At 34.0% G+C, this 134173-nt stretch overlaps 4 protein-coding genes and 1 pseudogene across 5 annotated transcripts; 3 read left to right on the top strand and 2 right to left on the bottom strand.

Annotated features, from left to right (window-relative positions):
- Positions 1 to 9787: 9787 nt before the first annotated feature.
- OR10A7 (olfactory receptor family 10 subfamily A member 7) lies at positions 9788 to 72782 on the top strand (the record flags this gene model as incomplete). The annotated part of the gene is made up of 3 exons (XM_079141784.1): positions 9788 to 10722; positions 70110 to 70121; positions 70227 to 72782. The coding sequence occupies 3 exons, from the start codon at positions 9788 to 9790 to the stop codon at positions 71185 to 71187; spliced, it is 1908 nt and encodes a 635-aa protein (XP_078997910.1). The 3' UTR covers positions 71188 to 72782.
- A 12606-nt stretch (positions 72783 to 85388) lies between these two features.
- LOC306662863 (olfactory receptor 6C4-like) lies at positions 85389 to 86369 on the top strand (the record flags this gene model as incomplete). Its single annotated transcript, XM_079143051.1, has 1 exon — positions 85389 to 86369. The coding sequence occupies exon 1, from the start codon at positions 85434 to 85436 to the stop codon at positions 86367 to 86369; it is 936 nt and encodes a 311-aa protein (XP_078999177.1). The 5' UTR covers positions 85389 to 85433.
- A 10996-nt stretch (positions 86370 to 97365) lies between these two features.
- Positions 97366 to 98302, bottom strand: LOC306661950 (olfactory receptor 6C74-like; annotated as a pseudogene). The gene has a single exon. The product of its transcript is annotated as an olfactory receptor 6C74-like (transcript).
- Positions 98303 to 108839: 10537 nt separating this feature from the next.
- LOC306662275 (olfactory receptor 6C4-like) lies at positions 108840 to 109853 on the top strand (the record flags this gene model as incomplete). The annotated part of the gene is made up of 1 exon (XM_079141785.1): positions 108840 to 109853. Exon 1 carries the CDS (start codon positions 108885 to 108887, stop codon positions 109851 to 109853), a length of 969 nt encoding a protein of 322 aa, XP_078997911.1. The 5' UTR covers positions 108840 to 108884.
- Positions 109854 to 120812: 10959 nt separating this feature from the next.
- On the bottom strand, positions 120813 to 122994 carry LOC306662408 (olfactory receptor 6C74-like; the record flags this gene model as incomplete). Its single annotated transcript, XM_079142061.1, has 1 exon — positions 120813 to 122994. The coding sequence occupies exon 1, from the start codon at positions 121749 to 121751 to the stop codon at positions 120813 to 120815; it is 939 nt and encodes a 312-aa protein (XP_078998187.1). The 5' UTR covers positions 121752 to 122994.
- Positions 122995 to 134173: the final 11179 nt, after the last annotated feature.

Genomic DNA, 134173 nt, shown 5'->3' on the forward strand with positions numbered 1-134173 from the left:
TATTTACAGACAGGGTCTCACTGAGTTGCTTAGCACCTTGCTTTTGCTAAAACTTTGATATTTAATTGTTAATATAACATTTTATATCTGTTTGTTTCAAACTCAACTCCCCTGCCCCCTACTGCTCCCACACAACAGAAACTTTATTCTACAATGGTAGAGATGAATCTCATTTAACTAACTGTAATGATCTATCATTTTCTTTACTTTGGTTACCCTTACTACCTTAGTTCTCTGTTCCTTTTTTGTGTATGTTACTATTAAAATAACAATCATGCCACTTTCATCTTTGAGTGTTATAAGCCTAAATGATACACTTATGTTTAAATATAGAAATTTATCTTCCCTTTGAGTCTCTTTAAACCATCCTACTTGTAAAGCAGTTTTCTTAAATATTTTATCACATACATTTTAACCACAGAAGATAGCACATATAATTTTACTTCAATCATTAAATGTAATTTAGAAAACTCAAGAGGAGAAGGAAAATACATTGAATTACCCATCATGTATCTATCTTACCCAGGGGTGCTCCACCACTGAGCTACATCATTAGCCCTTCTTATTTTTAATATTGAGTTGCCCAGGCTGGCCTCAGAATTTGGAATCCTCCTACCTCAAGCTCCCACCTACCTGAGAGTGCACCACCATGCCCAGCTCCATTTTTAGTTTTTTAATGTAACAGCTTATAGCTGTGGCTTCTTGTAAATTGAACTTTGCCTCTTTAGGCAGAAATGGAATTCTCTCTAAATGAAGAGAGAATATCTGTTTACATTCATTGTTATAGTTTATTACTTTTATCTACTTTTGTCAGTTTTAATATTTTCTTGTTCTTTCTGTGTTCCTCTTATGTTGCTTTATGGTGTTATTGAGAAAATAATGCTTTGTCATTGACTCAGTCTTTGAGAAATGAAGCCCATATTCCATCACTTGTGTCTTTGTTTAGCAAGGAACTGCCACATTTTTACCTTTCAACTCTGAAGACTCAACATATAATTATAATTTGTCTTATGAATAATAGATGTTTTGAGTTTCACAAACTTATGCCTTCAAGTTGTTCTTTTACTGTAAATGAGTAAGGTGAGCATGTAATACTATTTTTCCTGACAATATGATATCATTTAACAGATGAGAAATATGAGGTCATCAAAATTTTATAGATACTTAAATATTTATACTCCATATGCCCATATATAGAAAAACATTAAATACTGAGTCAAATTACACTTAATAGAATTATGCTTCCCTATGTGCTTCCATTCTTTCTATTGTGCTTTTTTTAAAGTGTTGTGTTTATTTATTTCTGTTTCCTGCAATAGCAAGTGAATGTCTCCTTAGTAAAGACTATGTCTTATTTTCACTGGATATTTTTGAGTGCCAATAGTCTCTTTCTGATTCATTACATTTTCCCCCCCTGCAAACACATTAACACTGGTGCACATGTTTGTGTGTGTGTGTGTGTGTGTGTGTGTGTGTGTGTGTGTGAGAGAGAGAGAGAGAGAGAGAGAGAGAGAGAGAGAGAGAGAGAGAGAGAGAGAGAGAGAGAAGAGAGAGAGAAAGGGACAGACAGATCATAAAATATGAAAATATGACCAGGTTGGAAAACAAATAGAACTTCTAGAAACTAAAGTTAAAGACTCAGCATTAAAATTCAAAAGCGTAATTTAATGTTGAAAAATGAAATACAGGTGAAGTATAACCGAGGAAAGAATTAGAATATTTCAGAAATCCAACACAAAGATACAGAGATAGATGACATGGATCAAGGTGATAAACGCTGATGATGGTGTGAGAGAGTCTGCAGTAGGTCCAGTTGAAATTGCAGAATCAAAGAAAGAGAGTGTAGGTTGATGAGAAGATCCCTAACAATACAAAATAAATAAATATATGTAGGAAGATACCAGAGTGAAAATGTGCAATACTAAATACAAAAAGAAGCAGCCAAAGGAAGATAGTAAGTTTATCATTAAAGCAAATCAGACAGATGGCTGAGTTCTCAAAGGCAACATGTTTTCATAGGAAATAGTGATATGATAGCATTAATGTCTCAAGATAAAATAATTAAATGCCTAACATTGTACGTAGGTATGCAGGGGGCTTGAGTATTAAGGAGTGCAAAAAATAGTTGATTTCAATTAAGTAAATAAGTAAATCCTGGGAAACTTTTATGACCAAGCATCCTTTTCTAAAGCAATCCCATGTACTTAGAGGGAAGGTTATCCCAAAAGGTAAATGTGAATGCAAGAATAAATACTTTGCTAAAGATGATGAAGTTATATACATACATAAATATATGTATATATATATAAAATATAAAATTGAATATACTCAATCATAGGTTGTTTCTCAAGTTTAAAAGATATTTAAATGATATTATTCCCACCAAAAGCATATAATATTCCAACTTGATTTACACCTTTGCCAAGAGCAAGTGCCAATCATACTTTAAAATTTTTTGCACAGTCATGGTCATGATATTGGGTCACCTCACTGTGTGGACTTCACATTTGCCTGACTTTATCAAGTGCTTTTTCTGTATCTACTGAGATTATCTAATGAGTTTCATCCTTTCTTGATATTAGTGCAGTGAATTGTCTTAGTAGATTTTCCAAGACATAGTCCTAAGATTATAATCAATTTTGCATATAGTCATAATGCACTATACTTTTATATACTAATGAATGCACATTCCCAAAGTCTTAAAATGCTGCTTTAACATAACATGATAAAAATGATCCAAATTACTATTTTCCTAAAAGGATCTAATCGTTATGACATGAATGGTGGGGTTTCGGATGGGATGTACAGAACTGCTTGGGATTTCTTGGGCCTAGTGAGGGGTTGCCCCAGAAGCAAACCTGCAGCTTGCTGCCATCTTGTGGCTGTTATCCACTGTATCTAAATCTAGATTGGATGCTGTGACAGCACAGAAAAATTAGGACAAGGTAAGAATGGAAATGATTTCCTAGCTCCTTGGCTTTCATCCCTATCCTGTTGTCCTGAGTAAAGCAGTTTGGTTGAAAATCACAGGAATCGTGGGAGCCCTTTTCTACCTCCTTGTTTCCCAAGAAAAATTGTGCAGCATTGTGAGCCTTGTTTTTCTTCTCATTTTGCTTTGTTCTCACTAAAAATAAATCCTGTAAGCTGTCACTCCTGTCACTCCCAGAAAAGGATTGAACAGAAGATGGAAAATATTTGCCAATTATATGTGAATTTGTCTTATCCAGATTTGCACTTTCACAGAACTTTTACTGAATTGTATTTAGAATCGTGCATAGATTCATCAACACAGGATGGTATTTGATTTCCTCATTCTAACCACAATGCTAAAACATTAAAACATAAAGAATTTCTTCTTTCTTTTTTTAATTCTGAAGAGGAGATTGAAAAACATGGAAATGATCCCCCCTTGGAGGATTTTCTGGAACTGAGATTGGACAAGTTTATTGAGGGAAGAGTTTTGACTGTTGATTCAATTGTTACTGGTTGGCAGAAGTGGTGGCAATCAAAATATTTAACAGCTTGTTCAGGAATTGATATTTGCAAACATTAGTAAATCAATAATATAATATAGTGCTTTTTATGCACTGCTTAATCAGTTCTTGCCCCACGTGCTGCATGGGAGAGGGAAAGGGTTCCTGTAGGAGGGAGGGGCTGGCTGCAAAATAAAAGCTATGAAATTTATTTATCAGGAATAATAACAGAAGACATAATTATCTTAGAAGGAGGGGAATGACCAATTGAGCCCACCATAGGAGTCTGGCTCTAACCAAGGAAGGAGCCCGTGCTTGCTTTTTTTTTTTAATAGCGGTATAGATCAAAAGGGGACCGGTGGGAACTACTTCTAAGAAAAACAGGAAGCGGGTGGAGTTAAGCAAGCCATTTGGCTCTAGCGGGTCACTCTCACATCCAGGGCTTTGCATTTGAACTTTGAGCAGTGAACCAAGGCAGGATAACCACATGACTCAGGCAGTTTCTGAGCCCAGATTCTCCTGTCTAATAACTCAACCAAATTTGGTTCCCATGAAGGCCATGGATGGCTCCATGCAATGAGTGATAAATATTTTAGCACAAATCATTTAACCAAATAATTTTAAAGGTTTCTTGATAATCTATTGATATTTACAAATTTTGGGGAATATTTTTGGGAATATTTTTGGATTGACTTGCTATCAAGTGCTGTTGGAGTCACAGTTTGGTGCAAAAGAGCTAGACTAGACAAGACTGTTACAAAAGCTGTTCCATTAAGTTGAAAATCATCACATGGCATAGTGTTCGAAACATTTTCTTTTTCCACAAAACTGTTCATAGTGCTGAATCTTCTCCAGACTTCTCCTACACTAATCTCAATATTTATCTTGCTTCTTTAATGCTCTGATGTTTTTATATAGTCAATAATTGTGTTATTCAAGAAGTCATTTTAAATTTATTGATTTTTGTTCATCTTCAATTAGAAAAATCACATAAATATTTCTTTGGCCATATTTCTGTCTGCCATAGAAGAGTTCACTATATTTTTAAAATTTTTATATAATTTTCTCTATATATTTTGCTTTCCTCCAAATTTTGTCAAAAAAATTATCAATTATAATTTTTGTTTATATTAATAATTTTAATTTATTATTTGTAAAATGACTGATGTATTTTCTTCTTTTTCAATGAAAGTATACTATCAGAGTTCTCTAGAGAAATGGTTAATTAGGATATATGAATAGGAAGAGATTTATGTGGAATTGGCTTATTTAAATCCCAGGGAGTTTGTCCTGAAAATATTTATCATGAAAACTAGGTTTTTAGCATGAACTATATATATTTTAGTTATTTTCTTTCTAAATTAGTGAAATTCACAGAAACTAGTTATTTAAATTTTTTAGATGAAAAGATTAAGAATTTTTCAATAATAATTGAAGTCATTTTATAATTTGTATATTTAAAAAAATAGTTTCTCTTTTTAGTAGATAAATATTTCAAACAATCTGGAATATAGCTAGGTTACAAAAATATTTCACAATACCATTATTTTCATCATATGAATTTCTATTTTAGTACTTAATGTCTAAACATATAATTAAAGTGACAGATAAATTTGCTATTTTCATTATCTGCATTAATGCATTTTAATAAAAGATTTCTTATTTTTTAACCTAACATTTTTAAACACCACATTGTGTAAAACTTATTTATGAGATTTATTTTCCTGTTTTTACTCCTTGATGATGAAAGAATTACTTTACCTCAAACATGGTATGTGTGCATTCTCTATGTATACCTATGTCTGCATATATCTATAGGTTATCTATATCCTATGTGGACTATATGACATGTATATATGTACCATTGAACTCCTGCCTGGGTTCCGGGATGGTGGTGGAGGTAGAGGGGACGGTCACATTTGGACCTCTGCTTGCTAGGTTGCTTCACTGGTTGGCTTCTTAGAAGGGCTACTCACAGCTCTTCTCTTTGGCCGGAGTGGGGATTTTGGACATTATCTATAATACTGAATAGTAAGTGTGTATTTCCAAGTAATGTAGACACGTTCTCACTTGACTACAGTGAAAACATGAAATATGAAATTAACATTGGTATATTACTACCGTGTAGTACAAGATACCTTTGAAATTTTACTAATTGATCTGATAAATTTATTAGTAGCAAAAATGCTTTTTTACCTTGTATCCTTTTCTTTATGGTTCAGTACCTGATCCAGTATCACACATTGCATTTACCTGTCATACCTCTTTAATCTCCTTCAATATGGACCTGTTTCTTAGTCTTAATCTTTCACATCTTCGACATTTTGAAATGTTAGTCTATTCAAGTCTAATACTTCCTGTTGGACAAGATTCAGGTTCTGTGTATGGAGCAGGAATACCACAGAAGTGATACTTCTTTTTCATTCGTACATAAGATCAGAGGGCATACTACACAGTGATTTTTCCCCTTACTGATGATGTTAAATATTTTATGATCTTTTTATTGTTTTGTCTTTTGTATTAGGGATTAAACTCAGGGGTGCTTCACCACTAAATCTATCCTCAGTAAGTTTTACTTTTTTTAAAATTTGAGACAGGTTCTTGCTAAGTTGCTGAGGCTGGATTGAAACTTGGGATCCTCCTGCCTCAGCCTCCCGAGTCACTGGGATTATAGGTGTGCACCACCACTCCCACAGGTTATGTTAATTTTGATCATTTTGTTAATATGATGTCCACCAAGCATCTCCAACTGCATAGTTAAGGTAACTATTTAGTTAGTACTTAATACGTATTTTGTTGGTAGGTATTTTTAAACCCTGTGCTATTTTTTTTAATACTTGTACTCATTATTTTTAGACAATTGATGACTCTCAGATGAATCATTTATGACTTTTAGGATTGCCAGATGATGATTTTCTTATTCCACCATTTTTCTATGTAATTTTTTTCATTTTTACAGTAAGTTATTTCCTTTTATTCCTTCATTCCTTTACCTATTCATTTATTGACAAATAGATAAAGCATAGCATAGAACAGAAAATGCTGAATGTCAGCGGCAGATACAGACATCTTGCCTTGTTCTTAATCTTAGTGGGAGATCATTTGGTCTTCCATCATTAAGGATAATACTAATGGTCAAGATATGTGGCTCAGTGGGATTCAGTCCCCAGCACCAGGGGCAGGGAAGGCTGATAGGTTTTTTTTTTTCAAAGATGCCTTCTAATAAGCTGAAGATAATTGTTGTCATTTGGAATGAATATGTTTTTGTCAAATGCTTTTTTTCTGTACATGTTGAGATGATTATGTGTTTTTAACTTATTTGATTGGTTAATAAAATAAATCACATTGATTTATTTTTTTGTGTTAATCCATTTATACCCTGATATAAATCCTACTTGGTCATAGTGTGTTATCTTTTTATCCTTTGTTGGATTGAATTTACTGAAATTTTCTTAAAATTTTTTTCTCTATGTTCACAGTAGATATTATCCTGTAGTTTTCTTTTCTTGTTATTTTTCTGTCTGATTTATCAACATTAAACTAGCTTTACAGAATGAGGAAGTATTCTCTCATTTGTAATTTTTGGAAAAATGTATATAGAATTTTTATAGTTTTATTCAAATGTTAAGAAGGATCTTTATAATTAATAATGACTTTAAGTAACTTAAAATAAATCTGAGAGAGAAAATTAAAAGCAAAGGAACACCCCCGCACCCCAAGGTGATTCTGAAGTATAGGGAAGTTTGGCAAACACTGACCTAATTGAACTCCAGGGCCCTCTTTATTTTTCAAAAAGACGACAGATTTATTTATATACCTTGTCTAATTGACCATCTTGGTTTTAAGAATAACTGTATGGTTAGATGAAAGGACACAGAAGTTATGGCAGATAACATGTTGGAGGGATTCTCCATTCTCCATTTGAGAAAATACAAATAGTCAGCTTTTCTTGACATTCAAACTGAAGACCCCGGTTTAAGATTCTCTTGGTTCTAATGAGTGGAAAGCACATGAGACTTAGAAAAATAAATAGGTCTACTTGTTGAATGTACTTCGATGTTTGAACAAATCTCTACATACTGTGAAGCAATTTTGTCACAAATGACACTTTCCTCGAAGATTGCTTTAAAAGAACAATAAGCTTTTAAAATTCTTCAATGAGTCCTCATTTGGAATGAGCTGGATCCCAAGTAAGGCAATTGGTCTTAAAAACCTTTTTTTTCAGTTTAGTGTTTGAATTCACACAGCATATGTTGAACCATTTAAAATGTATAGTTTATTGGCATTTATTATAGTTGTGCTATTGTGAAACCATCATTTCTTTTTTGTGGTTTATTTTTAATTTTTAATTTTATTTGTTCTTTTTAGATATACATGACAATGTATTTCGACATATCATACATGAAGTATAACTTATTCTAATTAGTATCCTATTCTTTTGGTTGTACCTGATGTGAGTTAATCCTGGTCATGTATTCAAATACAAGGCGAGACAAATTATGTCCAATTAATTCCACTGTCTTTCCTATTCCCCTCCTCCTCCCTTCCCTTCGTTCCCCTTTGTCTAATTCAGTGGACTTCTATTCTTCTCCTCTCCCACCCCTTGTTGTGGGTGAACATCCACATAGTAGAGATAACATTTGACCTTTGTTTTATTCTGAAGATATTTTACTTAGCAAAAATGTCTTCTTTCTTCTACACATTCTCTCATATATCATTTAGCACATTCTCTCATATATCAATTATTTCTTCAGCATTTTCTAAATTTCCCATGTACCGTATATTTCGTTTAGCTTGTATAATCATTTAATTTGATCCTTTTGAAAATCATATTGAACCAATTTTCAAAGTCATATTTTGTTAATGAGAAAACAGGTTCATGGAATTTAAACAATTTGTTCAAGATGATTCAGTCAGTGAGAGAGGGAGTATAAATTAAAATTCAGATTAATGTGAATCAAAAAAATCCATATTTTTAACTCAGAAAACATTTTGACTTCATAAAAAAAAGCAATAGAAGCTAAATCAATTTCATTTCTTCTGGCTCTATGAAACTTCCTATTTTATGAAAATTTATAACTAAAATTATGTGTCTTCAAAGATGTAATATATTCCTTGAAGGGTAGGAACTTTTTTGTTAGTTTGAAAATTAAAAATAGTAATGAAAACACAGAATTATAACATCAAATTTACCTTCAACTTGGATTTACTGTTTTAGGTATTAAAATACTTATATTATTAGTATTTTATCTGTGTGCCTTTTGGCACCTGATGTTAAGCATTAAAACTTACAGAAAAGCAAATCAGAACCTATGCAATACCAAGTTTTGGTCCTACTTACTTGCACTTTTGTTTGTCTTTTCTTTTATTAACAATATATACAGAAAAAAGTAACTTCTTGTTGGGGAAGTTAATCTTATACTTCAACATAAACAAAATAATTCATATGTTTAAGACAGTCAAAAGTTGTCCTGGAGCTTGCCAAAGAGGAAATTCCTAGCATCCAGAGATTAGCTGTATGTGTAGTAGGAGACAGAGGTTGATCAGTGCATGGCTAGTACAGGCGATAAAAGTTTTATATATCAACTGGATGACGATTTTCAAGATTGGTGTTGCATTCTATTTTATAAAATTATGATGCCATATTTCCTAAGTTTTTAAATATAGCAGAGTGTTTTAAGAGATCCAAATTAATTACATCCCATGGTAAGGAAGGGAGTTCACTCAATTTCTCATTTCTAATTTAAGAGAAGAACTTTGTGTGTTTGTGTATTTATTTACTTGACTAATAATTCTGTTTTTAGGATGTTTGATTCATTGAAAATACTACTTTTCACACTCTCTTTCTTGTAATCTTCACAGTAATACTTTATAGTAGGTATTATTAGTCTTTCCATGTGACAGGAGGACTTTTGATTCATCCAAAGCGTTAAGTAGTTATCTTAGATTCTTTCAGACTGAAAAAGATAAAACTAGGACTTAGTATCACAGTCTATGCTCATAACAAATGGCATAAAAATGACTGAATCACATCACTGCCTGAAACGTCTCTTGCCCATTCACATTTCTCCTATAACACTGACACTAAATTTAGTGGAACCAACGTAAACAACCTTATTTAGGTTGTGCGTGGGTGCTTCAAAATGTAAAATTATTTTGTCAGATATGCTGCCAAGAAAATATCAATTGACATGTGTTAAGCATATTTTAAAATGTTAGCATATGTTTTTCAAAGGGAACTTCAGGAACCAAGAGCCAGTCAACACTTTCCACAGGTTTCTCCATAATGCTTTCATTTCACTCAGGCCTCAGCAATGCAGAGTGAGCCAAGTAGGAATTACTCAGAATTGACAGAATTTATTCTGCTGGGATTCAGGACATCTCAAGAAACACAGGTTTTCTTATTTTTACTGTTCTTACTTATCTATCTGGCAATTGTATTGGGAAACATCAGCATGTTAATTGTCATTAAAATCGACTACAGACTTCACACACCTATGTATTTCTTTCTTAGAAACCTGTCCCTTTTAGATCTCTGCTACTCCACAGTCATTGCACCTAAAACTCTGGTTACTTTCTTGTCAAAGGAAAAGAAAATTTCCTACAATGGATGTGCAACACAATTTTTCTTCTTTGCTCTTTTTGTTGGGACTGAAGGTTTTCTCCTGGCTGTGATGGCTTATGATCGCTTCTCAGCCATTTGCTCGCCTTTCCTCTATACAGTACGCATGTCCCAGCAGGCTTGTGTTCGCTTGGTGCTTGGCTCCTACGTCTGCGGATGCATCAACTCCATGATCCAAACAGGTTTCACCTTCAGTTTGAGTTTCTGTCAAGAAAACAGACTGGACCACTTTTTCTGTGACGTCCCGGCCCTGATCAAGATCGCATGCGTTGACACCTTTGTGAACCAGATTGTGCTGTTCGTTCTCTCTGCTCTCATCATTGTCACCACCACCAGCGTCATCCTGGTTTCCTATGTGTATATCCTCTCCACTGTCCTCAAGATCCCCTCCAGCCAGGGCAGGAGTAAGACCTTCTCCACGTGCACCTCTCACATCACAGTGGTAAGTTTATTCTATGGTACTGTGTTCTTCATGTACGCCCAGCCCGGGGCCATCTCCTCACCAGAGAAAAGCAAGATTATAGCTGTATTCTACACTCTCGTCATCCCTATGTTGAATCCTCTGATTTATAGTCTAAGGAACAGGGAGGTGAAAAATGCTTTGAAAAGGATATTGTTGAAAAAAATGCTTTTTCATTGACCTCCAGCCATCCATAAAACTGTAGAATCAACTAAAAGCAATATTAGCAATAGTTTATTAAACAGTTTCAATGAATGGCATCTAAAAGTTTTGGAGGTAAACATTTATCTTCACTTTTTAATTATCCATAGTGCTTTTAAAAATGAATTTAAAAATAGATACTTAATATTTCTACATAATTATTTTATAGTGTGATATCTAGATATTACATAGTTTTAAAATCACAACCAAAATGCAGTAATTCCAAATTAATACATTTATTATATTGATTAATAAAATAGAAGTATGTGTACATTATGAATGTCTATGTGTTCATCTGTCTTGATCATGAGGAAGAGAGGCACTACCGAATATTTTATGTTCTTTGATCATTGTTTGCATTGTCCAATCTTTGCAAATCAGAATTAGAAGAGCTATGTAACATAAGTTATTGTTTTTGCCAAAAAAATCACTCAAAAGAGGAGTGCCAATTATCGCATCAGTAATATTGCTAAATCATTCAAATATTAGTGATCCCATCAAGAATAAAACTAAATAGTTAAGAATGTGATGCAGCTGTTGTAGCACTATCTTGTCATGGAGATCTTAATAAATATTAGTTAAATGGTCAGTATTACTTATGCTTATTTGGTTTCTGTTTATGCTCCTGTATCATTTTCACAATTCCTATATTGATTAATAATCCTTCTTTCTTTCTAGATTTGAAAAAAACTATTGCCACAGAGTTACAATAATGAATCCTTTCCATGCCTGTGGTTTTACATATTGTCTGTTTTTAATTCTGACAGTTTCATCCTGGTTTTGCCCTTAGTTAGACTTGCCAAGGGTTTAACTTCTTACCATTAGAAATTTTAAAAACATTAATAATAGAAGCTCGATCAATAAAGAAGAGCAAGTGGATCAGGGGCAAGGAGGAGAGAAGGGAAAGGAAAGGCACCAGGGAATGTGATCAATCATGTTATCATATGTGCGTGTACAAATATGGAACACTGAATCCCACTATTATGTATAATTATAAAGCATGAATAAAAATAAATTTTAAAAGAGTATTTTGTGGCACATTGTCTAGTTATTACATAGCCTTAATGCTTTATGTTTCTTAAGTATATTCAAAATTGTAACATAAAAACATTACAAATTAATATACATATTAAATTTATTAGTATAATATTGCATGTACATTTGTATACCCTTGTAATCTATTTTCCTAAGATCTGGTTATTTTCTGAATTCGCATGCTGAATGCTTAGTTACCTTATTTTGTTATTATTTTAATGAATTGTGTTTTTAATCATTTTTAGAGTTTTCAATGTAATTTATTTTAATTTTTACTATTTTATAAATAAATTTTTCTGTAATCTTGATATTCTCTTTCACCCAATCTTTATTTAGATGTGGTTTCTTATTTCCATATAGTTTACTTATTTAGTCTATCTCTTCTTATTATTGAATTTTAGTTTTATTATCATAAATTCAGAGAATTGAACCACAAAACACCCTTTGGGTAAATTATTATTATACCAATAGATATTGAAATACATGGTCATATTCACCATATTAAAATATTTTAGAGGCATTGTCTCAGTAGCTGCAGATAGAGCATTTGATAAGTTTTATGAGGAAACAAACAGTAAACTTAGAAAATAACTTAAGTTCATTAATTGATAAAGTATACACATGCAAACTGAATAAGCACATATTTTAAACAGGAAAATATTAGAAATGATTTCTTTAAAGTTAGGAAAACATAAAAAAAGTGCTTATTATCCTTGATGCATTTCTGTGTTCTATCAGAAATCTAGAAGTGTGGCATGATAATAAGTACAAATTAAACATAAAAGGGATCAGATATGGGATTAAACTGTCATTTACATGATCATTTAGGGAAGAGCTTATGATAATGTCTGGGTTAATGTACAAAAGTCATTTCTATATCTATACATTAGCAGTTAAAAAATTACAATATTTTAATTGAAAGATTTTACCATTTGCCAGTATGTAAGAAGTTATCAAGACGGGCTCCTTGGCACACACCTGTAATCCAATCTGCTTGGGAGGCTGAGGCAGGAGGATCATGAGTTCAAAGCCAGCCCCAGCAAAAGTGAGGTGCTAAGCAACTTAGTGAGACCCATCTCTAAATAAAATACAAAAGAGAGTTGGAGATGTGGTTCAGTGGCCGAGTGTTCCTGAGTTCAATCCCTGGTCCCCCAACCCCTCCAAAAAAAGAGGTTATCAAAAACATAGGAATAATTTAGCAACAAATTTGTAGGTCCCCTATGTGGAAAATTATAAAATTCTTTAGATCATGTTTATTGCATATGTTGTTCAAAAACTAGAGTATCAACGAGGTAGAAAATATATGTACATATGAATATAATAAATTGAGACAATTTTGCCTATCAAAGAATGCTTTATAGGAAGTAAAGGTAAAAAATACAAATGAAAGAATGTGTTTACATGACCAATAAGATTACAAATTGAACTACAAGTACCACAAGTTTATAACGAAGACACAATCAGTATGAAACAGGCAAAATATGTTAACACATTTCATAGAAGAATAAATAATAAAATTTATTGATGCTTTCTATCAATAGTGATTTGAGAAATGGAAATCAAAATTATAATAATTTTCTGTTTTATATTTATTCAATTGGAAAATGATGAAAATGTCTACCTTTCCCAAGGTTGAATAGCAGATGCATACAGCATGCATTTTCAATGGATAATATCACCTCCAAGGGGGAGAACTGTTTCCTGTGTGTTGTGGAAACACCTTATTCTCATTAGATATGAACTTATTGGGTATTATAACTTTTAATTACACATAAAAATAAAATTCTGTTTCTGTACACATATTTACAATATGCAGTTTAAAGTATGCTTCTAGTACTAAAATTTTATGGTGCTGGCTAGGAAAAGATGTATAGAAGATGCTCTTAGGGTGATAAAGAAAACCTAAAATCAAATTTACAAGTGGTCTACAGGATCTACACCACATTTGTAAATAAGTGAAAACAGATGATCATTATTTCCTATTGTGGGTCACTAATGTACCCATGACCCAGCAATTACTCTCTTGAGAGTACAAGTCTCAACATGTACCAGAGGAGATATGCATTAGTATGTTCATAGAAACATAGTTAACCCAATTAAAATTCTAAAGATAAATCAAACACTTATCAAAAGGTTTGTTTATAAGTAAAAAATGGTGTATTTATACAATAGACTAAAGAAAATAAATTACAGGTATGCCCACAATGAGCATGAATCTGAGCAATAATATATTAAGGAGGAAAAGTAAGTCTGGAAAGATTAGATACAGAATACATTTAAAAAATTAAAGCCCATACTTTTTCAATTTCATTAGTTGATTTTGTTTTTTATGTTCCTTTTCTGATCTAGGAACTCTGACAGGGTACTGTATTATGTTTTATTGTCATGCTTCCTTAGCTTCCACTGACTGTGACATTTTCTTGTATTTTTCTTAAATTTAATGACCTTGAAGGTTTTGAGAAGTACTGGTCAGGTATTGCAAATGCCTTCTATGGGGTTCCGTGTTTTCCCCACGAGTAGACTGTGTTCATGGACTTTTGGAAGGAAGATCATTGAGTGAAGTGTCCTTCTCAACATGTCATATCAGAAATACCTGCTATCAATGTAACTAGTCCCTAATGATGTTAACCTTGATCACTTGGATGAGGCAGAGTTTATCAGGCTTCTCAGAATCACATTTTCCTCCCTTTCCATCCTGTACTCTTTGGAAGCGAGTCACTAAGTACAGCTCCCACTTAAAGGATGAGTATTTAACCTCCTCTTGTTGGGGAAGTGTATCCATAAATGATATGGAATTGCATATGATATCTTCAGGTAAGGTAAAAACAACTAAAATAAAACTTATTAGGAATTCACATTCATGCATATGAGTTAAGCATATTAAATTATAGTGTCTGAATAATTAACAAGAGAATCTAATGTTACTTTGAGCTGTGAGATTACAGGTATATGGAATGAGAGGGAACCACGGTGTTAGATATCAGTTATTGTTTGTATGTGGTCCCAAGATAACAGTGTAGCATGAAACAAGGTTATTATTAATTACTTCCTATGCACTTGAAATCCAAATGTATTAGAATTATAATGTGGTATTATCTATGGGTACTTAATGATTTTTCTTTAGAATTCTACATATATTGCTAATGTTTTTGCTTCTGCTTTTTATTCTTATCTTGTTTCTCTTTAACCTTTGCAACACAATTTTCAATGTTTATTCAGTTCCTTAATTACTTTTCTTCCCACTTGGCTTACTTTAAAATCTTTCATTGGTGCATTATAATGATACATAATGTTGGTTCATTTCAACATAGTTATACAAGTATGGGATTCGATTTGCTCCAGTTCAATCTCCAGTACTTCCCCTTTCCCTCCAGCACTCCTTCCCCCATTCCCTTGTCTTTACTCTAATGGTCTTTCTTCTATTTATTTATAGTTTTTAAAATGAGGGCATTAGAGACATACATAAATATATATAAAGGTGACATTCACTGTGGTATATCCATATATATATACACACAGGCAGGATAATCTGGTCAGTTTCATTTCACCCTTCCTCCCTTCTCCTGTCCCTCCTCTCTCCCTCTCAATCCCCTTCCTCTACTCCATTGATCTTTCTTCAGTTTTCATGGAATTCCCCCCTCTTTTTTCCTCTTTTTTTTTTGGTCTAGCTTCCACATATAAGAAGCAATATCTGACCCTTGACTTTCTAGGTCTGGCTTATTTCACTTAGTGTGATGTTCTCCAGCTTATTTTTGGTATTTGCTTATGTTGGTTAGTTTCTGCAAAGAGAGTTGTTTTGTCTCAGTTTGTAAAAATGTTTTTGGTAGATGTTTCTTCAGTTAGTACACTTGGGAATGAAAAGTAAAATTCTGATATAATTTACATTTCCTTAATAACTCTTACATTGACATTTTCCTTAATAACTCTTGATGTTCAACATATGTTTATAGGTAATATATATATTTAATTTGATGGCATGTGTATTCAAATTGCCTTTGTCAAATTTCACTGCATTAATCATTTTTATTTATTGAGATTTTTAAACTCTGGATTTTTTTTTTTTTCTTGGTACAGTGAATTGAACCCAGGGGTGCTTAACCACTGAACCAATCTACATCCCTTTTTAAAAGTTTTTTTTTTTTTTTTAATTTTTTTTTTATTTGAGGCACTGTCTCGATAAATTGCTTGGGGCCTCACTAAATTACTGAGTCTGGCTGTGAACCTGTGATCCTCCTGCCTTATAAAACCTGTAAAACCTCTGTCTGGCCTAAGAATATGGGACAAAGAATATGTTCCCTCCTCCTATCATGTAACCATTCTATTGAGTATAAATCTAAAACAATTTCCACACTCGAGGTTCTGAGATTTTTAGGCATTAGACCCTCTGGACTACTGCAGCTAAAATAAACCTGCTTCCTGAAAATTCCTCAGGTGTCCAGCCTCTTCTGTCCATCAAAGGGGAAGATTTAAAAATACACAAATTTAGAATTTAATAATAAGTGATATGGCCATATTACAGTAAACTCACAAAGCAATAGAAAGTGGATGCTACATGAAGATAGGAAAATATGTGTATTTTAGTCTTTCTGAAGAATTTTCAATAAGCAATTTGTTGAACTTTTGAGGAAAGCATCAGAGATGAAGAATAGAGCAGTAAGTAGAAATATTTGGAGAAATTAGACAATATAGTAGGAACTCTAGCATCTGTTGAATTTTGCCATTGTAGCAAAAAAATAAAAAGTACCTTAAGTGAATGAGTATGATGAGGTTTAAACAAAACTTTAAGGACACTGAAATTTTAAATGCATATAATTTTCATGTCATAAAAATATGCTTCTTTTGACTTTTCCCCAAACATTTAAATGTACATTTAATGGTAAACAATACTTCTTTTCTTTTACACCTTGCAGGACATGAATAAACTTGTGACTGGTCAGATTTGGCCCATGACCTATAGTTTTCTGATTCTTGATTGAAGCAGTCAGTTGTCTTTTAGAGCAATTTAAAATTAGAAAAATAAGATTTTATTTTACTCTTATTTATTTGATTTTTGAAACTTTCATTTTTTTCTGTAGTTTTACTTTTTTTAAAATTTATTTTTATTGTAAACAAATGGGGTACAACTTGTTTCTGTTTGTACATGGAGTAACAGCATGCCATTTGCATAATCATACATTTACATAGGGTAATGACGTTTGATTCATTCTGTTATTTTTTCCTCCCCCCCCTCTTTTCCCTCTATACAGTCCTTCCTTCCTCCATTCTTGCTCCCCTCACACCCCCTATTATGTGTCATCATCCACTTATCAGTGAGATCATTCGTCCTTTTGTTTTTTGAGATTGGCTTATCTCACTTAGCATGATATTCTCCAATTTCATCCATTTGCCTACAAATGCCATACTTTTATTATTCTTTATAGCTGAGTAATATTCCATTGTATATATATACCACAGTTTCTTTATCCATTCATCAACTGAAGGGCATCTAGGTTGGTTCCACAACCTGGCTATTGTGAATTGAGCAGCTATGAACATTGATGTGGCTGTACCTCTGTAGTATGCTGATTTTAAGTCCTTTGGGTATAGGCTGAGGAGTGGGATTGCTGGGTCAAATGGTGGTTCCATTTCAAGCTTTCTGAGGAATCTCCACACTGCTTTCCAGAGTGGCTGCACTAATTTGCATCCCCACCAGCAATGTATGAGTGTACCTTTTCCCCCACATCCTCTCCAACACCTATTGTTGCTTGTATTAGTTTTACGTTTTTGACTTACACTGCATTGTTTGCCTGAAATATTTTCTTAAATATATTTCTTATAGTGAGCAATGAATCTCTTTGGGTTTTTTTTTTTTTTTTTTGTCTTAGAAAGTCTTCCTCCTTTATGTTTGAAAAATATTTTCAAACACAGAATTCCAGGTATAATTCTAGGTTGGCAGATATTTTCTATGTTTCTTGCAGCAGTTTAGAGATGTTATTCCATTGCTGCCTTGCTTGCATGGCTTCTGATGAGAAACTTTCTGTAATTCTTATTTTTAAACTTATTTTTGTGGGTGCCCTCCTCCACTTCTCTGAAGTCTTCATGGCTTTCCCTTCAACTTTGTTTAACATGTAAGTGAAATCATACAGTTTTTAATATATATTTTCAATATTAATATCCCTTATAAGAATTATCTTTTGCAAATATTTCCTCAATGCTTTGTTTTGTATTTATACTCTACTGCTAGTGTCATTTGATTCATGAAAATTTAAAATTTTCATGAAGTCTAACTTGTTAATTTTATATTTTGTCACATGTGGGTTTGGTGACATATATTCAAAGAATCATCACATTCAATGTTATGATGATTTTGACATATATTTTCTCTAAGAGTTTTATCACTTTTAATGTCATGTTTAGGACATGGATTAATTTTGAGTTAATTTTTGCTAGTTAAGGGTGCATCTTCATTCTTTTGCATCTGTATTCATTTTCATAGCATCATTAATTGAAAAGAATATCTTGACTCCCAATGAATGGTCTTGTAACCCTTGAAAAAAATCACTTGACTGTTTACATGAGGGTCCCAAACTATTACTTGGTTCCATTTGTCTATATGTCTGTCCTTATACCAGTCTGACTGTCTTTTATCCCAAATCAATAACTATCATTATTGATTTTATTTAAGTTCTCAATATTTATTTATTTAATCAGGCTTTTTGTTGTTTAAACTTGGTTTATTATTGCATTTTAGTCATACAGAATAATGGGTTTCATTGTGGCATATTCTTACATGCAAATAACATGCTTTGATCATATCTACACTTTACATTGCCTTCTTTTACCCTCTGATTTTATCCTCAACTCTCTTCATCTTCATAAACAGTCTCCCTGCTAATTTCATGTCATCTCATTTCATCACACTAAATTCTACTTATGGAGGAAATCATGCTTGTCTTTCTGTGTTGGTCTAAACATTATGATATTCATTTCTATGCATTTTCCTACAAATGACTTGATCTCATTCTTCTTTTTGGCTGAATAATATACCCTTGTGTGTGGAAAAAAAAAATATATATATATTTCATTAATCTATTGTATACAGTTTTCCCCAAGGCATCCAGTTTGCTGAGGTGCTGAAAAGAATGTATATCCTAGTGTTGTTGGGTGAAACATCCTGTAGCTGTTTATTAAATGATTTGATATATAATGGAATTTAACTCTGATATTTGCAGATTTTTTTTGGGGGGGGGGAGTACCAGGAATTGACCGCTGAGCCACATCCCCAGCCTTATTTTGTATTTTATTTAGAGACAGAGTCTCACTGAGTTGCTTAGCACCTCGCTAAATTGCTGAGTCTGTCTTTGAACTGGTGAAACTCCTGCCTCAGCCTCCTGAGCCACAGGGATTACAGGTGTGTGCCACAGTGCCTGGCCTATTTGTTGATATTTTCAGTCTGACTGACCTATCTATTTGCGCAAGTGAGGTACAGAAGTATCCCACTTGCATTGGGGCCTATCTTTTCCTTTAAGTAGTGTTTATTTTATGAAGTTTGGTGCGTGAATATATATTTACAATTATTATATCTTCTTGGTGGATTGTTTCCTTTACACAGGGAACATTGTCATTTCTCACTAATTTTGGTTTAAAGTCAGCTTTATCTTTCTTGCTTTTAGATTCCATTTGGATGGAATATTATCTTCTACCTTTCCTTTTCAGTCTATGTTTGCCTCTGCTATTAAGATGTATTTATTTCAGGGAAGTTGAGTCATGGTTTTTAATCCAATCCAACAGTCTGTGTGTTTTAATTTGAGAATTAGGTCTATTTACATTCAGGATTATAATTAAAAGGTATGTACTGCCAATTTGTTATATTTTGATGTTTTGTTCCTATTTCTCATTTCCATATTTACTCTTTTAGTGACATTTATTCTTTCCTGATGTCTTTTGGGTATTTTGTTTTGTTCTCCTTTTCTATGTATAGGATTCCATTAAGTATCTTCTGAAATTCTGGCTTAGTGAGAAATGTATTCTTTTAGTTCATGCATATCATGGAAGTCTTCATTTCACCTTTAGTTTGAAAGGGAGCTTTGCTAAATAGAGCTAAATAGACTGGCATTTAGTTTCTTTCAGGACTTGAAATACATCATTTCATGCTCTTCTGATTTTTAGAGTTTCTTCTGACAACTATACTGTTATTTTGACGGTTTTGCCTTTTAAGTGATTTGGCACTTCTCTTGTAACTGTGGAATTTTTTTTTCTGAATTTTTGACCTTTTAATTATAGTATGTCATGGAAGGTTTCTCTTCTGGTCTTGTCTATTTGGAGTTCTAAATTCCTCCAATGCTAGAATTTCCATCTCATTTCTGGTATTTGGGAAATTTCTGCAATAATTTCACTGAAGAGTTTATATATGCCATTAGCCTAAATTACTTCTTCTTCAAGATATGTGACTATTTGATTAGATGTTTTAATGTTGTCCCTGCTATCTTATATATTCAGTTCATAGCTTTTCACTTATTTTCTTTATTACTATCTGAATGTTCAAGTTCATCTGCCTTGTCTTTAAGCACTGAAATTGTTTGTTTTTTCTTTCTTTTTTTCTTGATTCAGCCTATTATTTAGGCTTTTTACTGAGTTTTAAATTTTACTTATTGAGGTTTCTATTTCCAAGATGCTTGGCTGTTTTCCAAAATTTTTGTCTTTTAATTGAATTTCTTTTTTTTAATACATTTTTTAAATTGTAAACAAATGGGCTACAACTTGTTTCTCTGTTCATACATGAAGTAAAGGCGTACCATTTGTGTAATCACACATTTACATAGGGTAATGGTGTTTGATTCATTCTGCTATTTTTTCCTTCCCCTCCACCCCTCCGACCCCTCTTTTCCATCTATATAGTCCCTCCTTCCTCCATTCTCACCTCCCTCCCACTCCCCATTATGTATCATCATCCGCTTATCAGCGAGATCATTCATCCTTTGTTATTTTGAGATTGGCTTATCTCACTTAGCATGATATTCTCCAATTTCATCCATTTGCCTGCAAATGCCATAATTTTATCATTCTTTATGACTGAGTAATATTCCATTATATATATACCACAGTTTCTTTATCCATTCATCAATTGAAGGACATCTAGGTTGGTTCCACAATCTGGTTATTGTGAATTGAGCAGCTATGAACATTGATGTGGTTGTATCTCTGTAGTATGCTGATTTTAAGTCCTTTGGGTATAGACCAAGGAGTGGGATAAATGGTTCAAATGGTGGTTCCATTCCAAGTTTTCTAAGGAATCTCCACACTGCTTTCCAGGTAGCTACACTAATTTGCAACCCCACCAGCAATGTATGAGTGTACCTTTTCCTCCACATCCTCTCCAACACCTATTGTTGCTTGTATTCTTGATAATTGCCATTCTAATTGGAGTGAGATGGAATCTTAGTTCAGTTTTGATTTGCATTTCTCTTATTACTAAAGATGGTGAACATTTTTTCATATATCTATTGATTGATTATAGATCTTCTTCTGTGAAGTGTCTGTTCATTTCCTGATCCCATTTGTTGATTGGGTTATTTGTATTCTTTGTTTTTTGAGTTCTTTGAGTTCTTCATATATTCTGGAAATTAGTGCTCTATCTGAAGTATGAGTGGCAAAGATTTTCTCCCACTGTGTAGACTCTCTCTTTGCATTGCTGATAATTTCCTTTGCTGAGAGAAAACTATTTAGTTTGAATCTATTTAGTTATTGATTCTTGCTTTTGTTTTTCGTGCTATGGGAGTCCTGTTAAGGAAGTCTGATCCTAAGCCGACATGTTGAAGATTTGGGCCTACTTTTTCTTCTATAAGATGCAGGGGTCTCTGGTCTGATTCCAAGGTCCTTGATCCATTTTGAGTTGGTTTTTGTGCAGGGTGAGAGATAGGGGTTTAGTTTCATGCTGCTGCATATGGATTTCCAGTTTTCCCAGCACCATTTGTTGAAGAGGCTATCTTTTCTCCATTGCATGTATTTGGCACCTTTGTCTGGTATTAGAAAGTTGTACTTATTTGGGTTTGTGTCTGTGTTCTCTATTTTGTACCATTGATCTACCTGTCTATTTTGGTGCCAATACCATGCTGTTTTTGTTACTATTGCTTTGTAGTATAGTTGAAGTTCTGGTATTGCAATACCCCTGGCTTCACTCCTCCTGCTAAGGATTGCTTTAGCTATTCTGGATTTCTTATTCTTCCAGATGAATTTCATGATTGCTTGCTCTATTTCTGTGAGGTACATCATTGGGATTTTAATTGGAATTGCATTGAATCTGTATAGCACTTTTGGTAGTATGGCCATTTTGACAATACTAATTCTGCCTATCCAAGAACATGGGAGATCTTTCTATCTTCTAAGGTTTTCTTTAATTTCTTTCTTTAGTGTTCTGTAGTTCTCATTGTAGAGGTCTTTCACCTCTTTTGTTAAATTGATTCTCAAGTATTTTATTTGTTTCAAGGCTATTTGAATGGGGTAGTTTTCCTAACTTCTCTTTCTGAAGATTCATCACTTATGTATAAAAATGCATTAGCTTTATAAGCATTGATCTTATATCCTGCTTCCTTACTGAATTCACTTATGAGTTCTAAAAGTTTTCTGGTGGAATTTCCTGGTTCCTCTAAATATATAATCATGTCATCAGCAAATAGGACAGTTTGAGTTCTTCTTTTCCTATTTGTATTCCTTTAATTTCCTTGGTCTGTCTAATTGCTCTGGCTAGAGTTTCAAGAACAATGTTGAATAGAAGTGGTGAAGAGGGCATCTCTGCCTTGTTCCAGTTTTTAGGGCGAAAGCTTTCAGTTTTTCACCATTTAGAATGATATTAGCCATGGGCTTAGTGTAGATGGCCTTTACAATGTTAAGGAATGTTCCCACTATCCCTATTTTTTCTAGTGTTTTGAGCATGAAGGGGTGTTCTATTTTATCAAATGCTTTTTCTGCATCTATCAAAATAATCATGTCACTCTTGATTTTAAGTCTGTTGATATGGTGAATTACATATTCATTGATTTCCAGATGCTGAACCAACCTTGCATTCCTGGGAGAAAACCTACTTGATCATGGTTCACTATCTTTTTAACATATTTTTGTATGCGATTTGCTAAAATTTTTTTGAGAATTTTTCTGTCAATGTTCATTAAGGATATTGATCTGAAATTTTCTTTCTTCAATGTGTCTCTGTCTGGTTTAGGTATCAGGGTGATATTGGTTTCATAGAATGAGTTTGGGAGGGTTCCCTCCTCTTCTATTTCATGGAATACTTTGAGGAGTATTGGAATGAGCTCTACTTTAAAGATTTTGTAGAACTTGGTTGAGAACCCATCTGGTCCTGGATTTTTCTTTGTTGGTAGGCTTTTGATGACTTCTCCTATTTCATTACTTAAAATTGATCTATTTAAATTGCGTATGTCCTCCTGGTTCAGTTTAGTTAATTCGTTTGACTCTAGAAGCCTGTTGATGTCTTCAAGATTTTCTAGTTTGTTCAAGTATTGATTTTCAACATAGGTTCTAATTATGTTTTTTACATTTTAATTATGTACATTTCTGACATTTCTTCTGCCATGTTGTCATTGCATTTTATTGATGTAGCATTTAGGTTTGTTGGGGGCATTTTCTTCCCTTGTTTCCTCACATTGGTCAGGTATCTACCCCTCTAGTAGTGAAACTCTGAGATATTGCAAATTTCCTCTATCAACTTATAGTGTCCCTGTAGATTTCCAATAACTCACCTCCTAGCTTTCAGGCTTGAAGTCTTGGAGGAACTTGATAATGCAGTGATCCACAAAGAAGCTGCCCCTCTAGGGGTGGTGGCCTTCAGGTGGGTTATATTCCTGCTAGTGGGCAGAGGTGCCTCCACTTGTTGACCGATGGTCAGCCAAAGGGGGACTAGACTGGGGGCTGGGGCATGGCTGCTGGTCTGAGCCTGTGTCTCTGGTTCTACCACCCTGGTGAGCAAACCTTGCCTGGCAGGGAAGACTCACCCTGTGTGGAAGTCTCGCTTGGCAGCTCTCCCCTGAGAAATTCCCTTCGGTCCAGAACTACCACCTGGGTTGGGCAGCCCTCCTCTGCGATGTTCCCAGGGGTCCAGACCTACCTCCTGTGCCAGGGAGTCTCTCACTGAGTGAATCTCTTCTGTGACATTCCCTGGGACTAGACTTACCGCCCGGGCCTGGGACCCTTGCCCTGCACCGAGGCCTCTATCTGGGCGGCCCTCCTCTACCATGCTCCCAGTTGTCTGGGTTCACTGTTCCAGTGGGGGAGTCTCACTGGGAAACTCTACTCCACGAAGTTCCCTGCGTTCCTGGACTACCACCCTGTCCAGGGAGACTCACCCTGTGGAAGAGACTCATCTGGTGTCTCTGAGTTGGTCCAAAGTCTCTCAATACTTCCTCTTCTTGAATCCTGAGTCCTGTCAAAGGGTCTCCAGTCTCCTGTAGGTGTCTCAGGAAGGGAGCTGCCCTTTTGATGATGATGGCCATGCCCTTGGGAATAATTCAAAATGTCTGCACCAGCCTCCAAAGAAGCTGGGGAGCTCCAGCGAGGGTGTGCTGAGTCAGCACAGAGGCAAGTGCAGTGTCCCTCAGCAGTAGGGGGGCAGGCAGGCAGGCTCAGCGATGGCATCTGACCTTGGTGTGGGGCCTGGGTGGGCTCAGCAATGGCGACCTACCTAATTGAATTTCTTATACATATCTTCCATTGTCTTCCCTAATTTGTTCAGTTGTTTTCCCTGTTCTCTTGGATTTATTAATGTTTTCCATAATCGTGCTTTAGAATTCCATGTATTCAGTATCGCATCTACTTCAACATGTTTGGACTTGGTTGCTTGTGAATTATGAACCGTAGGAAGAATAATTTTGCCTTAGTTTTCACATTTATTGTATTTACACATTAAGATTTGTTCATCTGTTGGGTTGAATTTGTCTTTTGTCTTCTACTTTTATTAGATGGCCAATATAGGGCACAACTTTTTTTTTTTTTTTTTTTTTTTTTTAATGACATGTCCTGGAATATTGGATTGTGCTGCAAATTTTAATGTATTTCCAAGCTTGTTTCATGGTTTAACTTTGCTGCTATTTATTTGGTGATGGCTAGTGTACTTTGACATAGTATGTACTATGTCAGAGTCTGTGATTCCTTCTGTCTTAAAATTCTCACAAGAATGTGGTCCTTCAAATGGGTCAGGAAATTATGTAGTAGATAGCAGAATAAATGGGATATTCCTTCTTTGAATAATCCTCTAGCCTTGTCAACATTGTATGTGCTGAAAGGATGTGGGAGCCACCTGTATCGAGGGCCCTCATAGGTATAGTATCCACAGTCTTTGTGGGTAATTTTTTTTTTTTTATGTTCCTGCTGTGGGAGCAGATATATGGAGATGTGCCTCAGGTGTCCCTAAATGTGACTACTTGGGATCTGGTTGTTCGGGTTTTTATCTCCCATGTTCTTTTAAAATATAGGTACCCTCTAAATTACAACTCTACTGATTTCCTCCTTTTTCATTGCCATCATTTTCATAGGTATTATATATATATATAAATCTTAAGGATTAGATTATCTACAGATTTACTTTTTGAGGTTGCTTTTACTTCTGTAAAATAGCTTGCTATGTATGTAATTCTTGGGTTAGTTTTCCTCTTCTTTCTGATTTATTTTGACTTTGATAGTCTAATAAAAATTAGTGTTGTCTTTTTTTTCCTTTTAATATTTCAGTTTTCTTTTACTTTTGTTTGACTGCTTTCAAAAACTTTCTTAATATTTGGCTTTGAATAATTTGATTATGTTGTCTCTAGAAATGGTTTTTTTTTGTATATTCTTGTTTCAAGTTCTTTTAGCATCTTGGGTTCATAAATTAATATTTTTTTCTAATTTAGAGGAATTTGGCTTTTTCCAATTATCTTTTTCTGCCTTTTCTCTGTACCTCTTCTGAGATTCTCATCTCAAAATCATAAAATACTGAAATTTCTTTTTATAACTATTTGATAACATCAATTTATAAAAAGATGAATGTATCCTATGAGTAAGAAATCTTTTCATTAAGCCAATGAATATGTATATGCTTATTTATAAAATGTATATACCAGAATGTTAATAGCTGCACTATCTTTAAGTGACACATAAATCTCACCAAGAAAAGAATGATTAAATAAATTGTGATATACTCATATAATAAAGTGTAGAGCCAATGAGAAGAAATGAAGTACAGATGTGGTGCAGTGTGGGTGAGTTTCACACATGAATATTGAAGACAGACAAAAGAGAACTCAAAATTCTCTCAATTTACATAAATTTAATAGCAAAAACTCATTAATAAAACAAAGATAGACAATTTCTATAAAAAGATATGAAATGATTACTAGATATATTGCTAAGAGAATAGAGTTTCAGAAATTTTACATATGATTTGTGGAAGTACTTCAAAGAACTTTTTTCTCTATAGATCATTTTAAAAAATAAACTGTAAATATGGCAATTCATTTTTCTTGAGAGTTTGCAGCTAGTAATAGAGCAACTAGCAACTCTGCCCTAACAAATCATGGAAAGAATTTGTCATAATCTACTTTACATGGGGAACATCTTTTACCTGGAAGATGGTTCACTGCCTAGTTGTATCCCCTGTGGCTAGGAATTTCTACCACAGGGGACAAGTTTATCCTGGCAGATACCCTTGGGGTTCTTATTTGATCTATGTCCAGTTTATACCTGCTTAATCATTGGTCAGTACTGGGATTCCTCATTTATATTGTCCCTGAAATCACCAGGAAAAACTGAATGGGGCTAGTCCTTGGTTCTTTCCATGGAAGTCACAAATGTATTTCACCAATTAATAGGAATTGAACTCAAAGGTTTATATCTTACAGATCCTGATCAGGAGAGGCACCATGAGTCAGGATGGTACCTCTATCCTTGGGTTATGCAAGACAAGAATGAAGAGTCAGGCAGACAGCAAGATTGAGACTGAGAGCAATAGAGAGAAAGATGGGGTGGGGGGATATCATTTGGCAACTAGCAATATTTATTGGACATTAATGGTGTAGGTTACTTGTTTAAGGGCAAATGCCTGAAGGGTTCCTTTAAAAGAAGTAGTGGGAAAGCAGGGAGTCTGTATTGCTCAGGAGTGGTGGGTGGGGAGGGATCCTCTCCATTCTTATTTTTGACCATTGTTTTGGGCAAATGTGTGTGGTATACTTTTAATGCCGAGCTGGGAATATATGCTGTGTCATTCTCATTGTAGGCAGGTATCTGGATCTACTGAATTGAGGAACTAAAAAGAGATTTTGAACTAGAAATTGTGTCAAGGGTGACTGAACCCTGCCTCTGGTATAAAGAAGTTAAATATATTCAAATGAATGCTACAGCAACATAAAATTATAATAATTCACTACACCACCACCTTCAAATAATTTAGTGATTATTTTCTTTTTTTTTCTTTTTTTTTTTTTATTGTAAACAAATGGGATACATGTTGTTTCTCTGTTTGTACATGGCGTAAAGGCATACCATTTGTGTAATCATAAATTTACATAGAGTAATGTTGTTTGATTCAGTCTGTTATTTTTTCCCTTCCCCCCACCCCTCCCACCCCTCTTTACCCTCTATACAGTACTTCCTTCCTCCATACTTGCCCCCCTCCCTAACCCTAACTCTAACCCTAACACTAACCCTTCCCTCCCCCCCATTATGTGTCATCCTCCACTTATTAGTGATATCATTCGTCCTTTGGCTTTTGAGATTGGCTTATCTCACTTAGCATGATATTCTCCAATTTCATCCATTTGCCTGCAAATGCCATAATTTTATCATTCTTTATGGCTGAGTAATATTCCATTGTATATATATACCACAGTTTCTTTATCCACTCATCAATTGAAGAGCATCTAGGTTGGTTCCACAGTCTGGCTATTGTGAATTGAGCAGCTATGAACATTGATGTGGCTGTATCTCTGTAGTATGCTGATTTTAAGTCCTTTGGGTATAGGACAAGGAGTGGGATAGCTGGGTCAAATGGCGGGTCCATTCCAAGTTTTCTAAGGAATCTCCACACTGCTTTCCAGAGTGGCTGCACTAATTTGCAGCCCCACCAGCAATGTATGAGTGTACCTTTCTCCCCACATCCTCGCCAACACCTGTTGTTGCTCGTATTCTTGATAATCGCCATTCTAATTGGGGTGAGATGGAATCTTAGGGTGGTTTTGATTTGCATTTCTCTTATTACTAGAGATGTTGAACATTTTTCCATATGTTTGTTGATTGCTTGTAGATCTTCTTCTGTGAAGTGTCTATTCATTTCCTTAGCCCATTTGTCGACTGAATTATTTGAATTCTTGGAGTAAAGTTTTTTGAGTTCTTTATAGATTCTGGAGATTAGTGCTCTATCTGAAGTATGATTGGCAAAGATATTCTCCCATTCTGTAGGCTCTTTCTTCGCATTGCTGATAGTTTCCTTTGCTGAGAGAAAGCTTTTTAGTTTGAATCTATCCCAGTGGTTGATTCTAGCTTTTATTTCTTGTGCTATGGGAGTCCTGTTAAGGAAGTCTGATCCTAGACCAACAAGGTGAAGATTTGGACCTACTTTTTCTTCTATAATCTGCAGGGTCTCTGGTCTGATTCCGAGGTCCTTAATCCATTTTGAGTTTAGTTTTGTGCATGGTGAGAGATATGGGTTTAGTTTCATTCTGTTGCACATGGATTTCCAATTCTCCCAGCACCATTTGTTGAAGAGGCTATCTTTTCTCCATTGCATATTTTTGGCACCTTTGTCTAGTATGAGAAAATTGTATTTATTTGGGTTTGTGTCCGTGTCCTCTATTCTATACCATTGATCTATCTTTCTATTTTGGTACCAATACCATGCCGTTTTTGTTACTATTGCTTTGTAGTAGAGTTGGAGATCTGGTATTGCAATACCCCCTGTTTCACTCTTCCTGCTAAGTATTGCTTTAGCTATTCTGGGTTTCTTATTCTTCCAGATGAATTTCATAATTGCTTGCTCTATTTCTGTAAGGTACATCATTGGGATTTTAATTGGAATTGCATTGAATTTGTATAGCACTTTAGGTAGTATGGCCATTTTGACAATATTAATTCTTCCTATCCAAGAACATGGAAGATCTTTCCATCTTCTAAGGTGTTCTTTAATTTCTTTCTTTAGTGTTCTGTAGTTCTCATTGTAGAGGTCTTTCACCTCTTTTGTGAGATTGATTCCCAAGTATTTTATTTTTTTCGAGGCTATTGTGAATGGGGTAGTTTTCCTAATTTCTCTTTTTGAAGATTCATCACTTATGTATAAAAATGTGTTGGATTTATGGGCATTGATCTTGTAACCTGCTACTTTACTGAATTCACTTATGAGTTCTAAGAGTTTTCTGGTGGAATTTCCAGGTTCTTCTAAATATATAATCATGTCATTAGCGAACAGGGATAGTTTGAGTTCTTCTTTCCCAATTCGTATCCCTTTAATCTCTTTGGTTTGTCTAATTGCTCTGGCCAGAGTCTCAAGAACGATGTTGAATAGAAGTGGTGAAAGAGGGCATCCCTGCCTTGTTCCAGTTTTTAGGGGGAATGCTTTCAGTTTTTCACCATTTAGAATGATATTAGCCATGGGCTTAGCATAAATGGCCTTTACAATGTTAAGGAATGTTCCCACTATCCCTATTTTTTCTAGTGTTTTGAGCATGAAGGGGTGCTGTATTTTATCAAATGCTTTTTCTGCATCTATTGAAATAATCATGTGATTCTTGACTTTAAGTCTATTAATGTGGTGAATTACGTTTATTGATTTCCTGATGTTGAACCAACCTTGCATCCCTGGGATGAAACCCACTTGATCATGGTGCACTATCTTTTTAATATGTTTTTGTATGCGATTTGCTAAAATTTTGTTGAGAATTTTTGCATCGATGTTCATTAAGGATATTGGTCTGAAATTTTCTTTCCTTGATGAGTCTCTGTCTGGTTTAGGTATCAGGGTGATATTGGCTTCATAGAATGAGTTTGGGAGGGTTCCCTCCTCTTCTGTTTTATGGAATACTTTGAGAAGTATTGGAATGAGCTCTTCTTTAAAGGTTTTGTAGAACTCGGCTGAGAACCCATCTGGTCCCGGACTTTTCTTTGTTGGTAGGCTTTTGATGACTTCTTCTATTTCAGTACTTGAAATTGGTCTATTTAAATTGTTCTTGTCCTCCTCGTTCAGTTTAGGCAATTCATATGTCTCTAGAAACCTGTTGATGCCTTCAAAATTTTCTATTTTGTTGGAGTATAGATTTTCAAAATAGCTTCTAATTATGTTTTGTATTTCAATCCTGTCTGTTGTGATATTTCCTTGTTCATTCCGAATTTTAGTGATTTGGGTTTTCTCTCGTCTTCTCTTTGTTAGTGTGGCTAAAGGTTTATCAATTTTGTTTATTTTTTCGAAGAACCAACTATTTATTTTGTCAATTTTTTGTATTGTTTCTTTTGTTTCAATTTCATTGATTTCAGCTCTGAGTTTAACTATTTCCTGTCTTCTACTACTTTTGGTGCTGTGCTGTTCTTCTTTTTCTAGGGCTTTGAGCTGTAGTGTTAGGTCGTTTATTTGTTGAGTTTTACTTCTTTTATTAAATGCACTCCATGAAATAAATTTCCCTCTAAGTACTGCTTTCATAGTGTCCCAGAGGTTTTGATATGATGTTTCTTTGTTCTCATTTACCTCTAAGAATTTTTTAATTTCCTTCCTAATATCTTCTGTTATCCATTCATCATGTAATAGCATATTGTTTAATCTCCAGATGTTGGAATAGTTTCTGTGTTTTACTCTTTCATTTATTTCTAACTTCAATCCATTATGATCTGATAGAATACATGCTAGTGTCTCTATCTTCTTGTATTTGCTAACATTAGCTTTGTGGCATAATATATGGTCTATTTTAGAGAAGGATCCATGTGCTGCTGAGAAGAAAGTGTATTTGCTCTTGGTTGGATGGTATATTCTATAAATGTCCGTTAAGTCTAAATTATTGATTGTGTTATTGAGATCTATGGTTTCTTTGTTCCATTTTTGTCTGGAAGATCTGTCCAGTGGTGAGAGAGGTGTGTTAAAATCACCTAGTATTATTGTGTTATGGTCTATTTGGTTCCTGAAATTGAGAAGGATTTGTTTGACATACATGGATGAGCCACTGTTTGGGGCATAGATGTTTATGATTGTTATATCTTGCTGATTTATGCTTCCCTTAAGCAGTATGAAATGACCTTCTTTATCCCTTCTGACTAACTTTGGCTTGAAGTCCACATTATCTGAAATGAGGATGGATACTGCAGCTTTTTTGCTGAGTCCATGTGCATGGTATGTTTTTCCCCATCCTTTCACCTTTAGTCTATGGGTATCTTTTTCTATGAGGTGAGTCTCTTGCAGGCAACATATTGTTGGATCTTTCTTTTTAATCCAATCTGCCAGTCTATGTCTTTTGATTGATGAATTCAGGCCATTAACATTCAGGGTTATTATAGAGATATGATTTGGTTTCCTGGTCATTTGGTTCATTTTTTAAATTTTATTTATTTATTTGTTTGACACAACTTGTTTCCTCCTTTATTTGACAATTCCTTTAGGATAATTCCTCCCTTTGCTGATTTGCTTCTTTGTTTTTCATCTCTTCCTCATGGAATATTTTGCAGAGAATGTTCTGTAATGCTGGCTTTCTTTTTGTAAATTCTTTTAGCTTTTGTTTATCATGGAAGGATTTTATTTCATCGTCAAATTTGAAGGTAAGTTTTGCTGGGTATAAGATTCTTGGTTGGCATCCATTTTCTTTCAGGGCTTGAAAAATGTTGTTCCAGGCCCTTCTAGCTTTTAGGGTCTGGATGGAAAAATCTGCTGATATGCATATTGGTTTCTCCCTGAATGTAATTTGGTTCTTTTCTCTCACAGCCTTTAAAATTCTGTCTTTATTTTGTATGTTAGGCATTTTCATTATAATGTGCCTTGGTGTGGGTCTGTTGTAATTTTGTGTATTTGGAGTCCTATAAGCCTCTTGAACTTGATTTTCCATTTCATTCTTCAGATTTGGGAAAGTTTCTGATATTATTTCATTGAGTAGGTTGTTCATTCCTTTGGCTTGTTTCTCTAGGCCTTCCTCAATCCCAATAATTCTTAAATTTGGCCTTTTCATGATATCCCATAGTTCTTGTAGATTCTGTTCATGATTTCTTACCATCTTCTCTGTTTGTTGAACTTTGTTTTCAAGGTTAAATATTTTGTCTTCAATGTCTGAGGTTCTGTCTTCCAGGTGTTTTATCCTATTGGATATGCTTTCTATGGAGTTCTTAATTTGGTTTATTGTTTCCTTCATGTCAAGGATTTCTGTTTGTTTTTTTTTCAATATTTCTAACTCTTTATTGAAATGATCTTTTGCTTCCTGTATTTGCTCTTTTAACTGTCGATTGGTGTGATCAATCAATGCTTGCATTTGCTCTTTCATCTCATCATTCAGTGCGTGCATTTGCTCTTTCATCTCATCGTTTGCTTCTCTGATCATTTTAATTATGTACATTCTGAACTCCTTTTCTGTCATTTCTTCTGCCATGCTGTCACTGGGTTTTATTGATGTAACATCTAGATTTGTTTGCATCATTTTCTTTCCTTGTTTTCTCATATTGTTCAGGTATCAGAGGACCGCTGAGATATTGCAGATTTCCTCTCTTGACTTACAATGTCCCTGAAGATTTCTATACATATCCCCCCTTAGCCTTCAGTAGGCTGAAGTCTTGGAGGAAGTTGATAATGCGGTGCTCCACAAGGAAGCTGCCTCTCTAGGAGTGGTGGCCTTCAGGTGGGGTATAATCCCTGCTAGTGGGCAGAGGTGCCTCCACTTGTTGACCAATGGTCATCCAAAGGGGACCTAGGCTGTGGGCTGAGGCAAGGCCTGTTTGGGCCTGAGTCTCTGGTTTTACCGTCCTTGTGGGGAAACCTCACCCAGCAGGGAAGACTCACCTGGTGGGGAGGTCTCGCTGGTCAGTTCCCTCCGAGGTTCCCCTCAATTTACAGCTACTGCCTGGGCTGGGCTGCCTTCCTCTGCAAAGTTCCCAGGGGCCCGGCCCTACCTCCTGGGCCTGGGAGCCTCACCCTTTGCAGATGACTCTCCTTAGGCTGCCCTTCCTCAGAGAATCTGCCCGCAGGCCTGGAACCTTCGCTCCGCCCTAAGCCTGTCTCTGTGCGGCTCTTCCACCAAGAAGCCTCCTAGATCCTGGGACCCTGCTCTGCACCTAATCGCCTGGCTATGCAGCCCCTCCTCTGAGCAGCCACCTGGGACCCTGTACAATCGCTCTGAATCCCAGAGACCCACCACACGCCTCTTCCTCCAGACAGCCGCCCAGTATTCCGGTGGGGTCACTAGGAGTCCAAGAAACTCACTGCGTGCCTCCACCTCCACCAACCACCCGTAGCCCTGGGCAATCAATCACTCCGAGTCGAAGTGACCCTCCTCGTTCCTCCTCCTTCTCCAGATAACCCCCGGGGTGTTCAGGAGCGGTCGGTTGCTCTGAGCGGCTCTGAGTCCATGTGACCCGCAGCACGGGTCCTTTGGGCAACCGCCCGGAGCTCTGGTGAGGCCACTCAAGACCAAGCGTCCCACCACTCTTCTCCTCCAGGCAGCCCCCCTGTGTTCAGGAGCTGTCACTTTAAGTCCAAACAACTCACCACTCGCCTTCTCCTCTGAGCAGCCGCCTGGAGCACTAATGCAGTCACTGTGAGTCCAAAGGACCCGCCACGCTCCTCCTCCACCTCCTCCTACTCCTCTGGGCAGGCCCCGGGATTCAGAAGTGGTCTGAGTCCAAACAGCTCGCCGCGCAGCTTCTCCTCTGGCAACCGCATGTAGCTCTGGTGCAGTCACTCCAAATCCAAGTGGCCACGCTCCTCCTCCTCCTCCTCAGGGCAGGCCCCGGTGTCCTGAGTCCACACAACTCTCCTCACCACTCTTCCCCTGGGCAGCCGCCGGAGCCCCAGTGGTTGCTCCGAGTCCCAGCGCTGTGCCGAGCGGCCTCCTTTACGGCGCTCCCAGCTGTCCGCGTTCACTGCTCCAGCGGGGGGAGGGGTGTCTGGCCGGCAGTTCTACTTCACAAAGTTTCCTGCGTTCCGGGAGCACCGTCCCATCCGGGATGCCTCCCCAGGGGGTGAGAGTCACCCGGCTGCTTTAAGTTGGTCCCAAGCGTCTCAATATCTCCTCTTTTGAATCCTGAGTCCTGGAGCAACATGAAATGCAGCCACCCTCTAGGCCGCCATCTTGAAACCCCCCTAGTGATTATTTTCTAGCAAAGAACATTCTCCTATATAATCACAAATACAGTTGACCCTTGAAACATAAAATATCTACAAAATTATCATAGCCTTATGGTATATAATATAGTTAATTCTATGCAGTTGTGATTTCAAATTACATCTTTATATTTGTTTACACCTCTCTCAACTATGAATGGTATGATGTTAGGTCTGTAATTGTTAGTTTGTATAAATTTTTACTTCTAAGGATAGATTTATACATATAAATCTTGTAAACCTTATAGTAATAAACATTAAAAAGACTATTATCATAATATACTTCATGTATTTGTTATATCTTTTCTTTTCTTTTAATATTTCTAGTATTTGCAGTTCTTCTGTAAGTTTTTCAAATTGTTGTAACATCCCCACTCTCCCACAAAATATCCATATATAAATTGATGTAGTTCATACAGAACACTAAAGAAAGAAATTAAAGAAAACCTTAGGAGATGGAAAGATCTCCCATGTTCTTGGATAGGCAGAATTAATATTGTCAAAATGGCCATACTACCAAAAGTGCTATACAGATTCAATGCAATTCCAATTAAAATCCCAATGATGTACCTTACAGAAATAGAGCAAGCAATCATGAAATTCATCTGGAAGAATAAGAAACCCAGAATAGCTAAAGCAATCCTCAGTAGAAAGAGTGAAGCAGGGGGTATCTCAACATCAGATCTTCAACTCTATTACAAAGCAATAGTAACAAAAACGGCGTGGTATTGGTACCAAAATAGACAGGTAGATCAATGGTACAGAATAGAGGACATGGACACAAACCCAAATAAATACAATTTTCTCATACTAGACAAAGGGGCCAAAAATATGCAATGGAGAAAAGATAGCCTCTTCAACAAATGGTGCTGGGAAAACTGGAAATCCATACGCAACAGAATGAAACTAAATCCCTATCTCTCACCCTGCACAAAACTCAACTCAAAATGGATCAAGGACCTCAGAATCAGACCAGAGACCCTGCATCTTATCGAAGAAAAAGTAGGTTCAAACCTTCAACTTGTTGGTTTAGGATCAGACTTCCTTAACAGGACTCCCATAGCACAAGAAATAAAAGCAAGAATCAATAACTGGGATAGATTCAAACTAAAAAGCTTTCTCTCAGCAAAGGAAACTATCAGTAATGTGAGGAGAGAGCCTACAGAGTGCAAGAATATCTTTGCCACTCATACTTCAGATAGAGCGCTCATTTCCAGAATCTATAAAGAACTCAAAAAACTCTACACCAAGAATACAAACAATCCAATCAACAAATGGGCTAAGGAAATGAACAGACACTTCACAGAAGAAGATGTACAAGCAATTAACAGATACATGAAAAAATGTTCAACATCTCTAGTAATAAGAGAAATGCAAATCAAAACTACCCTAAGATTCCATCTGGCCCCAATATGAATGGTGATTATCAAGAACAAAAGCAACAATAGGTGTTGGTGAGGATGTGGGGAAAAAGGTACACTCATACATTGCTGGAGGGGTTGCAAATTAGTGCAGCCACTCTGGAAAGCAGTATGGAGATTCCTCAGAAAACTTGGAATGGAACCACCATTTGACCGAGCTATCCCACTCCTTGGCCTATACCCAAAGGACTTAAAATCAGCATACTACAGAGATACAGCCACATCAATGTTCATAGCTGCTCAATTCACTATAGCCAGATTGTGGAACCAACCTAGATGCCGTGCAGTTGATGAATGGATAAAAAAAATGTGGCATATATATACAATGGACTATTACTCCACCATGAAGAATGATAAAATCATGGCATTTGCAGGCAAATGGATGAAATTGGTGGATATCAGGCTAAGTGAGCTAAGCCAATCTCAAAAAACTAAAGGATGAATGATCTTGCTGATAAGCAGATGAGGACATATAAGGGGGGGTAGGAGGGGTTAGCGTTAGGGTTAGGGTTAGGTTTAGGGTTAGGGATAAGGTGGGTGGTAAGAATGGAGAAAGGAAGAACTGTATAGAGGGAATAGAGGGGTGGGAGGGGTGCGGGGGAGGGAAAAAATAACAGAATGAATCAAACAATATTGCCCCATGTAAATTTATGATTTTTAATTTAAAAAAAAAAAACAATAAAAAATAAAAAAAAGTATTCTCGAAAAAAAAAAGAATTATAGAACAAAGTTTTATACAACTATAGCTTACAGTTGGTAAGAAATGTAAGACTATAATAATTTCAATTCAACAGCATTGTGTCATTACTGATCCCACAGCCAATTCTACACACAGTAATTTTTAATGCTTCACCATAAACATAAAAAAAAAAATTGATGTAGTTCAAACTTGTTTTGTCCAAGGGTGGTTGTGGTTTGGATATGAGGTGTCTCCCCAACGCTCATGTGTTAGACAATACAGGAATGTGCAGAGGTGATGTAATTGAGTTGTGAGAGTTGTAACCTAATCAGTAAATCAGTCCACTGATATGGATTAATTGGGTGGTGACTGGGGGCAGGTGATGGTTGGTGGAGTGGGGTGTTACTGGGGATATGTCTTGGGGGTTTTCATCTTTTCTCTGGTGTGCAGAGCACTTTCTTACTTCCATGTCCTGAGCTGCTTTTGTTTTCCATGTCCTTCTGTCATGATGTTCTTGGACCCAGGGCTATGGAGTCAACTATCTGTGGATGGGGACCTTTGAAAGCCAGAGCCAATAAACTTTCCCTTCTCTATGTTGTTGTCAGGTCTTTTGGCCACAATGATGAAAAAGTTAATCCAAACAAGGATCAAATGCACAACCATCAAAATTAGGAAATCAGTGTTATTACATTATTCTCATTAAACTTCAAACTCTATTCTAGTTGCACCAATTTCCCCAGTAATGTCTTCTACTCAAAATAATTCATATTAGAAGGAGACATTGTATTCAGTGTTTATGTTTTTCCAAACTCTTTAAGATTGGAATGTTTCCTCAGTTTTTCTAACTCTCATGACTGACATTTTTAAAGATCACTGACAAGGTACTTTATAGAATATGCATCAGTTATTTTTTCCTGAAGTGTCCTTATGATTAGATTCACCTTTTACTTTTTTTTTGCAAAAATATCTCAGATGCTTTATTTCTGCAAAAAACAAAAAATCCTGGCATCTGCTACATGAATTCATTCTGCCATGTTTCTTATAAATTTCAGTCAATTACTTAATGCAGATATTTCTGCTAGCATTATCCTATACAAAGTTAAGCATTATAATTTTAAATAAGTAAGTACAAATAGAATTAATAAAACAGATTGGTGAAGACTAATATCCTCTTTTTATTCAGGTAATCATGACATTATTATACTGAACTCCATTGTCTTAAAGTTGGCTATTGGAAGCCACTCTAGCTGGCTTCTACAAATAAGTGGTGACTTAATAATGATGTAAATAATTGAATAAATTCATATATGTGTATTTATACACATATACATTTGTAAATAAATACACAGAAAAATTTAATGAGAAATGAGGTATTTTCAAGATAAAATATTCACTAGCACATGGCACTGTTATTGAGAAAAATATTGACAAAATATAAAAATCTTACTTTAGTCTCTGCCATATTTTTGGTTGTGTCCATCAGCTTTTTGTTGCTGTGATCAAAATACTTGACAAGAACAACTTAGAGAAAGCAGAATTAATTCTGGGTTTATGGTTTCAGAGGTCTCCATCCATGATTGACCAGTTGCTCTGGGATTCAGGTAGGCAGAACATCATAGTGGAAGGATATGGTGGAGGAAAGTTGCTTAATGCATTGCAGCTGGGAAGGAGAGAGAGAGAGAGAGAGAGAGAGAGAGAGAGAGAGAGAGAGAGAGAGAGAGAGAGAGAGAGAGAGAGAGAGAGAGAGAGAGAGAGAAGAGGAGAGAAGAGGGGGGGAGGGGAGGGGAGGGGAGGGGAGGGGAGGAGAGGGGAGGGGTGAGGAGGGGAGGGGAGGAGAGGAGATGAAAGGAAAGGAGAGGAGAGAGATGAGCCAGGGACAGATACAGTCAAATATCATGTCTCCTGTAACCTAATTTCTCCAAATAGGTCCTACCTCCAAGGAGTCCATTCAGGTATCAATTGACTAATCCAGCAAATGGATTAATCTGCTGATATGGTCATAACTCTAATCATTACTAAAAAGCTCTACCTCTGAGCCTTGCTGAATTGAGGACCACACTAACACATGAGATTTTGGGGATATTTCAGATCCAAAAAGCAGTTGTTATCCTACACCACTGTGGCATATATCATCTTGTTTATTGTTATAGTTTGGATATGAGTTGTCTCCCCAAAGCTCCTGTTAATAAAGGAATATTCAGAGGTGAAATAATTAGATTATGAAAACTCTAACCTAATCAGTCAATCCTAATTTGAATAGACCAAGTGGGTGGAAACTGTAGGAAGATGGGGCAGGGCTGGACCAGGTGGGTCATTGGGGGCATACCTTGCCAGGATGCACCTTCCCTGTGGCTCCTTTCCCCACTCTGCTTAATTGTTGCTATGAGGGAAGCAGCTTCCCTCTGCCCTGCCTTTTCACCATGATGTTCTGCCTCACCTTGAGCCTTATTTTAGTCAACTTTTTCATTTCTGTGACAAACAGACCTGACAAGAACAACATAGAGGAAGAAAAGTTTATTTGGCTCATGGTTTCAGAGGTCTCAGTCCATTGTTTCAGAGTTCTAGAGTTCATTCTTCCACCACAGTGAGGTGGAACATCATGGCAGAAGGGTGTGGGGAAGGAATGCATCTCAGGACATGGGAGTCAGGAAGCAGACACTCCATTTACCAAGGGCAAAATATAAACCCCAAGTCCCTAAAGACCTACCTTCTTCACACCATACTTAACTACAGTTACTGCCCAGTTAATCCATATCAGTGGATTAACCCACTAATTAATTATGTTAAGACTCTCATAAGCCAATCATTTCACCTCTGAACATTCTTGCATTGTTGAACACATGAGTTTTTTGGGGGCACTTCATATCTAAACCATAACACTATGCTTCTGGCCCACCCCCCAAAGTTCATGCCCATCTCACAATGCAAAATAAATTTAATCCATTTCCAAGAGTTCCCATAAATTTAACAGTTCCAGCATTGTCCTGAAGTCCATGTCCAAAGTCTCCTCTGAGACTCAAGGCAAACTCTCAGTGTGAGCCCCTGTAAAAATAAAAAGTAAGTTAAATATATCCAGTATATAATGGTAAACATCTCCATTTAACAAGAGAGGAATAGAGGACTAGAAAGAAGGAATGAGATAAAAGCAAGACAGAAATACAGCTGGGCTTCACATCCAGCATTTAGAGCACATGGCATTATGACATTCTCTCCAAAAGGCTTGTGTCACTCCATCCCTATGGTCTTGTTGATTGTAGCCCACATGGCCCTTTGCCTTGCCTCTGAGACCTTCCTTTGAAATCTTGGTGGAAGTCTCCAAGACCACCTAACTCCAGCACCCTAAAATTCTGCAGAACCAGCAAAACATGGTTGACTCCAAGGTCTGCTGCCATGTTGAGCAGTAGTCAAGCCTTCTGGGACCCTAGCTGCAGCAGCCTCTGAGCACCAGGGCATCTGAGCCTGGTGAAACAACTTTATAGGCTCCACAACAAGCAAGCCAGGAGCCCTCATGATCTCTTCTCAAAGGGATTTTTTACACCTTTTACACCTTTTTGCTTGAGATAATGTGTTCTTGGCAATTCCTGAGATGCCCTCAAGCCATCTTTTCTATTGTTTCTGGATAAAGTACTTGCAGCATATCTTCGGAGGCTATAATCTCTTTTAACAACCATACCTTCCTGAGCCCAAGTTTTACTCACACTTTCCTGGCCCGGTTTTATTTTTCAAATCTTTCCGCTCTACTTTCTGCTCCTGATTATCACAGTATACTTGGTTAAAAGCTTCCAGCAATATCCATGTCACTCCTGAATGCTGTGTTGCCTTGATATTTTCTCTGCCAGATTAATTAATTCATCTCCTTTAAGTTCAGCCTCAGAGAAAGTGTCAGGATACAAGAAAAATGTAGGCAACCTTTTTTTTTTCTCCAGAATGTAACATAAATGGCCTCTAGTTCAATTTCCAATAGAGTCCTCCTCCTCTGGAAAGCTCATGAATCCCATATTTATTGCCTATGGTTTTATTGGAATTTTGGTCTTCCAAACTCCCACCAGAATAGCTCAATAAGCTCTTCTTACAATTTTCTAATGCTTTTTTGGCTTTTATCTTGAACCGTCTCAAAATTTCTCCCACAAACTCCAAAAAGCTCTGAAATTTTTTAAACCACATTGTCAGGTTAGTCAGAGTAACACTGTCACTTCTTGGTACCAAATTTCTGTTCTAGTCAGCTTTATTTATTTATTTTTTTTCATCGAGAACAAAAGACCTGACAGGAACAATATGGAGGAGGAAAAGTGTATTTGGGGTTCTTGATTCCGGATATGCAGTCCATAGATGGCAACCGCATAGTTCTAAGCCCAAGGTTAGGCAGAATGTCATGGCAGAAGGGCATGGAGGAGGAAGGCAACTCAGGACATAGCAACAAGGAAGTAGAGATGTTCACTCATCAGGGATAAAATATAAATTCCACTTCCGGTCACCTACTTCCTCCAGTCACACCCCCTATCTGTAGTTATGCCCCAATTTTGTTAAGCTCTCATAAGCCAATCATTTCACCTCTTAAGTTCTTGCATTGTTGAACATGTGAGCTTTTGGGAGACACCACATATCTAAACCATAATGGGCCCAAAGCAAAGGAGTTGACCATCTGTGGACTGAGAACTCTGAAACTGTGAACCCCAAATAAACTTTCCTTCCTCTAAATTGTTCTTACTAGGTATTTTGGTAACAGTGATAGAAAAGATGACTAAAATATTGACTATAAGTCTCAGCTTTGGTACTCTGTCTTCTATCTGCAATATAAGATAGCTAGACTCAGGGCAATTTGGGACTACATATATATACACTTATGAGAAATAAATTGTTTATTAATGATGACCACAGCAATTCCTTCTTTTGTTGTTATTATTTTCTTCTTTTAAATACAACATTCAGCTTAATTTAATTTTTTAAAATAAGTCTTTAAAATTAATAGTATTTTCAGTATTGGTATAGTTTCATTTTATAATTTTCTGCACACTACCATAGAAAATGATTTTATAAGTATCTAAAATTTTGGGTTTTATTTGCTATTGGATTTAAGAGACTTCTTGAAGATTTTGTTTGCTTTCATTTTCAAATTTGTTAGTTGTCTTTTTCCTTCTTTCTTTTCTTTTGTGGCTATTTTCTGTTTTATTATAGTTTGTTTCAGAAACTTAATCTTTACCCTATATTTTTATTTCATAATGTTATTCCTTACTTAATATCTGATTAACAATTTTGTGTGGCAATTTTGAGGAAAATGTACTTTATTTTTTGTATAATAAATATTTTGGTAACAAACATTTATTGAAGTTTATTATTTCCTATATTTCTAATCAATTTTTCTATGTGTTCTGATGTCAATGAGAGGTGTATAGAAATATTATCTAGTGTATTCAGTTTCTCCTTGTAGTTTTAAAGTGAACTGACACATATTTTGCCATGCTGCTCATAATAATAATACTTTTGATTACTATTTCATTATTATGAATTGAAACAAGAAACAGTGTGAAAAAGAAAAACATGATAGTTTTTTAAAAACTCATTTAATAATGATAGCTTGTTCTTGCAAGGAGGATTGTAAGACTATACTGAAAAATATAGAGGAACTGACAAATGTCTTATTTTTGATATTTCTTTTGTTCTCAAAATAATGATAGTTATGCATTTGAATTTAACATGGTCTAACCTAGGATGTGGAATAAGAAACAGAATATGTGTTAGTTTGCATTGATTCTTATTTAGTCTTCAAAAGAGATTGTCATACAAGGCTGACATAAGACTGTAAAAATGAGAACTTCATGCAGTGTAAAATCATTAGCCCACATCCACATTTATTGGTATGAATTCATCACTGCATTCCATGTTTCCTTGTTCCAAATTCTATCCTTTTTTTCTAAACACTTTTCTCATATTTAGATTAGGTAAGAGAAAAAATATTTCTTATTGACTAGTTTATTTTCCTCTTTAATCCTGAGAATTTGTGAAATTTAGTAGGGCATTTTTTTTGAAGAAGGTTTCATCTTAATTATGGATTTAAATTTCTTTTATCTTTAAATTTCTTTTATCTGCTAAGGTGGTTATGGTGGCTTCTGGAGTCAGTAGTCAACAGAAATTTACATCTTTAATGCAGCAAACCCTGGAGACAAATCAAAACTTACAAAGCACTCCTCTATTGTTGCCATTAATTATCTGTACCATAGAGAATATTATACAAATATCTTTAATTAAAGATGAGGTCACTCTCAAGGTAGTATGTTTAGAACCAGTTCTACTTTGATAGTTTCCAAATAGTGTGATTCCCACTGGATGCTTAAACTCATACTCCAGTGCACAGTTAAGTTGGTTAGAGAGAACTATGAGATAGTCTGTGTCTTTGAGAAGGTTAATGTGAGAGGGGACTCCATTGGTCTCAAGGTACAATTGAATGTAGGGAAGCTAATTTCCCAAACTTACAAATTGATCTGGTTTTGCTATAATTAGTTATAGGTTGCAGCAGGGCAGCTAGATGATTCCCACTGGTGGAATATAACTTTTATATCCTACAGTGAATTACCTTAAATAAACCCTGTGTAAAATATCTCATGATCTTAATCAGTCTCATTGGGCCCTGTTAAAAAGTGTATTTAGTAAGGAACAAAATTAGAAATAACCCTAAGAAATCCCTGGATGGATGATTATAATGCAACTCAAGCTTGAAATCATTTTGAGCTGCACATTAAATGTTAACAAATATAGAGTCAGAGATAAGCATTTAAATTTCATATTTGTTTTATATACATACATACACATGTACTAATAAGAATCTCTTGGGTGGATGTCAATATTAGTAGACTCATTTCCAGAGTTCATGTGTTAAAAACAACTTTAATATATCTGCAGACACAATTTTCTTCCATAGAGAATTACATCTGCCTATAATCATGTATCTCCCGCTCCCTCTCTTTCTCTTTATTTTTAATTTGTTTGAAAGGGTAATTTATAGCTCCTATTTTATACGGTTTTACATTTCTTAAATATTGGAAGTTAGTTCATAATTGATTTGTATTTATTATTGTTTCAGTGGAAATGTTATTTTTATTCATTAGATTTAACACACATAACCTAGTATAAATGGGAAAAAGAAAAAGTTCTTTCACTAAAACTGTTTCCTTCCTCATAGACAAATTGAGCTACAGTTTCTTTTGCTTCTAGCACAATCATGTAAAATAATATTTTGCCCAATTCCTTAGCAGTTTAAATATTTTCTTCTCTTAGAAGATCGGTTTGAATGGCAAGATGAAATTTTAACAATTTCTCTTGATATGTTACTAATATTTTACTGGGAGAGTTTAAAGAAACTATTTACATTAGTTGGTCAATAAGCATGTTACAACCTTTATTTCACTCCAATAATAAGTTCTGGATTGTTTATAGTTCTTTCAGCTACATATATGTATCCTCACAGCTATTGTTTGTTGATTAGAGTAGTTCTGTTTTGAATTATATTAGGTACTATGTGGTATAATGCACTGTTCTCAGCTTGTACTATATTTTTGGCAGTGCTGGGGATAGAAACCAGGACACCCCACCACTGGGCTACACAGTTAGTACTTTTAGCCAGAGCAGCCACACAATAACATTATGAACTAATTTTACCATTAATGATTCTTTGACTTGGTATCAATTAGATACCAAAATCGCATCACAAGCAACGTACAGTAACTGTGAATGGCTACAAAAAATTATCCTTGCCTGTCTCCTCAAAGATAACTATTGAACTTTACCGTCTTTGAAGATTTTTCCTCTTGTCAGGTGGGGATGACTAGGAAGAAAATGAGGGGATGAATTCCCTGACCATAATGACCAAACCTGGTAGAGGTGAAAGAAGAGACTGACTACAATGCTGAGAATGCTGTATCTGTGAACTCCACTTCAAACAGGATTTGGTCCTCTCACTCACACTTCCAGAGTAAGTGGAAAGGAATGTAAGCACTGTGTTCACTGCTGATCAAAAATAAAGCATTTTTAAACAACTTTCTGAGTGAGGCTAATTCCAGATGTTAAAAATTAAGCTATAATTCACATTCTTCGTATTCCCCATAATCCCATATCACATAGAAGTACAGGAGTTTTTATTTAAAGAAGGAGGTAATGTTTTAAAATTTAAAAATATTCCCCAAAGTGGATACTCTTGTTTTTCTTTATAGTTCGATAATTTCAGATTTTGTAATGGACTATCAGATAATTATGTGATAGAATTTAATTATTGTTTAAGAAATATTTAGTTTTAGTTGTTTATGATACAGCATTCCTGCATAACAATAATACACCAAAAGACTGGAAGCATTCTTCTACCTAAAGAAGGGAAGAACTAGAAAGGAGGAAGTCTGATATTTAAATTCTAGATAGTGTCTTTTAGTGTTTAACACATTCAAATGCAAAAGTTGTGTTTTCTTATGCCATGGACATGACAAATAATTTGACAGATAAATTATTAAATTTATTTTATAAAATAGAAGAAATCCTTTTTGCATGCTTCCTAAACCAATAACCAATTAGGGCACACTTGAATAGTTTCATCAATGGAGAATTTCATATATTTGAAGGAAATACATTTCATTTTCAGAAAGCTCCTGCCTCTTAAAAAGGTTTTCCTCATACGGAGCAGAAAGGAGCTTACTTGTGGATCCTATTGTTTTTAGTTCTACCCTTTGTGTTCTTGAAAATAAGTCAAACTTCTAAAACTTTAAAGGCAGTTACTTCAGTCACTCATTATAATATTCACCCGCCACAATGATTTTTGTCAGATCTTGTCTATGGTGGACAAATATAACATACTGGCCCCTCCTGTGGACTTACTTTAATGTATTATCCGGGTCTTTAAAAAGCATTTAGAACTTAACAAATAATCATTCATTTATTTTAAAAGTATTTAGTGCTATCAGAATTCTCCTTTAAGGATGAGGATGTGATTCATGGATTTCGTGGGTTGGATATCATGGAAAGCATTGAATTTGCCTGTTCTCTTAAGCATCTTATAAATTTCTGGGGAGAGACATGCCAGGGTGCTATAAATGCTTTAAAGAAAAATAGAATTAGGTGGAAAAAAAAAAAAGGAGTTGTATATGACATGTTCGTTTTTAAAAATGTGATAGACATTTTGTATTCTATTAGTAATACCTGGACTTAAGTTTCTGTCGTTTAATAAGGAATTGTAAAACACATATTTTACAACATTTCTGAGTTTGTCTTTGTAAAATGAAATAAATTCATATAATTTATATATAGGAGAAATGAGACTTTTTATTTTAAAGCAAATAAGACACACATTCAGATGCAATCACTGTTTTATCCACCAGATGGCACTGCTAGTGAGCTTTTCATGGACTGTCAATTTGATGCTTACACAGTAAAGTGCCTCTAAATTTCTTTAACTGAAACAGTGTGAATATAGTTATCTAGTCATTTTTTTTTCTTCTAAGGCATTTACTTGGCAATTAGTAAATTGAATTTATTGTGTTAAATTGAAAACATGCATGATTTTTGAAAGATAAACAAAATCCTATTCTGGGTTTTTATTATTGTTATCAGATTAATCAATGTTACCAGGTCTTTGCCACCTGATTTTGAATAGTGGAAATTGAAGAGATCTTAAATCTCATATTACCATTATTTAAAAAATTAAAATATTAAAACATAATGTTAATGCATATATCTTCATCTTAAAAAATGCCCAGGCTGAGGGTACAGCTCAGTAGTAGAGCATTTGCCTAGCATATGTAAAGACCTGAATTTGATACCCAGCATTGGAGGAAAAAAAGTTCAGACACTGATTGTATATTTTGGTTTGGATACTTGGGAAGTTTTTCTTCAGTCAGTTCAGACAATCTGATCATGATGGTTATTTTTGCATTATGTAATTTGTCCAACCCTTTCCTTATCAGGACAGTAGAAATCTTTATAAATAAAATTAAAATACATAGAAATTCAGTCAAACAATGGACAACTCTTGATTGTTCATTTCATATGGACATTATTTGTTGAATAAATTTACATCATTCCTGAATTATTTTTACAGGATACATGCATACCAGATTTGTGGGATTCTGCCTTTTCTCTCTCTCTTTTTTTCTTTCTCAGCTTTCTAGCTTGAGATGTGAACATATGCACTCCTACCATGATGTGCCACCCTTGCTAGAGGCCCAAACCACTGAGGATATCCTATCTGGAACTTCCAGATTCATGAGCCAAAATAAACCTATCTTTACTTTATTAGTAGCCTGTATCAGATATTTCACTGTAGTAAAAACTCCTTTCAGACTGATAAGAATTATTATGATAAGAATTATTATTTCATGCAAAGAAGATGCCAGTATATTACTAACACTGGATTCACAGGCCTTATGTCATCATGATTCAAAGTCATATCTTTCCACGTCCAAGTCTAATGGAAAAAGACTTGTTTGGTTAAGTAAAAACTCAAGAGTTAGTTTGGTTGGAACTTCCTGAGTCCTGCATCAAACTTTGAGCCAACCTCTTGTGTGTGGCCTTCATCTCATGCCCACCCTGGTGCTCTGTGGTGCTAACACGTAGTTTGAGAATTGGGAAAGTGTGTTTCTCCATGAGAAGCAAGGCAAAGAAATGATGTCTTCTACAGAGGCAAAGATTCTACAAGGGTCTCATGCATTAGGAATAATATAAGATACAGAAACAAAATATAGTGAAATGTAAATAGAATAAATTTCTTTTCTCTAATTCATGGTGGGTAGATGTCAAGCAAATGACTTCTGTATTTTATGTATTTCTAATTTCCTATCAAATTACTGAAATGAAAACTACAAATTGAATAGTTGATTTTGGGGTTAGAAGTGGCTTTGGTACAATAATACCTTATGACTGAATTCATATTGCACATTTACATTTTTCCCCCTTAACATTTTTTTTCTTTAATGCTTAATAAATTTTAATTGCCCTGGTCAGTTTAATCTCAGAGCTCAAACTTCCTGAATTGTCAAAGGAAATTAAGTCATCAAATTGTATCAAAGAGAACATAGTACTGGACTGAATTGATGAGAGCAAAGAGGGCCTTTATGGTCATGATAATAATTTTGGTTTTTATCCTAAGAGTAATAGGGACCACTGTATGCCCTTCAATAGGTTGGTGAAATAATGAAATTTGTATTTTGAAACTATTACACTGACTGTATGCTGGAAAAAACTGAGCAATGTTCATTCTAATGGATATAGGGACATTAATTAAAGTGTCCAAAATGATAACCAATTGACTTATGCCAGAGGAACTAAGAGGTAGATAGATTTTCATCAGTTTCAGTTCTAAAACTGTCATTATTTTATGTAAGATGAATTATTTGTGACAAAGAAGCATATCACAAAAATCCTTCAGAGTTCTGTCTTTCATAACAATGGATGGTAGAGTAATTTATGCTAAGATATAAAATTGCATTTTTTCATTAGTTTTTCAGGTTTGGGTTCACTTGCAGTGTTATTTTGAATGTGTCTAGAATGAGATGCCTTGAACTTTCAAAGGAGGTATTGAAATTTGGTCAATTTCTAATTAATTAATTGTTATGGTATTAAAATCAAGAGGAAATAGAAGAGTATTACAAATGTCATTGGGACATATAGTTTGGCAGTAGAGCCAAACTCAGGAACTGGTTTTTATATTCTTATAGATCATTTACTGAAGGAGGTGGCTAAGCATGATTTTGCCTTTGAGGATGGAATAGGTTTAAAAAATGTTAAATCTCTTAAAACGTCTTATAATAAAATTTCCATTAATAACCTTTACAAAAAACCACTTCTTTACAATTTAAAATATTTGCACTGCCAATTCTTCCTCTATCTTCTTTTCAATGCTTTGAAGTGGCAGCTTTTTAAAATACAGCTGTTTCCTTAAGAATGGAAAAAATTTTCTTCTAAAAAGTGAAGGATTTGTTACATAAATTTTAATATACACTTGGGATACTTTTTACTAAAATACTTGGAAATTCCTGTAATCCCAATGATTTGGGAGGGTGAGAAACAAGGATTGCAAGTTCAAGGCCAGACTCAGCAAACTAATGAGACCCTGAATCAAAATAAAAAATAAAAAGGGTTGGAAATGTAGCTCAGTGGTAGAGTACTTGCCTAGCATGTGAGCGGCTGTGGATTCAATTCCCACTACTACTACAAAATAAATACATACATACATACATACAAACATAATATTGAAAGAAAGAACTCTGAAGATAAAGTGCACAGATTCTATATGTATTGCATTTCATAAATCTGTAGGTCATTATATTAATTTTGAGAGTGACTACTGATTTTCCATTAATGAGGTACTCTGATTTGGTGAGTTCTCATATTTGGGAAATAATGTGAGGAGAGATGATTCTAGTTATTCAAATCTCTGCTTAAACCAACATATAACATAAATACTATGTGTATAACTAACTGACTTGCAAATAATACAGTAAGACTTCCTTTTCTGGTACCAGGGATTGAACTTATGGGCACTTGATCACTGAGCCACATCCCCAGTCCCATTTTGTATTTTATTTAGAGACAGGGCCTCACTGAGTTGCTTAGTGCTTCACTTTTGCTGAGGCCAGCTTTGAACTCTCAATCCTCCTGCCTCAGCCTCTGGAGCCGCTGGGATTATAGGTGTGTGCCACCATGCCTGGCTACAACAAGACGTTTGTGACAGAATTATTATTTCTTTCTTTAGGAACAAAATTATGAAAAGCCTTTACTTTTTTTTTCCTAACCTTGCTATTTTGATACTCCCTTCTAATTCCTTAATTTATCTCTCAGTTTCTAGAACTCTCAGATATACATTAGTTGTTAAAATTCAGGCATTTGGAATTTTTAAAACTTTAAATCTCATTTATTCAGAATCAAGGTAGTGCCTTAGAGCTTCTAGACCCTACTTCTTGGGTGAACTCATAAGTCAGACATGAAGGATAGGAAAAGAGCAGACTTCTTTTCTGGGTGAGGTCCAGGTAATCATACGATAGAGTTGACAATGCAGTTCTGTAGCTGATAATTATTGCATGTGGGAAGCCATCCTTATCTAGCAGAATCAGACGGTTCCCTGTCTAGTTTCCCTGAGAGAATGGCTCTCCTAACTCCACTCTATCCTGTCTATCACAGAAGAAGCTCCTCCTGGTCTTGCCCCCTTTACCTGTATGTCCATAAATAAAAGAGAGTTGGGATACTCCAGGTTGTTGTTATTGTTAGAGACCAGAGCTGGTGTGGCCAGAGCCGTCATGCCCTCTCATTTAAAAAGGGTATTGGCTCTTGTGTGTTTATTGAGTAGATAAGTTTTGGGGTAATTGAGTGATATAAAACCCTTTTCTCATCCACATGGGACGTGGCAGAGAGGCCCTAACAATTGCAGATTATTCCACCAAAGCTATATGGTTTCCCACTCATACTAGCATCATTTCCTTGCAGCACTGCTTGGTTTCACTCTGCGTTTATTCAGTGTTGAACCTGCATAGAGAAGGTCCAACACTACGTTGCCATGGTTCCTATGGTGGTCTCTACCGAAGACTCTTGCCTATTGGCTTTGGTATTCATTGTCTCTAATTTCCATATTTTTTCAGATACAGATGTCGAATGTTTGTGGGTCCAGTTTTATATCCTTAAACTATCACAGAAAATGGTTAAATTGGGGGAATTTTTAATAATCTGAAATATATCGTATTAATTTATAAGAATTTTAGGTTTGTGGCAAAACTGAGAACAGATTTTTTATATATCCCTTTGGTTTGTTAGGTCTTCAACTAATATTTTAATCAAGTTGTTTATTTTCTTTTTATTGAGTTTTAAGAGTTCTTTGTATATTTTGGATGACAGTCTTTATAACCTGTATCTTTTGCAAATCTTTTTTTTTTTTTTTAATCAATTTGTGGCTTGTTTTCTCATTCTTGTGACATTGTTTTTTGAAGAGCAGAGGTTTTAAGTTTAATGAATTCTAGCTTATCAATTATTTATTTCATGGATTGTGCCTTTGATCTTGTGTCTACAGAGACATCCCCATAAGAAAGGTCATTTAGGGCTCATTTATTCAGTTCTTTGATTTTTTTCACCATAGTAGTTTTCCTCAAATAGATCTTGTAACCATTTCACGACATTTATACCTAAGTTGTTAATCTTTTTTCTGGTTCTGCTTACTTCATTCCATCCTAACCCAGCTTTTAGTTTTTGTTTCTTTGTTTGAGATGCGGTCTTTCTGAACTGCTCAGGAGGGCCTTGAACCCACAGTCCTCCTGCTTCAGTTCCTGAGCTGCTAGGATTGCAAACACACATACCACTGTGCCTGACCCAAGCCTTCTGAAAAGATTTGTCTAGTGAGCCTCTGCTGCCACCAGCATGGCCAAACTTGCTCCTGCGAGGGAGGGAGGGGGATTAGAAAAATAAAGACTTGCAAACACAGATTTTGAAGATAAAGCTGGGATCAGGTGAAGTGCTGCTCTCTGATGGAGATGCAGATCCAAAGATCTATGCCACCAATCTTTATTTATTTATGTCTCATTATCAGGTTAAAGACTATGCAAGCATTATTCTTTGTATTCTGGAAAGTTACACATAGTCAAGACCCAGTAGAACTTTGGCAAACACTGTATCGTAAAGAATAGAGGAGATAAAAATGTCCAGTCAACGACCAGGCCCCAAGAAGACATGGCAAACTTCTGTTTATGGACATCCACTCCCATAGCAATAGCAGAGCAGAGACTGTTGACACTGCCCCGGTAAGGAACCTCAGCATGGTTGTGTTCAATGTCCTTTCAGAATGCCCATTTTGACAACACTAGAGCGGTGACCACAGAGGGTGTTCCCATTTATCCCATCACACACAACAAACTTGCCTTATCCACTCTGTAGAAGGACGCTGCTTTTGTGAGGCCTACAGAGAAAATGGAATCCTCAGGCTCTGAGAGAGTATGTGTTGTATCAAAATACACTAATAAACACCAAAGAAAGAACAGGGAGACTATACTACAAAACTCACATGGAAATTTGTTCAACTGTTCACAACAGTCTGACATCCCAGGACACACTGACAAGAGAAGACTGTGCTGTAAAAATGCTCTTATATAGAAATAAAGAAGAAATCCAACCCAATGGGCGCATGAATCTCAACATAGAAATACATAAAATGAAAATAAAAACCCAAAATGACTCCTCTTTTTTATTCATATTTTTTAGATATACATGACAGTAGAATGTATTTTTACATACTACACATACAAGGAGTATAACTTATTTTATTAGGATCCAATTATTGTGGTTGTACATGATGTGGGATTACACTGGTGGTATATTCATACATGAACATAGGAGAGTTGTGTCTGATTTATTCCACTCTTTCCTATTCCCATTGTGCTTCTCTTCTTTTCATTGCCCTTTATCTAATCCAATGAACTTCTATTCTTCCTTCCCCCACCTTTATTATGTGTTAGTATCCACATATCAGAGAGAACATTTGACCTTTGGTTCTTTTGGGATTGGCTTATTTCACTTAGCAAGATAGCCTTCAGTTCCAACTGTTTATTGGCAAATGCCATAATTTCATTCTTCTTTATGGCTGAGTAACATTCAATTGTGCATAAATACCACATTTTCTTTATCCATTCATCTGTTGAAGGGCACCTAGGTTGGTTCCATAGTTTAGCTATTGAGAACTGAAATAGTATAAACATCGATAAGGCTGCATCACTATAGTATGTTGATTTTAAGTCCTTTGGGTGTAGACAAGGAGTGGGATAACTGGGTCTAATGGTGGTTACATTCCAGGTTTTCTGCGAAATCTCCATACTGTTTTCTAGTGTGGTTGCACCAATTTGAAGTCCTACCAGCAATTTATGAATGTACCTTTTCCCCCCACATACTTGACTGCGTTCATTGTTCTTGATAATTGCCATTCTGAGTGGTGTGAGATGGAATATCAGTGCAGTTTTAATTTGGATTTTTCTGATTGCTAGAGATATTGAACATTTTTTCATATACTTGTTTATCATTTGTATTTCTTCTTCTGCTAGTGTCTGTTCAGTTCCTTTGTCCATTTATTGATTGGGTTATTTGTTTTGAGTTCTTTGTATGTCCTAGAGATTGATGCTCTATCTGAGGTGCAAGTGGCCAAGATTTTCTCCCAGTCTGTAGGCTGTCTCTTCACGTTAGTTGTCTTTTCCTTTGCTTTGTTGTTTAAATCTATTCCATTTATTGATCCTTGATTTAACTTCTTGTGCTTTAGGGGTCTTGTTAAGAAGTCAGATCCTAGGCCGACATGGTGAAGATCTGGGCCTACTTTTTCTTCTAGTAGTTGCAGGGTCTCTGGTCTAGTGCTTAAGTCTGATTCACTTTGAGTTGAGTTTCACACAGGGTGAGAGATAAAAATTTAATTTCATTTTGTTACATGTGGCTTTCCGTTTTTCCTAATATCATTTGTTAAAGATGCTATCTTTTCTCCAATGTAAGTTTTTGGCACTTTTGTCTAGTATGAGATAACTGTATTTATGTGGGTTTGTCTCTGTGTCTTCTATTTGGTACCATTGGTCGACCTGCCTATTTTGGTGCCATTTTTGTTACTACAGTCCTGTAGTATGGTTTGAGGTCTGGTATTGTGATATTTCCAGCTTCACTCTTCTTGCTAAGGATTGCTTTGGCAATTCTGGTTCTCTTATTTTTCTAAATGAATTTCATAATTGCTTTCTCTCCATTAGGAAAGACTTTGGGATTGTAATGGGAATTACATTGAATCTGTATAGCACTTTTGGTAGTATGGCCATTTTGATAATATTAATTCTGCCTATCCAAATGAATGGGAGATCTTTCCATCTTCTAAGGTCTTCTTTAATTTATTTCTTTAGTGTTTTGTAGGTTTCATTGTAGAGATCTTTCACCTCTTTTGTTAGATTGATTCTCAAGTATTTATTTTTTTCTTTTTTGAGACTATTGTGAATGGGGTAGTTTTCCTAATTTCTCTTTCAGAGGATTCATGACTTACGAATAGAAATGAATTAGAGTTATGGGTGTTGATTTTATATCCTGATACTTTGCTGAATTCATTTATGAGTTCTAGAAGTTTTCTGGTAGAATCTTTTGAATTCTCTAAATATAGAATCATGTTGTCGACAAACAGTGATAGTTTGAGTTTTCCTACTCATATTCCTTCAATTTCTTTCATCTGTCTGATTGCTCTGGTTGGAGTTTCAAGGACAATGTTGCATAGAAAAGGTGAAAGAGGGCATCCCTGCCTTGCTCTAGTTTTTAGAAGGAATGCTTTTAATTTTTCTCCATTTAGAATAATGTTGGTCTTTGGTTTAGCATATATAGCTTTTATAATGTTGCCATATGTTTCTCTATCCCTAGTTTTTCTAGTGTTTTGAACATGAAGAGGTGCTGTATTTTGTCAAATGCTTTTTCTACCTCTATTGCGATAATCATATGATTTGTGTCTTTAAGTCTTTTGATGTGATAAATTGCATTTATTGATTTCCATATATTGAATCAAACTTGCATCCCTGGGATGAACTCCACTTGATCATGGTCCATCCTGACATTTCCTTCTTTGTTTTTTCAGCAATTTGTGTTTTCTCTCTTTCTCTTCATTAGTGTGACTATGGGTTTATCATTTTTTTTTAAAAATTTTTCAAAGGACCGAATTTTTCTTTTGTCAAGTTTGGGAATTGTTTCTTTTATTTCAATTTCATCGATTTCATCTCTGATTTTAATTATTTCCTGCCTTCTACTGCTGTTGGTGTTAATTGTTAGTGTATTCTTCTTTTTCTAGGGCTTTGAGATGTAATGTGAGGTTATTCATTTGGAAATTTTCTATTCTTTAATGAAAGAACTCAATGCAATTAATTTTCCTCTTAGCACTGCCTTCATAGCATCTCAGAAATTTCTGTATGTTGTTTCACTATTCTCATTTAAAAGTACACCAGATACTTTTGTATGGTAAACTTGTAGCTCTTACGAATAATGTCATCTCTTATTTCTCCAAACTTACTTACCATTTTCAAGGTTAAAAGTCAGATATTTTCCATATGCCAAATATCTAACTTAGTGAACCTCAGGGATTTCCAAATGTCTGCTACAGTCAGTAGCAGAGTGGTAGTGCTGGCGTTCACACTCTAAGATCATTCGTTCTGCAATGCTTCATGGTAACAGGTGTATGCATTCCTTAACTATCTGGATCTAGAGAGCAATAAAGTTTAGAAGTGTGACTATTTCCCCCACTATATTAAATCTAAAAAAATTCAACCAAAATAGAGATATAGATGATTTGTGAGATACATGATTTAGAAAGGGGCCAATCAACTTTATTTTTCCTTCTTTAGCAAAGCTGGAAAAAGTGATTTCTAAGCCTTCATCAGCACAAGAATGGGGGTGAGGGTCTGTGGGTGCCTGTACTATCCCCAAGCAATGAAAAACTTCATTCAGTCTTAACACATACTTTTTTTTACTGCCAAGCCAATATTGTGAATTTCAGTTAGAGAGAAAAGAGAGTAAAAGGAGAGGTTCAGAGATCAATTTTGAAGTTATCATATTTTTTATAATTACCATGTCCCATCAGAAGCCAGGTTTTCATAGCAGGTGGGGTTGTCCAGAGAGACTGAATCAAAAGGAAATAGATAATAAGAGGACATTTATTAGGGAATTGGCTCATATTATCATAGAGGCTAAGAAGTCCCACAACAGACCTCTGTAAGCTGCAGACTGTGGAATAAACATTGTGTGACTTAGTTCCAGTTCACCTACCTCAGGAGCAGGGAAGCTGATGGTATAACTCTCAGTTTGAGGCTGAAAGTCTCAGAACCCAGAGGGTCACCATAAATCCTGAAACCCCAGAGTTTGAGAGCCTGTAGTTCTGATGTCCAAGAAAGAAGGGGAGCGTATACTCCACTCTAGGAGTGAGATGCATTGACTTTTTATCTATTTTTGTTCTCTTTGGACTTTCCTCAGTTGAAATTGGTGGGTGTTGCTTGCCTACATCAAGGATGGATCTTCCCTATCTGAAACTTACACACTAATATCCTCTGGAAATATCTTCAGAGATACTCCATAATAAGACTTTTGTCAGGTTTCCAAGTATTAATAAATGTGCACATATGTACCACCTCATTTAATTTTTAAAAAAATATTAACAACTATATTATTATCTTAAGTAAGAGACCATATAGAAAGATGTACAATAGGATATTAAAAATTCAAAACATGGGAAGGAATAGAGAAATAGAGTGAAAATAAAGAGTTTTTTTAAAAAAAACTAGTATATTTTCTTATTTTGGTTTCTTATTGTTAGGACCATGTCGAGTCATAATTATTTCAAAATAGATTTTGTAATTGACAAATGAAAAAAAATCTTTTTTATTTAGCTTTTAATTTTTTACAGACTGCATTTTGATTCATTGTACACAAATGGGGTACATAATTTCATTTCTCTATGGTTGTACACAATGTAGATTCATACCATTCGTGTAATCGTACATTTACAGAGGGTAATGATGTCTGTCTCATTCCACCATTTTTCATACCCCCCTCCCTCTCATTTTCTTCTACATATTCTAAAGTTCCTCCATTATTCTCTCATTTCCCACCCCCACCCCCATTATATATCATCCTCCACTTATCAGGGAAAACATTCGGCCTTTGGTTTTTTTGGGCTTGGCTTATTTCACTTAGCAAGATATTCTCCAATTCCATCCATTTATTTGCAAATACCATAATATTATACTTCTTTATGGCTGAATAGTATTCCATTATGTCTATATACCAGAGTTTCCTTATCCATTCATCTGTTGAAGGGCATCTGGGTTGGTTCCACAATCTGGCTATTGTGAACTGAGCTGTTATAAACATTGATGTGGCTGTGTTACTGTAGTTTGCTGATTTTAGGTCCTCGGTTTGGGTATAAACCAAGGAGTGGGATAACTGGGTCAAAAGGTGGGTCCATTCCAAGTTTTCTTAGGATTCTCCATACTGTTTTCCAGAGAGGCTGCACCAATTTGCAAATCCATCAGCAATGAAAAAGTGTGCCTTTTCCCCACATTCACACCAAAATCTAATTATTGTTTGAGTTCTTGATAAAAGCCATTCTAATTGGAGTAAGATGAGATCTTAAGAGTTGTTTTAATTTGTATTTCTCTAATTACTAGAGATGTTGAATACATTTTCATATATTTATTAATTGCCTGTGTGTCTTCTTCCGTAAAGTGTCTGTCCAGTTCCTTGGCCCATTTATTGATTGGGTTCTTTGTATTTTTGTTGAAAGTTTTGTAAGTTCTTTATAAATTTTGGAGATAAGTGCTCTATCTGAAGTGTGTGTGGAAAAGATTTTCTCCTACTCTGTAGGCTCTCTCTTCACTTTCTTGATTGTATCCTTTGCTTTTTAGTTTGAGTGCATCCAATTTATTGATTCTTGCTTTGATTTCTTGTGCTTTGGGAGTCTTACTAAGGAAGTCTGATCCTAATCCAACATGATAAAGATTTGGACCTACTTTGTCTTCTATTAGGTGCAGGGTCTCTGGTCTAATTCCTATATCTTTGATCCATTTTGAGTTGAGTTTTGTTCAGGGTAAGAGGTAGAGGTTTAATTTCATTTTACTGCATATGGATTTCCAGTTTTGCCAGCACCATTTGTTGAACAGGCTACCTTTTCTCCACTGTATGTTTTTGGTTCCTTTGTCTAGTATGAGGTGACTATATTTATGTGGTTTTGTCTCTGTGTCTTCTATTCGTACCATTGATCTGCCTATCTATTTTGGTGCCAATACCATGCTGTTTTTGTTACTACTGCTCTGTAGTATAGTTTAATGTCTGGTATTGTGATACCTCCTGTTTCACTTTTTCTATTCAGGATTGTTTGGTTATTCAAGGTCTCTTGTTCTTCCAGATGAAGTTCATGATTGCTTTCTCTATTTCTATGAGGAATGTCATTGGAATTTTAATTGGAGTTGCATTGAATCTCTACAGAGTCTTTGGTAGAATGGTCATTTTGACAAAGTTAATTCTGCCTATCCAAGAACATGGGAGATCTTTCCATCTTCTAAGGTTTTCTTCAATTTCTTTCTTTAATGTTCTATAGTTTTCATTGTAGAGGTCTTTCACCTCTTTTGTTAAATTAATTCCCAAGTTTTTTTTTTTTTTTGAGGATACTATGAATGCAGTGGTTTTTCTAATTTCTCTTTCAGAGGATTCATCACTTATGAATAGAAATGCATTAGACTTACGTGTATTGACTTTATATCCTGCTGCTTTGCTGAATTCATTTATTAGTTCTAGAAGTTTTCTAGTGGAGTTTTTTGGATCTTCTAAATATAGGATCATGTCATCAGCAAATAGTGACAACTTGAGCTCTTCTTTTCCTATTCATATTCCTTTAATTTCTTTGGTCTGTCTAATTACTCTGGCAAGTATTTCAAGGATGATGTTTTATAGAAGTGGTGAAAGAGGGCATCCCTGTCTTGTCCCAGTTTTTAGAGGAAATGCTTTCAGTTTTTCTCCATTGAGAATAATGTTGGCCATGGGTTTAGCATCGATAGCCTTTAAAATGTTGAGGTACGTTCCTACTATTCCTATTTTTTCTAGTGTTTTAATCATGAAGGGGTGCTGTATTTTATCAAATGCTTTCTCAGCATCAATTGAAATAATCATGTGATTCTTAACTTTAAGTCTATTGATGTGATGAATTACATTTATTGATTTCCAGATGTTTATACAATCTTGCATCCCTGGGGTAAACCCCTCTTGATCATGGTGCACTATCTTTTTAATATATTTTTGTATGCGATTTGCCAGTATTTTGTTAAGGATTTTTGCGTCTATGTTCATCAAGGATATTGGTCTAAAGTTTTCTTTCTTTGATGTGTCTTTGTCTGGTTTTGGTATCAGAATGATACTAGGCTCATAGAATGAATTTGGAAGGGTTCCCTCCTTTTCTATTTTCTGAAATACTTTGAGGAGTATTGGTATCAGTACTTCTTTAAAGGTCTTGTAGAATTCAGCTGAGAATCCATCTGGTCCTGGGCTTTTCTTGGTTGGTAGGCTTTTGATAGCTTCTTCTATTTCAGTGCTTGAAATTGATCTGTTTAGATTGTGTATGTCTTCCTGATTCAGTTTGGGAGGATCATATGTCTCTGAAATGTTGTCAATATCTTTGATATTTTCTATTTTGTTGGAGTATAGATTTTCAAAGTAGCTTCTAATTATGATATGTATTTCAATGGTGTCTGTCTTGATCTTTCCTTTTCCTCACGAATTCTAGTAATTTGAGTTTTTTCTCTCCTTCTTTTCATTAGTGTGGCTAGGGGTTTATCAATTTTGTTTACTTTTTCAAAGAACCAGCTTTTTGTTTTGTCAATTTTTTGAATTGTTTCTCTTGTTTCAGTTTTATTGATTTTAGTTCTGATTTTAATTATTCCCTGTCTTCTACTACTTTTGGTGCTGATCTGTTCTTCTTTTTCTAGGGCTTTGAGATGTAATGTTAGGTCATTTAGTTATTGACTTATTTTTTTAATGTATTAGCTCAATGCAATGAACTTTCCTCTTAGTACTGCTTTCATAGTGTCCCAGAAGTTTTGAAATGTTGTGTGATTGTTCTGGTTTACTTTTAAGAATTTTTAAATTTCTTCCCTGATGTCTTCTGTTATCATTGCATCATTCTGTAGCATATTATTTAGTCTCCAGGTATATGAATAGTTTTTGTTTGTCATTTTATCATTCATTTCTAATTGCATTCCATTATGGTCTGATAGGATACAGGGTAGGATCTCTATTTTTTTGTATTTACTAATGGCTTTTTTGTGGCATAGCATATAGTCTCTTTAGGAGAAGGATCCATGAGCTGCTGAGAAGAAAGTATATTTGCTTGATGATGGATGAAATACTCTGTAAATATCCATTAAGTCTATATCATTGATTGTGTTATTTAGTTCTATAGCTTCTTTATTCAGTTTTTGTTTGGAGGATGTATCCAGTGGTGAGAGTGGTGTTAAAGTCCCCCACTATTAATGTGTTTTGGTCTATTTGATTCTTAAAATTGAGAAGGGTTTGTTTGATATATGTAGATGCTCCATTGTTTGGGGCATAAATATTTAAAATTGTTATATCTTGCTGTTTTATGCTTCCCTTAAGCAGTATGAAATGTCCTTCCTTATCCCTTCTGACTAACTTAGGTTTGAAGTCAACTTTATCTGATATGAGGATGGAGACCCCTGCTTTTTTACTGGGTCCATGTGCATGGTATGGTTTTCCCCATCCTTTCACCTTTAGTCTGTGGATGTCTTTTTCTCTGAGATGAGTCTCTTGAAGGCAGCATATTGTTGAGTCTTTCTTTTTAATCCAATCTGCCAGTCTATGTCTTTTGATTGATGAATTCAGGCCATTTACATTCAGGATTATTATTGAGATATGATTTGTATTCCTGCTCATCTTGGCTTATTTTTGGTTTTTTACTTGTACTTTGATTGGCTTTTCCTTTAGGGTAGTTCCTTCCTTTGCTGACTTGTATTGTTATTTTTCACTTCCTCCTCATGAAATATTTTGCTGAAAATGTTTTGTAGGGCAGGCTTTCTATTTGTAAATTCTTTTAACTTTTGTTTATCATGGAAAGATTTTATTTCATTGTCAAATCTGAAGGTTAGTTTTGCTGTGTATAGTATTCTTTGTTGGCATTCGTGTTCTTTCAGAGCTTGAAATATATCGTTCCAGGCCCTTCTTACTTTCAGAGTCTGGGCTGAGAAATTTGCTGATATCCATATTGGTTTCCCCTTATATGTATTCTGACACTTTTCTCTAGCAGCCTTTAAATCCTATCTTTATTTTGAATGTGAGGTATTTTCATTATATTGTGTCTTGGTGTGGATCTGTTGTAGTTTTGTGCACCTGGTGTTCTCTAAGCCTCTTGTATTTGATTTTCCATTTCATTTTTCAGGTTTGAGGAATTTTCTGATCTTATTTCATTGAACAGGTTATTCATGCCTTTGGTTTGTATCTCTGTGCCTTCCTCAATTCCAATAATTCTTATATTTGGTCTTTTCATGATATTCCATAATTCTTGGAGGTTCCATTCATGACTTCTTAACATCTTCTCAGTTTGTTCAATTTTATTTTCAAGATTGAATATTTTGTCTTCATTGTCTGAGATTCTGTCTTCCACAAGGTCTATTCTGTTGGTGATGCTTTCTATTGAGTTTTTAATTTGGTTTATCATTTCTTTCATTGCAAGTATTTCTGTTTTTTTTTTTTTTTTTCAGAATCTCTATCTCTCTATTGAAGTGTTCTTTTGCTTCTTGCATTTTCTCTTCTAACTGTCTACTGGAATGGTCTTGCATTGCCTGCATTTGCTCTCTTACCTCATCTTTTGCTTCATGCATCATTCTAATCATGCAGATTGTAAACTCTTTTTCTGTCATTTCTACTGCCATGCTGTTATTGGAGTCTATCACAATAGCATCTTGGTTCGTTAGGAATACTTTCTTCCCCTGTTTTTTCATATTGTTTATATTCCCCTCTATCAGTGAATATCAGAGATACTGGAGTTTGCCCCCTACAGGTTTATTATGACCCTGCAGTTTTCCACTACCTCTCCTTTGAAGAGGAGATCAATACCAATAGCACCCAATACAGAGAAAATGCAGCCCTGAATCACATAGCCCCTATAAAGACTTTAACATTTTTAAAATAAACAGGATCAGTTCAATTACTATTTACAATATTTCTAGTTGTGAACAAGAGGATGGGAAGGGTGTAGGATGTAAGTGAGTAAATAGAGGTACCTGTCAAAGGGCCTCCTGTCTCCTGTAGGTGTCTCAGGAAGGGAGCCGCCCTTCCAATGATGACAGCCACACCCTCAGGAATAATTCGAAGTGCCTGCACCAACCTCCAAAGAAGCTGTGGAGCCCCAGCGAGGGTGTGCTGAGTAAACAAGGAGGCAGGTGCAGTGTCCCTCAGCAGTAGGGGGATAGGCGGGCAGGCAGGCTCAGTGACGCATCCAACCTGGGTGTGGAGGGCAGGCTCCTACCTCATTTAATTTTAATAACAACTGGAACCGTTATGATTTTATCCCCATTATAAAATTCAAGAAAATCAAACAGCCAATGAGCAATTTCCCTAGATATTATCAGTTGAAAGGAGTGGAGCTGGGATCCAGAGTCAGACTATCTGCCTTAATACAATGTGCACAGTATTTTTCTTTTTATTTTATCTCCTCAGCTCTTCTAGGTAAATTTCAGATGAAATTTATAGATGAAAAAAAATGTGTTAACAAACATTGTAAAAATACCTAAATTGCCTTGAAAAGATTGGTGGTAAAGATATAGTTATTAAGGACACTGCTGGTGAAAACTCAGAAGGAAATGAGGGGTGTATTACTGGAAGTGGCAGGAAGGGGATCCTTGTTATACAGTGGCAGAAAGTTCAGAAGAACTATGTCTTGCATTTGTGTGGGAAGCAAAAACTTGTAAATGAAGAGAAAATTTCCCAGCAGTGTTGAAATTTCTTGCTATTTGCCCTAAATGTAGAAGGAGAAAGATACATTGAGCCAATAACTGTTAAATAAAAAGGAATCAGAAATTGATAATATTGCAAATTATTAATAATGTTAACAATTTTGAGTCATTATAATGTAGCTGTTAAAAAATGGGTTTTGCCACTCAATAAATGGGCAAAGGAACTGAGCAGACACTACACAGAAGAAGAAATAGGATCAGTCAACAAATATCTAAAACAATGCTCAACATCTCTAGCAATTAGAGAAATGCAAATTAAAACTACACTGAGATTTCATCTCACTCAAGTCAGAATGTTAATTATCAGGAATACAAGAAAAAATAAATGTTGGTGAGGATATGGGGAAAAGTGAAACTCATACATTACTGATGGGACTTAGTGCAACCACTCTGGAAAGCAGTGTGGAAATTCCTTAGGAAACTTGGAATGGAACCACTGTTTGACCCAGTTAACCCACTCCTTGGTCTATACCCAAAGAATTTTAAATCAGCACACTATAATGATGTGGCCACAACAATGTTCATAGCAGCTCAATCCACAATACTTTAGTTATGGAACCAATCTAGATGCCCTTCAACAGATGAATGAATAAAGACATGTGGTATATATGCACATGGAATATTACTCAACTATAAAGAAGAATGAAATTATGGCATTTGCCAACAAATAGATGGAACTAGAGACTATCATGCTAAGTGAAATGAGTTAATCCCCCAAAACCAAAGGCCAAATGTTCTCTCTGATATGTGAATGCTAACATACAGAAGTGTGTAGGGGGCAGGTGGTAGGGGAAAATAGAAATTCATTGGATTAGACAAAGGGGAATGAAGGGAAGGGAGGGAAATGGGAATAGGAAGGACAGTAGACTAAATTGATATGACTTTTCTATGTTCTTATATAAATACGTGACCAGTGTAACTCCACATCATGAGCAACCACAAAAGTGGGAAGTTGTGCTCTGTGTATGTATGATGTGTCAAAATACATTCTGCTGTCACATATAACTACAAAGAACAAATAAAAAGTAAAAAGCAGAATAAATAAATAAATAAATAAATAAATAAATGGGTTTGAATTCAGAATGCTTAAACATTTACCCTCATTCTCAACTTAATAACTGATTTAGGGCAAATAGAAAGTTTCCTTTGTGTCCATGCCTTTATTTATAAATATACTATTTGTGGGTCTGTAAATTAGTACAACTACTATGGAGATCAGTATGGAAGTTCCTCAAAAGACTAGAAATGGAATTGCCATATGATCCAAGCATACCACTCCTCAATATTTATCCAAAAGAATTAGCTTACTATACAAGTGATACATGCATACCCATATTTATAAGAGGGCAATTCACAATAGCTCAGTTACAAAATCACCCTAGGTGTTTGTAAACAGATGAATGGATAAAGGAAATATGATATATATACACACTGGAGCTTTATTCAGTCATAAAAAAGATCAAAATGATGTCATTTACAGGAAAATAGATGCAACTTGAGAACATTATGCCAAGTGAGAAAAGCCAGACTCAGAAAGTCAAGGGTTGTATGTTTTCTCTAGTATTTGCAAGACAGAAAAAGGGAAGGCAAAGCAACCTCATGGAAATAGAAGAGCGAGTAGTAGACTAGAGGAAGGGGACCAGGAGGGAAAAGTGTATCAGTGTGCCTTTCCCCCAGTATCCCTGCCAGCATTTATTAATACTCATATTCTTGATGATTTTCATTCCAATTGGAGTGGGATGACATTTTAGTGTAGTTTTGATTTGCATTCCCCTGATTGCTAAAAATATTGAACATTTTTTTTCATATGTTTGTTGGTCATTTGAATTTCTTCTTTAGAAAAATGCCTGTTTGGTTTATTTGCCCATTTATTGATTGGGCTACTTGGTGTTAAGCTTAGTTGGATGCTTTATTACCTGAGTGAACTGACTTCTAAAGAGCGACTTTCAAGTTAGTAGAGAATGGATAGTCAGATTATTAAAAATATACATTCCCCAGTTTAAAGTACAAAGTGGTATTTTATATACATTTTTTATTTATGAATTTTTAGTGTTTACACACTACTTTTAGATGAGTTTGATTTGGGTTCCTTTTTCCTAAATGGTAGACATCTTTTGAAATAATTTTAAAATTTATATTCTGAAACTCAAATCTACGGACCAAATCTTAGACCAAGTCAGGTCACTTTTTGATTCGTTTCATAAAGTCATTACATAGCCTCTCTTGCTGACATTTCTTCATTCTTTATTTCTTCAAAATGAATTTCACCAAAGGAGAATTTGACTACAGTCTTTTGGGGATAGGAGTCTGTCTATTTTTATTCTTCAAATTTACCACCTAACACTGTGTCTACCAGTTAGTAGGTGAACCAAAATATCTATAGGAGAAGAATCATTGCCTTTTTTCCCTCAGGCAAATCCAAAATTGTGATGTTAAAAACATTTTAGCCAGAATAATTAAGAGGAATGACCCACAAGGTGGTAGTAATATGTAACCAGTGAAGGAATTACACAATTTAACTTAAGGAAATGCTTTTTGTTATTTGTTTTGGTTTTGGTACTAGAGATTGAACCCAGGGGTGCTTAACCACGTCCCCAGGTTTTAAAATTTTTTGACAGAGTCTTGTTAAGTTACTGAGGCTGGTGTCCACTGTACTTGCTATCCTCCTTCCTCAGCCTTGAGGAGCTGGAATTATAGGCATGCACCAGTGCAGCTGGCCAAGAAAACTTTTGATAAAGGAGTTGTACTGGCTGTAGAGATGATTGTGCATCCATTGTGTGTGTGTGTGTGTGTGTGTGTGCACTTGAGTTATGTGGAGGATACATGCGTGATTATCATTTAGGCATAGCTAATGCAGAACTAGCTCTGCTGAAATTTTAGCTCTTCTTTAAAGGAGGATTTTCATGGCATTCTTGTTGGGATCATAGGAATATTTTGTTTAATTGATTTTTGAAAACAAAAACTTGATTTATGGTTCAGGAATGGACTGTTTTTTAAGTTGATTTTTCTTGCCCAGTATTATAAACATTCCCTTCTATATGATTTATGTATTTGGGTAAGTTGTGAATGGAGACAGAATAAATACTTTTTTTTTTTCCTGTAAGTGCTTGTGATTGAACCTAGGCCCTCATGAATGCTAAAAAAGTGCTCTAAACTCCAGCTCCAACCATATCTTAACTTTGAAATGGCTAGGGATATATATATCTCCTAAAAGTGAATGTACCCAATGGAGAATTTAAAAAAGGAAAAAAAAAATAGCCTACTATTCTACTTTTATTTGGTTTTCTGAGAAAATAAATATTAAGGATTTTTCTCTGAATTTTACACAGGTAGGAAGCATCCTTATTTCTTTTCTGGAAGGAGGTAAAATGGAAGTAATAAGCCATCCTATCTAGACTTTGTGAAGGCTCCCATTCATGCATAGGTTGACCTTAAGCTCTTGGGGGGCATTTCATGACTTTTCTCCTTTCCTAAAGATTTCATTAGAATTTTTTTGAATCATCCCAATACATTAATTCATGACTATATTGTTTGTATTTATTTAATATATTTGATTATGCAATAAATATGATGAAATAAATGGAGTTATTTTTATAATTTTGTTAGCTCATTATACTTCAAAGTGTAAGGTTATTTCTCTAGATTAAAATGGCCTCAGAAATTCCAAGGATAAAAAATTCCAATACTTCTTTGTGATTTTTAACCATTTAAACATTATAAGGTACTATTGCCATGTAATAATGTGTGAATCCTGGTTCTTTTTACAGAGTAAAACAAACTAATAGGTCCTCTACTAAAGGTATCAGACAGCAACAAAATACATGTCAATTATAGTTTAATTTAGTGCATTTAATCACTTTAAGAATTATTATTACAAAATTATGTTTAAAATAAAAAATTTTAGAAACAGACATTATTACCTCATGTACATATATGACTGCATGATCGAATGTGATCCTACAATATGTACAATCAGAAAAATGAGAAATTACACTGCACAAATAGATCTATCAAAATGCATAAATGCGTTCTATTGTCATGTACAACAAATTAGGACAAATAAAATTTACTAAAAAAATTTAAATGAATTACAATTATGGCATTTGCAGGAAAATGGTAAAGGTTTGGAACTGATACACATCAGGCTAAGTGAGAGTAGCCAAAACCAGAAAGTCAAAGGTTACATGTTTTCTCTCATATGCAGAAGCTAGACAGAGAAAAGGGGGAAAAAGGGACCTCATGAAAATAGAAGGGAGACCAGTAAAGCAGAGAAAGGGGACATGGGGAAGGAAAGGAGAGATGTGGGAATGAAGTAGTCCAATTTATGCTTTGTGCATGTGTGAATGTATCATAATGAATCCAAGTATTATGTATAATTAGAATGCACCAATAAAATTTAAAAAAAATAAAATTTACAAGTCATGTAAATTTAAATGCATGCTATAAATCTGTTATCAATATTGAATCATAATTTATCTCAGGAAATGTGTGAAAATCTTTCAGGGAAAATTAAAATCTATATTCTTCACATAGTCCTGGCTTATTAATAACTGTAGTCCCAAGAGATTTTGAACACTGTGTTCAATAGTTCAGGCCTGTAAAATATGTACTGAATTGCCATCATTACACCAAAAATATAGACAATTCCATGAACATTTTATGTTCTCCCCCATGAGATAAAAAGTTGATTAATTAACAGTAGTCATTTTAATGTCCCAGGGATCATTTCCCCAAGGTCAGTCACACTTTTACATACTCTTACTAAAATGTATCAAACATTTCATGCCAATGGAAAGCAAGTTCCTATGAATAGACCATTTATTTCATTCTGAAGATTTGAGCTATTGATAAATTTCAAGATCAGTTAACATTTCTCAGAAAAATCACATTAAAAAAATGATCAGACTTCTAAATAAAAAAGAAGTATGAAGTTTATTTGGTAAGCAGTATACAGATACTTCTTTATGCTTTATTTTACACCTCAATTTTTATACACACTTGCATTTTATATTACAAATACTTCCCAAGAAAAATCAATAATAAACCTGTTTAATTATAGAAAAAGTAATAACTTTATGCTTTATTAAAGTAAAAGTAAACAAAAGATAATGGGATTCTTATATTGCCTGAAAAGTCATAGAATGTTAATACATAACAATAGTTATGTATTTAAGTAATTCTGTAGATTATAACCACAGGAGACTTTTTCAGTTCAGGTACTGGGGTTATTTACACATTTACATATAGGGTGTTAGAGGTGTTGTTCCATTTAGACAAATTTAAAGATGATCTAACTTCACATTGTATCCTGAATACTGATGATGTAATAGCATTAATCCATAATGATTTTTTATTGTCTACATTTAAGAGGTCTACTTAGAATGATAGCTAAAATAACTATTTCCTAGGAAAGTATATCAAAGTTGGGTTGCTTAATGAAGATAAAAATGTTTTTTGGCCCCCTTGAGATCTGGTCAACTAAGTTAGTGGAGTTAATTAAATAACTATCACATTATTAAAATACCACACAACAAGTAAAACAGCACCTATTTTCCTATGTGGTAAACATGGCAACTCAACACAGTTTGAAAATTTTAAAAAGTCATTAGTATAAATTTGTAGTAGTGATTGCAATATTACTGCTGCAGAATCTATTTTTTGAATGAAGTACATATTCAGTGTTATTTATAAACTTTTCAAGCTACAGAAAGACTGAGTAGGACATTTGCAGGTATATTCTGTGATACTATGAACCTGTAGTTCTCTCAACTTTTATTAAATCTAAATGTGCCCAGGCAAGGTCAAATATATGCATTAATTATCAAGAATCAAGAAATTCACAATTTTTTGTATAGCTTTTTCGTATTTAATATGGATGGTTCACTGTAGTCCTGATTATTGAAGGACTAGAATTTTTTTTGCTTCTATATTATTTATTCCTATATTCACATTACATTACATTACATAATAAGTGGTTACATTAAATTATTTTTATGTGGATTTTAGAAAGAAAACAGTATTTACTTCAAGGCATCATTTAAACTGTCTTCTACATAAAAACAACTAAGAGATAATTGTATCGCCTTCATCAGCTTAAATATTGTGTGCAACTCCACCTCTCATTCTAAAGTTCTATCTATGATATACCATGCTCAATGTGATGTTAAGGGAGCACACATGATCATAGTGCTGCACTCATGGATGGAAACAAAGTATTAATAATGCAGAAATAACTCATAATGGTAGTAATGGAACTATTTCATTATCTAGATGTCTGACTCCATTATTGACAATGGATGTCCAAGGAACCATGCCAAACCTATTGCTAAATATTCTTGAAGCACTCTGTGATTCTTCTTATACTTTAATTTAACTAAGATGCAGACACAGTTGCTCATGAAAGATAAAACTGACATAAATATTTGTACTGATAAGAACCACGTAGGCTGTAATCTGGTTTAGGAATGTGTTTTTGAGAATAGGACCTTTTATTCTGCAAAAGTTCTTCAATGCCTTCTGAGATCAATTGCTCCCAGACCCATCCTACTTTTAAAAATAAAGGTTTCAAATCTGATATTTTGAACTAGTAATTAGCACAAATTAATATTTTAAGTTCAAAAATATTTTAAAGTCAGAATTCAAACTGCCAATATCTGATTCTATGAAAGCATTTGAGGGTTAGATTATTCATATTGCATCTTGTATGTGTTTTTCTTTTTAAAATTTTTTTGTTGGTGCATTATAATTAGACACAATATTTGAGTTCATTCTGATACATTTGTACTTGCATATAGCATAATTTTGTCTGTTCATTATCCACTGTCTCTCTACCTCCATCCCCCTGATTCCTATCTTCTACTCTACTGGTGACTCTTCTATTTTCATGAGATCCCTGCCATTTTATTTACTTTTTCTTCTCCAGCTTCCACATATGAAAGAAAACTTAGCTGTCATCTAGTATTGCTATCTGACATCAGAATTCTGAGATGCTGTAAAAGTTGAGGCATTTTAGGATACACTAAATATTGTAAGTATACTATGAAATCTTGGTATCTTCTTCTTCTTTTTTTTTTTTTTTTTCAAAACAAATGCTAGCACATTTTTAGAGCCATAAAAAGTTTAGAATTGTTCCAGAATGCTACAAGCAAGATAATGCACTTGTAAACTTCTCATAAGCTTTGCTGAATATACCAAGAGTACTGTTGCTATCAATGATAGAGTGGACAGCCTGAGATCATGCAAGTTGATCCTTTCCTTGTGCTGTAGAGAACATTAATTTGAGAACTTTCAATACACAAAATGATCAGGTGAAATGTTCCCAAACTACATATTTTTACAATAGAATGAAAGCACAGAATTCTTGAAATGTGCTACTTATTTTAGAAGAGTCTACATGCTATGGATTTTCAGCTCCTTATATCTAGAGGTGAAATTGATTTTAAATATTATTTTGACAAAAAGTTTTGACTGAATTAGATAAAATGTGTTATAAATGATGTAATATTGACTTAACCTCAATATTTAAAAATAATTAAAAATCATTCATCTCAGGTCTAAACAGATGTTTTTTCAACTGCTAATTTATTATATTCTATTGCTAAGTGATCTTTACAGAATTTTTTTTGTGTGTGTGTAATTCTACCATTGGTCAGATATTTTAACCTAAGTAAGAAGCATTGTTTGTGTTCATGCTAGTTTGATTTGCTCTTTTATGAGCAGGAATATAATAGAAAGTGATTAGGTCCCACTTCTGACCATGTAGTTTTGGAGAAGATGGATGAACATGAGCAGAACTATTTCGGTAGATAGCAGTTGAGTGTAGACTTTTCTATTGAAAGTCATTTTTGTTCAGAAGTTTTTTAAGCCTAATTTAAACACATGACTATAACCATATGCATAATAAAAAATGAGGGCCCAATGAAGTCATATCAGGTTTCCTGAGATAATATATTTAAAAACCCACATAAATCCTAATGTCCATGAGGGCTATAGAAAAGCACCAATATTATAAGCATACATTATGTTCATTTACTAAGTTCGTTTTGTGTGTATGTGCATGCATGTGTGTTAGTATATGTGTGTGTATGCTAGATAAAATGTTGTAGAATGCACTTCAGTTAGCAGAAACATAATTTATATAATCAAAAATTAGAAAGGTAAACTAGCTCATCATTTATCCCTATTACTCTTTGAAATCATTTTAAAAATTAGTAAAAGATTCTATTTTAATTCTAATGTGTTTAAACTCTTCTACTTACTCCTCCAAAATAGCATGTCTCTGATGAAGAATATGAGCCACAGACACTAGCCACTGATAAGAGAAAACCTGCACCAAGGTGATAAAATTCATGCAAAATATTCCTTTCCCTTTAGTTTTATCTTACTGTAAAAATTCTCTGTGTTTTAGTGAAAGGGAAAGGTAAGACAACTGAGAAGAGAGGTATGTCTAAGAATTTCATTGTTATTTTGAAATTGTATCTGTTGATTGGATGCTTTTGATACACATACTTTGATTATTTGAGAGAAATTGTGATATGGCTTGTGAGAATCACACCAGAGTCACTGAATTTATTCTTCTTGGTTTTACAAGCAACCCTAAAATTCAAGTTTCCCTCTTCATTTTGTTCCTGGGCATCTATACAGTCACTTTGTTGGGGAATTTTCTTATTGTCACAGTTACCAGTATGGATCCCGCTCTTCAAACACCCATGTACTTCTTTCTACGGAACCTGTCACTTCTTGAAGTTTGTTTCACCTTGGTCATGGTGCCGAAGATGCTGGTAGATCTAGTATCACCAAGGAAAAACATCTCTTTTGTGGGCTGTGGAACCCAGATGTACTTCTTCTTCTTCTTTGGTAGCTCAGAATGTTTTCTTCTGTCTATGATGGCTTATGATCGCTTTGTGGCTATCTGTAACCCTCTCCGTTATTCAGTCATAATGAACAGGTCCCTCTGCTTGTGGATGGCAATCGGCTCTTGGATGTCTGGTGTCCCCGTGTCTATGTTACAGACAGCTTGGATGATGGCCCTTCCCTTCTGTGGACCAAACGCTGTGGACCATTTTTTTTGTGATGGTCCTCCAGTCCTGAAACTTGTCACCGAGGACACAACCATGTATGAAATGCAAGCCCTTGCCTCCACACTATTATTTATCATGTTCCCATTTTCCCTCATTTTGGTCTCCTACACCCGTATTATCATGACCATTCTGAGGATACCCTCAGCTACGGGTCGCCAGAAGGCATTTTCTACATGTTCTTCACATCTCATTGTGGTGTCCCTCTTCTATGGAACAGCCAGTCTGACCTATTTGCGGCCCAAATCCAGCCAGTCTCCTGAGAGCAAGAAGCTAGTGTCTTTGTCCTACACTGTCATCACGCCTATGTTAAACCCCATCATCTACAGCCTGAGGAACAATGAAGTGAAAGGAGCGGTCAAGAGAGCGGTCACTCGGAAAGTCTTCCAGAAGATAAATGTGTTTTAAGTTCTGTCACGTCGAGTGTCTCTAAATAAAGTAGGAACAGCAGAGCCCACTCCAAAACCTCAAAAGGGAGTGTAAGAGTTGCTCTTATTCCTCCAGCATCCCTTACTGTGGTGGGCATATCCCAGAATATTATTGAGTCCAGCAAGAAACAGGTGGTACTCTCAGGTTGGAATAATTGAGAAAAACTTTATGAGAAGATGATTTAGAAGTTGTGGGAAAGGTTAGGTAATTGCCACCTAGGTCATACAGTGGAAACTTCACACCTTTGGTATTAGTGGGCAAGTAGAAAGAGTATTAACTATGTAAATGTACAACAGCTGTTCCCGAACTCATGATGAGAATAAGTCCTGAGAAACCCCCTGTAAGTTGAAAATATTGTAAACTGAAATATCATTTAATACATCTAATCTACTGAACCTCGTAGCTTAGCTGTACAGTACATTATAGAGTATTCCTTACTCCCTTTCATGACTATGTGACTGACTGGGAGCTGTAGGTTGCTCAGCAGCCCTGCATCAGAAGAGTATTATATATCATATCTCTAGTAAGCTACAAGATCAAAATTCAAAATCTGAATCATGGTTTCTACTAAATGCATGTTGCTTTCACACCATCGCAAAGTCAAAATATCATAAAGTAGACCATATCAAGTTGGGGAGGATCATGTGTATAAAAAAGTCTACCTAACAGGAGCTTGGTTCTTTAGAAGAGAAAGGCATACTTTCCAGCCTTCTGTTCTGACTTCCTCAACTCCATTGTTCTTGATCAAGTCAGATCTGAGATGGAGGGTGAGAATATTTCTTCATGCAGTATATGAAAAATAGCCTTCTGCTGATCACAGCAGGATGGAAAAGGGTTAGAAAAATCATGAAGGGTAAATGTAAATACCTGCTATTCATGCTACATATTCTGCAGCTGATGTGATGTAAAGATGAGTCTCATAGTGTGTTTTAGGTGACTTTTTAAAAAATGTATTGAATGATGAAGTTCATAGTTGCCAAGAATTCATGATACAAATTCTTCACATGGATTGCATGTTTAAATGAGGTTATTTAATAAAATGAATATTTGCATTGGGTGAGAGGATTTTGGACTTTCAGTCATTGGCTAAATCAATCATTGATTATTTATAATTAGTTCTGTATAATTTAAACAACAAACATTTACAAGACACGATAAGTAAAGCAAAAGAGAAATAATAATAGAAAACATGATTTGTTCAGGCACTGTTTTTAAAACACACTCCTTAAATAACTCAAGACATAGATCCTACTATATCTTAATTTTTCAGAAAAGACAATAAGCATCAGAAAATGTAACTTGACTAAGCAAAGAATTATTGAATGCTAGCCATTATAATTTGAAATTATTGCCATCTGAATTTGAAATCCAGGATATTAATGTCTTAAAAATATTTAGTCATATTTTTATCATGACGATACCACCATCAACATAAGAATTTGGCTTTGAAAATATCGCAGAAGGTAAAATCATATTGAGTCAAATTAATTTTGGATAATCTCATATTTCAAGTAGTACAATCATGCTTTGAATATGCAACTTGTACGTAATGATATTGCTTCCTCTTTTTCTTTATTAACATACGCTTCTGTTAATTTTATTACTTTTCCTTTAAGTGGTAGTCACTCTTCATCATTTTTTGTATTTGCAGAAAATGTAAAAGTCACTAAATATTTGCAACTTGTGGTGACTATTTTAGTTTAATTGTGATATGCTAAGGTATATATTTATTGAGTGCAATGGAAATTCAAGGTTGGACATATCTGTTTCTTTATATCTTCTTTAACTTTCTTTTAGTTTTTAAAGCTTAACTAAAATATTCTTAAATTAATATCAACTAGCCATCTGGCAAGACTCTATCACAATATTTTTCTACTAGTTGGATGTGACTCATGAGTAGGTTGTGAGGTTGTAAAAAAACAACTTAGTAGTGTATGTGTAGGTGTTTATAAACTAGCACAGTAAAAATGCAGAGCATTATGTGAAAAGACCTTATGTGAAAAGATAGCAAATGCTATCTAAATGTTTAATAAAATTCTCACAGTAATAGAGAAAATATATAGTAGATAGTCCATATTAGAATGGTATGTTTTAGTACTATATATACAGTACTGATGGAAAAATAAAGCTAATTTCTTCCTGTTAGATGCAAGCAAAAATGTTTATAAGTACCTATTGAGTCTACTGTGTAATTTATACTCTGAGACTGAACATAATTATGTTTCAATTAGTTTTATTAAAATTGATAAAAAATCACAGAACCATAAAGTCTTCATGGGACTCATTTTTAGGTTCAATTTATTGCTTTTTTCCATGAAATTTCTAGGAGCTGGTTAATAGCATCAATATTATGCTATGAAAAGATTTACTTGTTGAATTATTTTCCTAAATAAGTATCATCTAACTTACATTTTCATTACAGAAACTTTGGAGTTTTCTTTGGAGCAAATAGTTTCTTCATTGTTTTTATAATAGTAATAGTAATACTATTGACTTTTTGGTTATAGTATAAAAACACTTTTCAAGGCATCCTTCCTAAGTGGAAAATTCCAGAAGCTACTTTTGAATGTTTACCTGCATAATATTATTTACAAGCAATTCTGAAAATGTCCTTGAGTTTCAAATGATGCTTTCAAAGGTCAAACCTGGCACAGCTAGATTATTGGTTAGAAGATCAGTTTGATTACACATTATCCAATCCTGTTACATATATGGGAGTTGAGGTAATAGGAAAAATTTGTTTACAATTTCAATGTGCTTAAAAAATTCCATCTTCAATTTATTTTACAGGCGCTCAAGTTAAATTAGTGAATATAATCTGATATACAGCTTTATACTTGTATTTTAACAGATACTAAATAAAACCATCCTAAAGGTGTTCTAATTTTGAAGACAAAATGAAAGAACAATTAAAAAATAAAATTATGTAATCAAAGTGATTAAGCAAAATTTTGTACTGCTAAAATCAATGTTATAAAAATAAAAAGCCATCCACACTTATAAGCTTATATTATAAATGAATCTTGACAGATTCATGGATTTTCAGATAATGAAGAGAATAGAAGTTCATAAAATAGGGTTATAATAGGACTTGACTGTGGAATGAAACTACAGACTTGGTAGTTGGATATTCATAAATTTGAATTCAGAACTACTGAGTATCCTCCATGAGAGTGAACTCGTGTAATTTCTCTTTGTGCTGAGACAGTTCAGTATATTCAGAAATGAGTGGGAAGTGACAACATGGGGCTATTTAGCTTCTGAAACTCCTATTTCATGAGACTTGGTGGAAGGCAGAGACATTTCCTCCAAGGAGATGTGAAGGACAGATACGTATTTTACCAGATATCTTACAGATAATTTTGGGATATGTAACCTAAACCCAATAATCATATTCTTACATACGGATGCAAGGAAATGAGTTTGCAGGGATTCACGTGATGCCAGTGTTTCCGAGAGTCCATGAGCAATGAAGACAGCCCTGCCATGGTGCTTCTCAATGTCCAGTATTGGAAGGGCAAACCTAAGATGTAGCCAAACCAGTGCTGTTCACAACAGTTCTACCATGTGATTTTGGTCTTTGCAAGTGGTCCTGTGCTACCAATTCTTCTATTCCCTTCCCATTTTATGTGTGCTCCTCAGTATTTTTTCAACATTTTTTTCCCTGTGTAAGTCAGTAAGACTGTTTCAGTTTTTTGACAATGAAGAATCCTGATGGATACAAAACTACACATGGAGAAATACATATCACTTGCAAGTTCAATTAAAATGGCTCACACAGAAAAGTCTTTTGGAAGGTACAATATGAGTCTAAAGGCAAACATAATTTAAACACATACACACACAAACACACACATACATGCATGCCATCATGATATGTAAAGATAGGACTCCATTGTAAATTAGACAGGAATACTCTTCTGTGTGTATGTTTTGGGAGTATCTGGACAGGGTGCAGAAACAATTTTTAAAAGGGTCTTTGAATTTGGATCTAAATGCTATAACAGTATTTTAATTTTCAAGATAAGTTGGATTTGTTTTCTTTATATGCAACCATGGGAAAATTTGTGGAAAAATGGTTGATAGAGAGAAAAAGAACTTATTTTTCATAGTACAAAAACTCAGATCTATTTCTTATTATTTCATTCATTGTTTTACTAACTGTGGTCAATTTGGAAACTATCTGAGAATCACTTTCATCATCTATAAAGGAGAAGATTCTAAAACTATAAGATACTAAATTTTGACAACAATAAATAATAACATGGATTATTAATGGCAGAATCGTTGGGAGATGGGTTGGGAGTATTCATGACAAATTTGCAAAAGTTGTTTAGCTAAACAAGAAGCATGTGCTCTGATTATACACAGAAGGCAACGTAATTAATTTAAGATGAGGTTCTATTGACTACTAGGATGGGTACTAAATCCAATGATTAATAACCATAAATAAAGAGAGATATTTGGAGATAGACTTATGGAGAAGACAGACATGTGAAGGTGGAAGCAGAAATTGTATAAATACAGCTGTGAAACACAGATACCAGGGACTATCAGTCACCTCCAGAAGACTGGAGAGAGGGATGGAATATTTTCTCTTGAGTTTCCTAAAGAAATTGAATAAAATTGTGGCATTTGCAGGTAAATGGATGGAGTTGGAGATTATCATGCTACGTGAAATAAGCCAATCCCCCAAAACCAAAGGCCAAATGTTTTCTCTGATAAGTGGATGCTGTTACACAAGGCGCATGGGAGGGGGTAAGGGAAGAATGGAGGAATGTTGTACTCTGTAGAGGAAAATAAGGGGAGGGGAGTAGGGGGAAGGAAAGATGGTGGAATGAGTCAGACATCATTACCCTATGTACATGATGATTACACGAATGGTGTGACTCTACATTGTGCACAACCAGAGATGTGAAAAGCTGTGCTCCATTTGTGTACAAGGAATCAAAATGCATTCTACTGTCATGTATAACTAAATAGAACAAACAATAAAAAGAATTAAAAACATGTGGTAGATTGTTCATGAAATAAAAATATGGTTTGAATGAGTAAAAAAAATCTGATCCCTGATGATATCTTAATTTCAGACTCCTAACCTTCTGAACTGTGAGAGAATAAATTTCTGTTTTTTTTTCTTTGAGTGTGGGTGTGGGCAGGTTTACTGAGGATCAAACCCAAGGCCTCATTCTGGGCAAACACTCCACCACTGAGATATCATTTTATAATATGATATAGATACTATGAAATTCCTATAAATAAGTTAATTTTCACAGACATTGAACATATGGTCATGAACATACCACATTAGATCTTAAAATTTAAGAAGCTAACAATGAGGTAACTCTATTATTTAACCTATAGGTCAGAATCAAGTTTCACCAACTTTCCCACTCATGTTTTTTTGGCCCAGGATCCAATCCAGGATTATCTGTTATATTTAGTTACAAGTTCACTGTAGTCTTCAGCCTGCAATGGTCCCTCAGTCTTTCTATGTCTTTCATGACCTTGTCACTTTTGGAAAACACTACCATTTATTTTTAGAATAATAGAAAATCCTTAAGTTTGGTTTTTCTGATTAGATTCTGTTATGATTAGATTCTGTTTATGCAATTTTGCATAATTGTCACAGAACTGATGGTATGTCCTTAATACTATATATGATATAAATTAATTACATATCATATAAGGTAAACAAGTAGCACAATATAATAAATATGAATGATAACTTTATACAATCCAACTCTGACATCTAAATTGACAAACTATTACAAGATTAGAAATTACAGAGTAACGTCTGCCATAATATAGAACAAAAATCCTGAACTAAATCAATTCTAGCAATATAGAAAAAATTTTAAATGTCAGGAAATAGTATTTATTTAAGGAATTTTATGTCAGTTAAAATTTTTTTAATTAATAAAACTATAATTCAGTATATAAACATTAAAATAGATATAGAGAAAGCATTTGCTCAAACAAAATTGTACATTCATTAAATATTAGAACAAAGGTAACCTAGAAATGGAAAACAAAAATCCTCTTAAAACAAAACAAAATTATATCTCAAGTCATTTTTAGAGGTGACATATTGGACACTTTTCTCCTTAACATTGAAGTTAGGTGAGGATTTTCTCACTCAATTTCTAATCAGAGGTATTATCTAGTGCAATAAGATAGGAAATAAAAGTTGAAAAGACTGAAAAAGAAGAAAGAAACCTATTCAATTATAAATATCCTGATTGTTTATGCAGAAATTCTTAAGGGTTCCAAACACAATAAGACAATAATCAATGCCAAGGAAGTTAGATTTGATTTTCCTTTTGATGATAGTATTTGTAATCCTTGGTTTTATAAATTTTAGCTTCTGCACTGCAAAGGAAACAACCAAGTGAAGAGACAATGTACAGGTTGGGAAAAAACATTTGTAAGTGTGATACTTCCTATAAAGGGTTAATATCCAAAATATATACAGAACTCAAACAACCCACAAGCAAGAAAACAACCCAATTTAAAAATGGGCAAAAGACTTTTTCTCAACAAAAAGATTCAAATGGCCAACAGGAGAAAAAGAAATGTTCAACATCAGTACTCATTAGGGAAATGTAAATAAAAACCACCATATCACCTCATATTTATCAGAAGACTATTATCAAAAGATGAAAGATAACAAGTATTAGTGAGGAAATGGAGCTTCGATTAGAAGGAATAATCCAGTATCTGAAGTTCTGGGAAACATATTCAAGAAAAAAAATGTAGGAAAGAATGACTATCTTAACATTAATCAAGTGGATTTCACAGCAAAAAATATTAGGCAAAGGAAGGTCATTTCATAATTAGGAAGAGGTCAGTTCATTAAAAGAATTTCCTAAAAGTTTAAGGCACCTAGTAAAATAATTTTAAAGTACATTAAATAAAAAATGAAGGAATCAAAAGAAGAAAAATAAATACAGCCGCCATAATTTTAAGCAGATATTTCAGTTCCCAACTTTGTTTCAATAATAAATGGAATACTTGGGAAATGATAAAAATATAGAAGAACTGAACACCATCAGTCAACTTAATTGATTGACGTTTGTAGGAATTTCCCTCAAAGCACAACTGACTCAAGAAGAAATATATGACATGAACTGTCATTTATAGGAGGATATTGTATTACTAATTAAAAACTTTTCCAACTTCTATCCTATAAGGCCTCACTGGCAAACTGCTATTACACATTTAAAGAAGAAAAAAATATCAAATTAAAAATTACCAAATCATTCTATGAGGCCTGCTACTCTTACACTGAAATGATGAGAAAACAGTAGAAAAAAAAACTAGAGTGAAACATGTCTCATGAGCAGATGTGCAAAAAATTATTATAAGATTGTTAGCACATCAAATTTAACAATATACAAAAGGGAAAATGTATTATGATAGAATCAAGTTCTCTGGGAATGCACATTTGATTTACTATTGGAAATTAAATAATGTGATTCATCATGTTACCAGAATAACAAAACTTCATGCTCATCTTAGTAGAGCTGATAAAACATTCACAGAAATCAATAAATAGGTTACTTAAAAACTCTCAGCAGAATACAGAGAAAACTTCTTCAAACTGTGATATACAGCCCAATACAAAAACACAAAACTAAAACAAAAACAAAAAAAACCTATTGCCATCACCATACTTCATAGTGAATATGAAAGATTTTCCCCCTACAATTTAAAACAAGGCAAGGATATCTAACAACACCTTTTTAGTTTAGCACTCTAATTAAGATATTATTGCAAAAAAAAGTAAAGAAAGAAAAAAGTTTGAAAAAATATCCAGTTTCAAAAGAAAGAAGTAAAACTCTTCATTCACAGACCCCACGATCATTTGTGCAGAAAAATCCTAAGGAATCTACAAAAGAGCTTCTAACACTAACAGGTGAGAGTAGAAAAAAAATAGGATAAAAAGCCAACATAAAATAATTAATTTACTCTATTAATTGTGCTTCTTTAAAGCACAATAATAAAATAAAGTTATAAAAATACCAGTTGCAATAATAAAAAAGGTGACATACTTATGGATATATTTACAAAATATCTTCAACACCTGTACCCTGAAAACTAAAGAAAAGAAAAAATTCTGAGGGAAATTAAAGAGGGAGGAGATTTCTGCCTATATGAAATGTTGATGAGGATGTGGAGAACATGGAACTCTCATACAGAGCTGTACAGAATGTTTAATGTTAGTATCACCTTGGGAAATAGTTTGGTAGTTTCTTTACAAAAGTTAAAAATATACCTATTCTACTCGATAGCCCAGTCATTCCACTTTTCAGTACCTTCCCAGGAGAAATGAAAACATCTGTGTACCAAGAAACTTTTACAATATATTAATAGTAGTTTCATTTGCAATAGCTACAAACTGGAAATTCCTTTTGTCCCCTTAAAAATAACTTACCTATTTGTTGTGTTTGCATGTGTATCCACATTAATTAATTAGTGCTATTAATCAGAATAATTTTTCAAGTAGAGATTACAAATTTCCTTAAATGTGTACTGTTGAATGGGCAATGTTATAGTGAAACCTATTTCCTTAACTAAAAACTTAGGGGAACTTTTCAGATTTGTGTATTTGAAATTCTTGACATAAATCAAGTATTTATTTGGAGTTTGTGCAAGCTGTGCAAGTATTTTGGGGTTGACCTGAGAAATGAAATAGTTCTTAACAGAGGCGTTTAATCCCTTAAAAAAGTTTAAGGCAATATGACATGCTGAAATATTGAAACCTAGAGAAAAATCAATATGCAATAAGATTCAGAAAAACATAAGATCCATTTAATACATATTCATAGCATTTTAATATGTGCTAGTCATATTTTAAAGTCCTAGAATATAGCATTTACAAAAAGTGGAGCTTAAAAATTGGTGAAAATTATAGACAATAGACACATAAAAGTATACATAATTTAGGAATGATGTGTACAAAAATATGTACTTTGTATGAAATATAAAGGAAGTTAAGGTGTTAGTGACCTAGCAGTGGCTGTCTTGAATAGTATTGTCAGGAAAACTTCTCCTGAGACTTGCACAATTCTGAGAACTGAAGGACATGAGGAAACTTAGTCACGTGATGGTCTAGGAAAAAGACATCCCTGAAACAACGGTGTAAAGACAAGAACCTCAGACAAGTTAAATTGAACGAGTTTAAAGAGCAGAATCTTGTCAACTGGGGAGTGTGCAAGCATATTTATAGCCAAGGAAGTGGAAATGAAATAAACCCTGATTGGCTGAAGTCCAGCATATGCCTTCTTTAGACATGTGTTGACAGCCTTCAGTCCTTATTGGATGAAGGTTTGCTGTTATGATTGGCTGAGACTCTGACAAGTTTTAAGAACATACTCTTCAGTTAGGTTACCTTACACATTGAGGTACAGTTCAGTATGTATGGAGGCAAGTTTAGGTCAAACTCAATTCAATTTAACTGTAATTGCAGAGACTATGAATTGGCAATGAGCTTGGGTGACCAAGGAATAGGAAGATATGAAGTTACATAGAATATAATAACCAAAATAGCCTGAGTGAATAAATTTTAAATAGAAATAGAAGCAAGAGTTGGCAGAAAATACAATCTGCTTATATTACAAGTCAGGACTGCTTTCTCGTTCTTATCTCTAATTTGACCTATGCTTGCTGGGTCAGAAAGTCAGATATTTCTGGACATTTTGAAGCCAATTGTGATTTTTGCCTTTTTAAATTCCTATTTCCTGAGCATTATAAGAAACTTTTTTGAGTAGCTTATTATTTAGAGAACAGATTCTAACATACTACAGTTTCCATGTACCCCTCACTCTACTTCCCTTATATTATAATAACATAATAATATGATTGTCAAAAACAAGAAATGGGTGAAATGCTATTGATTAAAATAAAGATCTTTCAATTTCACCATTTTCGCCCCTAATGTCCATTTTCTGTTCCAAGATCCATGTTATGTTTCGTTGTTTTTTTTTTTTTTTTTTTTTTTTTCTGTTCTTCTTGGTCTTCTCCAATATGTTCTTCAGTCTTTACTTGTGTTTTATGATTTTGACATTTTTGAAAATGTCAGATCAGATATTTTGTAGAAGGTCCTTTGACTTGAGTTGGGCTGGAGTGTTTACATGATTGGAATGAAGTTATGTGTTTGCCACAATTACTATAGAAATATTGTGTTTGCATCACACCAAAAGGTTCATGATGACAGTAAATCTTATTACTGATTATTCAAATTGTGATCACTTGTTTAGGGTGATGTCCCTAACTTTTCCACACTATAAACTTACTATCCTGTTGTTTTAGTTGCCAATATATATAAGATTATATACATAAGAGAGTTTGAGGGAATGCAAATCCCGTTCTTCAAATTTACATTCACAAATTTTAGATATTGTCTGCAAAAATTTTAATGAAATAGAGTTCTTTTCTTTTTCCTCTTTCCTTCTAATTCACTAATTGATATTTCACTGTAAGAAACAGTCCTTTTGCCATCATTTCTTTAATTATTCAAGAAGAATCGATGTAGGCATATTTATTTTATCCTATGGGTTACAATTTGACACTCTAATTACGTATTTTATTGCTCAAATTGGTCTCACTTTGGACAGTATGAATTCCTTAAAGTTGGCTGCTGTGTTTTATTGCTGAGTTTTGAGAAACTCTGTAATTTTAAATGACTAAAAGATGTTGCAGTACCACTGTATTTTGCCACCACAGCATTGGAGACCACCGCTTCTCCATGAAACTATACAAGGACTTATAAATGGAAGTAAAGTTTCATTGATTTGAAATGCTGATGGAAAAAAATAAATGCCTAATAATATAACTATTGGTTGTAAGAAAACAACTTATAGTGAGTTAGTTTGTGTTTTTCTGATTCTTTTGAAATCTCTTATGAAAAATTTTGACAATTCCTTACATTTCCACCACCATACACTAACTGTTATGGAAACTTGTGTTTTTTCAGTGCTCATACATACTTTTTTTGATATGAAAATTAAACTTTCAAAGCTAAGGATAGAAGGGGAATACGTAATTTTGTGTATGACAGAGTTGGTTTGAAGAGATAAAGTAAATGAAATGAACATTTTTATATAATCTTCATATTTATCTCATCTTCATGTAAATAGCTTGCTAAGATTTTTACCTTCTGATGGCTCAGGGACCATTTCCCAATGGGTACTAAATCTGTATATGCAGTTCAACCACAAAAGGACCTAATTTGGAACCAAGCAGAACTAGTTCATCTGACTGAGGTAGGAGAGGGTCCATGGTGGCTGAATTTAACTAGTGTTTTATATTTTCTTTACTGCTTTGTTGACTTTTTAAATCTTTGTAGACATAACTGCACACACAGTTTTTTAAAAAAATTTCTGACTGATTTGTAGAAATATAAATAAAATCCAACACAAAATTTTTATAATATACATGTATTTTAGATAGATTTTGCACCATACTCAGCACAATTAGAGTGAAAGAAGTAAAATAAATCAAATTACATTTTTCCTGTTTTCATTAATCTCATTTTTACTTCCCAATTATATTTTGTTAACTTTTCTCCTAAATTTAACCTAGAAAAATGCTGCACACTAAAAGGTAATTCTTAGAGATTCAAGGTTCACTACATAAGGAGACAGAAACTAAACATGAGAGTTATGTAATTCATTCTGAAGATGATTTCACCTTGGGATAAATAATTCACAATTAAATTTGTCCTGCAAAGTTTGGGAAATGTCTTCCATGTCCATTTAACCATGAATAAAGCTTCTTTCTTAAAAAGTCAGTATCCTAGCAGTAGAGCTTTGGAAGACAATTATTTTTTGTCAAATAAACTCAATTTGATCATTTTATTATTTTATTATATATATATATAACATCAGTATACATATAACCATATATTATTACGTATGTATAACATCTTTATCATGAAGAACTATTATTTCTTAATATTCTGAAACACATTTAATATAAATTTCTTATGTAAAATTTCTGTTCATCTTTAATTGAATAGATATTAAGATAACATTAATATAAAATGTTTTGTTCATTTTTGATTCCTCATTCATTTATTCATTTAGTAAACTGAAGAATCATTTATGAAGGTATTTTGTCAAAAACAAATTAAACAAGGGAAATTTCAGAATATTAATATTTTTTAGTGAATGCAATTTTTGATTTCTTTCTAAGTTAAAGTTTTAAATATAAACTAATATTTAGGATCTCAAACCAAAAGACATAAATTAATTTCAAATTATGTGAAACACTAGTTATTTTCATGTAGTAGCAAAAAAATCATTACTGATTGATTAAATCTCCAATATTTATTTGACTGAGTTTTAATAATACTATAATTAATAAAATATTTGTCATAGTGTGTTATGATTTAATATTTCTCAAAATATAAAAACCTTTTAAAAAATTTATTACTTGTACATAATTTTAAATTTTCCTCTTACGCTATACTCATTATAAATTGTATGAGATAATATATTCAGACATACATATCATGATTTCAGTTAACAGTTCATTTTATATTGTTGGTACAGTAATTCAGATTATTTACTAATGTAATAATTTACTTTTTTATTAGATATCTTTCCACTGTTGTTGGTGCATTATAATTTTACACAATAGTGGGGTTTGTTATAATAATTTTTTTGTTTACACTAACTACATAGCATATGATAGCTTTTAAAAATATTAATATATTTGATTCTTACAACTAACTTGTGACTTTTTAATGAAAATGATTATTCTCTAAACAGTAATTATTGCTCATGTTGTAATATTAGGAATTTTGAAATTTTCTGGATATATTTCTACTAGGTAGTTTTCCTGATTTGGCAAAAACTGCCTTTTTTGTCCGTATTAAAGATTTTTGGAATTTTTACCTTCATAAAGATAAAACGTGTGACTATTGTTTACCTATTGCATATTATACTATGAGACTACAATAATACATGTGGTGAACCAATTGTTAAATAAAAAGTACCTTTGTAATCTTTTCAGTAAGAAAAGACTTCTCATCAATACCTTTCATGGCACATGCTGGAAAATTTTAAAAAGAAAATTCTGAAGTATTGTATGTATGAACTTAATTGGGGATTGTTGTTTGAATAAAAATAGGGTATGTGCTTAAAGAGAAGTCAAAACTCTATTTTGCACTAAAAATTTGACCAAACCTGTAAAATTTTTCAGTCCCTTATAAAAGATAGAATGCAATAGAAGCCTATTCTTGTGGGTAACTTACTTATTTTGGAGTTGAGCACATAAGTATGTATATCTGATATAACTAGAAAATAATTTGTCTTTATGACTCAGTGTTATGTGGTGGTACATGCTGATAAAGAAAATGGAGAAACAATTATTATTGGATTTGTTAGAGAAAATTGTATGGAGAACTGAACTTGAATTGACTCTTTAAGGCATTTAAATGTGTTAAAGGGGAGATCATGTATGGAGCATCATAGCACAATCAGTGAAATTATTTTGATTTACTCTTTTTTTGAGGGCTAATTAATTCATATGCCTATATTAAATGTCCACAACATTTATTGAGTCTTTGCCATATCCCCAGAACTGTAGTTAATATTAATGCTGAACATTTTATTAAGAATTAACAGAAAACTCTATGCAGCCTTTGAGCTTTAGTAGGCCCACAATTATTGCTATTCAAAATGACATAGTGAAAATAAATAAAAAATACAAAACAATAAAAGGAAGGATTCAACCAAATTAAATTTTACATATATAGTTAATACTTTGTGTTTACTTTGTCAACTGATCAATTGAGACTTAAAAAGCTAATTGAAAAAAAAATTCTCAAAACTTTCTTTAAAGTTATTTTAGATATGTCTTTGCTCATGTGGCAACAGCCAATAACTTAGGAAAATCAGAATGGAAAAAACAAGAATAAAAATATAAACAAGGAATAACATGGCAAAAAATAAACATCAATACAATTTAGAAGAAATATTGAGACTGTCCCTAAGAAGCAGGACTTTTGTTGTTTATGAAATAAAATAGGTAAATGTGTTAATTTGTTGTTGTTGTTCAGATACAATTCATTTTCAAAATTAAGTGTAGAAAAAGATTCAGAATTTAAAAATTTACTTTTAATTGTTTGGTGGCCTGATTTTATATTTCAATCAAAATTTAGGAATTTTGGTTTTATTTCAGTTTTTGTTATTCTCTACCTTGCTTCCCTTAAGTTAATGATGGAAAATCAAACATCAGTAGTAGAGTTCATTCTTCTCGGATTGACTAACGATGTCAAGTTGCAGGCTGTGCTTTTCCTTTTTCTACTACTAACCTACATCTTCAGTATCATGGGAAACTTGACCATCATTATTCTGACCCTGCTGGATTATCGCCTACAGACTCCCATGTATTTCTTCCTCCGAAATTTTGCACTTTTGGAAATATCTTTTACTTCTGTCTTTGTTCCCAAAATGCTAGTCAATATTGGGACTGGAGATAAGACTATCTCCTTTGCTGGTTGCTTCACTCAGTATTTTTTTGCAATCCTTCTGGGAGCAACTGAATTTTACCTCTTAGCGGCCATGTCCTACGATCGCTATGTGGCCATTTGCAGACCCCTGCATTACACAACCTTAATGAGCAGGAGACTTTGCACTGGACTCGTGTTCTGTTCTTGGTTCTCTGGATTTATAGTTGTCATTGTGCCACATACAATGACTCTCCAGCTGCCTTTCTGTGCATCCAACATCATCAATCATTATTGCTGCGACTACACTGTGCTGTTGCACTTATCCTGTTCAGACACATATTTCATAGAAGTGATTCAGCTTGTCCTTGCTGCAGTCACCCTCATCTTCACCTTGGTGCTGGTGATTCTTTCCTACACATACATTATCAGAACCATTTTGCGATTCCCTTCTGTTCACCAAAGGAAAAAAGCCTTTTCTACCTGTTCCTCTCACATGATTGTGGTCTCGCTTTCGTATGGAAGCTGCATCTTTATGTATATAAATCCTGTTAAAGATGCAGCAACTTTTAACAAGAGAGTGGCTGTTCTAAATACCTCCATTGCCCCTCTGTTGAACCCATTCATCTATACTCTAAGGAACAAGCAAGTGAAAATAGCCTTCAAAGATTTGGTAAGTAATATAATTTTTTCAAAAAAGTGAAACTGTTTCAGGTTCATTATTACTAAATGTTTAGAAGACCACAGTTGTATATTATTGTAACTTAAATATATTTCCTACATTATGTAATTAATATTCCTATTTGTACACTGAAACAGTAAAATTATTTAATGAAGCCAATTTTTAAAATTTTAATGCTCCTAAATAAATCCTAGATCTGTGTGTATGTGTGCATTACCTCTTAGCATTTCATTGCTATTTTTCTTTATTTAGACCTCACTTTTAGTAAAAAAGTGGAATAAGGTCAGAATTGAGAATATGACATATTAATTTGTTTTTAAAACATTGACATTTGGTCTTTGATCTCTTTACTTCATTAAATTAACAAGCTAAGGAAACTTAACTTATTAATAACAGTATTTGGTGAATTCATACAAAGGTTATTTTCAAATTTAAAATTTAGATTTAAATTTAGTCTTTTTGCAATAAGTACTTAATGCATACTTAGGCACACTCAATATTTGAGATAAGAAAATTCTGAAAAAACGGAAAATCATGTGTTTGTTTTAATATCTATGGGAAAATACTATGTGGTGACTCACATGCAGAATAAACTCCCTGAGCTAATCTATGAAAGAGAGGAAGGAATGCTTCAAGCTTGATGTCATTAGAAGCACATCTTCCAGGAAAATTTCATATAATTTGTTGTTATGCCTGCTCATTCATTAAATGCTATTGTGAAATAAATACCTATTAATATTATTTGTAGGTATTAATGATTTTACAGGTTTAAATTATATTCTTTTTAAATCTTTCATCATATTAAGTCTGGAGTGTTCATTATAGTTTTGACTGGAATGTTCCCCCAAAGGCTCATGTGCTAAAAAGGTTTGGTTCCCATAGTAGCAATGTTCAGAGACTGAGGCTTTGGGGAAGTGATTAGATCATGAGAGTTTTGACCTCATTGATGGATTAATCCACTGAGGGACTCGTAGCTGAATGAATTATTGTGAAGTGGTGGAAAATGTGGGAGGTGGAACCTAGTTGAAGGAAGTGGATACTTCAGGGTGTGGGGCTATATCTTATTGTTGAATCCTTCCTCTCTCTGTTTCTCTTTCCCTCCCTCCCCCATCTCTTTGCCTTCTAGCTATCATATGAGGTGAGCAACTTTGCTTTACCACGCTCTCACTCATGATCTCTACCATGATGTCTTTCTCACCTCTGGTCTATAGCAATGGGACCAGCTGACTGTGGGCTAAAACCTCTGAAACCATAAGTCAAAATAAATCTTTCCTCCTTTCAGTTGTTTTCCTCAAGTATTTTGTCATAGTGATGAAAAGCTAACACAGTCTTTTTAACCTGATTTCCTTAAGCACGGACTGCTTTGCAAGTAAAAGCTACCATTTTGTGAATTTTTTTTGTCTATATTAAAATTTTTGAATTCATGGAACAAATTTATGGTTTGGTTGTTTTAAAATTAAATCATCTAATCCCCAGTACTGCAAAAAAAAGAATTAAATCATTTATAGATATTTCTACTCCTATACTTCAAACATTCACATAGAGTAAAAAGAGTTCTAAATTTTTATTAAAGCATTAGAGTCAGTGTCAAATTTGTACTTTTGAATTGAATTTTCCATTGAGTAATAATGGAATATTAATGCATAGTAGAGATACTAAAAGAATGTTGCTGGGAACTATAAAGGAAAAAGTTGATTCAAAATGTAGAATTTGACAGTTCTTGTATGCCCAGTCATACTTACATAAAGAATCATCTAAATCTCTAACATATAACTGATATAAGCGAGGTAGTTAATTTATTACTTTGTGGTTATGACAGGCAGTTGAGTTGTGAAGTGCACTCATTTGTTGTTTTAAATACCATACTCAGTGCATTAATCAAGTCATCACAAGTGTTGTTTCATCCTGTGATGGTTGTTCAATTTCAAAAGATAGATTAACAAATTATACATAGTGAGGCATTTGAATAACAGAGAGGATTTCCTTTAAAACACACAAATGCACACAAACACAGGTTTTAAAAGCCCATTCAGAGTAGCCTACTTAGTGCACACTATATCTAGTGTTTTGAAATATCATGCTGAACTCCACTAGTATGTACAATTAATACATGTTAATAAAAATGAAATAAACTGAAACTAAGACTTTATCTGAAGGAAAACTAGTATATCAACTAATAAAAATTGCAGAAAATATGAATTAGTCATAGCATTCTATTTGCATGAGATCCTTAACAGCCAGAAATTCTTTGAATCTGCAAAGCAGTTATTAATGATATTCAAAATCAAATGCATGTTGCAGTTCAGCTTCCAAATCATTTAGGAAATAATAATGAATTGTGGATTACACATTTATTAGTAAATATTTTGTTTGTTTTTGAGACTTTGAAACTCAGCAATATGTATGAGATGCATAATCTTATTATTCACAAGATAGAATATGTACTATATTCCATTGTGAGAATATGTTGAGTATATATATTTATTTATTTTCAGGTTTTCTCTGAAATGTTTTTAATGTTGACAATATCTTTAAAACTGCTTTGCGAAGTGGTTTCTGTTAGGGCGCTAAAGTATTGAGACATCAGGAAAGGCCAAGTATAAGTCAGGGGAATAACTTTATCAACAAAAATAGTGACTCAAATATGTAGCACTCTGTGAGAAATCACAGAGATTAGTATCACCCTTAGGATCTTGAAAGATATTGGTGCCATTCTTACCATTCCTCTGTTCAATTTGCAGTATTTGGTCTATGGAGAGGACTGATGAATCCTGGAGGGTGTCAATAAATTATCATAAACTTCATCAGGTGTTGGCTTCAATTGCTGCTGCTACTCAAGATGCAGTTTTATGGCTGGGAAAAATCAATATATCCCCTGGAACCTTCATATGAATGTTTTTCTTTATATCCGTCATTAAACATCGAAGAAACAGCTGACTTTCAACTGGAAAGAGCAGTGCAACAACAGTTGCCCCACCCTACCATATCTACTCTAGTCCTATGTCATGATCTAGTCTTTAGGGAAACTGATTGCCTTTCACTTCTTTAGAACATGACACTATTTCATTTTATTGATGACAATATTCTGAATGGACTTTAGTGAATAGATGTAGCAAGGGATAGTAAGCACATGTGAAATACCTTTGTTACTAAAGTGTGAGAAAAACTGTTATGATTAAGGGATCCATTATTTCAGTGAAATTTCTGAAGTTCCATTGGTCTAGAGAATGTTGAGATAGCTCTTCCACAGTGCTACGCTAATACATGTAGTTCCTCCTATTACTGAGAAAGTGTTATACCACCTACTAGGCATCTTTGGACTTTGGAGTAATTCATACCACATACTTCTTTGACACATAAAAATGCTTCTTTTGGGTGGGATCCGGAATAAAAGAAGCCTTTGCAAAAGGTCTTGACTTCTATGCAAGATTCTCTGGCACCCAGCAGATTCAACGCAGCTTGCAATATCAGTGTCAGATAGACATGTTGCATGTAAACTTTTGCAGATTCCTATAGGTGAATTGCACTGTGGATACTTAGGATTTTGAGAAAAATCAGGACATCCTCTGTGGATATCTACTGTGCTTTCAAATAGTTGTTTTCAGGTTGATATTGGGACTTAGTAAAGAATGAATGCTTAATCAATTTCTCATGTGATGTTAGATATTCAACTTAAAATGGATATTGTCTGTTCATCTAGTCATACGGCTTGGTAAGCATAAGCAAAACTTCATCATCAAGCAGAAATGAGATCCTGCCCTTGAAGTCATCCTTCAAAACGTGAATGTTGTATATCAGGAAAGAGTATCAGTAAGGTCAGAGGGTACATGAAGCTGAGAGAGGAGGTATAGTTCAGCCCCACATGATTTACTACTACTGCAATAGCCACTTCCTTTCAATTCATATCTAAGTCTTCATGGGAAATCACATGTGGCTCAATTGCCTTATGAAGGGTATATTCATGACAGTGATGGGGACTATGGGTAGCTTTAACAGCATGGATCGTCCTTCCTCAAGTCCGCTATAACTACTTGTTACTGCTGAAAGTCAAATCTAGAAGGAACACACTCTTACACTGAGTACCTGATACACCTGATTGGATCCTTAAGGAAATCAATCATTTACTTCGGTCTCTTGAAAGCAAGGCAAGAGATTGATCTTGATTGGAATCGACAAATATCCTGGGTATGAATTTGTCTTCCATGACTATAGGACTTCAGATATTCCCACTATCAGAGGCCTTGAATATTGGCTGATCCATTGATATAGGATCCAACACAATACTACATTGCACTTGGGACAATTTTCATGAAGGGGATGTGGTATTAGACATAAGAGCCACTGTCTGATTATATAGTCATCCATAGAAGCTGACCTAATAAAATAATGGAATGATAAATGAAGGCACAATTGAAGTGCTAGAGATGATAATCTGCCCAAAAGTAGCACAGACCTCCTAGGATGTAGTGTTCATCTAGATCAACGGTTAATACTCTATGGGATGGTATACCTTACAGACGGAAAACATAATTCCTGAAACCTAGGGGTCGAAGGAGGAGTGATGTTCTCAATATGACTTCCAGTGACCTGTACCTGGGAACTTTGTATTTTTCATCGTCTATGAAAATCTGGGCTTTCTATGTTTCAAGGCTCTGTTTTTGTTTTTTGTTTTTTTGTCCCCCTGTGTTTTGAGACCTTAGGTTTTTCTCAGAGGAAAAACCCTTCCATTATGCTAACTAAGAAGAGATGTATTGAACTTTATGTTACGGCTGTTATTCAGGAATCTGGATAGCAGATCTCTATGAAAAGTGACAAGCTAGCAAGGAAATGACTCACCATCCGGAAATGGGTGATTGTACTTGATCATTCAAAGGAATTGGGTTTCCTGTTACTTAATAGAAATGAGGAAGAAAAATAATGGCTACCAAGTCACCCTGGTGTCTTGATACTCTTTTGCTCAATTTTGACAATAGGTGGACAATTGTAGTAGCTATGTCCTGAGAAGTGAGTGGGCCTTCAGAAGCTAAGATATCTCACCAAGTAAGTTATCTAGACCAGGAAAAATGAGGAAAATTGAGGTAAAGTAGTAGATGTCTCAGTCAGTTAGGTATGCAGTCACGAAATACCATAGACTGTGTGCTTTAAATAACAAATATTTAAGTGTCTGAAATCTGGTAGTGGCATGCTGGGAGAAGCCTGCCTCCCACGGTTGATGAATGGATGGAAAGGCCCAGGCCAGCTACCAGTCTCTATTTGGGGGGGAAAAAAAAACCTTCAAGGGCATTACAGTCCTGAGCTCTCTGCAGAATCAATGTTAAGGTTTTGTTACAAATGTATCTCAATATTTCCACAGGAACCTGCTTCCTTTACTGTCCCACACTGATCCTGAAATCATTCCCCAATATATCTTCCTTTTATAAATCTATATCTCAAGTCAGCATTTAAAGGAACCTTACTGCAACAGTTGGTATGAGAATAGATGCAATTCTTGCTAGATTCTCACTTAAATACTTAATACATATTTTAAAATACTTAATACATATTTTAATACATATTTTCAGGAAGTAATTCTTGTGACCTAATGGTGTTTAGGTTTATTATTTGCACTCCTGAAATACTTTCTTGGAGTACAGTTACCATATTCAGAGCAAGGTACTGTAAGATAATGTGAGAACGATAGTGCCTATTCTCAAGAATTCAAAACCTAGTGGACTGCAAAACTATATTCATTAGCCATTGTTGACCATGGATTAGGGATCAAGTTTAGATATCATTATCATTATAATTATTTCAAGATAGTGCCTTATACAGAGACTGGAACTGTGTGAATTTTACCTTGTCAATAAACTCTCCATATCTTATAGCTTTGAAGAATTAACTATATGTACAAATAAGAAATTTAAGTAATTTTTCTTATTAACTTGGAAGCTTATAATCTTATCATTTTCTTGAGTTCTTTGGTAAGCTGTTCTTTACCCAAAGAAGGGCAGAGCTTCCAATATTTTTCAGTTTCTTCTTTATTTGGCTATCCAGGCTTAAACTCCAATATTACACTGTTTGCTTGGGAAGAAAAACAAACAAACACAAAAGCAAAATAATTGAGTTTTGAATGGATCTTGTGACTTGGGTTATCAATCAAAAATCTGGATTAGTGAATGAAAGACAAAGATCAAACACATGTACATGACTAATTAGCATGCAAACATTTTTCCTACTAGCAAACACAACCATCACAGAATCTGAACAAAAAACTTGGTGTTTTTCATGTTAATGAAAGATAAATAGAGCAAAGAAGACAGCAGAAATAGATGGGAGTAGTGATATCCTTATTTACCAAGTTGCTACGTGGAATATCATTTCTGCATTCTAAGCCCAAAATGAGACACATAGAAGGTGTGTAAGTAGTCTTTGAAGGGACAGCTAAAATGCCTTTGTAGATCAAGTTCATAAAAATAGAAATATTTGTCATGATAACCCTCTTGTAACTGTTAAGGGAAAACTTGATAAGTCTTGATAAGTATTATAGAAAGTACAATTTTTCTGTTTTTTCATTTTTTCTGCTTACTATATTTCCTTTTCTGCCTGAGGAAAAAAAAACCCAAACAAACAAACACCTGAAAGCCCCTAAGGACTGAGAGATCCAGAGTGTGGCAGAGAGAACACTTATTAGATTTTTTTTTCTGATCTGACTTTGGCCACATGCTCAACTCTAATAGAATCTTTGTTTATAGACAGAATGAGGTTCTTTGCTAAGCCTGGGATAGAAGCATGCAGAAAACCATGAACTTTTCTCAGCAAAGAGTTCAATACCTTGATGATTAAATGTGTTTTATGAGCCCATGCATGAAGTTATTCTGCCAAAAAGCAATAAAAAGTGGCGGAGTGAGAGAGGGTGGTGGGAGGAGAAATATTCTGGGCACAATTAACAACTATCATTTTCAAGGTAGTTTGTACCAGGCCATATGTTAAAAGAATAAGAAGTATCCTTAAGGTACATGATTGCTGTATTATAGAGCTCAGCACTTTTATTTTTGGCATGTTGCCTATATAATAATAATATTTATATGAAACACTACAGTGAATTGGGATATAAGCCAGATGAGGCCACCCAACCCAAAACCTGAAAACAACACTGTCTTGTTTATACCTGTAACCCACATTATCCTGTGGGCTGTTTGGGGAGTGCTGATACCAAGAAGGAACATAACTTTTGGAATCAGGCAGAAATGAATTTGAATTCTGTCTCTTTTACTACCTGGTTATGTGATCCTAGGTTACTTGCAATTCTTAGAAGCTCTCTTTGGTTTAATAAGATAAAATCAAGGCTATTTATGTTAATTTTTTTTCATTGTTTTATTGAAAATTTTATTAGAAAATATAAATATGTAGGATGATGCATTGCATAGATGAATACTCAAGAAATAGCTCTTCTTAGTGAGCCAAATAATATAATCTAGCATATTTCACTACAGTAAACAGCATTTAAGTACTTGGAAGTTTCATAAATAAAAACTGTGCCTGTGGATATTATACTCTTATAATTATCCTTAGTATCAACTGACACAGTTGTAGAAAATTTTTTAATTTTGTTTTACTGCTTCAAATAAATATTACATAAGGCAGTAAAACTTTACATAGAAACAATACAATTTTGACTTTTCCTATTTTTCTATTAATCTTTACTATTGTCATATTTGAAAATATGATAAAGGGGCATTGAAAATTTAATCAAATATGTAAAAAGGAAATTAGAAGATAGTTAAAGAAAGTCACATAAATCAGAATATTAACCATGCTGTTCACTGTTCCGTTCAGCGGAACCAGCGTGAAGAAAGGAGACACCACTGATCTTTAGCTTGACGAGATTTATTGCATCTTCCCTGTTTCTCTGTCTCCTTTGTTCTCTCTCTATCTTCCTTCTTCTTCTCTCTCCCTCTCTCCTCCCCTAGGCTCCTAGCTCATCAGCCAATTATAGCAAAGCTTTCTCTCACACAGGAGAACATGCAGAGGAATGCCAGCATAACATTATATAAATCACGAGCTGTCCATGTGTGGCATGATATTAGATAGCCAATCCTTGACCCTGGCATTAACATGTCATAAATCTCCAAGGAACTAGTAACAGCAAGCAGCCTTTTTGGGGTACTTCCTTATTTTGGTAGCCAGTGCCCTTTGGCTCACTGCCAGGAGCCATCTTGTCCAAGACGGCCCTCAACAGTTCACCTTCTAAATTTTCATAAACCAATTTCTATCACAAAATATTTATTATGAAAATGTATGAGTACACACTGTAGTGTAGATAGACTATTAAGATAGTATAATGAACAACTCTAAGTCCCTCATTTAAATTTATCTATCACAAATGTTTTGTTATTCTTATTTAGTCTCTCTCTCTCCATAATACTTTAGAGCATAATTTTAAACAGCAAAATATCATTTCACCCTTAAATACAGAATTAGTTAACTCTTACAGATAATTTTAAAATATATCTCCAATAATATTATCACATCCTACACATTTTAAAATTATTCAAACATTTAACAAATGCCAACTTTCAATTTCTTTGCTTAAAGTAGTATCAATCTAATATCTGTAAGTTATAGTTGATGGATATGTCTCAATTTTTTTTAACATCTAGAACAATGTCCCCTAATCTCTTTTATTCTATCCTTTTTTTCTTTTTATTTGGGTTCATTTTGACATACTAATACAGGTATGCAATATACTTTGCTCCTATGACTGACAAGTACTTCCTCTTTCCTTTCCCTTCTCCTTCCCTGTGTTCCCTTCCCTCTACTGTGCTGGTCTCCCTTCAATTCATTTACACACACACACACACACACACACACACACTCACATTTTACATTAGTGCTTTAGAGATGAAAGTGGAATTTACTGTGACACGTGTAGATAGACAACACACTTCATCAACTTCATTCCACCATTGCTCCCTTTTCCAGTCCCTCTTTCCTTTCCCTCAGTCCCTGTCCTTTGCTCCACTGATTTCCCTTCTAGTTTCTTGGGATTTTCCCCAGACTTTCTCCCCACTTATTTTGGTCTCAATTCCACATATGAAAGAAAACATTGACCCCTCAACTTTCTGAGTCTGGCTTATTTTACTTTAGCATGATGTTCTTCAGTTCCATCCATTTACCAGTACATGCCTTCATTTCATTTGTCTTTTTTTAAAACATGTCAGAGCCTTATAGCTAAACATAGTAGTTGGGTGCATTTTGACAAAATCATATGGGCAAGGAACTTGATTTCAATCCCTATTCCACTCCCTGTTCCCCTCCAGGCCTAGGTCCCCCTACTCTCTCTCCTCTACTGATTTCCCTTTTGCTCATTTATTATTTATTTTTGATGGATGCTTTCCACATGTACATAAAGAAATCCCCTTTGTTACATTTATAAATGCACATACATGCTTTTGTTAAATTCATTCTATATTTCTTCCTCTTTCCCATTATTCCCCTTCCCTCTCATTCTCTTACTTTACTGGTATTCCCTTTATCATTACTACATCCTATCCCCTCCTCACACCGCCTTCTTTTTCTTATTTTCTTAGTTTCACATATGAGAGAAAATGCTCAACTCTTGATTTCATGATTCTGGCTTATTTTGCTTAGCAGGATGTTCTCTGTTTCCATCCATTTACCAGCAAATGCCATATTTCATTCTTTTTTTTTTTTTTTTTTTGACTGAGTAGAACTCCACTGTGTATACATATCATCTTTTCTAAGATATCCACTCATGTTGACAGGCACCTGGGCTGGTTCCATAACTTGGCAGTTGTGAATTGAGCCACTATAAATATTGATGTGCCTGTATCTTTTTTTTTTTAATTAACTGGGTGATTTTGCTATTGACTACACTGCATTCTGAGTTAGACAGTGTGGATCCTTATGGTATCATTTAACACCTCTTGTGTTTCTTATAAAATGGTAGTTACATATAGACATTTGTTTTTTAAATCATTTAAAAATACATAACTTCAATTTCTCCAAAAGTCTTTTCAAACTAATTTTGTTGATGACTCTCCTTATTAGGACTAGTACTCCATTTCTAGTACTAGATCATGTGCTTTTAAAGAGAAGGCTTAGGTGATGTAATTTTTTGATATTTTCCTAATAGATATGCTAAATGCACTTAATAATATAAATAAATTCATATTTAGCATTAGTCTCTTCATCTAATAGTCATTTTATAACTTCAAGTTAGCCTCAGAATATCTCAGAATAAAACAACTTATTGTCATTATGCATAGATGTTTAATTTAAGGAACACAGTTCCAAGATGAATAAGGAAGAGCTGAAAATAGTATCAAAAGTTAACTTTCTGGGCGTAATTTTATTCCTAATCAAAGTTACCCAGAGTGCATTCATATGATTTAATATTTACTTATCTATATTGAATAAAATATAATAAATATATCATGTGACTTTTTTATTACATGAGCACAGTATGAGATTTTTTAAATTGTCAAGATAATAAATAACATTGGTCTTTTAACCTCAATTTCCCACTTTCAAATATATTAGAAAAGAAAACCAAAAATGTGTACTAGGATATGATAAAGTCAGGGGAAACTGAAATCCCAAAGATGTTACATCATATAATTATTTTGAATTCATTAAGATTTTAAGTAAAATCAGATATGATAATAAGAACTAAACCAACTGCATACATATGGAAATAATACTATCAATGAACTGATATGTTAAGTTGATAAAACATGTAAAATATCTACATTTGAATGAAAGAAGCAGACAGGAAGGAGTCAGATGTGCGAATGCTTATAATAGATCAGAAAAAAAAAATGTTTATTATTTTGAAAGGCAGACCATTGGGGAAAACAGCTCATGTAAATGTCATGGACACTCTAGAAAGAAGTGAAAGGCTAAATATGGTAATATATCAAATAATGCAACAGGAAAGAAAATTAGGGCCCAATTCAGCTACTTCCTTTGCAATTTTCACTAATAATGAATTTTCTTTATAAACCTCATTGTGATCCTACTTCATAGATAAAAACAGAACTCTTTGTAGCAAGTCTTTACATGCTTGCTTCACCTGCTGGTTTCTTAGAGTATAAATGAAGGGGTTCAAAAGTGGGGCAACAGAGGTATTGAGCACAGATACTCCTTTCATTAAGGATATCCGCTGTTTGGCTGAGGGTTTAATGTACATGAAGATGCAGCTGCCATAGGAGATCGAGATGACAATCATATGAGAAGAGCATGTGGAAAAAGCCTTTTTTCTCTGGTTGGCAGAAGGGAGTTTTAAAATGGTTAGGGTAATAGATGTGTATGATAGAACCACTAAAAGAAAGTAACCAAGAGAGTCACGAAAGCTAAGATGAAGCTCATCATTTCCAACAAATGTGTATCTGTGCAGGAGATTTGCAATAGAGGAGCAGTGTCACAGTAGAAATGATCGATGATATTGGAGTCACAGAACTCCAGGTTTAGACCTATGATGAGTCCTGGAAAAATGATGAGGAAACCAGCGATCCAAGAGCTGAGGACCAGTTGGACACAGGTTTTGGTGCTCATGATGGTGGTATAATGCAGAGGCTTACAGATGGCCACATAACGGTCATAGGACATGGCAGCCAGCAGATAAAATTCAGATGCACCCAAAAGGAAGGCAAAAAATAACTGAGCTACACAGCATTCATAGGAAATGGTTCTGTCACCAGTTGCCATGCTAACGAGCAATTTTGGATACAGACTGTTGTGTAAGAAATTTCTAAGAAGGAAAAATTTCGAAGAAAGAAATACATAGGAGTTTTGAGACGAAAATCCAGCAGAGTGAGGGTAATGATAATCAGGTTGCCTGAGATGCTTAGTAAGTAGGTGAGAAGCAGGAAGATAAACAGAACAATCTTCAATTTGGGGTCCTCTGTCAGTCCTGCTAGGATAAACACTGTTACTATTGTATGGTTTCCCATTGCTGCTTCTTGATCTTCTGTTCTGGCAAAACGTTGAAGAAAAAAAAATATCTAAAGTTATGAATGGTAGAATGTGAAGGTAACAATGTCAAATACTGCAACTGATATAGATTTCATACACTGATGAGGCATTTTTAAAAAATGATTTATGTAAGAAAAGTTTCAGCAAAATCTACTGCTTTGCACAGACTGAGAAAATATTTTTTTGAGAAATTATTTTCTACAAATAAAAAATATTATCATAGAGTCATCTTTAAATTATGAGTTATGTTTTTGTTGTGAGATTAAAAAGTTGAATATGCATGTGAAAGTAGATTTCCACTTTTCTCAATATGTAAGGACTGGAGTATTGTGTTGCTTACCCTTAGTCTGAATGGTGACATTTAAATGTAATTGACTCAAGGAGCTGACTGTTAGTGCAAGACAGAAACAATCACAAGAAAGAGACAATTCAAATGAATAAAATTACAAATGACAAAGGGACTATTTCAACGGACACTACTGAAATCCAGGGGATCATTAGGGAAGATTTGGAAACCTTATACTGCAATAAATTGGAAAAACTAGAAAAAAATTGATTACTTTCTAGACCCATGCAATCTATCAAAATTGAACCAGGAAGACAGACATACTACAGAGAAAAACAAGCAATGAGATTGAAGCAGTAAACAAACAAAACAACAAACTCCAAACAAAGAAAAGCCAAGTGCTACAATGAATTCACAGCTGAATTTTACCAAATCATTAAAGAACGAACACAAATGTTTCTCAAACGATTCCATGAGATAGAAAGGGGGGAAATGCCTCCAAATTCATTCTATGAAACTAGTATCACCCTGATAACAAAACTGGGTAAAGAAAATTCCAGGAAAAAAATTACAGACCAACATCTTTGATGAAATAATAGATGCAAAAATATTGACAAATACTTGAAAACAGAATTTAACAACACCTTAAAAGATCATACATCATGATCAAGTTGTTTCCATCCAGGGATGCAATGATGTTTTTGACATTTGTAAATCAACAAACACAATGCACCACATAAATAGAATCCAGGGCAAAGTGCACATGATTATCTTAGATTCATAAAAACCTTCAGCAACATTCAACACCCTTTATAATAAAAACCTTGAAGAACCTAGAGACAGAAGGAACTTACTTTGACATCATAAAGGCTATACATGAAACCACAAATATGAACATCATACTGAATGGTTAAAAACAAAGTATTTTCTCTGAAATCAAGAACAAAACAAGATGTTCATTCTTATGACTCTTTTTCAATATAGTACTTGAAGTTTTAGCTGGATCAATTAGGAAAGAGAAAGAAATAAAGGAATACAAATAGGAAAGGAAGAAATCAAATTATTCCTATTTGCATTGTGATATGATATTTTACTTAGAATACTTTAAGGCTCTGCCAGAAGACTTTTAAATCCAATAAACAAATTCAGTAAGTAACAGTATACAAAATCAACACAAAAATCAGTATCTTTCTCATACAGCAATAATGAATCTGCTGAGAAAAAGGGAAGCAATTATATCCACACTACCTTAAAATATAGCGAAGAATAAAACTAACCAAGGAGATAAAAATATCTACAACAAAATTATATAGAATACTGAAGAAAGAAATTGAAAAAGACTCTAGAATATGGGAAGACCTCCATGTTCATGGATAGTAAATGGCCTATTACCAAAAGCAATCTGTAGATGCAGTGCAATCTCCATCAAAATACCAATGACATTTTTTACAGAACTAGAGAAAACAATCATAAAATTAATATGGAAGAACAGATAACTCAAAATAGTCAAAATAATCCTAACAGAGAGCAATGCTAACAACATCACAATACCCTATTTCAAATTATATTATAGAGACATAGTAACAAAACAACATACTAGATAAAAACAAACATACAGATAACGAAACAGAACAGAAGATGTAGACACAAGCTCACATAGCTACCATTATCTGATGCTTCATAAAGGAGCCTAAAACATATGGAGAAAAGACAAAGAGTGCTGGGAAAACTGAATATCTATACATAAAAGAATGAAATTATATCCTATCTCTTACTCTGTACAAAATTCAATTTGAAATGAATCAGTGACATAGGTATAAAGTAGAAAACTTTTCAACTTCTGGAAGGAAGCATGGGATCAACACTCCAACATATAGGCAGAATGAATCATGGTTTCCTGAATAAGACTTCTATCTCTCAGGAAATAGCACTAAATATCTGTAAATGGGATGGTATCTAAGAAGCTCCGCACAACAAAGGAAACAACAGAGTGAAGAGATAGCTTATAGACTGTGACAAAAATCTTTGCCAGCTACTCTTGTGACAGAGAATTAATATTCAGAATATTAGAAGTAAATATTAGAAGTAAAGAAGTAAACACCCCCCCCCCAAAAAATACCCACTCAACCTTCAAAAGTAAATAACCCAATCAATAAATGGGCAAATGAACTGAACAGTTTTCAAAAGAAGTACAAATGGCCAACAACTATATTAAAATAATGTTCAACGTCTTTGGCCATTGGGAAGAATGCAAGTTAAAAAAATGCAGTGAGAGTTCACCTCACTCCTATCAGAATGGCAATAATTAAAAATACAGATAATGAATGCTGGTGAGGATTCAGGAACAAAGGAGCAAGAATACTGAATATAGGATACTGAAGAAAGAAATTGAAAAAGATTCTAGAATATGGGAAATGTAAATTATTGAAATATTGGTGGAAATGTAAATTATTACATCTACTACAGAAAGATCCCTCAAAAACCTAAAAATTGAAACACCCAGTTATATCACTTCTCAGTATTTATTCAAAATAATAAAAGTCAATATTAGAGATGCGTGAACACCCATGTTTATTGCAATACAATTTGCAGTAGCTAAGTTATGAAATCATTCTAGTTGTCCATTAACAGATGAATGGATATATGTTTATACATAATATATAATAATAGAGTTTTATTCATCCATAAAGAAGAATGAAATTATGCCATTTGCAGGAAAATGATATATCTGGAAAGCATATTAAATGAAATAAGTCATACTTTGAAAGGCAAGTGACATTTGTTTTCTCTCATATGTGGAAGTCAGAAAGGGAAACAAAAAAGGAATGTCATGAAAGTAGAAGGGAGACTAATGGAATAGAGGGTAAAGATAGGTAATGGGGAGTAACAGTCATTTCATAATTAGGAAGAGGTCAGTTCATTAAAAGAATTTCCTAAAAGTTTAAGGCACCTAGTAAAATAATTTTAAGGTACATTAAATAAAAAATGAAGGAATCAAAAGAAGAAAAATAAATACAGCCATAATTTTAAGCAGATATTTCAGTTCCCAACTTTGTTTCAATAATAAATGGAATACTTGGGAAATGATAAAAATATAGAAGAACTGAACACCGTCAGTCAACTTAATTGATTGACGTTTGTAGGAATTTCCCTCAAAGCACAACTGACTCAAGAAGAAATATATGACATGAACTGTCATTTATAGAGGATATTGTATTACTAATTAAAAACTTTTCCAACTTCTATCCTATAAGGCCTCACTGGCAAATGCTATTATACATTTAAAGAAGAAAAAATATCAAATTAAAAATTACCAAATCATTCTATGAGGCCTGCTACTCTTACACTGAAATGATGAGAAAACAGTAGAAAAAAAAAACTAGAGTGAAACATGTCTCATGAGCAGATGTGCAAAAAATTATTATAAGATTGTTAGCACATCAAATTTAACAATATACAAAAGGGAAAATGTATTATGATAGAATCAAGTTCTGGGAATGCACATTTGATTTACTATTGGAAATTAAATAATGTGATTCATCATGTTACCAGAATAACAAAACTTCATGCTCATCTTAGTAGAGCTGATAAAACATTCACAGAAATCAATAAATAGGTTACTTAAAAACTCTCAGCAGAATACAGAGAAAACTTCTTCAAACTGTGATATACAGCCCAATACAAAAACACAAAACTAAAACAAAAACAAAAAAAACGTATTGCCATCACCATACTTCATAGTGAATTATGAAAGATTTTCCCCCTACAATTTAAAACAAGGCAAGGATATCTAACAACACCTTTTTAGTTTAGCACTCTAATTAAGATATTAGTGCAAAAAAAAGTAAAGAAAGAAAAAAGTTTGAAAAAATATCCAGTTTCAAAAGAAAGAAGTAAAACTCTTCATTCACAGACCCCACGATCATTTGTGCAGAAAAATCCTAAGGAATCTACAAAAGAGCTTCTAACACTAACAGGTGAGAGTAGAAAAAAAATAGGATAAAAAGCCAACATAAAATAATTAATTTACTCTATTAATTGTGCTTCTTTAAAGCACAATAATAAAATAAAGTTATAAAAATACCAGTTGCAATAATAAAAAAGGTGACATACTTATGGATATATTACAAAATATCTTCAACACCTGTACCCTGAAAACTAAAGAAAAGAAAAAATTCTGAGGGAAATTAAAGAGGGAGGAGATTTCTGCCTATATGAAATGTTGATGAGGATGTGGAGAACATGGAACTCTCATACAGAGCTGTACAGAATGTTTAATGTTAGCATCACCTTGGGAAATAGTTTGGTAGTTTCTTTACAAAAGTTAAAAATATACCTATTCTACTCGATAGCCCAGTCATTCCACTTTTCAGTACCTTCCCAGGAGAAATGAAAACATCTGTGTACCAAGAAACTTTTACAATATATTAATAGTAGTTTCATTTGCAATAGCTACAAACTGGAAATTCCTTTTGTCCCCTTAAAAATAACTTACCTATTTGTTGTGTTTGCATGTGTATCCACATTAATTAATTAGTGCTATTAATCAGAATAATTTTTCAAGTAGAGATTACAAATTTTCCTTAAATGTGTACTGTTGAATGGGCAATGTTATAGTGAAACCTATTTCCTTAACTAAAAACTTAGGGGAACTTTTCAGATTTGTGTATTTGAAATTCTTGACATAAATCAAGTATTATTTGGAGTTTGTGCAAGCTGTGCAAGTATTTTGGGGTTGACCTGAGAAATGAAATAGTTCTTCACAGAGGCGTTTAATCCCTTAAAAAAGTTAAGGCAATATGACAATGCTGAAATATTGAAACCTAGAGAAAATCAATATGCAATAAGATTCAGAAAAACATAAGATCCATTTAATACATATTCATAGCATTTTAATAGTGCTAGTCATATTTTAAAGTCCTAGAATATAGCATTTACAAAAGTGGAGCTTAAAAATTGGTGAAAATTATAGACAATAGACACATAAAGTATACATAATTTAGGAATGATGTGTACAAAAATAGTACTTTGTATGAAATATAAAGGAAGTTAAGGTGTTAGTGACCTAGCAGTGGCTGTCTTGAATAGTATTGTCAGGAAAACTTCTCCTGAGACTTGCACAATTCTGAGAACTGAAGGACATGAGGAAACTTAGTCACGTGATGGTCTAGGAAAAAGACATCCCTGAAACAACGGTGTAAAGACAAGAACCTCAGACAAGTTAAATTGAACGAGTTTAAAGAGCAGAATCTTGTCAACTGGGGAGTGTGCAAGCATATTTATAGCCAAGGAAGTGGAAATGAAATAAACCCTGATTGGCTGAAGTCCAGCATATGCCTTCTTTAGACATGTGTTGACAGCCTTCAGTCCTTATTGGATGAAGGTTTGCTGTTATGATTGGCTGAGACTCTGACAAGTTTTAAGAGCATACTCATTCAGTTAGGTTACCTTACCATTGAGGTACAGTTCAGTATGTATGGAGGCAAGTTTAGGTCAAACTCAATTCAATTTAACTGTATTGCAGAGACTATGAATTGGCAATGAGCTTGGGTGACCAAGGAATAGGAAGATATGAAGTTACATAGAATATAATAACCAAAATAGCCTGAGTGAATAAATTTTAAATAGAAATAGAAGCAAGAGTTGGCAGAAAATACAATCTGCTTATAGTACAAGTCAGGACTGCTTTCCTCGTCTTATCTCTAATTGACCTATGCTTGCTGGGTCAGAAAGTCAGATATTTCTGGACATTTTGAAGCCAATTGTGATTTTTTGCCTTTTTAAATTCCTATTTCCTGAGCATTATAAGAAACTTTTTTGAGTAGCTTATTATTTAGAGAACAGATTCTAACATACCACAGTTTCCATGTACCCCTCACTCTACTTCCCTTATATTATAATAACATAATAATATGATTGTCAAAACAAGAAATGGGTGAAATGCTATTGATTAAAATAAAGATTTTTCAATTTCACCATTTTCCGCCCCTAATGTCCATTTTCTGTTCCAAGATCCATGTTATGTTTCGTTGTTTTTTTTTTTTTTTTTTTTTTTTTCTGTTCTTCTTGGTCTTCTCCAATATGTTCTTCAGTCTTTACTTGTGTTTTATGATTTTGACATTTTTGAAAATGTCAGATCAGATATTTTGTAGAAGGTCCTTTGACTTGAGTTGGCTGGAGTGTTTACATGATTGGAATGAGTTATGTGTTTGCCACAATTACTATAGAAATATTGTGTTTGCATCACACCAAAAGGTTCATGATGACAGTAAATCTTATTACTGATTATTCAAATTGTGATCACTTGTTTAGGGGTGATGTCCCTACTTTTCCACACTATAAACTTAACTATCCTGTTGTTTTAGTTGCCAATATATATAAGATTATATTAACATAAGAGAGTTTGAGGGAATGCAAATCCCGTTCTTTCAAATTTACATTCACAAATTTTAGATATTGTCTGCAAAAATTTTAATGAAATAGAGTTCTTTTCTTTTTCCTCTTTCCTTCTAAGTCACTATTGATATTTCACTGTAAGAAACAGTCCTTTTGCCATCATTTCTTCTTTAATTATTCAAGAAGAATCGATGTTGGCATATTATTTTAATCCTATGGGTTACAATTGACACTCGAATTACGTATTTTATTGCTCAATTGGTCTCACTTTGGACAGTATGAATTCCTTAAGTTGCTGCTGTGTTTTATTGCTGAGTTTTGAGAAACTCTGTAATTTTTAGAATGACTAAAAGATGTTGCAGTACCACTGCATTTTGCACCAACAGCATTGGAGACCACCGCTTCTCCATGAAAACTATACAAGGACTTATAAATGGAAGTAAGTTTCATTGATTTGAAATGCTGATGGAAAAAAATAAATGCCTAATAATATAACTATTGGGTTGTAAGAAAACAACTTATAGTGAGTTAGTTTGTGTTTTTCTGATTCTTTTGAAATCTCTTATGAAAAATTTTGACAATTCCTTACATTTCCACCACCATACACTAACTGTTATGGAAACTTGTGTTTTTTCAGTGCTCATACATACTTTTTTTGATATGAACATTAAACTTTCAAAGCTAAGGATAGAAGGGGAATACGTAATTTTGTGGTATGACAGAGTTGGTTTGAAGAGATAAAGTAAATGAAATGAAACATTTTTATATAATCTTCATATTATCTCATCTTCATGTAAATAGCTTGCTAAGATTTTTACCTTCTGATGGCTCAGGGACCATTTCCCAATGGGTACTAAATCTGTATATGCAGTTCAACCACAAAAGGACCTAATTTGGGAACCAAGCAGAACTAGTTCATCTGACTGAGGTAGGAGAGGGTCCATGGTGGCTGAATTTAACTATTGTTTTATATTTTCTTTACTGCTTTGTTGACTTTTAAATCTTTGTAGACATAACTGCACACACAGTTTTTTAAAAAAAATTTCTGACTGGATTTGTAGAATATAAATAAAATCCAACACAAATTTTATAATATACATGTATTTAGATAGAGTTTGCACCATACTCAGCACAATTAGAGTGAAAGAAGTAAAATAAATCAAATTACATTTTTCCTGTTTCATTAATCTCATTTTTACTTCCAATTATATTTGTTAACTTTTCTCCTAAATTTACCTAGAAAAATGCTGCACACTAAAAGGTAATTCTTAGAGATTCAAGGTTCACTACATAAGGAGACAGAAAACTAAACATGAGAGTTATGTAATTCATTCTGAAGATGATTTCACCTTGGGATAAATAATTCACAATTAAATTTGTCCTGCAAAGTTTGGGAAATGTCTTCCATGTCCATTTAACCATGAATAAAGCTTCTTTCTTAAAAAGTCAGTATCCTAGCAGTAGAGCTTTGGAAGACAATTATTTTTTGTCAAATAAACTCAATTTGATCATTTTATTATTTATTATATATATATATAACATCAGTATACATATAACCATATATTAATTACGTATGTATAACATCTTTATCATGAAGAACTATTATTTCTTAATATTCTGAAACACATTTAATATAAATTTCTTATGTAAAATTTCTGTTCATCTTTAATTGAATAGATATTAAGATAACATTAATATAAAATGTTTTGTTCATTTTTGATTCCTCATTCATTTATTCATTTAGTAAACTGAAGAATCATTTATGAAGGTATTTGTCAAAAACAAATTAAACAAGGGAAATTTCAGAATATTAATATTTTTTAGTGAATGCAATTTTTGATTTCTTTCTAAGTTAAAGTTTTAAATATAAACTAATATTTAGGATCTCAAACCAAAAGACATAAATTAATTTCAAATTATGTGAAACACTAGTTATTTTCATGTAGTAGCAAAAAAATCATTACTGATTGATTAAATCTCCAATATTTATTTGACTGAGTTTTAATAATACTATAATTAATAAAATATTTGTCATAGTGTGTTATGATTTAATATTTCTCAAAATATAAAAAACCTTTTAAAAAATTTATTACTTGTACATAATTTTAAATTTTCCTCTTACGCTATACTCATTATAAATTGTATGAGATAATATATTCAGACATACATATCATGATTTCAGTTAACAGTTCATTTATATTGTTGGTACAGTAATTCAGATTATTTACTAATGTAATAATTTACTTTTTTATTAGATATCTTTCCACTGTTGTTGGTGCATTATAATTTTACACAATAGTGGGGTTTGTTATAATAATTTTTTTGTTTACACTAACTACATAGCATATGATAGCTTTTAAAAATATTAATATATTTGATTCTTACAACTAACTTGTGACTTTTTAATGAAAATGATTATTCTCTAAACAGTAATTATTGCTCATGTTGTAATATTAGGAATTTTGAAATTTTCTGGATATATTTCTACTAGGTAGTTTTCCTGATTTGGCAAAAACTGCCTTTTTTGTCCGTATTAAAGATTTTTGGAATTTTTACCTTCATAAAGATAAAACGTGTGACTATTGTTTACCTATTGCATATTATACTATGAGACTACAATAATACATGTGGTGAACCAATTGTTAAATACAAAGTACCTTTGTAATCTTTTCAGTAAGAAAAGACTTCTCATCAATACCTTTCATGGCACATGCTGGAAAATTTTAAAAAGAAAATTCTGAAGTATTGTATGTATGAACTTAATTGGGGATTGTTGTTTGAATAAAAATAGGGTATGTGCTTAAAGAGAAGTCAAAACTCTATTTTGCACTAAAAATTTGACCAAACCTGTAAAATTTTTCAGCCCTTATAAAAGATAGAATGCAATAGAAGCCTATTCTTGTGGGTAACTTACTTATTTTGGAGTTGAGCACATAAGTATGTATATCTGATATAACTAGAAAATAATTTGTCTTTATGACTCAGTGTTATGTGGTGGTACATGCTGATAAAGAAAATGGAGAAACAATTATTATTGGATTTGTTAGAGAAAATTGTATGGAGAACTGAACTTGAATTGACTCTTTAAGGCATTTAAATGTGTTAAAGGGGAGATCATGTATGGAGCATCATAGCACAATCAGTGAAATTATTTTGATTTACTCTTTTTTTGAGGGCTAATTAATTCATATGCCTATATTAAATGTCCACAACATTTATTGAGTCTTTGCCATATCCCCAGAACTGTAGTTAATATTAATGCTGAACATTTTATTAAGAATTAACAGAAAACTCTATGCAGCCTTTGAGCTTTAGTAGGCCCACAATTATTGCTATTCAAAATGACATAGTGAAAATAAATAAAAAATACAAAACAATAAAAGGAAGGATTCAACCAAATTAAATTTTACATATATAGTTAATACTTTGTGTTTACTTTGTCAACTGATCAATTGAGACTTAAAAAGCTAATTGAAAAAAAAATTCTCAAAACTTTCTTTAAAGTTATTTTAGATATGTCTTTGCTCATGTGGCAACAGCCAATAACTTAGGAAAATCAGAATGGAAAAAACAAGAATAAAAATATAAACAAGGAATAACATGGCAAAAAATAAACATCAATACAATTTAGAAGAAATATTGAGACTGTCCCTAAGAAGCAGGACTTTTGTTGTTTATGAAATAAAATAGGTAAATGTGTTAATTTGTTGTTGTTGTTCAGATACAATTCATTTTCAAAATTAAGTGTAGAAAAAGATTCAGAATTTAAAAATTTACTTTTAATTGTTTGGTGGCCTGATTTTATATTTCAATCAAAATTTAGGAATTTTGGTTTTATTTCAGTTTTTGTTATTCTCTACCTTGCTTCCCTTAAGTTAATGATGGAAAATCAAACATCAGTAGTAGAGTTCATTCTTCTCGGATTGACTAACGATGTCAAGTTGCAGGCTGTGCTTTTCCTTTTTCTACTACTAACCTACATCTTCAGTATCATGGGAAACTTGACCATCATTATTCTGACCCTGCTGGATTATCGCCTACAGACTCCCATGTATTTCTTCCTCCGAAATTTTGCACTTTTGGAAATATCTTTTACTTCTGTCTTTGTTCCCAAAATGCTAGTCAATATTGGGACTGGAGATAAGACTATCTCCTTTGCTGGTTGCTTCACTCAGTATTTTTTTGCAATCCTTCTGGGAGCAACTGAATTTTACCTCTTAGCGGCCATGTCCTACGATCGCTATGTGGCCATTTGCAGACCCCTGCATTACACAACCTTAATGAGCAGGAGACTTTGCACTGGACTCGTGTTCTGTTCTTGGTTCTCTGGATTTATAGTTGTCATTGTGCCACATACAATGACTCTCCAGCTGCCTTTCTGTGCATCCAACATCATCAATCATTATTGCTGCGACTACACTGTGCTGTTGCACTTATCCTGTTCAGACACATATTTCATAGAAGTGATTCAGCTTGTCCTTGCTGCAGTCACCCTCATCTTCACCTTGGTGCTGGTGATTCTTTCCTACACATACATTATCAGAACCATTTTGCGATTCCCTTCTGTTCACCAAAGGAAAAAAGCCTTTTCTACCTGTTCCTCTCACATGATTGTGGTCTCGCTTTCGTATGGAAGCTGCATCTTTATGTATATAAATCCTGTTAAAGATGCAGCAACTTTTAACAAGAGAGTGGCTGTTCTAAATACCTCCATTGCCCCTCTGTTGAACCCATTCATCTATACTCTAAGGAACAAGCAAGTGAAAATAGCCTTCAAAGATTTGGTAAGTAATATAATTTTTTCAAAAAGTGAAACTGTTTCAGGTTCATTATTACTAAATGTTTAGAAGACCACAGTTGTATATTATTGTAACTTAAATATATTTCCTACATTATGTAATTAATATTCCTATTTGTACACTGAAACAGTAAAATTATTTAATGAAGCCAATTTTTAAAATTTTAATGCTCCTAAATAAATCCAGATCTGTGTGTATGTGTGCATTACCTCTTAGCATTTCATTGCTATTTTTCTTTATTTAGACCTCACTTTTAGTAAAAAAGTGGAATAAGGTCAGAATTGAGAATATGACATTAATTTGTTTTTAAAACATTGACATTTGGTCTTTGATCTCTTTACTTCATTAAATTAACAAGCTAAGGAAACTTAACTTATTAATAACAGTATTTGGTGAATTCATACAAAGGTTATTTTCAAATTTAAAATTTAGATTTAAATTTAGTCTTTTTGCAATAAGTACTTAATGCATACTTAGGCACACTCAATATTTGAGATAAGAAAATTCTGAAAAACGGAAAATCATGTGTTTGTTTTAATATCTATGGGAAAATACTATGTGGTGACTCACATGCAGAATAAACTCCCTGAGCTAATCTATGAAAGAGAGGAAGGAATGCTTCAAGCTTGATGTCATTAGAAGCACATCTTCCAGGAAAATTTCATATAATTTGTTGTTATGCCTGCTCATTCATTAAATGCTATTGTGAAATAAAACCCTATTAATATTATTTGTAGTATTAATGATTTTACAGGTTTAAATTATATTCTTTTTAAATCTTTCATCATATTAAGTCTGGAGTGTTCATTATAGTTTTGACTGGAATGTTCCCCCAAAGGCTCATGTGCTAAAAAGGTTTGGTTCCCATAGTAGCAATGTTCAGAGACGAGGCTTTGGGGAAGTGATTAGATCATGAGAGTTTTGACCTCATTGATGGATTAATCCACTGAGGGACTCGTAGCTGAATGAATTATTGTGAAGTGGTGGAAAATGTGGGAGGTGGAACCTAGTTGAAGGAAGTGGATACTTCAGGGTGTGGGGCTATATCTTATTGTTGAATCCTTCCTCTCTCTGTTTCTCTTTCCCTCCCTCCCCCCATCTCTTTGCCTTCTAGCTATCATATGAGGTGAGCAACTTTGCTTTACCACGCTCTCACTCATGATCTCTACCATGATGTCTTTCTCACCTCTGGTCTATAGCAATGGGACCAGCTGACTGTGGGCTAAAACCTCTGAAACCATAAGTCAAAATAAATCTTTCCTCCTTTCAGTTGTTTTCCTCAAGTATTTTGTCATAGTGATGAAAAGCTAACACAGTCTTTTTAACCTGATTTCCTTAAGCACGGACTGCTTTGCAAGTAAAAGCTACCATTTTGTGAATTTTTTTTGTCTATATTAAAATTTTTGAATTCATGGAACAAATTTATGGTTTGGTTGTTTTAAAATTAAATCATCTAATCCCCAGTACTGCAAAAAAAAAGAATTAAATCATTTATAGATATTTCTACTCCTATACTTCAAACATTCACATAGAGTAAAAAGAGTTCTAAATTTTTATTAAAGCATTAGAGTCAGTGTCAAATTTGTACTTTTGAATTGAATTTTCCATTGAGTAATAATGGAATATTAATGCATAGTAGAGATACTAAAAGAATGTTGCTGGGAACTATAAAGGAAAAAGTTGATTCAAAATGTAGAATTTGACAGTTCTTGTATGCCCAGCCATACTTACATAAAGAATCATCTAAATCTCTAACATATAACTGATATAAGCGAGGTAGTTAATTTATTACTTTGTGGTTATGACAGGCAGTTGAGTTGTGAATGCACTCATTTGTTGTTTTAAATACCATACTCAGTGCATTAATCAAGTCATCACAAGTGTTGTTTCATCCTGTGATGGTTGTTCAATTTCAAAAGATAGATTAACAAATTATACATAGTGAGGCATTTGAATAACAGAGAGGATTTCCTTTAAAACACACAAATGCACACAAACACAGGTTTTAAAAGCCCATTCAGAGTAGCCTACTTAGTGCACACTATATCTATGTTTTGAAATATCATGCTGAACTCCACTAGTATGTACAATTAATACATGTTAATAAAAATGAAATAAACTGAAACTAAGACTTTATCTGAAGGAAAACTAGTATATCAACTAATAAAAATTGCAGAAAATATGAATTAGCATAGCATTCTATTTGCATGAGATCCTTAACAGCCAGAAATTCTTTGAATCTGCAAAGCAGTTATTAATGATATTCAAAATCAAATGCATGTTGCAGTTCAGCTTCCAAATCATTTAGGAAATAATAATGAATTGTGGATTACACATTTATTAGTAAATATTTTGTTTGTTTTTGAGACTTTGAAACTCAGCAATATGTATGAGATGCATAATCTTATTATTCACAAGATAGAATATGTACTATATTCCATTGTGAGAATATGTTGAGTATATATATTTATTTATTTTCAGGTTTTCTCTGAAATGTTTTTAATGTTGACAATATCTTTAAAACTGCTTTGCGAAGTGGTTTCTGTTAGGGTGCTAAAGTATTGAGACATCAGGAAAGGCCAAGTATAAGTCAGGGGAATAACTTTATCAACAAAAATAGTGACTCAAATATGTAGCACTCTGTGAGAAATCACAGAGATTAGTATCACCCTTAGGATCTTGAAAGATATTGGTGCCATTCCTACCATTCCTCTGTTCAATTTGCGTATTTGGTCTATGGAGAGGACTGATGAATCCTGGAGGGTGTCAATAAATTATCATAAACTTCATCAGGTGTTGGCTTCAATTGCTGCTGCTACTCAAGATGCAGTTTTATGGCTGGGAAAAATCAATATATCCCCTGGAACCTTCATATGAATGTTTTTCTTTATATCCGTCATTAAACATCGAAGAAACAGCTGACTTTCAACTGGGAAAGAGCAGTGCAACAACGTTGCCCCACCCTACCATATCTACTCTAGTCCTATGTCATGATCTAGTCTTTAGGGAAACTGATTGCCTTTCACTTCTTTAGAACATGACACTGTTTCATTTTATTGATGACAATATTCTGAATGGACTTAGTGAATAGATGTAGCAAGGGATGTAAGCACTTGTGAAATACCTTTGTTACTAAAGTGTGAGAAAAACTGTTATGATTAAGGGATCCATTATTTCAGTGAAATTTCTGAAGTTCCATTGGTCTAGAGAATGTTGAGATAGCTCTTCCACAGTGCTACGCTAATACATGTAGTTCCTCCTATTACTGAGAAAGTGTTATACCACCTACTAGGCATCTTTGGACTTTGGAGTAATTCATACCACATACTTCTTTGACACATAAAAATGCTTCTTTTGGGTGGGATCCGGAATAAAAGAAGCCTTTGCAAAAGGTCTCGACTTCTATGCAAGATTCTCTGGCACCCAGCAGATTCAACACAGCTTGCAATATCAGTGTCAGATAGACATGTTGCATGTAAACTTTTGCAGATTCCTATAGGTGAATTGCACTGTGGATACTTAGGATTTTGAGAAAAATCAGGACATCCTCTGTGGATATCTACTGTGCTTTCAAATAGTTGTTTTCAGGTTGATATTGGGACTTAGTAAAGAATGAATGCTTAATCAATTTCTCATGTGATGTTAGATATTCAACTTAAAATGGATATTGTCTGTTCATCTAGTCATACGGCTTGGTAAGCATAAGCAAAACTTCATCATCAAGCAGAAATGAGATCCTGCCCTTGAAGTCATCCTTCAAAACGTGAATGTTGTATATCAGGAAAGAGTATCAGTAAGGTCAGAGGGTACATGAAGCTGAGAGAGGAGGTATAGTTCAGCCCCACATGATTTACTACTACTGCAATAGCCACTTCCTTTCAATTCATATCTAAGTCTTCATGGGAAATCACATGTGGCTCAATTGCCTTATGAAGGGTATATTCATGACAGTGATGGGGACTATGGGTAGCTTTAACAGCATGGATCGTCTTCCTCAAGTCCGCTGTAACTATTGTTACTGCTGAAAGTCAAATCTAGAAGGAACACACTCTTACACTGAGCACCTGATACACCTGATTGGATCCTTAAGGAAATCAATCATTTACTTCGGTCTCTTGAAAGCAAGGCAAGAGATTGATCTTGATTGGAATCGACAAATATCCTGGGTATGAATTTGTCTTCCATGACTATAGGACTTCAGATATTCCCACTATCAGAGGCCTTGAATATTGGCTGATCCATTGATATAGGATCCAACACAATACTACATTGCACTTGGGACAATTTTCATGAAGGGGATGTGGTATTAGACATAAGAGCCACTGTCTGATTATATAGTCATCCATAGAAGCTGACCTAATAAAATAATGGAATGATAAATGAAGGCACAATTGAAGTGCTAGAGATGATAATCTGCCCAAAAGTAGCACAGACCTCCAGGATGTAGTGTTCATCTAGATCAACGGTTAATACTCTATGGGATGGTATACCTTACAGACGGAAAACATAATTCCTGAAACCTAGGGGTCGAAGGAGGAGTGATGTTCTCAATATGACTTCCAGTGACCTGTACCTGGGAACTTTGTATTTTTCATCGTCTATGAAAATCTGGGCTTTCTATGTTTCAAGGCTCTGTTTTTGTTTTTTGTTTTTTTGTCCCCCTGTGTTTTGAGACCTTAGGTTTTTCTCAGAGGAAAAACCCTTCCATTATGCTAACTAAGAAGAGATGTATTGAACTTTATGTTACGGCTGTTATTCAGGAAATCTGGATAGCAGATCTCTATGAAAAGTGACAAGCTAGCAAGGAAATGACTCACCATCCGGAATTGGGTGATTGTACTTGATCATTCAAAGGAATTGGGTTTCCTGTTACTTAATAGAAATGAGGAAGAAAAATAATGGCTACCAAGTCACCCTGGTGTCTTGATACTCTTTTGCTCAATTTTGACAATAGGTGGACAATTGTAGTAGCTATGTCCTGAGAAGTGAGTGGGCCTTCAGAAGCTAAGATATCTCACCAAGTAAGTTATCTAGACCAGGAAAAATGAGGAAAATTGAGGTAAGTAGTAGATGTCTCAGTCAGTTAGGTATGCAGTCACGAAATACCATAGACTGTGTGCTTTAAATAACAAATATTTAAGTGTCTGAAATCTGGTAGTGGCATGCTGGGAGAAGCCTGCCTCCCACGGTTGATGAATGGATGGAAAGGCCCAGGCCAGCTACCAGTCTCTATTTGGGGGGGAAAAAAAACCTTCAAGGGCATTACAGTCCTGAGCTCTCTGCAGAATCAATGTTAAGGTTTTGTTACAAATGTATCTCAATATTTCCACAGGAACCTGCTTCCTTTACTGTCCCACACTGATCCTGAAATCATTCCCCAATATATCTTCCTTTTATAAATCTATATCTCAAGTCAGCATTTAAAGGAACCTTACTGCAACAGTTGGTATGAGAATAGATGCAATTCTTGCTAGATTCTCACTTAAATACTTAATACATATTTTAAAATACTTAATACATATTTTAATACATATTTTCAGGAAGTAATTCTTGTGACCTAATGGTGTTTAGGTTTATTATTTTGCACTCCTGAAATACTTTCTTGGAGTACAGTTACCATATTCAGAGCAAGGTACTGTAAGATAAATGTGAGAACGATAGTGCCTATTCTCAAGAATTCAAAACCTAGTGGACTGCAAAACTATATTCATTAGCCATTGTTGACCATGATTAGGGATCAAGTTTAGATATCATTATCATTATAATTATTTCAAGATAGTGCCTTATACAGAGACTGGAACTGTGTGAATTTTACCTTGTCAATAAACTCTCCATATCTTATAGCTTTGAAGAATTAACTATATGTACAAATAAGAAATTTAAGTAATTTTTCTTATTAACTTGGAAGCTTATAATCTTATCATTTTCTTGAGTTCTTTGGTAAGCTGTTCTTTACCCAAAGAAGGGCAGAGCTTCCAATATTTTTCAGTTTCTTCTTTATTTGGCTATCCAGGCTTAAACTCCAATATTACACTGTTTGCTTGGGAAGAAAAACAAACAAACACAAAAGCAAAATAATTGAGTTTTGAATGGATCTTGTGACTTGGGTTATCAATCAAAAATCTGGATTAGTGAATGAAAGACAAAGATCAAACACATGTACATGACTAATTAGCATGCAAACATTTTTCCTACTAGCAAACACAACCATCACAGAATCTGAACAAAAAAAAAACTTGGTGTTTTTCATGTTAATGAAAGATAAATAGAGCAAAGAAGACAGCAGAAATAGATGGGAGTAGTGATATCCTTATTTACCAAGTTGCTACGTGGAATATCATTTCTGCATTCTAAGCCCAAAATGAGACACATAGAAGGTGTGTAAGTAGTCTTTGAAGGGACAGCTAAAATGCCTTTGTAGATCAAGTTCATAAAAATAGAAATATTTGTCATGATAACCCTCTTGTAACTGTTAAGGGAAAACTTGATAAGTCTTGATAAGTATTATAGAAAGTACAATTTTTCTGTTTTTTCATTTTTTCTGCTTACTATATTTTCCTTTTCTGCCTGAGGAAAAAAAACCCAAACAAACAAACACCTGAAAGCCCCTAAGGACTGAGAGATCCAGAGTGTGGCAGAGAGAACACTTATTAGATTTTTTTTTTCTGATCTGACTTTGGCCACATGCTCAACTCTAATAGAATCTTTGTTTATAGACAGAATGAGGTTCTTTGCTAAGCCTGGGATAGAAGCATGCAGAAAACCATGAACTTTTCTCAGCAAAGAGTTCAATACCTTGATGATTAAATGTGTTTTATGAGCCCATGCATGAAGTTATTCTGCCAAAAAGCAATAAAAAGTGGCGGAGTGAGAGAGGGTGGTGGGAGGAGAAATATTCTGGGCACAATTAACAACTATCATTTTCAAGGTAGTTTGTACCAGGCCATATGTTAAAAGAATAAGAAGTATCCTTAAGGTACATGATTGCTGTATTATAGAGCTCAGCACTTTTTATTTTTGGCATGTTGCCTATATAATAATAATATTTATATGAAACACTACAGTGAATTGGGATATAAGCCAGATGAGGCCACCCAACCCAAAACCTGAAAACAACACTGTCTTGTTTATACCTGTAACCCACATTATCCTGTGGGCTGTTTGGGGAGTGCTGATACCAAGAAGGAACATAACTTTTGGAATCAGGCAGAAATGAATTTGAATTCTGTCTCTTTTACTACCTGGTTATGTGATCCTAGGTTACTTGCAATTCTTAGAAGCTCTCTTTGGTTTAATAAGATAAAATCAAGGCTATTTATGTTAATTTTTTTTCATTGTTTTATTGAAAATTTTATTAGAAAATATAAATATGTAGGATGATGCATTGCATAGATGAATACTCAAGAAATAGCTCTTCTTAGTGAGCCAAATAATATAATCTAGCATATTTCACTACAGTAAACAGCATTTAAGTACTTGGAAGTTTCATAAATAAAAACTGTGCCTGTGGATATTATACTCTTATAATTATCCTTAGTATCAACTGACACAGTTGTAGAAAATTTTTTAATTTTGTTTTACTGCTTCAAATAAATATTACATAAGGCAGTAAAACTTTACATAGAAACAATACAATTTTGACTTTTCCTATTTTTCTATTAATCTTTACTATTGTCATATTTGAAAATATGATAAAGGGGCATTGAAAATTTAATCAAATATGTAAAAAGGAAATTAGAAGATAGTTAAAGAAAGTCACATAAATCAGAATATTAACCATGCTGTTCACTGTTCCGTTCAGCGGAACCAGCGTGAAGAAAGGAGACACCACTGATCTTTAGCTTGACGAGATTTATTGCATCTTCCCTGTTTCTCTGTCTCCTTTGTTCTCTCTCTATCTTCCTTCTTCTTCTCTCTCCCTCTCTCCTCCCCTAGGCTCCTAGCTCATCAGCCAATTATAGCAAAGCTTTCTCTCACACAGGAGAACATGCAGAGGAATGCCAGCATAACATTATATAAATCACGAGCTGTCCATGTGTGGCATGATATTAGATAGCCAATCCTTGACCCTGGCATTAACATGTCATAAATCTCCAAGGAACTAGTAACAGCAAGCAGCCTTTTTGGGTACTTCCTTATTTTGGTAGCCAGTGCCCTTTGGCTCACTGCCAGGAGCCATCTTGTCCAAGACGGCCCTCAACAGTTCACCTTCTAAATTTTCATAAACCAATTTCTATCACAAAATATTTATTATGAAAATGTATGAGTACACACTGTAGTGTAGATAGACTATTAAGATAGTATAATGAACAACTCTAAGTCCCTCATTTAAATTTATCTATCACAAATGTTTTGTTATTCTTATTTAGTCTCTCTCTCTCCATAATACTTTAGAGCATAATTTTAAACAGCAAAATATCATTTCACCCTTAAATACAGAATTAGTTAACTCTTACAGATAATTTTAAAATATATCTCCAATAATATTATCACATCCTACACATTTTAAAATTATTCAAACATTTAACAAATGCCAACTTTCAATTTCTTTGCTTAAAGTAGTATCAATCTAATATCTGTAAGTTATAGTTGATGGATATGTCTCAATTTTTTTTAACATCTAGAACAATGTCCCCTAATCTCTTTTATTCTATCCTTTTTTTCTTTTTATTTGGGTTCATTTTGACATACTAATACAGGTATGCAATATACTTTGCTCCTATGACTGACAAGTACTTCCTCTTTCCTTTCCCTTCTCCTTCCCTGTGTTCCCTTCCCTCTACTGTGCTGGTCTCCCTTCAATTCATTTACACACACACACACACACACACACACACTCACATTTTACATTAGTGCTTTAGAGATGAAAGTGGAATTTACTGTGACACGTGTAGATAGACAACACACTTCATCAACTTCATTCCACCATTGCTCCCTTTTCCAGTCCCTCTTTCCTTTCCCTCAGTCCCTGTCCTTTGCTCCACTGATTTCCCTTCTAGTTTCTTGGGATTTTCCCCAGACTTTCTCCCCACTTATTTTGGTCTCAATTCCACATATGAAAGAAAACATTGGACCCTCAACTTTCTGAGTCTGGCTTATTTTACTTTAGCATGATGTTCTTCAGTTCCATCCATTTACCAGTACATGCCTTCATTTCATTTGTCTTTTTTTTAAAACATGTCAGAGCCTTATAGCTAAACATAGTAGTTGGGTGCATTTTGACAAAATCATATGGGCAAGGAACTTGATTTCAATCCCTATTCCACTCCCTGTTCCCCTCCAGGCCTAGGTCCCCCTACTCTCTCTCCTCTACTGATTTCCCTTTTGCTCATTTATTTATTTATTTTTGATGGATGCTTTCCACATGTACATAAAGAAATCCCCTTTGTTACATTTATAAATGCACATACATGCTTTTGTTAAATTCATTCTATATTTCTTCCTCTTTCCCATTATTCCCCTTCCCTCTCATTCTCTTACTTTACTGGTATTCCCTTTATCATTACTACATCCTATCCCCTCCTCACACCGCCTTCTTTTTCTTATTTTTCTTTAGTTTCACATATGAGAGAAAATGCTCAACTCTTGATTTCATGATTCTGGCTTATTTTGCTTAGCAGGATGTTCTCTGTTTCCATCCATTTACCAGCAAATGCCATATTTCATTCTTTTTTTTTTTTTTTTTTTTGACTGAGTAGAACTCCACTGTGTATACATATCATCTTTTCTAAGATATCCACTCATGTTGACAGGCACCTGGGCTGGTTCCATAACTTGGCAGTTGTGAATTGAGCCACTATAAATATTGATGTGCCTGTATCTTTTTTTTTTTAATTAACTGGGTGATTTTGCTATTGACTACACTGCATTCTGAGTTAGACAGTGTGGATCCTTATGGTATCATTTAACACCTCTTGTGTTTCTTATAAAACGGTAGTTACATATAGACATTTGTTTTTTAAATCATTTAAAAATACATAACTTCAATTTCTCCAAAAGTCTTTTCAAACTAATTTTGTTGATGACTCTCCATTATTAGGACTAGTACTCCATTTCTAGTACTAGATCATGTGCTTTTAAAGAGAAAGGCTTAGGTGATGTAATTTTTTGATATTTTCCTAATAGATATGCTAAATGCACTTAATAATATAAATAAATTCATATTTAGCATTAGTCTCTTCATCTAATAGTCATTTTATAACTTCAAGTTAGCCTCAGAATATCTCAGAATAAAACAACTTATTGTCATTATGCATAGATGTTTAATTTAAGGAACACAGTTCCAAGATGAATAAGGAAGAGCTGAAATAGTATCAAAAGTTAACTTTCTGGGCGTAATTTTATTCCTAATCAAAGTTACCCAGAGTGCATTCATATGATTTAATATTTACTTATCTATATTGAATAAAATATAATAAATATATCATGTGACTTTTTTATTACATGAGCACAGTATGAGATTTTTTAAATTGTCAAGATAATAAATAACATTGGTCTTTTAACCTCAATTTCCCACTTTCAAATATATTAGAAAAGAAAACCAAAAATGTGTACTAGGATATGATAAAGTCAGGGGAAAACTGAAATCCCAAAGATGTTACATCATATAATTATTTTGAATTCATTAAGATTTTAAGTAAAATCAGATATGATAATAAGAACTAAACCAACTGCATACATATGGAAATAATACTATCAATGAACTGATATGTTAAGTTGATAAAACATGTAAAATATCTACATTTGAATGAAAGAAGCAGACAGGAAGGAGTCAGATGTGCGAATGCTTATAATAGATCAGAAAAAAAAAATGTTTATTATTTTGAAAGGCAGACCATTGGGGAAAAACAGCTCATGTAAATGTCATGACACTCTAGAAAGAAGTGAAAGGCTAAATATGGTAATATATCAAATAATGCAACAGGAAAGAAAATTAGGGCCCAATTCAGCTACTTCCTTTGCAATTTTCACTAATAATGAATTTTCTTTATAAACCTCATTGTGATCCTACTTCATAGATAAAAACAGAACTCTTTGTAGCAAGTCTTTACATGCTTGCTTCACCTGCTGGTTTCTTAGAGTATAAATGAAGGGGTTCAAAAGTGGGGCAACAGAGGTATTGAGCACAGATACTCCTTTCATTAAGGATATCCGCTGTTTGGCTGAGGGTTTAATGTACATGAAGATGCAGCTGCCATAGGAGATCGAGATGACAATCATATGAGAAGAGCATGTGGAAAAAGCCTTTTTTCTCTGGTTGGCAGAAGGGAGTTTTAAAATGGTTAGGGTAATAGATGTGTATGATAGAACCACTAAAAAGAAAGTAACCAAGAGAGTCACGAAAGCTAAGATGAAGCTCATCATTTCCAACAAATGTGTATCTGTGCAGGAGATTTGCAATAGAGGAGCAGTGTCACAGTAGAAATGATCGATGATATTGGAGTCACAGAACTCCAGGTTTAGACCTATGATGAGTCCTGGAAAAATGATGAGGAAACCAGCGATCCAAGAGCTGAGGACCAGTTGGACACAGGTTTTGGTGCTCATGATGGTGGTATAATGCAGAGGCTTACAGATGGCCACATAACGGTCATAGGACATGGCAGCCAGCAGATAAAATTCAGATGCACCCAAAAGGAAGGCAAAAAATAACTGAGCTACACAGCATTCATAGGAAATGGTTCTGTCACCAGTTGCCATGCTAACGAGCAATTTTGGGATACAGACTGTTGTGTAAGAAATTTCTAAGAAGGAAAAATTTCGAAGAAAGAAATACATAGGAGTTTTGAGACGAAAATCCAGCAGAGTGAGGGTAATGATAATCAGGTTGCCTGAGATGCTTAGTAAGTAGGTGAGAAGCAGGAAGATAAACAGAACAATCTTCAATTTGGGGTCCTCTGTCAGTCCTGCTAGGATAAACACTGTTACTATTGTATGGTTTCCCATTGCTGCTTCTTGATCTTCTGTTCTGGCAAAACGTTGAAGAAAAAAAATATCTAAAGTTATGAATGGTAGAATGTGAAGGTAACAATGTCAAAATACTGCAACTGATATAGATTTCATACACTGATGAGGCATTTTTAAAAAATGATTTATGTAAGAAAAGTTTCAGCAAAATCTACTGCTTTGCACAGACTGAGAAAATATTTTTTTGAGAAATTATTTTCTACAAATAAAAAATATTATCATAGAGTCATCTTTAAATTATGAGTTATGTTTTTGTTGTGAGATTAAAAAGTTGAATATGCATGTGAAAGTAGATTTCCACTTTTCTCAATATGTAAGGACTGGAGTATTGTGTTGCTTACCCTTAGTCTGAATGGTGACATTTAAATGTAATTGACTCAAGGAGCTGACTGTTAGTGCAAGACAGAAACAATCACAAGAAAGAGACAATTCAAATGAATAAAATTACAAATGACAAAGGGACTATTTCAACGGACACTACTGAAATCCAGGGGATCATTAGGGAAGATTTGGAAACCTTATACTGCAATAAATTGGAAAAACTAGAAAAAATTGATTACTTTCTAGACCCATGCAATCTATCAAAATTGAACCAGGAAGACAGACATACTACAGAGAAAAACAAGCAATGAGATTGAAGCAGTAAAACAAACAAAACAACAAACTCCAAACAAAGAAAAGCCAAGTGCTAAATGAATTCACAGCTGAATTTTACCAAATCATTAAAGAACGAACACAAATGTTTCTCAAACGATTCCATGAGATAGAAAGGGGGGAAATGCCTCCAAATTCATTCTATGAAACTAGTATCACCCTGATAACAAAACTGGGTAAAGAAAATTCCAGGAAAAAAATTACAGACCAACATCTTTGATGAAAATAATAGATGCAAAAATATTGACAAATACTTGAAAACAGAATTTAACAACACCTTAAAAAGATCATACATCATGATCAAGTTGTTTCCATCCAGGGATGCAATGATGTTTTGACATTTGTAAATCAACAAACACAATGCACCACATAAATAGAATCCAGGGCAAAGTGCACATGATTATCTTAGATTCATAAAAACCTTCAGCAACATTCAACACCCTTTTATAATAAAAACCTTGAAGAAACTAGAGACAGAAGGAACTTACTTTGACATCATAAAGGCTATACATGAAACCACAAAATGAACATCATACTGAATGGTTAAAAACAAAGTATTTTCTCTGAAATCAAGAACAAAACAAGATGTTCATTCTTATGACTCTTTTTCAATATAGTACTTGAAGTTTTAGCTGGATCAATTAGGAAAGAGAAAGAAATAAAAGGAATACAAATAGGAAAGGAAGAAATCAAATTATTCCTATTTGCATGTGATATGATATTTTACTTAGAATACTTTAAAGGCTCTGCCAGAAGACTTTTAAATCCAATAAACAAATTCAGTAAAGTAACAGTATACAAAATCAACACAAAAATCAGTATCTTTCTCATACAGCAATAATGAATCTGCTGAGAAAAAAGGGAAGCAATTATATCCACACTACCTTAAAATATAGCGAAGAATAAAACTAACCAAGGAGATAAAAATATCTACAACAAAAATTATATAGAATACTGAAGAAAGAAATTGAAAAAGACTCTAGAATATGGGAAGACCTCCATGTTCATGGATAGTAAATGGCCTATTACCAAAAGCAATCTGTAGATGCAGTGCAATCTCCATCAAAATACCAATGACATTTTTTACAGAACTAGAGAAAACAATCATAAAATTAATATGGAAGAACAGATAACTCAAAATAGTCAAAATAATCCTAAACAGAGAGCAATGCTAACAACATCACAATACCCTATTTCAAATTATATTATAGAGACATAGTAACAAAAACAACATACTAGATAAAAACAAACATACAGATAACGAAACAGAACAGAAGATGTAGACACAAGCTCACATAGCTACCATTATCTGATGCTTCATAAAGGAGCCTAAAACATATGGAGAAAAGACAAAGAGTGCTGGGAAAACTGAATATCTATACATAAAAGAATGAAATTATATCCTATCTCTTACTCTGTACAAAATTCAATTTGAAATGAATCAGTGACATAGGTATAAAAGTAGAAACTTTTCAACTTCTGGAAGGAAGCATGGGATCAACACTCCAACATATAGGCAGAATGAATCATGGTTTCCTGAATAAGACTTCTATCTCTCAGGAAATAGCACTAAATATCTGTAAATGGGATGGTATCTAAGAAGCTCCGCACAACAAAGGAAACAACAGAGTGAAGAGATAGCTTATAGACTGTGACAAAAATCTTTGCCAGCTACTCTTGTGACAGAGAATTAATATTCAGAATATTAGAAGTAAATATTAGAAGTAAAGAAGTAAACACCCCCCTCCCCCAAAAAATACCCACTCAACCTTCAAAAGTAAATAACCCAATCAATAAATGGGCAAATGAACTGAACAGTTTTCAAAAGAAGTACAAATGGCCAACAACTATATTAAAATAATGTTCAACGTCTTTGGCCATTGGGAAGAATGCAAGTTAAAAAAAATGCAGTGAGAGTTCACCTCACTCCTATCAGAATGGCAATAATTAAAAATACAGATAATGAATGCTGGTGAGGATTCAGGAACAAAGGAGCAAGAATACTGAATATAGGATACTGAAGAAAGAAATTGAAAAAGATTCTAGAATATGGGAAATGTAAATTATTGAAATATTGGTGGAAATGTAAATTATTACATCTACTACAGAAAGATCCCTCAAAAACCTAAAAATTGAAACACCCAGTTATATCACTTCTCAGTATTTATTCAAAATAATAAAAGTCAATATTAGAGATGCGTGAACACCCATGTTTATTGCAATACAATTTGCAGTAGCTAAGTTATGAAATCATTCTAGTTGTCCATTAACAGATGAATGGATATATGTTTATACATATATATATATATAATAGAGTTTTATTCATCCATAAAGAAGAATGAAATTATGCCATTTGCAGGAAAATGATATATCTGGAAAGCATATTAAATGAAATAAGTCATACTTTGAAAGGCAAGTGACATTTGTTTTCTCTCATATGTGGAAGTCAGAAAGGGAAACAAAAAAGGAATGTCATGAAAGTAGAAGGGAGACTAATGGAATAGAGGGTAAAGATAGGTAATGGGGAGTAACAGTGATCAAATTATGTTATATATACTTATTAATATGCCATAATGAAACTACAACTGTATAATTACTATGCCCCAATAGTTCATTTTCAAAACTAAAAATCAGTCTGCACTGGCATCAAATTCAACAAAATCTTATTTTTTCCATTGAGTTAACTAAGCAAAGTTAAGCAAAATCCTAAATGTTGATGTTAATTGTATTTGCTATATAAAAAATGAAAAAATTTAAATATTCAAAAATGATGATCATGAATAATTTTCTCAGTAAATTCCTTTAAATTATTTTAGAAAGGTGATGTATAAATGTTCATGATAATTGAAAACAGCATGTAACTTTAGGCTGAAGATAAATGATGGAAAAAATTCAATGTAATCATGACCATAGGTCTTCATTTATTTTTTCTTTTACTAGTCAGCACTCTTTCCCACAGACTTTCTAATTTTTTCCCACAAGTAAGTTAGTGTTTTCTCCTGGTTTTTGCCTCTTCATTTCTTCTGCCGCCTCCTCTTCACTTTTACCATCTCCTATTCCAATGTTAAATGTTTTCTATTGCATAGTAAACCTGACATAAACAGAATTAATAGACAGTGTTTTGTGGGATACAATCTGAAAATGGAATGAGAATAATAAAATGCAAGGTAAATTGATCATGGGAGCAGACAGAGGGAGAAACATGAAATAGGAAAGAAGAGAAAGAAGACAAAAGAAGCAAAAAAAGATAAAAAGATGGAAAAGGGTGGACAGAAAGGGAAGATGATAAAAAGAAAACTTACCATTAAGATTGGACAGTGACTTCTAATTAGGTCTTTTCTTTCTTAATTGATGTACAGCCTGAGTCATATCAGAACTGAAATGTGTTTTTACCTAGGAGAAAGCAGAGGAGAGTTTTACTCACTGGGCAAGGGTTTAGACACTTGTAGGTGACAATTCTAACTGCCCTGAAATAATAGGAGAAAAGTCAATCCAACTCAAATGGAGTTGATTATGTGCTTGAGAATTTATAAGTCTCATTAACCTAAATCTCACGAAATCCCTTAGGTTTAAACAGTTTCATCTCTTGAGGGAAGAATTATTCTTTGATGACATCATTATTAGTTATCTTTACTGATATCTTCATTTTCAAAACTAATATATATTAATTTATATAGACCCTTGGAAGATGTATTAGTATGCATTGAGCAATCAAAGAAACAAAGAAGGCATCCCTAATAATGTTTTAAATCCTTAAGCAAAATCCTAAATGTTGTTGTTAATTGTATTTGCTATACAGAAAAAGACAAGAAAAAATTTAAATATTCAAAAATGATGATCATGAATAATTTTCTCAGTAAATCCCTATAATGCTAAGTGAAGTAAGCCAGTCCCCCAAAACCAAAGGTTGAATGTTTTCTCTAAGTGGAAGCTAATCCACAATAAGGGCAGTGGGCTTGAAGAGTGAGAATAGAAATGCAGATTAAAAATAGGGAACAGAGGGAAAGGAGGGGTGATAAGCAAAGGCAAGACAGTGGAATGAACCTGACATGTAGATATATGAAAACATGTAGATATAGGAAAACAACACCGTGAATCCCACCACCACGTACATCCATAAGAATGGAACTCTAACTAGAATAAGATACATTCCATGCTTGTATAATTATATCAAAATGGATTCTGCTGTCATAAATAATTAAAAAGAATCAATAAAAACAGTAAAAAGAAAGCATTCCTAATTATTGCAGTTTACCAATATATTTAGCAACAAGGTGCATATGTGAGTATAATTTAAAATGCATAATAACCTTAAGGATAAGTGATATTTGTTTATGTTCACCATGAGTTATAGGAGATGAAGAAAGAGGTTCTTTTGTTGTTTTTGCCTTTGTTTTATTTTTTTGTTAGAAATTTAATCCAGGGCCTTGTGCATGCTAGACAAGTGCTGTACCACTGAGCTGCATCCTCAGTCCAGGAGAGTAGTTTTTATAGTGCTTGGGACAATTAGGTAAAATTATAAAAAAGAATAGTAAGGAGGATAGACCTTCTTACATACTGGAGATGGATAAGGAAGTAGGACAAGGAACTTTTAGATAATGCATTATTTTATGCTTTTGCAAATCTCTTCAATCCCATTTTGCTTCCTTATTCAGGATTCTGTAATATTCCTGCCACCCTGCTTTGTTTGACATACATAGAATGTCTCCCATAGATATGTAGTTAGGAAAGGAAAGAGAATTTTGATGGTCTTTTTGGAAAATTATCTTTGGTACTATAGCCAAACCAAAAATTTGTCATTCCTTTTTTATTTTATTCTTTTTTTTTTTTTTGGTGCTGGGGATCGAACCCAGGGCCTTGTGCTTGTAAGGCAAGCACTTTACCAACTGAGCTATATCCCCAGCCCCTCCTTTTTTATTTTAAAAGTAAATCAGTACATTTAAACTTTATTTATCATTTATATTTTTTATTATACCATTATAGTGATACATAGTAGCTGGGTCCATTTTGATAAAATCATGCAATCATACAATTTGATTTATTCCATCTCGGTCCTCGGTGCCCTACTTACTACTTTCGCTCTTTCCTTCTATTCTTCTTCTACATTATAGAACTTCCTTTCACTTATTTGTTTGTTTGACATATACATGAAGATGGAATTCACCCTGGTGTACTTATATATGCACACAGCATCATTTTGTAAAATTCATTGCATATTTCTTCCCCTTTCCTATCCCTTCTCTCTCTCTCGCTCTCAATCTCCGTCTTCCACCCCACTTTACAATATGTTTATGATACCTGATACTCCTCTTTCTCCTTTATTTTGTTCTTGCTTTTGCATGAGAGAAAACATTCAACCCTCGATTTTTTTAATGTGGCTTATTTCACTTAGCATGTTGCTCTCCCATTCCATCATTTTACCAGCAAATGTCATATTTTCATTTTTCTTTGTGCTCAATAAAACTTCATTGTGTGTATGACCACATTTTTTTATCCATTCATTATTGACAGGCATCTGCAATGGTTCCATAATTTGGTTATTATGAATTGTGCTATTTTCAACATTGATGTGGCTATATCACTATAGTATGCTGACTTTAGTTCTTTTGGATATCAAAATAGGATAGCTGGGGCATATGGTGGCTCCATCCCTAGTTTTCTCAGAAGTTTTCATACTGATTTCCTGAATAATTATATTAATTCGCAGTCCCTCCAAAAATATATGAGTGTACTTTCCCCCAAACATCTGTGCCTGTATTATTATTTGTATTTTTGATAATTAACATTCTGAATGGAGTGATATCATATCTTAGGGTAGTTTCGATCTGCATTTTCTTGGTTGCTTCAGCTAGTGAATATTTTTCCATATATTTGTTGGTCTTTCTTTTGGGAAATATTTGTTTAGTTCCTTTGCCAATTTACTGGTGAAGTTTTTTTTTGTGTGTGTGTGTTAAATGTTTTTGAGTTTTTGATAAATTCTGGGTGTCAATTCCCTGTTGGAATAGCTGGCAAATATGTTCTACCATTCTGTAGACACTCTCCTTGATGCTCTTATTTCCTTTGATGTGCAGAAGCTTTTAAATTTGATATCATTCCACTTACTGATTCTTGGTTTTATTTCTTGAGCTTTAGGGGTCTTGTTAATGAAGTCAATTTCTGAATCATAGTACTGACACTATGCTTTCTTCAAGCAGTTGCAAAGTTTCTGGTCTAATTCTTTGATCAACTTTGATTTGACTTTTATGCAGGGTGAGAGATGGGGTTCTAGTTTTATTCTTCTGTACATGGGTATCCAGTTTTCTCAGCACCATTTGTTAAAAGGCTATCTTTTCTCTAGCATACAATTTTGAAACCTCTGTCAAATATTAGATGACTATAGGTATGTGGGTTTGTCTCTGTGTCTTCTGTTCTATTTCATTGGACTGCATGTATATTTTGATGACAATACCACACTGCTGTTTTATTTTTTTAAACTATACTTCTGTGGTACAAATGAACTTTAGGACATTTTTTTCTACTTCTGTGAAGAATGTCATTGTATTTTGACTGGGATTGCTTTGGGTAGTGTGGTCATTTTGACATTTTTTTGTTATGTATATCCCAGAACATGGAAGGTCTTTCCATCTTCTAAGTTCTCTTCAATTTATTTCTTCAGTATTCAGCAATTTTATTGCAGAGCTCTTTCACCTCCACAGTTTGATTAATTCCCAAGTATTTTATTTTGTTGAGGTTATTATGAATGGGATAGTTTTCTTGATTTCTTTATCAGCAGAATCACTGTTGGAGTACAGGAAAACTATTGATTTATCAATGTTGATCTTATATCCTGCTACTTTGCTGAATTAATTTATCAACTCTAGAATTGTTCTGGTAATTTTGGGGGGATTTCCTAGATATAGGATCATGTCATCAGCAAACATAATTTGACTTCTTCATTTCATATTTGTATCCCTTTGATTTCCTTCTCTTGCTTGATTGCTCTGGTTAGAGTTTCAAGAACTATATTAAATAGGAGTGGAGATCATGAACATTCTTGTATTCTTCCTTATTTTGTAGTTAATGCTTCCATTTTTCTCTGTTCAGTATTATGTTGGTTTAAGGTTTCTCAAGTATAGCCTTTATAGTTTTGAGGAAAGTTTCTTCTATCCCTAGTTTCTTTAATGTTTCTGACAATAATGGGTGCTGGATTTTATTAAGACCTTTTCTGCTCTCTTGTTCTCAATTCTATTTATGAGGCAAATTACATTTGTTGATACATGTATGTTGAAACAATCCTGCATCTTGGGGATGAAACCCACTGAATGCTGGTGTATTATCTTTTGATGTGTTTTTGAATGAAGTTTGCTAGTATTTTATTAAGGATTTTTGCATCTATGTTCATCGAGGAATGGAATATAGGTCTGTAGTTTTCTTTCCTTGATGTATCAGTATTATACAGGCTTCATAGAATATATTTGGGAGAGTTCCTTCCCTTTACATTTCATGGAATAATTTAAGAATGGTATTAGTTCTTCTTCATAGAGCTATGTTTTAAATGTTGGTACTTGATTCTATAAATTTTCCTCTTACAAGACTGCCTTCATACTGTCCCAGAGATTTTGATATGTTGTGTCTTTTTTCTCATTTGTTTCTAAGAATTTCTTGATTTCTTCTCTCATTTCTTCTATAGAAGAAATTTTTGACTTAAAGTGTGGAATGAATCTGATCTAACTTTCCTGTATATAAATATGAATATACCACAGTGAATCTAACCTTCATGTTTACCCACAAGGCACTAACCTTAAAAAATATAAATAAATAGAATAGAAGATGGATTGGTAGAATAGAAAGAAAGGAACAGGGGAGGGAAGAGGGGAAGAAAAAGGAAAGTACTGAATTTTAGCAAATTATATTTCATACCTCTATAATTCTGTCAAAATATAAATTATTCAATCTTTGTGTGTTTATGTAGTTTCTATTATTTTTCTTGCTCTTGATTTCTAATTTAATTCTATCATGACCTGAGAGAAGGTACATGGAATTATACAAATTTTTTAATATTTACTTAACTTATGTGTGACCTAGAAAATATTCTCTTCTGCACATTGTGCAATGAGTTACTGTGAAGAAAGTAAATTCAACTACTTTGTGGTGGAATATTCTGTAGATGTCTGTTTGGTCCATCTGATTTATAATGTTTTATTTAGATCTGAATTATCTTTATTGACTTTATGGTCATCTTGAGGTATCCATGCTGCATTTTGCTACTGCAGAAGCCCAGGTGATTATAGCAAATTGCCCCAGGAAGCACCCAACATGTACCTAGCAGATTGTGAGAGAAACAGGTACAAAGAAGATTATACTCAGTGTGACTAAAGTCAGAAAAATGAAGAGGATTTCAACTCACTCTCCCTTTATATCTACAGCTTACCTGACCAGTTGAAGAGGGTTGAAATTCTAAACAGGCTGGTGTAAATACACTCAGGGACTAAGTTTGGGTAAGACTGTGTTTATATCCAGGAGATTATATGTAAGATTGGCTCCCCTGTCCCACAAGTATAATTCTTGGGAGGTTCCTGAGATCCAGACTACCAGGAAAGATCAGCGTCTTTTGGGTCCTATGGATGTGTTGAACTAATCTCTCCACAGCAGATACCACCCAACAGAGCTCCTAAGGCCTAATTAAACCTAAGTCACAGCCATCAGAACACCCCTCACAAAACTCCAAAACAGTCTCCCCCAGGAGTATATTGATTTGGTCTGTCTGGAAAAAACTCCAAGCAATATACTTCCCATTCTGTCCTACCTTGTAGAGGTAAGAAGGAAACCTGAGAACTATTTCAGCTAAATTCAATCATAGGCCACTCAGCTGGAGGTGGACCAAGGAGTTAACAACCACCATCTCTTACTCTCTTTCGGTCTCTGTCTTATCTGTTTGGCTGTCTTTCTCTCTCTCAGTACATAGCCCAAGAAGAAATGGAAAAGAAGGACAGCTGGGCATAGGCAGTGACCATCCATTCTGTTTAACTGTTTTGACCATATCAGAGGAGGGGATTCTTTTCCTTTATCATTAAGAATTTAATGAAAAATTTAATTAAGGATTTAAATTTTTTTATTTTTCTTTAGGAGATTTTTTTCTGCACTAATTGGCTTGTGTACATATATATGTGTACTTAATAGGATTCCCCCCCTTATTTTTTAGCCTAGAAAAAGTAAACAGAATAATGACTAGCAAGGAGATAGAAACATTAATAAAAAGTTTTCCAACAAAGAAAAGCCCAGGATCAGATGAATTCTCAGCCAAATTCTACCAAACCTTTAAAGAAGAGCTAATACCAATGCTTCTCAAAATATTTCATGAACTAGGAAGTAATGAAACACTTTCAAATTCATTTTATGAAGCCGATATCACACTCATACCAAAACCAGATAAGGACACACAAGGCAAAGAAAACTATAGTCCAAGATCCCTGATAGACTTAGATGCAAAAATCCTTAATAAAATTATTAGCAACTCATATTCAGTAACATATTAAGAATATTGTACATCATGACCACATTGGTTTTACTCCAGGCATGCAAGGATGGTTTAACATATGCAAATGAATAAATGTATGCATCATATATATAAAATTAAGAATAAAAATCACTTAGCCTCTGACAGAATTCAGGACTCTTTCATGATAAAAACAATAAAGAAACAAGGAATAGAAGTAACTCACCTCAACATTTCAGGTTATATGCAACCCATCCCCCAAATCAGCATCATAATGATCATAATGAATAAGGGAAAACTGAAAGCATGTCCTTTAAAATCTGGAACAAGACAAGGCTGTCCACTCTTACCACTCTTATTTAATATAGTACTAGAAATTCTATCCCAAGCAACTAGGCATGAGAAGAAAATGAAAGGGATAAAAATCTCAAAGAAGAAGTCAAACTATCACTGTAAATGATATGATTGTATACCTAGAAGATCTGAACAGCTCCACTGAAAACCACTAAAAGTAATAAATTCAGCAAAGTAGCAGTTTTCAATATCAATATACAAAATCTATAGTTTTCCTATATAATAATGAATGTGTTAAGAAAGAAATCAGAATAACAATCCTACTGTCAGTAGCTTTTGAAATTAAAATAAAATACCTAGAAATAAATCTAGCCAAGCAGGTGAAAGAAAGTCCTCTATAATGAAAATGGGACCTTGAAGAAAGAAATTAAAGAAGACACTAGGAGATAGACTTTTCATATTCATGTGTTCATGGATAGCATTTTAATCTTTTTTTTTTTTTTTTTTTGCTGTGATTAAAAGATCTGACAAGAGTAATTTTAAGGGGCTCATGGTTTCAGTGGTCTTAGTGCATAGACAACCCACTCCATTTCTCAGGGCTTGAGGTGAGGCAGAACATCATGGCAGAAGATTGTGGTGGAGGAAAGCAGCTCAAGACATCACACTAGGAAACAGAGAGAAACTCACCAGATTAAAAAAAATATATACACCAAAGACATACCCCTATGCCCATGTCCTCCAGTCACACCCTACTTGCCTTTAGTTACCACTCCGTTAATACCATCAGGGGATTAATTAACTGTTTGGGTTAAGGCTCTCATTACCCAATCATTTCACCTCTGAATATTCTTACATAGTCTCACTTGAGCTTTTGGGGAAACCATAACAGATAGTAAATGTAAGCCAAAAAAGAGAAATGCTTGAAGCTTCACAATACCTGATTTCAAATTATTCTACAGATTATAGTAACAAAAAATGTGTGGTATTGACATAAAAACAGATACATCAACCACTGATATAGAATAGAAGACAGACACAAACCCACATAGATAGTCTTCTGATGTTTGACAAAGATGCGAAAAATATACATTGGAAATAAGACAGCATTTTAAACAAACGGTGCTGGGAAAACTGGTTAGTTATATGTAAAAGAATTAACTAGACTCTTATCTCTCACCTTTCACAAAAATCAACTTGAAATGGATCAAAGCCCTCAGAATTAGACAAGAAACGATGCAACTCCTAGAAGAAAATGTGGGGCCAACACTCCAACATAAAGGCACAGACAATACTTTCTGAATAGGACCCCTAAATCTCAGGAAAGAAGGCCAAGAATTAACGAATGAGATAGTATCAAATTTAAAAATTTCTGCACAGCAAAGGGAACAGTTAAGAGGGTGAGGGTGAAGAGAGAATTTACGGAATGAGATAAAATCTTTGCTAACTACTCTGACAGAGGATTGATACATGTAGAACTCAAAAAATCACCAAAAAGCCAATAATCCAATTAATAAATGGGCAGATGAAGTAAAAAAACACTTCTGAAAAGTAGAAATACAAATGACCAATAAATATATGAAAATATGTTCAAAATCATTAGCAATTAGGGAAATGCAAATCAAAACTACCATATTTCATCTCATTTCAGTCAGAAAGGCTATCAGGATAGACTACAAATAATGGTAAATGTTGGAGAGAATGTGGAGAAAAATGAACACTTTTACACTGTTGTTGTGATTGTAAATTAGTACAATCACTATGGCAATCGGCATGAAGGCCCCTCAAAAGGCTAGTTAGGGATCCACCATATGACCCAGTCATAGCACTTCTTGATATTTATCCTAAAGAATTCAAGTCATCATACTGTAGTGATACAGCATACCCTTGTTTTTAGCAGCACAATTCACAGTAGCCAAACTATGGAACTAGCCTATGTGTCTATCAATAAATAAGCAAATAAAGAAAATATGATACCTAT

Source organism: Sciurus vulgaris, assembly GCF_902686455.1.
Source record: "Sciurus vulgaris genome assembly, chromosome: 5".
Lineage (NCBI taxonomy): Eukaryota > Metazoa > Chordata > Mammalia > Rodentia > Sciuridae > Sciurus > Sciurus vulgaris.